The 144179-nt window shown below is 43.8% G+C and overlaps 1 protein-coding gene across 1 annotated transcript; it reads left to right on the forward strand.

The window, feature by feature from the left end:
* Positions 1 to 12712: 12712 nt before the first annotated feature.
* Positions 12713 to 83300, forward strand: nectin1b (nectin cell adhesion molecule 1b). Its single transcript, XM_034548189.1, has 6 exons — positions 12713 to 13726; positions 58453 to 58824; positions 60371 to 60670; positions 61544 to 61661; positions 65477 to 65628; positions 77798 to 83300. The coding sequence occupies exons 1-6, from the start codon at positions 13675 to 13677 to the stop codon at positions 78301 to 78303; spliced, it is 1500 nt and encodes a 499-aa protein (XP_034404080.1). The 5' UTR covers positions 12713 to 13674; the 3' UTR covers positions 78304 to 83300.
* Positions 83301 to 144179: the final 60879 nt, after the last annotated feature.

Genomic DNA, 144179 nt, shown 5'->3' on the forward strand with positions numbered 1-144179 from the left:
TTTTTACAATATTTTGTGTATAAAAAACAATGTATTGTAGTTATCCAAAAAGTAACAGGAACTGTGTCATGCCACACCTTTACAGCGGCCTCTGTGGTTGGAAAGGTTATTATGCAAATGTGAATCTGACTTCCAAAGAGGACTCTGTGAAATGATTTTGGAGATCCTGTTTGATCGTGCCAGTGTGATGGCTCCTTCCTCCTTCCATGGGGACGGAGAAAATATTGTCAGGTCGGTTTATCATCAAAAAGAGCCTCAGACCAGCAGCGTCTGGAAGCCTTGCGGGACTGGCTATTTGGCTAGGTTTCCATGGCGACCAAATGAATATTTTACAAGTTGTTTAGTTAAGGGGCCCTTGCTTTGTGGTAATTTCCATGCTGCATCTTTCTGTTACATAACTGCTATTGCATGGTATACAGGCTGCAAAGAGTAATGTTCAGACAACACATTGATTTCAAGCCCATTAGTTCAGCCAGTTTCAAAGGCTGAGAGTTGTCTGCACTGAAATATCGCCTTTGAAAGTGAAAATTGACTTTTTGGAAATCAGTTTCACATGGTAAATCTGTGGCATTAGATCTATTCTAATACAAGTCCTTATATTTTAAAAGGATAACAAATTGCGATGGATTTCCATCAAAGACAATATGTTCAACTTACTTCCAGCAGGAGACCTAGTTATGTGTGTTTACAGCAATAGGAACCTTGTTTGCTTTTATCATACCGACACCAGCCGTTTGATGCACATTTATTTTCAACAAATTGAGAACACAGCATGATGCTTAGCAAATTATCAAAAATCAAGGATTGCTGCAGTGGTGGCAGGATGCCTGTATTGACAGCCCAAAATCGTTACTGTAACTCACCACTACAGTGTGTGTTTGCTGTCCAATACTCCCTCTGGGGGGTTTATAGGTCTGAGTCACCCATCTCTGCATATACATACCCTGATTATCAACATAACTACGTCACCCATCGTTTTTTTAGACTATGGGTTTGAAGCCTTGCGTTTGGAATTCCAGCCAACACCCAAACCAGACAACATCTTGGTGGCATAACCTGCTTCATCGTCTTTATTAATATGTATGGGAAATCAAACCAGAGGAGTCATTCTCTGGAGGCAACTTGAGGCACTTCCGCTGAAGTAGTGTAACAATACTGCCACTTTTAAACTACTAATCTCAAAGGAAGTTAAAGGGAAATTCATACAAACACGTCTATTGAGACTATGGGTATGGCTCCACTTTGAACCTTGCAGAGATTTGGGCAAATGAAAAACAACGTATATCGCGGGGACCTCCAGGGGGTTTCCAAATAAACGTTCATTTTTACAGGAATTATTTTAAATGCTTGTCCCAAAATTGGACTGAAAGTAAACACAGAAACTATGTAACCACCAGAAACTGCATCTCCATCGTTTCACAGGAAACCACATACTGTATGTCTCTATGTCTATTTTTACATGTGTGAGACTGACTTTCACAGTGTATACTTATTTATATACTGTCTTCAAAGAGACAAAAAAAACTGCCATGTTATCCAATAAACTAGTATGACGACTATAGCGAGTCATTTCATTTTGATGACCGGCCGTATCTCAAGGGCATGATACTGTAGTTCTGAGGCCGTTCTGTCCAGAGATTCACATCTTAACCTGCAGGCACTGCCAGCACTTTATTTGGATCGGCTGACAGATCTTGTGAGCCTCAGGGTCTGAGGAGCACCATGTGTCCCGATCATCACCGGAGTGTACGCTCCCCCTAGGAGGTTAGGAGCCGGGGGGGGGACTTGTAGGGAGCAGCAGTGGGATCATGCCTCGCTTCTTCCACTCCATATATGCTAAACACATGCAAGGAGAGGAATACAATACAGGGGAAAAACACCACCACTCAAAACCTGCAGAGCCCTTTCTTTCGTGGCCTCCTCTTGAGGAGAACTTGAGTTATAAAGGTGTAACTCTATTCTTTATTCATGTTACATGCAGCATTGGACCGTTTACAATCAAGTCAGAACACTTAGTGGTGACAGAAATATGATTGCAGGGCGTTTGACAAAGTCCTGAACAAATACAGAAAGGTTCTGGGACACTTAAACTCACTGTTGGTAACTGATTCTCTAAAAGAAATCAACAGGCCGTACAGGCTAAAAGGTCTCCTGCACAGTAAATTACAGCTTTGTACTTTATTTAGTGCTAGACCACTTAACAACTGAACAGAGACTGTAATGATGTTCCCTGATAAAAGACTCATGTTTCTTCTGGTACCTGTATGTGTAATACACTAGTTTTTGCGCATAATGCAATTAATCGCCGTTAATATACAGAAAAATCATGCGATCAAATTTGTTAATCTTTGCCCAGCACTAATATATATATATATATATATATATATATATATATATATATATATATTTTCTTAATGAATGTTAAAATGCTTGCTGTGAAAACTTTGTCAGCTCCCATCACGTCCCAAAAGTGTCCTTCGAACTGAGCTATTTGATTATCACAGATACAGGATGCAATGAGTCAAAAACCATTCCTCTCCACTAAGTTGTTTGGCAGATTTTTAGTTAGTTCAGCAACTATCACATGCTGAGGGAAACGGGCTGTAATCAATGTCACCATCCTGAAGTCTTATCAGCTCTGGCAGATCCTCTTTTCTTTATTTATTTCAGCTATCTCCGTATATTCCCAAATGTTGCTACCTCTGCTGGAAGAAAAAAACACTCTTTCACAACAACTTCATAAGACGGCTTGTTACCGGGAGGTGAATGCTGATAACCCCCTGGCATGCTCACGGGTATAATTCAATCATTTGGGCAAAAAGAAGTCAGAGATAGGCTGATGGACTGTGGGGGTTTCAAACGGGGAAACGAGACCAACATGACAGGATTTATTTAGTTTTTTGTCCTGATTGAGGGCGTGGATTTATTAATGTGTGGTTGTTGACTCGGTTTTATATTCCTGCAGCATTCTCACCTCTTTTGAATCAGATTGCACCTTATCAGAAGAAACAGACCGCGCAGAGCTATCTTAAGATACTGCGGCAGGCTGAGCTCTCGATCCGCGTGTCGCTCGATAGGCACATTAGCCACATCATTATTGCAGGCCCAGTGACACCACTGCTACTTTGAGGTAACCCCCTGTTGTCTGGCTCGCTAGAGATCTAATTGAAAACCAGATGTTTCTCTCACATAAGCATTAAAGAGGATTGATCTGGAGCTGATTCTGTAGCCCCCACTGTGATAATAGGAAAATAAACAAGATGCACTGAAGTACTCCAGATGCAAGCAGCTTCTCATCTCCCTTTCAAACACAACATGTTTTTCTTTTGTTCTGATCTTCTACAAAACCCCCCTGAAAAAAGTGTGACATCTCTCTGAGGCATAACCACAGATAAGAAATGATAATCCTATAAATTCCATGACATATTTTGCAGCCGTAATGAAATATGATGATGGAACCGGCTGTTGCTCACGGCTACAATTTATTCAGACAGACAGAGTCATTTTGTCTTGTGTGCACCTCCAGAATGGTCCCTGTGACTGCCCACTCATTTGCTGATGGCTCACTGGTCACTCACCAGCTCTCTCATTTTCTCTCTGCAGGCCTTTGAAGCCCAAGACTGAAATTAAAGATCTCCAGATATAATCCTTTCCTTGCAGCACTTGGGTCTTCCCTCTCCATTTCACTGAGCGGTTTAACGCTGCAGACTTTGCTCCGCCCGGTGACGTGTACTTTTATACTGTGTCTTTAATTGTATTGTATGATATACATGAGATGTGAATGGTTGTATGTCCCTACATGTGCCCTCGATGGACTGGCGGCCTGTCCAGGGTGTCCCCTGCCTTCGCCCTATGTCAGCTGGGATAGGCTCCTGCGCCCCCGCGACCCTAATGAGGATAAGCGGTATTGAAAATGGATGGATGGATGGATGTATAAAGAAGGAATCTGCCACATGACAGTAATTAATTTTTGAGGGGAACATTGTTACCTTTTATCAACCACCGAATACGAATATTATTATGTGTAGGGCCTACACATAATAATATTCGTATTCGTATACACTGTAGGCCTTTCATTGTGAAATGCAAGAACAGAAGGAGTGGATCTGTCTGGGCCAAGCCCCAGGCTCCAAAGCTACGTTACGGCAACTTCTGAGTCACATGATGCCAAATATGTTTTCCCATAGACCTACATTGGGAAAGGGACCAGTTACCAGTTACTCAACAGATGGTAAATCAACATCCCAGTACGAATATTTCAGTAGCATTAATCTTTTGTATTATTTGGTCCTAAAAGTTGTTAAATGCACTCATAGAAGAATTCTGAGTGATTCTCCTTCCTCTGTTGGTGGGAATGAGCCCCAGACTGCAGCCAAGTGCTGGGAGGCGGAGTTTAAGGAAACACTTGCTTTCTGGGCTCCGTGGATGCAGAAGATCACCGGGAGATCTGGGTCATTTTATACTCAGAGGTCTTCATAGCGAGGCCCCGCCTTTAACGCTGTATCAGTTCTGACGTGGAAACAAATTCTGACGTGCAAATTAATTAAATAGAAAAACAATTCCCCCTGTGCTTTAAGCCTTCACACTTCAAATAATGTAATTGCAATATTAATCTGGCTCTATATTATGTTGCTTTAAATGAATACAGGGTGTGCTGACATAATGCTTTTTTTCTATGTTTTTTTATACAGGTATGTTTTTTTTCGAGCTTAAAGGTTTTTAAACTTTTTCATGTGCTGAGTTTGTAAAATGATAGTTGCACTCAAATGACAGAATAAAAAATATCTCCCGCCTGCAGTGCCTTTCCTGAGAGCTAAACAGGAGAGAGGGCTATTGATTGAATTTGGATGCACATCTGATGGCTTTTAGAATTGTTAATATTGATGGCGGGCAGAACGGCACAATGAAATTTGAATGAAGAAAACGAGCAGTGACATCTCGTTCTGTCTGCTGCCATGCTGTTAAAAGCATTAACGTGTATTTATGGAGTGTAGACATTGTCTGTCTTCCTTATTATGTGCATGAACCAGCAGACAGTCTCCTCTAAAAAGTCAAATCATGTCTTTCCCTAATATTCTACACTGATTGATTCAACATTGTCCTGCTCTGATTATTCTGTTCTTGTAAAATGAGACAAATTGGAGGAGATTGTATTTTGTTTTGGTGAGCAGCGAAAGGACATGCACGTCATTAAATGACATGACATCAAGTGCAATCCAACTTAATCACATCAACCAACTTTAAACACAAATTGCAGGTAAACAGTGCATCTGCACGGTAACATCTGTGACATGATCCCTACTTAATCTGGGAGCATGATGTCAACCAGCTTTAAAGTTTATTTTCATAATCGAAGCGCCAGCTTATTTGACTGTTTTTTGGTTGGTTCTATTTTTCCATCAATGTAAAACCAAGAGTGGCCTTTCGTGTCAATCCTTCCTGATAGATTTATGCTAATATCCTGCTGGTAAATAAATCACGAAATATAAATAGAAGTTAATACAGGCGGCAACTAAAAGCATGCGTCTCTCTGCAAACACTTTTAATGATGTGTTCCTTTGAAATAAAGAAATGCAATCCCCCGCCTCAGGCAGCGGTCTGCGATAGCCTGAGCACGATGCAGTCAGCATTTCAACATGTCCAATCTAGGCTCTTAAACACTTACGTTGCATTCATTTACATAGTCCGCGGAGAACAGCGTTGCCCATGAATACATTTATTTTTCTGTCAATTTATGTTTTGTTTGCTGGTACTCGCAGTCAGAAAAGCACAGGAATGGCAATCTGGGATAAATATAACGGTAAACAAACAAACTCTTATTGCAATAACTAATGTTTGTTGTTTACCGGCTTTCACAATCTCATCGTTGGTGACACAGCGGATGAAAGACGACATAATTAAAAAATAATAATATTGTTTGTTTTTTTGTTTTTGTTTTTGTTTTCTTATTAGGGTCCGAGCGACTCAAAGTCCCTATTTATTTGTTTTATTTGTTTTACCTGTATTTTAGCTATTCTTATTTATTTATTTTTAGCTTTTAGGATGTTTTAATTATGTGAAGTGTCTTTGAGTATTATGAAAAGCGCTATATAAATTAAATGCATTATTATTATTATTATTATAATTACAAACAAGCAATTTGGTTACGGTAATGTCATTGCGCATCCCAACTGGAGGATGGAGACGCTGTGTCACCTTCGGGTGTCCTCCTCGGAGTCCGACCGAGGGAGATTTCTTTTCTCCCATTATTGCTTTGAAGATTTGCTGATGCAGTCTATATGTTGACAACATTCTGGGAGTTCCAAAGGTCCAGAGCTATGGTTTGTGGGCGTGGCTGGTTTTTAAATAAATTGCCCTTGAATACCCCTGTGGTGTCCTGAAGCCGAGGCAAGGGAGAGTCTTTATTCTCTACAAGGAGCCGTCGCGGCACCCCTGGGGGATTGTTTCTCCCAGTGTGCTGAATCCTTGTCTATCGGGACCAGGAAGGATGTCAATTATATTCAGCGTTTTATCAGACAGGACAGGCCTGGAACATTCTTGCAAATGTGAGAAGCTCAACTGAGGCTTTTCAGCACCGGCAACAAAAGCCGGATTCACTTCGCTCTCCATTCAGCAATCAATTCCGCAAAGTGGATATTCTTCAAAGAGATTCAAAACGGTAAAAAAAACGTTCAGCATGAAAAGATCGTCATACCGAAACCGGGAGATATCAGAGGGAATACTCGACCATTAGCAAATGAAGCAGTTTCTATTGACTATTTTAATTGATTGGATTGAAAGTGAATCAACCCCAGCTGGCCCAAGTGGGCCGCAGTGACATTAACCTCGTACGACGTCAGAAGGAACGCTAAGTCTATTTTTAGCACCGATGAGTCAAATAAATGTGGCTGAAAGGTACTGTGATTGTGAGTGATTTAGGGGCGGCTGATCGCACCCTCAGAATAATCATTTACTTTTCAGAGTCTTGCCCCTCCTGTGTGAGAGCGGGAGCATCCACAATTTTTACAAGGCAGCGGGCCAAAATGGAGACAGCCTCCAGAGAGGCTCTCGGAAGCTGAAGCTGCTAGTTGAAGAAAAAACGTGTAATTTAGCAAGAGCTGCCATGCATGTGATCCATCTCATTATCCTCAGGGCGGGGATCTTTATCCGCCTGCAAAAGAGCCTCCGTGCTGAGATGTGGCTGCTGGATCCCAAGCTCGCGAAGATTGCACGTGCAACACTTCTGCACACAAATCGCAGAAATCGACGGGTGGTTGTGGTTTTAAATATGGGAATAAGGAAAAAATCAAAAATGATAGGGACAGGCCAGATTATAAAGAACTGTAGCAGTTGAACTCAATAGTTATGAAGAACCTATTCATTCAGAAACTCATCGAAAGAAATAACCAATTTAATTCCCACTTCATTCGTGGGATATATTACAAAATATTATATATATATATATTATAAGATTTAGGCCACACTGTTGTTGAGTCCCTTATCTGTCCACTCAGGTTTCTGCCACAATAGCTCTCTCTTTGTTTACGAGCACATACTGCTCACTCATTATAGTGGCAGCCAGCAAGCAGACTGAGGTCAATTGTGTCCCTGCAGATACAACTAAGGAGTTGTTCCTCACTCACTTCCCAGCTCCCTGGTTAGATTGTCTACTGTAGCCGCTGAGTAACAGGAGGTGACTTTGGCTACTTTATTAGAGATTGATTTTCTCTTTCGGTTGGGAACTGGCATTTTCCTAAATGTTCCCTGAGGGAAATAATTACCCAAAGACACACACACACACACATCCATCCCTCCTTGTCTCGTAAGTAAAACACGAACAAGACTCATACATTAAAGGCTGAATACCTGCTCCGTGGACAGAAATGCTGCAGGCTACACAGCATCACCTGTATTTACTTGCCTAGCCATCGTTTTTTGTTCTTAAAAAAACAAAACAGAACTGAGCTATGGAGGCATATTGCATTTGGCTTGATAGAGAAAAATCACCCGGCTTTCTTGCCGTAACAAGGTCTTTTGTTATGATTAGGAGGTATTTTCTTTTTTATTACAAAGAATCTGTTTCCACAGTCTCATGAAAAATAATCTAGTGTTATTCAGTGTTTTCTTCATTATTTTCTTACTCATAAAACATATCTGTGCACATGTCAGATATATCCCCATAATCCATTTAAATCTTCTAAATTATGAAATCATATAAGTAATCGCTTCTGTTAAAGACCTGAATACAGTAAATGGGTCAGTTGTAAGCTAAAGTTTGTGTTGGTTCAGATCTCTGATTTGTTTGAAGCCTACGATACAGTATATTCAGTAGATTTTGCCTTCGTAAAAGTCGTCCAGTGTGCGTTAAAGTACATTTTACAATGTTTAATGCAGTATGAATACTCAAATGTCAAGGATTCATGTGGGAGACCACGGATGCCATATAAATCCACTTCACTCTTAAATGCTAACAAACACCAACAGGTGAAATGTTTTCCCTTTATTACAGCATTATTGATTCTACATAGGACAGTCAAAGGGTTCCATTAAATATGCTACACAAATATTATAGTGTACATTATGGGTAGGTAGGAGGCCTGGTGTCAAATGTTAAAATATTACATCTATGGCCACTGTGAGAAACCTCATAAAGAATTCACCTTTGGCCACGGAGGTATTTTCCCTTCAATGTGTCACCGGGTGACCTATCTCCCCTCTCCTCTCGGCTTTTCTCAGAACCTACAGGGAGAGTTAAACTCTACGACTTCCTCTTTTCTTCTTCCAGTGATTTCTTGGAGCACATGCTGCTAATTCCAGGGACACAATTTCCGTCCTTCCATCAATAGACACTGTAAAAGGTTGATAAGACCTCCTCGGTTCGCTCTGATAGAGATTAGCTGCCTCACACGGTGCGCTGTTGGCTTTCTCTCCTCTTCGACGCTGCTTTTGTGTGTTTTTTGGGGGGGGATTGTGAACGTGTCACCAAAGATCTTTGTGGTGTGTCCAGCGTAGTCCTCCAGAAATGATGTCTACAAATAGCCTGTAATCATCTGTGTCCCTGTCCATCGATGGCTGGGAGATGAAACAACACTTGAAATAAACTCTCGGTAATTCAAGTTTTGGCTTCCACGGGTTCAAAGTCTGAGCTGTAACAATTACTGTCCACTTTATCGAGTCACGGCTTTAAAATAGTCATTTGTTTGTGACAATATACTTGAAGTACTGTATTAAATGCTGCGGCAAAGCACTTAACATCAGCTTGGTAGCAGTGTTTGTTGTTTCCAGATATTACTACTGCGATCATGTTTGGGAACAGTATATATACGATGTTATGTGAGACTGTGAGAGACACAATTTAACATTGTAGATAGTTCTTAGTTCAGAACACACTGGACATGGTTTTTCTCTGTGACATTTTTGGATCAAAAGTGTTGACTTGGGCAGATTTCATGCTCTTCTGGACAGCGAAAAAAAAACACCTGAATTGTATCTCGCACATCAGCACTTTGCCAAACCTCTGCCATAATTTTTTGAGCTCACTATTGCAAGTTTGTGACAGCTTACATCAGGTCACCAATGCGACACACTGTGTTCCATAAATCAGTGTTTGCATCACATGACAGAGGTGATGACAGAATGTGGGACTGAAGCAGATTAGACTCACTCCCCATGTCACATTTGTTGATAAATGACATCACGTAATTCAAGTGGGCTGTATTTATTTCATGGCATTTCTTTAGAGAATGTGCTGTTTGAGTTTGATGGGCTCGGAACGGATTCGGTATAAATGTTTCCCCGACGTGATGAACAGGAAGCCGTGAATCAGCTTTGAGATCATTTTTCAAAATGAGAAGAAATCCAAAATAATACAATTTGACCATATATTAAATTTAAAAAAAAATCAAATGTACAACGTTGGAAGTCTACAACATGTGATCCACACCTATATTTGTTGTGAACACAACATTTCAGGTGACAGATTATTATGTAGCACAGCCTCTGGACCACTGTTACTCTTTTAACTGGTGACGAACAGAGTACTGATGCCTCTATATGACCTACATTAGCAAACAAGAATATAGGCTATTTCTTAATGGCCAAAGGTGGGGAGCTCCGGTGGGCCGCATTGCTGGGCCCACCGGAGGAAGGGAAGGGAGACACGGGAGAACCAGAACCAGGACTGCACAGGCTGTCAGAACCTTGCTGCAAGAGCATGAGAGGTTCTCTAAAGGTGATCTGGTGCATGGAGACAATACCGCTATTGTCCACAGAGACCGACGAACAAACAGCACAAAAATGTTCCTCGTAGTAGCTTTGAATAAATCCATTAGTAATACGGTCATCAGCAAACATACTCAATTCCATCTGCAGTGAAAAGTGTCATCGCCGTTTATTTCACATTGATGTATTAATCCTGAAAAGAACAGTTCCCAAATCTCCACATTGGCTGAGACTCAGCCGCCAGCTGTAGTTCAGAACGAGTGTATCAGATTTCATCAGCTCAGCCGATCAATGAAGGGGGCATTGGAGTTAATGCACCAAGGCGAGGGGCAAACCACGAGTTTTTCCGACATTACGTGCAACAGGAAGATGGGGCGACCGTGGAGGCTTCTTCTTCTTTTTTTTGCTGGGAGATTTCGACTCCCTCTCTTGATGTGCGAAAGCACCGCTGACTAGCGAGCTCCCGCCACTGAAGCAGCTACTGGTAATGTGCCTTGCCCAAGGGCACATTTTAGGCTCGTCGTCCATGAAGGAGAGGATTTTGTGCTCACTTCCTCCCGTCTATCTTATCCATTTAGCCCGCTCCCCATCTCAAATACCACAAGGCTGCTGCTGCACTGACATTTCCAGGTTTATGAAGTAAAGTGATTATCTTCTGAACGTGGAGTAAAATGGACATTGTTAATTCATTGTGTTTTGTTCAACCCTGGAAATCCGGCTGCTATCTTGCGTGATACCAATGAATTTCCTCTTTCCACGCGTGCCTTGTCAATAGTCACTAATTAATTTTGGCTTCAACTCATTCAATTGAAATTAATTCCATTGAGCAAACAAAACCACGATTTCGGAGAAAGCATCCAGAAATTTCAAGCGGCAGCCGCTTCGTATTCCCTTCCCTGCTTTGTATTTCACAAGACAAAATGCCAAGTCCTCTGGAGTTCATCTGTGTGCTCCCTGTACGGACGCAGTAGTCTGTTTTCCATTGCGTTTCACCGGATTGTCGGCGTGTTGATTAACTGCACAGCCTTCACATCGGTAAAAGATACTGCGTGACGCATGCGGTTTTTCCATTTTCTCCAGCGCGATTTATGTTGCCGTACCCTGAAAGGCTACACCGACCCTCGTACACAACAGTGCTGTTTTGTCATGCCAGGTAATTTCTCTTGTTGTTCATTTTGTGGTGCTGATCGTGTATTGTGTCCAAAGACAGGATTTTTGACCACGTGCAATCCTGCAGACCCCAAACTGCCCGATCGACCCTGCGGCCATGAAGCATGATGGACGTGGCCGGCTCTGATTATCAACATAATCCTGTCCACTAGAGGGAAATGTTATCACATCCACATCCATTCATTCACAGGCAGTACCTTAGCAGACCTGATCCTGTTTGGTTTCTGGAGAGAAGGATGGACTGGCTCATATGTGAGAATGCAGGAAGGAAGGAAGGAAGATAGGAAGGAAGGAAGGAAGGAAGATAGGAAGGAAGGAAGATAGGAAGGAAGGAAGGAAGGAAGGAAGGAAGGAAGGAAGGAAGGAAGGAAGGAAGGAAGGAAGGAAGGAAGGAAGGAAGGAAGGAAAAGGGGGTCCGGGTACTGTTTGTCAGCTCCACCACTTCCCAGGCACACGCATACATATAATTAAAGATATCAGCGAAATGTTTCCCCTCTAAGATCATCATCTTGTGTTGCCTCCCCTAGTTGTAATCGGCGAAACGTTACCTCACTAAACCACTTTGTCATATTTCAGCCTTCCCTGCCCCAACATGTTTGTTAGACTTGACTTGAGGCTCGCTTGAGGCTTCAGGGTGCCTCAGGGGTCGTTGACACTTCCTCACTTATTAAACTTGTTGTGTTTGATGGGGGATGGGGGGGGGGGGGGGGGGGGGGCGACAGGTGCTATTTTGGTCATAGCACATCAATGAGATTAGGTCCATTTCATTCCTATTCAATTTGATTTATATAATGGTGTATTTGGTGAAAATGGGAGATACTGATAGGGTGGTTAATGCAGCTTCCTCATCACATGTAACGCGTCTTTGAGTGTCTAGAAAAGTATTATTATTATTATTGTTATTATTATTAAAATGTCAGATCTGGTTGTGATTCTCATTTCCCTCCCGTCTCAAAGGGTTTCGGTGGCTCAGTGGGATTTCAACATATGAGTAGCCTATTTCACAATGCATTATTTCCCTTCGGCATGCCGGCACACGCCCGCGTCACTGTCCTCTTCCCCCACCCCCCCACGCCCTGTCTCCGTCTCCGCGACGGATCTCTCTCCGGCCTCGTGGAATGGTTTATTCTCCCTTTGCGTACCACTGCACCGCACCCCGCTCCAAACGGGTCACGTTGAAGACCCCTGGGAAGTCGCTGCACTTCCTAGGTGGCTACCACCAGGCTGCTGCTGCACGTGCGAATGTGTGTGTACGTGCGCGTTTTGTCCAAGCGGGGCATTAGCTTCTCGCAGGACAATCCAGGCTCCTCCCTGCGCAGCGCGTCACCCGATCCCCGTCTCCCCCAACGCGTCCGCGCTGTTCAGCAGCAGCACACTGTGGTGACAGATCAGCGGGGCGGTGCGCACAGCTGGACAACGCTACACTATATATTCATCCACCCCAACAACAAAAACAACAACAACGACGACGACGAGTACAGGGTGGTTACGCATCCCACCATTTCACAGAGTAACACCAACTTCGCCGTCCTGGCGTGCTGACTCTGCGTGGCTGCGGGACCGGGAGAACCGGGAACTCGAGGAACTAAAAAACCGCCACGGTGCCTGCAGATTGTCTGTTAGGTGCTGTGTGTCATTGTTGCTTGCGGAAGCACAAAGGCGTTATTCTCCTCCCCTCTCCGCCGGCCCCAACCCCCCCCCCCCCCCTCCAGAGGAACACTGCAAGTGTTGGTAACTTTCCCAGCGCATCATCGATCGAGGACATCCCGCCCACTTTGCCTCTGATCCACAGCGCTGGAGAAGAGGGAGCCAGTCCTGCAGCCGCTGCGGTGGATGGAGGAGCAACGACGGCCACATGGTTCAACTAGAAGCGCTGCTTTGACACCAACCCGACGCTCCCCTTGCTCTGCCCGCCTGCTGTAGCCCGAAAAGAAAAGCAATCATTTAAACCTCCATTATTTCAACTGCCAATCTGCAGCCGCTTGGATCTCTTTTTTCTGGGAGCGGGGAGCCCAGGTTCTACTTCGTGCAAACTGCGCCGGCTAAAAGGAATCGCCGCAGACCTAAACATTGATGCTTTGGCACGGAGGAGCGCAACGCCGATCCTCTAGTTTTGCCAAAGTCTCCCACTGCGCCGCGAGGGAGGAAGACTAGCTCGGGGTTTTCCGAAGTGGGATTTTTTTGCAGAAGTTGCATGCTCGGTCTTTGTCGTCTCGAGTGAGCACCCCCCCCCCCACACAACCCCCTAGTCCCGCATCCACTCTCAGGTTATCAGACGAGATCCGGATAGTTTGAGGAGGCGCCATGGCGATGCGTGCGGGGATATGGATATTCCTAGTGGCGCTGCACGTCCAAGGTAAGCCGCAGAACCCATCCGAGACACGACGCGCCTCATTTTGTCATCCCCGCACCTCTGTGTGTGTATGTGTGTGTGTGTGTGTGTACGTGCTGTGTGTGTACGTGCTGTGCGGCGTGCGTGGTGTTTTTTGCAGTGACACAGACTTGATGTGACGTTGACGCGTTTATTGTTTTTGTTTACTTTTATTGAGAGAGGACAATGGAAAGGTTTTTTTTTTTACAATCCAAACTGCTGCGGAATGCTTATTTGGCATGCACAATTTAATAATGCAGGTACCCGGGCTGCAGGCAGATGGCGATGTGTGCAGAAAAGCGTGTGGGCCAGAAGTTTGCAAAGTGCTGCTAGGTTCATAATTGAAAACAGCGGCCTGTTAATCCTCAGCTCCTGTGTGTTAGTCGAATGTTGTAAATTATTAAAACAATTTCAAGGATCCATTGAGTGCAAATCCCTAATTTCTTCCTTAACACTACATGACGTTTCCTGAGGAAGAGTGATTTAGGATGTGTTGACATTTGTGCTCCTACGTTTGAGAAATGGACCTGAATACTTTATAGAGGAGAGATGGAATGTGTGTGTGTGCGGGTGTGTGTGCGTGCGTTTTGGGGCAGTGGGTGATGAGGGAAGCACTGGTGGTTTAATACATTGAGTGATAATTTGATATTGATCATTTTGAATCAAAGCTTCCACAAGTGGACCTAATTATATAAACACTCGCTTAATACAAGTGTTTGACTCAGATGGTATTCTGGTTGTATTGACAACCTTTTAATTGGTGAACAAAACAAGATGTGTGTGTGTGTGTGTGTGTGTCATTATCCATTATCCAGATGGGGTGTGTTAAGGCTTAGTTGAAAGTCTACTTTTTTGCTTACGTCTTGGGTAAGAAAAGTCAGTCTTTCATTTCATTTTCAGAAAGAAATGGAAGAGGGTCAAGTGTGGTCAAGAGATGTCAGCGCACGTTTTAAATGGCAATGGTATCCTCGTTCTCTCCGACAGGCTCTCCCAGTCTGAAACGTGTTTTCTGGGCCAATATGTTTCTCACATTTGCGGCGGTGTTTTAATTTATTTATTTCCCCCCTTCCTCCAACCTTCTTCGAGCCCGAGAGAACCACCGGAGACGTTGACCTTGTTCGCCGCGAGGCTCCTTGTGGTGTCACGCGTTTTAAGGCCGATTGAATACTTTGATCAAAAGCCCCTGTCTGATTTACATTGAGATGATCCCTTTGCTTGTGGAGAAGATCAGGATTAACTGGTTCCCTTGGGATTCACGGTGGAAAAGCTTTTGAAGCTGTTCAATCAAGAGGGCGGAACATGTCTCAAAAATTGCACTTAAAAAGCCTCCTGGAAAACGTCTTATTCGAGCAGAAGCAGGAGATGTTTTTCTTCTTCTTTCCCTCACCCTAATTAGGTGTTGTGCGAATAACTTTGCTCTTGTTTCTTCCTTTTTATTCATCGTTGTAGTTTATTTGAAATCAAAGTGTCAGCACAATTCATGCTCTCTACATGCAGGGAAGGGCTTGGAGGGGAAACAACAACACGGTTTTACTGCAGCAGTTGTTTGGACCCATTTCTTTTGACATGCAAAAGAAAGAATCTGGTCTTTCACCCTGAGGTTAAAGGGCCTTACCATAAATGCACCCCCACCCTGTCTTTGATGGCTTAATTGATATACAACGTGTTCCAGACTCTTCCTTCATTATAGAAGCACAAGCAAGTGGGAGAATGGACCCTAACAAATGCAAGTGGCAGCAAACCCTGTTGCAGTTATCAACCAGGGAAGGCCATTTTGTGCTTGTCGAGGTAATAACCATTTGTGCATAGCAAAAGAGTGCCAAATTCATAAAAGGCTAATATTCCAAGCCGCTTGCCAAATAGATGATGAAAAAAAAGGAACATTGAGAAAATGGATCTGTGAATAATTCTAGCTACTCTGCTCCTGCTTTGTTATTTTAGCACTCTGCCTCTCCAGTCTGATATTTAATTGAGTGTGATCGGAGTTAGCAACCAGGTGGTTGTTTATGCCCTGGCTCCACCCCCCTGGTCCGGGTGCTGTACGAGCCCATATAGATAACACCCTCGGCGGTGGGGTAAAGACATTTTCCAGCTCTAATTCCTCATCTTAGTTGGATTAAACATTTGGGAAATGCGAGGCTGAATAGTGGACGAGCATCTTTTTTGAATCAGCATACTTTGAGCATACTTTGAATGTGTTATTATTCATGAAGGGAAATTGTGTAGTTGTGAATTATAATGATTTGTAATGACTTTGCAGCTGGATCGTTCTGCTGGAGACCCCCGTAGTTCAGTTCTGAGTGTGAGGTTCTGCTGAATGTTAGTGGGGTCGGGCAATTAATCGAATTTCATATGTAATTACGATTTTGGCTTTCGACGATTCTGAAAACCAGACAATAAGAAGGATTATTGTCCCCCAATCCGTTTTTTCGAAATAATTCACTCTATTTATCTTGTGTTAGGCTATAAATTGCACCCCTTTTAACATGTCCTCCATGGCGGTTAGGAAAGGCCTTGGCTGACGGTGGCTCGCGGCTCAGGCAGTGAGATTTACGGCACGCCTCGCCCGGACCCCGCCGCTTCCCAGTGGGGTGGGGACTCCCAGGGGGCCCCCTGCTCTCGGAGCACCTGTCAGTCGGGGCGGACTGACCAGTGCACGGTTGCGTCTCTTTTCACCGTGCTTTGTCGTCACCGTTTGTATCTTTACGACCGATGTGCTTATGATTTAATTGTTTACGGGAGCACAACGTTCTTGATCGGGGGCATTTTTAATTTTGCTCACAAAAGCGCAGCAGACAACTTTTAAATTGGACAATATTTGGACAGTATTTCCAAAGTCAATTAACCGTGCTGAATAATCGTAATGTAGAACGGAACAATCATGGTTTGGATTGCCGTGGCCCTGCTTGGTAGGAGGTTTCTCTCATACTTTGTGTGTTGCGGATGAATAGTGTTGATGTTTGATGTGGAGCACCAAAACAGGCCGGGGAGTGTTTCCCTCAGACGGCTCGCTGGAGGAAGACTACACGGAACGTTGTAATTATAGCATTTTGACATTCGCTCATCAGTTTGTGGTCTAGTGAGACAGGGGAGAGCCACGACGGGATTGTTGGGGCCTTGATGGTTTGAGTGCGAATGCAAATGGCTCTGATCCCCGTTTCTTTAGGGAGTCTCCCTTTGGTCCCTGCTGAGGTGATGGATGGGAGAGAGAGAGAGAGAGAGAGAGAGAGGGGGAGAGCGCAGAGTCCTGGAAGACTATCTTGAGTGGAGCTGACAGAGGATTAAGCTTCCCTTTTCACCGTAGAACCTAATGGAGGCACTTGGGCCACTCAAACTTCATCTCTTTGAGCATTTAGCTCATTGTTGTGCAGCTCTTTAGCAATTCCTTCTCCTAACACTGCGTGAAATGTCTCTGCAAAGCTTCTTTTTTTGTGCATCAGTTATGATTCTGGAAATGGGGTTGCCCTTCATTAATTTTCTTTTCTTTGGCGAAGTATTTAAAAAAACTAATTGCTCAAATGTGGCCCCGCGCGCCAACAGCAGGCGATCTGAGAGGCTCATTCTCCGTTGTCTTTGTGGAGCTGCACAATGCGCATTTCCAGCCCCAGTGGTCTCCTCTGCATAAAGGCTGCGTTTCACCAGATAGATTAATTAAACATGACCATAAGCACTGAACCTAAATAATGGAAAGGTTAGGAGTGTTCTCCGCGCACAGGAGACTGCACAAATAGCATTAAAGACTGAACGGATGTCAAATTAAGTCTGCCTCTCCGATTGTTTGGAGGCTGTAGTTTACAGGATTGTAGTTTACAAGATTTATGGTCACAGCGAGGAGTGAATGAATGCTTCAAGGCCTTTCGAGTGAGGAGGACGTTGCCGCTCGCCTCTGTGATGGTCAAAATGACTCGGATTGCTGAGCGAAGCCGTTTTGGGGCATACGGAAGGATATTCAAATATCACAAGTGATGTTCATCCCAGACACCGGCTGTCTCATGTTACCAGATGGCTTGTTCTGTCAGATCATGCAGCTTGGTATCGTATCCCGTGTTTTCACGTAGGTTGTGAGTTTGTGGTGTTTGGCGGCTGCTGGGTCTCCTCCCTCCTTTTTTCACTTTCTTCATACCGGAAGCTCGACCATGTTGGCTTAGGATGGGAAACACGTTTATCGGGGAGCGGCAGCCGCCATTCTCTGCTTCAAATCCTCGATATGTGTCTGTGTTTCAACTCAGACCGCAGCATCAGCTAAGCAAGGAAGAAAGGAATCAATAAAGGGGATCAAATCTCACTCTGAGCTCTGATTTGGCATTAATCTGTCAAGGTCGTTTTCGTTCCATTTAGCCAATCCTTGTCGAGGGATTAAATGGTTAAACTCTCTGCTCTTGAGAATGAGAAGGACATTGACTGACTACCCATGTTCCATATTTTCCTCGCAGTTTGTCAGATGTGTGTTTCCAGCATCTGAGGACAGGCTTATTATGGTTCCCCAAGTCAATGTAAATCTTCTCCATAGGAAAAAAGTAAATAATCTCACATGTTGGAGGGATTCTAACGGTCTGCTCTGCTCTCGGCTTGCCAATAAGCTTGTTGCGTTTCTTTGCACAGTGTCTCCCTTTAGAGCTCACTTCATATAGTTCCAACCTGAAATCAGTCATTTTCAGTGAAAGGCCAATCATATTTATTTCTTCACGAGAAACTGCGTTTATGTTTTCTTTTCCCGAGCCCCTGTGCGAAGGCAACCACCGCCGTTTAATGCATCATTTAAATTTTTCTTCAAGCAGTCGTCTCGTATTTTCTGCCTCACCGGTTTAATAACAAGATGTCTCATGGGAACGCCGTGCTTTGTGTCTGGGTTAACGACGGGGGCATTTAGTCACGGGCTGATCTGGGATTGAGGGTGTGGTTCATTCCCGGTCCTCCGCTGCATGTCTTTAAAATAAAGCAGATCTGATGGCCGCAGCTAAGTCAATTTACAACAGGCACCTTCTCAGTCTGACAATGAAATAAGAGGCGAGGGGTGGGTGTAATGTAGAATGTTTGACCTGAAAAACCATCAAGCAATGTTTTCTGTCACCCGATTGGCTCAATCGACTTCGAGGTGGTGTGAAACTGGTCCAAACTTCTGCATTTCACATCTACAAAAAAAACTTGATGGACCGGTCGTTGCTGTTGCCATGTTTTTGTGCCGACTCTTTCCTGTCGTGGGTCGGGCCGATGCATCAGCGGCCTCGAGTGTTTGGGCCAATAACAGCCGTCGGTTGAATATTCAATCTCCTAGACAGCGATGTCGATCTAATGTTGGTCTTTGCCCCTATTTCATCATCTGGCTGTTAAGATGAGATATTTATTGCGTATAGCATATTTTTCAAAGCTAATAATATCCTCCAGAGTGTCTTCTTTCCTGTGTTGGAAAGAGCTGTTTTCTACTCGGTCTCATCGCAGCTTTTCTCGTGCTTTTGACTCCTGGCTGCTGAATAAAGTGGCTTTTCCATCCTGCAAAAAAACAAATTCCAGCTGATAAACACCAACAGTTTCACCGAGTGTGCGACCTCAAAAAGGCATTGAATGTCTCCACAAACTGCCCTCAACATCTGACTGAAAACATCCGGCTCCGCCTTCGAGAACCACATCTGTCAATCGCATTACGAGCCTCCCGGCTCACCCACTGCACATGGCACCCACTGCTAAATCCCCTCCGGAGCTGGAGCCGGAGTGCAGTATCAGCTTGCGGAGCACATTTGATTCAAAATATCGTGCGTTTCTGCAATTTAGCGGCGGTTCCAATCTTTCGACGCGGAAAACGTGTGAAATCAAAGTCAAACCCGAAATTTCCGCCATTGTTACACGAAACTCAGAGCGGATCTCATGTCTGAAATTCACATTTAATCTCTTTTGCTTTAGATAAACTTGCCCCCCCCCATTCCTATCTCATCTCCCTTTTCCCTCTCTCTCCTGTCTCCCCGCTTTGCCTTTTTTGGACGGTGCTCGTTGAGAGTCGACTTGGTGAGCACTTGATACAAAAGGGGGTTTGTTTTCATGAAACGTTTCCCTTTTTAATGAGTGATGGTGTTCGCTCATTTAATATTCCGCACTGATATTGCTCGTTTCAAAGCAACAGCGTGGTTGCAAATGGAAATTTGGGTGATAGTGTTGTTATAACGGGCGTGGGGGGGGGGGGCAGATTTATTTTTTTCTCCCTGACATGGAGCTAAGCTTCCCGTGTGCTGCAGCTTGGTGCAAAGCTCCTTAGTAACCCCGTCCTGTGCAGACAGACGAGCCGAATGTGACTGATAACGGGTCAGCTCCGTATATATCTCCCCCCCCCCCCCCCCCCCCCGTCCCTGTTTGCACCTCTCCCTGCTGTGATCGACTGTGAAGATAATTGCTCAATTCACACGGATTTCAATTTCTTCTGTGTGAACATTTCTGAGAGTATTTCGGCTATCATTCCCCATGCCCAACCATGGCCACAGCTGACACTCGGTGAACTGAGATTGGGGTCAACCTTGCATGGGTGGTAGAAAATTCTTTCATTCTTTCGCCCGTTTGCGCACATGGTTCAAGCTTTTGCAGCAAAAAAAAAGATGGAGATAAACACAGACATGGCCTGCCCTGCAGTTTGGCATTGATCCTTCCATTTTTTGCTCGTAGAGTCTATTCCAAAGTCACTAATGTAGTCTGTTATTGATTCCCCAGTTCCAAGCCTGCTGGAATTTGACTCCAATGTTGCCTTGTTTTTACTGGCAATTTACATTACAATTATATGTGGTAGTAGGTTTTGTATGTAAATATGTGTAAATCAATGAGGTGGGCAAGTGAGAAATGGAACAACTAGTCCCACCTCGCAGCATGGAAAGTGGTTGTGTGAAGTAAGTAAATAATCTCACATGTTGGAGGGATTCTAACAGTCTGCTCTGCTCTCGGCTTGCCAATAAGCTTGTAGCGTTTCTTTGCACAGTGTCTCCCTTCAGAGCTCACTTCATATAGTTCCCACCTGCAATCAGTCATTTTCAGTGAAAGGCCAATCATATGTATTTCTTCACGAGAAATTGCGTTTATGTTTTCTTTTCCCGAGCCCCTGTGCGAAGGCAACCACCGCCAGAAATGGAACAACTAGTCCCACCTCGCAGCATGGAAAGTGGTTGTGTTTATCCCTTTATGAAGCTGAGTCTGCATCAGCACTGCAAGTATTTTAACTAATGACTTGTGTGCACAACACAAAGCTGTAGGGTATAGCTGGGCTGTGTTAAACGGTATTTACTCATTTAACACAAATACAGTATGTCAACAAACAAACAAAGAAACAGGGGAAGATGCATTAAGTTGTGGAATAATAATAATACATGAGTAATTTCTGTTGTGGTTATATCCGCTAACATGTGTTGCTTTGGAAGTTGTAGTAAAGATATGCATGAATAATACACTTCAGTTGGTATGGATGATGATGACGGCAAGTATAGTAGATCTTGAAAAGTAAATGAAAATGTTCATGCACAATAAACTTAAATTTCAAAACATGAGGGTCAACTATAAATACAAATGAATCCCATAAAGCTGTAATGCCGGTTGACACCAGCGTGTCCGTCTTCTACAGGTTACATTCATTTGCAGCTGTTTTACATTTATTTGATTTATTGTTTTTGGAAAGAAAATCAATGCCTCTTGGGAAACATTGTTCTTTAAGTATCGCAGCATATTGTAGCAGCTCTTGGCACCGAAAACCCAGTGTTTAGGTGAGATGCCATGGTAACCAGAGTAGGGTTGGGCTGTGCTTAAGTTTAGAAAACAAAGAAACCTTTCCTTCAGGTCAGAGAATGATCACAGTCATATTTGACCTCGACCTGGCCTTTTGGCTGTTACTTTTCTCGGATTCCCCTGAAGGTAGTTCTTTCTCATGCAGAATGGTTGCATATAAAATGCCCGCTGTGCCTCCTCCTCCTCCTCCTCCTCCTCCTCCTCCTCACTTCTTCTTGCCTCTTCCAGCTCAATAACTTTGCCAGGGGTTTCCACATGGGAGCTCCCACTCTGGCAGCGCGCGTCTTTCTTGGCTGTGGGTTTTGCGAGTGGAATTAACCAGTCAGGAATCTGGAGAGGGCTTTGATACCAGCAAAGGAATCACGCGGGGCCATTTTGTAGTTCACAGCAATTGTCAGTCGAGCCATGGAGATGCCAAATGTCACGCCATGCCAGAGAAACAGAAGGCTGGTTGGGTCAAGAGCCCCCCCTTCTACTGCCGCCCACATGTCAAACATATGAGCTCCAACATTTATATGATAAGTTCTGCAGATGTAAAGTGTCCACACCAACTCCCACTCCCTGAACTTGTGCCCACGTTGCTCGTGGCTTCACGGAGCGAGAATGAACAAGTGCAACTTCCTGTCTTCATTGATGTGTTCCAGCTGAATTTCGTCTCGCGCTTCAGCCACTTGTCCTTCCGGGTTCATAAAGTGTGCTAGGATCGTGATCATCAACGTGGATACACGTAGGAGTTGCAACTGTTCCTCGGGACTGAATGCTCGGCATTCTGGAAATGGAAGTAGACGCTGAAGGCGGAACAAATGTTTAAATGAGGCAGCAAAACCCTTCAAATACCTTCCGTTCTTCTGGCCCGGCAGACCAGTGCCTCTCGGGCACCGAGGTTCAAGAAGTTCTGCAGAACGTGTTTCAGGATTGTACCTTATTCCTTACTTCCTTCCTTCCTTCCTTCCTTCCTTCCTTCCTTCCTTCCTTCCTTCCTTCCTTCCTTCCTTCCTTCACTAAGTCTCGCAGGAGAATTTGCAAGGGAAAAATAACAGCCTAGATGTGAGGAGGAAGAGGGGGGGGAAATGGAGATTTACATGTAGAGCCTGCGGGGGATGGGAGCTTGCAGAGGGTCATGCTGTTGCTAACGTTCCAAGGGTGATTCTAGTTTGCCTTGAAATGGTGTTCTTGGCCGAAGTTCTGTTTCCGCACACTCAAAGAAAACAAGAAGTTAATTTTATTTTTTTACAGCTCATTAAGCCTTTATTCACTTCCCATGCGGAAAGCCACACACCAACAGCAACCACATATTCTCCATTATAGCTATCTTCAAACAAAACGCGTTGCCTGTTGAAACGGTAAATTAAATTAAAAGCTCTAATGTGCTAAAGATCATAATTGTCCACTGAAATAGCTTAATTAAAGCCTCTTTTAATTTGAGTAATGAGCGATTCAGAAGCTCAATCAGATCTTTTGAAACAAGTGGGTTCAAGTCGAGATTAAATTGAAGCCCCGTGTTTCAATAGACTGCTCAACATGCAATGGAAGCAGTTTGGGGGATGAAACCGATTGGCTTTGCGTTACATCGCTTTGGGTGTGTTTAGTCTTTGCTGTCTGGGAAAATTTGGGTGAAGCTGAACCCCCCCCCCCCCCCCCCCCCCACCCCCCAAAAAAAAGAAGCAATTCCCGCCGGTAGTTATTGGTGCTCCAGTGGAAGTAATCCAAATAACAGGGGAGCTGATTCTGTATGTCGTTGTATGGGATTTAAAGGGTTAATCCTATTGATTTGGTTGTGGGATTTTCTCCATGGAATTATGATGGATGTTTTTCCTGACTTCCTCTGACCGCTGGGGGAGATTCGGCACGTGACATCCGGGAGCAGTCCACCCGAACCCACCCCCCCGCACTCCTCTTTCCAAGTTCACAGCGCTGCTGCTCGGTGACGGGCTGGGCCGGGTGTTTGTTTATCCTGATAAGACCCGGGGAAGGAGTCCACTGAGGCATGAGCAAACGGGCTCCTGCGTGTTGTCACGGAGGGCGCTTAACGCATACGTGCGTCCGTGTGCCGGCCCGAGGCAGAGGCAGCTTCACACCCCCCCCCCCCCACTCCTCCACCCCTTACCCCCACCACCCTGATCCTGACCCACTTTTCTTTCCCCGCTCGACGCTCCCTCTTTAATTGCCACGCGGCACACTGAGGCCATCTGCTCGAATGAGGACCGTCACCATGGAGATGCTGGGAGGCTTTTCGGATTTGCTGCGGACTGACCAACAGGGAAATAGAGGTCAGGGGATGGGGGTAGGATGTGGGACGGTCTCACGGGCACCAGAACTGTGGTAAGAGATGCTGGAGGCGCAATAGCACACCTGTAGGATGCATCCGGAGCAGATGCAGACAGATCCTCCTATATCTAATGACAAAATCCGCCTTTCAGGATGTACAATCCAACGGATTCGAATGACAGTTTCTCGTAAAACGAAGGGGCATAGTATAGTGCATGTTAATCCCTCAATTTATCCTAGAACATGATAACATTTTGAATGACTTGGATTTGATCCGACACCAATAGCAGGCTAGCGTATCCCATGACATTAATGTGGAAACCTTTTTTCACATACAGTTGTAGTTATTGTAAGTGAGAAAACGAGAAATGTTCACTCTTGCTATGAGGAGGGTATCGGGCTATTAGTCTGTGTTCAGATTGCCGCGTCGCCCCAGTCAGATGTGTATTTAGCGTCGTCTCATCTGGCTGCTCCGATTACATTGAGCCGTGTTCCTCTACCCTCACGAGCGTCTTTGTATATTTTGCTGCTCGTGCTTATTTCCCATCTAATGACACGCCTCAGTGAAGAAGCCGTTGCACTGTGTTTCCAATTAACACGCGGGCGTATACCGGAGCCGTGGTCGCCTCTCGACTCCTCTGACTGTCGGCTGCACTCGCATCAAGCCGGCCCTGTTCACATATTCCAGACTGTTCCGTAGGATCATTTAGCCAAAACGCTACATGCAGCATTTTGTTCCACGATACATTTTGTTTTGTACTTAAATTGCTCTAATGGAGTCTTGGTATTGACCTCTGGCTCGATGCTGTGCGTTGGGAGACTCTTTGTATTTACTCCTCTTTTAAAGGTCAATATTGGTAGCTGTCATTTCTGAAGTGCCATTTATAGGTCAATACCTCATTAGTAATCTGGCGGAGTTGGGATCAAATGCAGCTGCTGTCTTGTCTGCAGCTGCATTCCCACTTTCAAGCTCAGCCAACTGGATTCTGTTAAACTGATGCACAACTGTTTAGGTTCAGAAATCTCGGCTTAAGCTGTAACTTAAATCAGTTTTCTCTATCTTTATTAGGAAAATAAGTCAAAGTAACGATAATAATAACTTCATTTGCTAGATATTGCTTAACAAAACAGAAAAATCCTAACAAACCAAAAAACAACAACAATGTATATCGCAATACAAGAGTAGCTTACAATAGTTCTGCCATGTTTACCTAATCAACTGAGGTCAATGTTTGCATCGACCAGGAATCAACGTCGGCCAAATACTGCGAACTAGGAAGTTTGAACTCTGTGCATAGTGCAATTTATTAGTAATAATGCTCAAACCATAATCTTTTTTTAATTGACTGTGGCCCACGGGCTGTAGATGGGGCCCCCCAACAGGCTACAGGGTCGCTGCTCCTGCGGGATCCCACAGCAGGTGTAAGCCTCTTCCGTGAAATTCCACTACACAGCGGTGTCTGTGTTGTCAGGCCTGCGACGAGGCCTGTCAGAATCCGCAGACTTTGATGTCATCACCATCTGCATTGGATGCCTCAGACAGCTTATCTTGCTCCTCCGTCACCTGCCGGTGACAGAGTAACACAGGAGGCTGTGGCAGCAGGAAAAAGTTAGCTCTGTCAATTTCATCTCCAGCGATCGCTTGATCTCTGAGCTGCTACGAAATGTACAGTCGAAGGGCTCAAGTTAACAAGACCATGTACTCAGCGCCTGTAATTGGACTGGGGGTCCCCCCGCTTTGGCGGTGTGAAATGATAGTCAGTCAGCCTGCTCTTCGGTCAAGGTCATGGTGTCGGAGAGCTGGATTTGTTGTGTTTGCCTACCTGGCCTCATTTTTTGTGCATCCAGCTGCTGCTCCTGGCGTGTGCGGCCAGCAGCCTAGAGTATGTGCTTCAGGGAGTTTAATCAAATCGTAGTGTGTTATGCCGCGGAAGAGTAACCCGAGTTTCACCCGGCCAGTCTCGCTGTGGCGAATGTTGCTCCCGCTCGCCCGTCCTGCCGTTGCCCGAAGGGGCTTCACATGTATAGCTTGACATGAACCGGTGCAGTGATGGGAAATAAACGGTCTCTCCAAAGGATTATGTCACTGTGTGGACGGACCTAGTTAGCCGGGGTGATTTTCATAGTCCTTGATTGCAGTTTGAATGGAGGCCATGCTAAAGGAGGCCCCTAATTACCCCTCCTCAAGTGCACACGCTGACGACGCCGTGCTGCCTTTTTGATTCGCCGTACAAGGGCCACCTGGCTCCTCTCTCCTTATTTTAACTGAGCTTTATTGCTACTTTTAGTATCATCCATCTCCAGGCTCTTTCAGCTCTGAAACCCTTTACTAAAAAGAACCGTATTCCCATTTTTTTTTTTTATGGACAGCATGGAAAAGAAAGGTCGCTCACTATTCCAAATCCACTCCACCACTCTATTTATTTATTTATTTACCTACCCGATGCCATTTTTGGTCTGCCGAATCCCCGGGGAGGGAAAATGCATTAAGCACTCACTGTTTTTACTTGTGCTGGATTGATGCGGATGTGTGAGGGCAGGCCAGAGGACGGAGGATGAGCAATTGATCATCGGCGAATGAGTGTCAGGGGAATCTAGACATCCACAACTGCTTTTTACGCGTCGGCCTTGGAGGATCCATCAGGCTGAAACTGTGTGTCATCTAAGAATACATCTCGCCACTTAGATTAAGACATTGCTGCTTGCTCAGGCATACATCAGTGGTGTGCTCTATTTGATTGTACAAGATAATTGACTCACCCTGCTTGTTTGTACCCAGTAAACACACACACACACCCTGGTACATCTGTTCACGTTTCCTCTCACTAATGAATGATGACAATATATACTCCCGCAGTGTGAAAATCAGGCCAATTCCCCAAATTACACTTCCTTTGAAAGTATGTATTTGTTAAATAATTGGATGGATAGCAGACTTACGAGTCCCTCGAGGAGTTTATGGCATTGATTTGGAAACACAAAGAAAATCGGAACAAACTGATCAAATCGGCAGTATTTGCTCCCGCCTAAACATGCTAATAGTTCGCAGCGGTAGCGTTCACTTCCCCTTTTTCAGAATTCCTCGGCAGCGCATCAACCCCACGTCAACACAACGGTGGTCTTTGACCTTGCAACCGCTCTTGTCGAGGGAAAACACAGAAGAAAATAGATGTTTCAGAAAAGGAGAAGAACAAAAAACCCACTCTGCAGCACAATTAGGCGTCTTCGATCACAAGATGAAACATAATCACAGCAGGAAGAACTGGTTAAGTGCAGCAGGCTGCGAAGATGGCCACTGGTATTACGTTGGAAGGAAGGTGGGCTGCTGGATGAGTGAAAGCTGGTGGGGAAGAAATGGGGAAATGATGGGTGGATTAGCAGATTCTGAGCTCTGTCGAAAAGATTGTGTGTAATAGTCCGGGCCTATAGTGGAGGATCTCTCCATTGAATATGGGAATGACAATCAGGCATTTGAAAAAGGTAATCCCCGGAGCAAAGGTCTTCTTTATTTAACATTTTACACAAAGAGCGTCTCCAAAACTAAGCACAGCTAAGAGTCTTTATTCTCCAAATACATTATGAATAATGAATGATATCCTTTTAAAAATGCCCTGTGAGATAAACAAAAGCCCCGAATAAAATGCTTATCTGTGTGCCTTTTGAGGTTTGCCTTCCCACACACCTTGAACAGTGTTCCTATCGAACAAATCTCTACTATTTTTTATATATATATATATATATATATATATATATATATATATATATATATATATATATATATATATATATATATGTGTATATCCAGGCTGGGTAAGAGGCTCTCCCAGGCAATGAATAAGCCCTTTGTACTGCATGTGTAGACTCATTTGTTTAGCGCGTCTTGATGCAGACAGACGGTGCTGATTTTTATGCGCCGGATGAGAGATGAGACTTTATGAATAACGAGAGGAATAACAGGCGTTGCCACTCCGAGATAATGCAAGTTTATTTAAATCCACATAATTGTCGATTATCTCTCAATCTTTGCGGGAGTCTGAAACAAAACGAGCTCCCGCAGGTTTGCCCAAGGTGCATTTGCCCAAAATCTCTGGGTCGTTATTGCAAACTGATGTGATGCAGCTACTTTCACCCCACTTTTAAAGTCTTCTAGACCTTCCTGCACCATAGTTTATTCAGAGGATTAATTAAACATAGTCGATTAACATTCAGGACAGGCTATGTCTTCCAGGTTATTCACCGCCGTGACTTGAAACTTAGTTTTATGATTAATATTTACAAGGGACTGTCAGTGGCTGTCAGCCCCCGTGTGAATCAACAAGGCTTCAGAACTTAAGAGCCAGTTGATGTGTTATAAATCAACGTTTGAGTGGGGAGAAATCCCACAAAGATGAATAAAAAAAGGATCCATTTGGAAACGTGTAACCTTTCTGCGGAGATACTTACTCTGTGATTTAGCGCCAAAGAGCCGGTCCCTCCTCCTCCTTCCATCACATGTTTTAAGCATCGGCGGGGCAATGAATATGTCCGAGGGACTGAATGAGCTCGGGCTGCAGCTCACGCATCGCAGCGGCGTGTGCGTAGCCGTTTGTGGCGTGACTACTACGACTATACTCACCAGATCCCCCCCCACCCCCCCCCCCCCCCCCCCACCCCCCCCCACCCCCCCCACCCTCCCCAGAGCTCGCATGCATGCGTGGAAGTATTTTTAGTGACATGCACACGCAGCAGTCTGATGTGTCAGGACAGCATTATGTTAAAGATTCAGTCAGATGGTCCTTAATGCTTCGCCCCGGAGCCCTGCAGAAGGGATGTGTTTGTACACGGCACTGGAGGAGGAGGAGGGGGGGGGGGGGGTGTCACGTGTTGACCTCATTGTGTGCATGAGTAAGTGCTCTCTGCCGCATCCGCGTGCAGCCTCTCCTACACATAATGCGAAAGCGACTTATTTCTATTGCTAATAGATTGATTTCCCTGGCTTACACATATCCGAGACAGGAGCATTTTCACTTCTTCTTTTTTTCAAACTTCTTCGAGACGTTGAGAGCAGCGAAAGGTGGCGGTGGTGGAAAAATGGAAAATGGACCCCCGTCTCTGAAAAGGGAAGAAGATTTAATATTTGTGTTCATTTCTAGAAAGCCACTGACACGCTTTATTGCTGTTTGCCTCACCGCCCCGGCCCTTCCCTTCAGAGGGGGCTCTGCACTGAGATGAGAAAATCCCTTTGCTGCTGCCTAAAACCCCCCCCCCCCCCCCCCCCTGGAAGTCCCACAACCAACCTTTCCTTTTCCCCAAAAATTCAAATTGCAGCTGGCCCGCTTCCTTCCTTGGTACATTAGCACCTGCAGCCCGCGTTGCTTCACTGGAGCAGATGCAGCCCGTAGAAAACAAAAGCGGGCAGGACAGGGGGGTAATCGCACTCATCTAGAGGTCTGCAGCGGTGTTGCCAGGTGTGTCACACTCAAAGTACACTTGGGTTCTCCTCCTGTTGCTGCCCTTTGACCTCTGTCTGTCACACCAAGTGTGTTAGCGAGCACGTAAAAAGCCCAAAAGGATCTATATGAGATCCTGATCCTGAGGGATTTTCTTCCAGCCTCCCAGTTTACAACGCAGTCCTGCAGAATGAGCAGGAAGTGAGGTCTGACCTTAACAGTGTTGTGCTTTTTGAAACAAAGTGGACACATTCTTTTGCTGGAAAGTAGTGCTGCACCATTATTGCCAAATTGATAATCCCGATAATGTTTTTCATGAATATTGAGATTACAATAAATGATTTATCACTCAATATTAAGTGCTGCTTTCACTGTTCTAGAATTCAGCACAAAGTTTCGAGCTGATGACAACAAAAGGCCACTGTAACCAAAGAGGAACACCGTGAACTTGTTTCATACATTACTTTGTGGAATCTGATTGCGTGCCTGCCTCTTAAATTGTCACAATACACCAGGATTGCAAAAATGAAAATACAATACAATAGTTCTTACTTCTCCTTCATTGATTTGTCACATTTCCATCGTAGAGCAGACGGTATTGCTTGTGACAGATTGCAGTCGAGTAAGGTCAGAGTTGTACATCAATATTCCAGTGAGATTTTGTCGGCTCTTGGCAGCATATTGACTTTGTTAGCATCCCTAACCAGCAGGGAAAAGACTTATTTCTTGAAGACGGACTCGTCAACAACTAGTTCTGGCATATCCAACTCATTTGAGAACGTGGTTGATACCTTGTGAAGAACATCAAGGTTGTCTATTGGCCTCGCATTGTCACCAAACACAATGTGGAATTTTCCCAGGCTTGTGTTGCCGCTGTTAAATTCCCGTTAAGTCTGTTACATGCTTATCGTGCCTCTCGGTCCTCAGTGATGCGTTTGTGTGCTACAATGCCAGTACTCTCTCTTTTGAATGCCTCTCCCTAAGACACAGCTGCCTACTTAGATAGCTAATGGCTGTGTGTCTGTGCCGCGGCGCTGCGAGCCGAGTGTGGCGTGATGGCATTTGTCCTGACCGCCCGAAGCCCTCTACTCCAACCACGTCAAGTTCTTCTTCCTTCCTCAGGCATTCTGCACATTTAAAAGCGGTCTCTCTCCCTCCCTCCTTTTTTTGTTTGTCGGTTTGTGAGAACCAACGACAGCCAATCCAACATTTAAATAAATGAAAATGCCACAGGTAATTAATTTAACCTGTAGGTCCCTCAGACATTTTGCTGACACGCTCAGGTTTCCTGTTTTCATTTCCCATTCGTCTGCCTCTCTGCTGCCTTCATCTCACACGCTGTTGCATCTTTTGAATCATATCCATCAGTGGATGTCAGGGAGAGTCCCCCCCCCCCACTCCTCCGTTCACTCACAAAAACAGTGGCTGTTGTATAACATCATCTATCATCCCGGGGCCTTTGTGCAGCATCCTGTCTCATACGGGGGGCTAGCAGTCAGCGTGAGGGTGGCATTCTATTTGACAGGCCGGTGCAGATGCTAAATGACAGTGACACAAAGAGGGGGCCCACCACGCAGGTCCTGACAGAGCGGTTTTCCATAGACAAGAGGCTTGGCTTGACTTAAAGGCCCAACCCTAAAATCAGATTACAGGCCCGGCTCCTGACACCTCTTTGGCCTGCTTCTGATGGTTGTAATTTTCCCTCCATGGGTTAATAGAAATGTCACTCCTGCTTTGAAGGATCAACGTTTTGGTTTGTTATTGAAGTTTGAGGTGGAACCATTAACCTGACACCATTCCACCAACCTGTAACGGCAAACCGTGTGTCCTGCAGCTCGAAACCGAACCATTGTCTGCTCTCTTTTTGTGCTCTCCCTGGATCAGAGCGTTTGCCAAAGAGCCCCGAGAGTACAAGTAATGACTATATTCGTTGCGCCGCTTCAGTTTACCTTGTATCCATTTACTGTGATCCCCCGCGGGAGAACTGGTGCTCCGAAACCTTTTGTCAAAATGCAGAAATTGAAGTACGTCCCTATCTGCAGTCGCATCTGTCGTTGGGATACACGCCTCCCCACCGTCGTCAGATTACACAGTCTGTCATCCGCAGAGTGGTCTTTCTTACTTTGGTGTGTCGACAGATGGGTTTTTTCTCCATTGCCAATTCTGCGTCTTATACCTGAACTTGATTATCGCCCGATACCAGTACGTTATAAACATAAATACATACGTTATTATATGTTTGTTATTTGAAGAGCTATATAATATTACAGCTATAGGGATGTACTAGGGTTTCTCTCATTGTTGGCGCGATCGGGCAGGATGTACAGATCAGGTAGCGAGAGAAACGTGTTGTCGATGTTGTTCTTGTGGAGTGTGAATGATATGATAACGTGATCTTGGCTCGGTGCGTAGACTTTAGGCCTACTGGTATCTGTTATTGGCCAGTTACTGTATCAGCTGAGGGCTGTAATCCTTTAGGATTGGTATGTTGTCTCCTGTACTGCCGTTTTCACTGTAGATGTCATGGGACAATGGCTCCTATGTCTACACAATCTAATGTAAAAATACACCAAGTATTTGTCAAAGCTTACTTTTCTCCCAAATAAAAGGAATATGTTCAGATGATCAAAACATGTACACATTAGACCGTCCCAATGTGTTTAAAAAATTTAACCAGCACCAGAGAAAAATGATAATCATGGCCTCATTTCTGAGCTCTTTCTATGCAACTATGATGTCCAGTCAGTCTCATTGTGTGGGATCCATTAGAGGGATGGAACGCTCCCGTTGGTTTGCCTCCAGTGAAGTAAATGAAATATAAATGCAGGGCATTTATATGTGAGGTGGCTCTGCGAAGACCCGGCAGTGATAAGAATGCAGATGAAAGCAAAGGAGATGCCACGGTATGCGCTCCCAGATGACGGATTGTTCACCTGGAACCAACAGGTTGACACATGCGGCAGACTCATAGTGGGCTGTAGCTCATGTCCGGGCTCCGTAGGCCATCTGCGGAGATGAGGTCACTTTGTTTTTACATTTAAAAAATGTAGTTAAAATGGCTAAGAACTAATTGTTTGTTTTTGGGTGCTGATCCCAACCCAGGGATAACATTTTTAAAAAGATGAAACACAGATGATATTTATTTTTTACATTTACACATATTACTTCTGCCCTAACTTAAAAAAAATAAAGAAAATAAAGATAGAATAAGACTGCTGTTTTGGTGGATGAATGCGTTCTGAGTGCTCTCCAGTTCCAGCATCTGGAAATCTGTGACCTTTTTATTCACTTTAAAACCAATTCCAAAGGCCTGAAGTACAACGTCAATACGAGGCCTTATGTTTTTAGAAATTCCCCCACTTCACTCTCGTGTCTCCTTACCAAAGAGCTCGCAACTGAAAGTCGAGTCTCACTCTTAAATTGAGGAACTCTGACCACACGTGGAAAATCCCTTTTTGTGACCTAGCTTTGGATGGAAAGGGGGGTTAAGCTGTCTCGAATGACATCGTCCAACTGTTAAGTCCACGAGTGACAACTTTTATGATGCACAGTGCCAAAAAACATTTGTAAAGAAGGGTCCTAAATAGACAGCAGAGAGGCACTGATGGCTCATAAAGCTGTCATTGTCTAAAGGGTCAAAAGGGCACCGTGAGGAGGAGAGGGGCCTCCATTCACCAGCCATGTTGTTCTTAAGTCGGCACAGATAGAAGGACACCTTTTCATGCCGTTTTTAATGGATTTACCCTCAAAAGGCAGACTCGTTCGTGGGTTGGTGGAATATCAGACTACTTTGTCAGTCTTCTTTTCATTATGAGATAACAACAAAATAATTCAACTGCAGTCGTGAGTGGGTTGTTGATGCCTTCATGAACTTGCTCTTGAAGGAAGGCTGACTCATCGCAAGAGGGCTCACTTAACAACTTTGCCAGTCCGGCCTTCTGACTTTTATTTATAGCAGCAACCCGGGGAGACCTTGTAGTCCAGCTTTGTGATATCTAGCATCACCAGATCCTCAAACTGTAACAGCATCCCTGCCTACACCTCGTCGGTTCTTTGCTGCAGAGCTGAAATTCCACCCCGCGTTCCCTCAGAGCGCGCCGCTGCTTCATATGCCCCCGCACACGTCCGACATTTACATAAATACGACACTGAGCAGGAAGTACATTGTGCTTTAAGAGTGCGACCTAGCTGACTGCACAGGCATCTTCAGATCAAATGCGCAGAAGCCGGTGTTTTATTACATTTTTGTTTGGAGAAATTTGTAAATTCATGTCACCGCGCTCTAAGAGGCGACAGGTGAGAAGCGTCTGAAAGGCCTGAAGCTGTTTCCTGTGACAGCTTCATCTGTGAAACCATATTCTCCAAGGGCTCAAAGCCTGCCCGGGGATCACCGAGACCATTTAAGATTACATGTCTGCTGGCAGGGAGCAGCGAGCTAGGTGAAAATAATTGGCTTCGCCACCGTCCGCCACCTCTCCCTCCCCCTTTTTACTTATTGCGGTGAAGGCAAACCAGAGTGACACGGCGAGTAGCCCAGCACCCACCTGAGCTAGTCCGCACCGACGCCGTCGCCCCGTCTCACGTGGCATATAATCAGGGAGGGGAAGTCGTCTGCCCCCCCCCCGCTGATTAGGTGTAAAAGAGGTTGCAGACCTAGTTTCATGCAATTAGTGGAGGGATGCCAGCCTCTTAATGGAACACAGAAGTGTTGGCAAAGCATAAAGATGGGATTGTTGGGGCCACAGGAAGTAGAAACATTGGCATTTGCCCAGAGGAAGAGTTGCAGTGTATGAAATAAACTGGGAAGGACGTGGGGGAAATTATCCACACACAGCATGCTTTCTGGGTTTTAATAAGGAGGGGCATTGTGGGAAAGCGAGGCCGCTCAGTCTAACAACGGATAACATTATTGAAGTAATGCAGATGGTTGGGCGCAGGGGGAGCTCTCCTGAGTGAAACAATAGTGAATGGGTATTTCTGTAGTAATTAAGCACTAATTTGTGATGACGGCGGCGATGCTTTCGCGGTAAACTCTCGGCCAAACCTGATTGGCGACAGCGGAGAGGAAGAGACGCTTTTGTGTTGACACAAAGCCTCCCGGAGGGGCAATCGAGCACAACGTCAGAAGTTGTCGGGTTTCTTTTTAATATGCAATATGTAGGCCGGGGAGTATGCTAATGAGCTCTGGCAGGTTTCCAGATTGTGTGGATTTATGTTCTGAAATACACATGTGCGAGCAATTACACTTTCTTATGCACTTAGGCATTAACGTTGCACCCTGTCGAGCCTGTTGAGCAATCATCTTGTTTTAAGTTAGTTAACTTTCAAGTTGATTTGAAAGGGTGAAAACAACAGTTTTTGTGACAAATGGATTAATTATTTAGTCCATCAAATGTGAGACAAAAAGGGAAACATTTCCATTAGAAAGTCTTGTTTTGACCAACAGTCAATGATGGGAAACATAAAAAGCAGCAAATTTACACCCCTGCGCGAATTTTGCAGCTACAGGGAGCTCTGAACAATTTCTCTGGTACTCTTGCGGGAATTCTCTTCTTTGTTTGCCCCCCTCCCCCCCACGTGTCACCGAGGGTCTTGAATAAATAATCACAATATGCTCTTATCAAACGGCAGCACTGCATTCTCTGCAGGCACCAGCTCGTCTCCTGGAAGTTCAGGTTTGAGCGGTGACGGGAGGGACAAGTCCCTGCCTGCACCCACAGCTCCACACTAACCGTCTCTGTTGAAACAATTACTCATAATACCAGCGGCTCGGCCCACTGAATGGGGCTGTTGTTCAGCTGTTGCCATGTGAACGTTCCCCACGCGAATCCTTCTTGATGTTCCTGAAAACCCACACAGACCTCCACATTGGTGGGTTTGTCGTAGATATTAACGGTGATATCACACAGAAGCTTGTGGCGACACAAAGAGACACAAATTGCTCAAAAGAAAAAGGACCAAACGGGCTTTACTATTGTTGCCCAAGAGTATCCTTGGTCCAACATGTTGGGATGTCATGTGTGGTTAGGGCTTTTATAATGAATTAATATGCAGCTCTCCATGCACACTGCTCCGTGTGGACAATGGCAGGGGATGGGCAAACGTACGGCCAGACCCTGAAGGCCGTTTGCACAAAAGCAGAGGCCGAGGCCCGCTTTTCAGGCGTCTCTCGCAGTGGCCATGTCGCGGTTAGGGAAACGTGTAGAAATTATACGTGTGACTCTGGCCAGAGAGTAAGCTGCGGCGGAGGCAGGCCACACCCGGGCTCGCCCACGCGTCTGCGCCAAAGAGGAAAGAAGAAAAAGAAAAAGACGACGCAGCAGCAGCATGGGCGACACCAGCCGTGGACCGGGCCGTTTAACCGGTCTGTGGATGGGAGTAGCATAATCTAGAAAAAGCCGTTAAACTCACCCTTGGGTGTTTTTGCACTGCTGTGTGTGTGTGTGTGTGTGCACGTCTGTTGATGAGGGAGTGTTTGAATAGTGTGCATTTCCATGAGGGATCTGTTTGAGTTTGGGAGAAGTGTATTGAGCGTCTTATTTAGGCGCTGCAACAATCTGGGGGATTAGCGTGGTGGAGTTTGCACAAGTGGGCCCTGCCGTTGCTAAATTGGGTTACATGCATAGTATTATGAAAGGGCTGTTATACGTCTGTGCTTCTGATTCACATCAGTAACGCATGTTCTTGAGATCACCTCAAGTGGATTATGTGGAAGATAAACCCTTTCTTGATTTGTCCTTTCTTCCAAATGTTGATTGACAAGTGCAAATTTAACTGATGAAACTGGATAGTGTGGTGAAAGCCTGCTCCCCGCTGCACATAGACAGTGAAGCGCTGTCGAAGTGGCTGCTACGTGTAACCCAGAGGTCTAAAAATGGCTCACTTTCAACCAGATTTCTAGCAGAGTTTTAACCCAGATATTTAGTCATCTTTTGACCTGCCAATCATCGTGAATTTCTGAGTCTCCTCTCACTCCTGTTTGAATGTGCCAAGCTGTGCTGTGCAGCTTTGATTAAAGAAGAAACAATACCCATTTGCCCTATTTAAGAAGAAGTTAAATTGAGATTTTTATATGTTTCACATGCATCGTGACACCGATGACGAGGCTTTTTTTTCTCCTCTCAAGCTTGCAGCGCTGTGTCAATGCCAGACGGACTAGTTTAAACAAACAGGTCTTATTATGGGAGCTAGATGACTCGTAACTGAACCGTTGAAATGGAGCCAAAGCTCACATTAGTTCCCTTCATTATGTCCGGTCGTCCTGCGTATGTGTTTACCTAAAACGTTCATTTGGAAAGAAAACGCAAAGAATTTCATTCAGCTTTGAAAAGTATTCTTAGAAATACTAGCTTTTAAAGGACAACAAATAACAGACCACTTTTATCGCGAAGAATTTATGAGAAAATTGGTTCATCACAGAATTAGCAGAACTTTGATATTGGCCGTTATTCAATAAAACAAGTCTACCAATGGTGAAGGAAGGAAGTAAGCGGCAAAAATAACTTTTAGCGTCTAATCAGGCAGGTTGTATCTTTGTGGACGCACATATGCGGGAAGTCACCGACGTAACCACTGCCCTCAAATGCGTCCTCTTCAAAGGTGTTCAAAATGACACAGACAAGAATGTTGTGCCTATTGGCAATTTCACTCTGAAGATTGTGTGACTTTTTCGGTTCTGACACAATTACGGTGCCATTTGTGAGATATCGCAATTCCACACTGCGGACCATAAAACTGCTTCATCACACCGACAGAGCCTCTTGGCCTGATGCTGGAAGGTGTGCACATTCATGGCTGAAACTATTAACATTTGATGCAACATATTTTCTATCCGGTATGCCCCGAGTTCTGGCTCTAAGGCCTCGTACATGCCTCCTTGTTTTTATTTTTACTGCTTGTTCACACATTTTATTGGACACACTTATAACGCAGCCTGTCTGCAATTTAAGAAAAATGTGTTTTTGCTTCTGTGAATATTGTAATCCTTGTGGGCTGTTTACTCATTCTCTACACACCCACGTTACAGAGCGCTATTACTTCTCAGAGGCACATCTGCTAAATGCATCTGTGGAGCGGGTGCCAAGGCTGGAAAGCAGGTGTGCTGCCGAACACGACCAAGTATTACGACTCATTCCACAGGCAGAGCGTTCAGCCCTCCTCTCTCAGACGCGCACTGCACCCGGGTTTACATGTTATATGTATTCTAGGGGATCAATGTTTCAGCGGTTTATTTTTATTTGACACGGCTGTCATTATGGAACTCGACTGCGAAGACAGCCTCGTCAGAAAATGGCAGAAAAAAAACTTGTCAAATGCCAGTTGAACCTTCTGCCTCTTTGTTGGTTTGGATTTGTCGCGACTGTGAGTGCATCTTTCACGTCATTCTTTTGTTTTTTTTCATTTAAAAAGAGTATCTGCAGCGTTTTCTACATGCCTCAAGTGTAAATTAAAGCAGCCAAAAAGCCAGCGACGGCACGGTAACAACGTTCTTTTTGTGAATGAGCCACAGTGTTTATTAAGATGAAAAAAAAGAAGAAAGGAGAGAGGCTAAGGCTTATCGGTATGTTGCAGGAAACCCTCCTCGTACATTATACAGCATCTTGCCTCGCGTGCCAGATTTATTAATGCCATCCGAGCACTGTGGCTCTATCTGGAGCAGTGACCCATGTGTGAAAACCAAAGGCTATCACCTTCACAGGTAGTGGAAGGACACAGCTGCATGTGAAGTAAGTCTATGTATTATGTGTGTGTGTGTATATATATATATGTGTACATGTTTTTTTTCTCCCTCGGAACAGACCCAGGACCACACGTACATGCCATACAGCCGTGGCCTTGTTTACAATCAACACTCCTCCTGACGTGTTGGTTTGTGTGATATTTACTCAACATGAAAAGCATAAACATAATGCTGGAATAGGAGTCTCACTTGAAACCGTGCTTGAGCGTGTTAATTAGTCCTTCTCTCGGTAAGTGTTGGTATTTGCAGATATAGATTGGGAGATATTGGGGCATATTACAGAATAATTGCACACACATTACAATATAGACATGCTGGATGGCCCTTTAATTGGCTTAATTAAATAATTTGACTTTTGTTCTCGTGGTCTATAAATAAGCCAACTTTTTTTTATTCAGCTGTTCCTTAAGGATATTTTCTACTGCTTTGGTTTCATCATGCAGTTCTAAGCTGTGCACTGATGCTCACGTAAAGATTTGATGCACGACACGCTCTGATCTCGCCCATCGCTGCACAGGGGCAAAACAAGCCGCTCCCTCTGATTCGGCGCCCCCAGCTGTTTTCCCTGCTCTTGGTCCTCTGCGTCTTCGTCCTGGTTCTTCTTCCTCTTTTTTTTTAGCACTACTCGTCTCTTCAAATGTGTGAAAAAAAAAAAAATACTAATGTATAAAAAAAAAAACGGCGTTCTAGTCGATGTGCTTCTTCCAGAGTTCGAAGTTTGTGTCTCCCCTTCATGAAAAATTCACTGACCTTGGCTGACCCCCATAGGTGTCAGGAATCTTGGAAGTGGGGGAACATCGTTTCTGGGTGCTTTTAAGGAACCGCCTGGGGAATAGCAGCAGCAGCAGCAGCACTTGAAGCACACTTAGCGCAGGGGTTTGGTCATTTACCGGGACTATTTTATTTTCCCATTGATTTCAAAGCAACAACAAATTCTGAAATTTTTTTTTCATAAATCATTGACTTTCCTCACATCATTGACTTTCCTCCTCAATCTGTCGCCGACGTCTCGTAGACTTTGTTGTCGCTCCCTGTAATAACCATCCCCACTGCCAAACGCCGATCCCTTCACCGGGAACGCCATTGTTTACAATGTGGGCGTTAGTCGTTCACAAGGGAGAGCGCTAAACACATAAAAAGAGAGACAAAGGAGACAAACGGCGAACAGACTCACCGCCTGATAAAATGAATCTCCGAGGAATGAAAGGGCTCCTCTGTCATTCTGCCGTGTCCCCCTGCCTCCCTCATAACAGCTGCCTTCCTTCACCGTGAAAGTGCCGTGTAATGGCGGGAGGATACTCTAAACCCTTGGATGTGACAGTGTTTGGGACATATGAATAAAAGCTACAACACATATTTTGGTTTTGGAGGGGTTGTACTGCTGCAGATAGCCTGTTTTTTATTTATATTGTTGTTAGTTTTCTGTGCTCACTGGCTCTCCTGGGAGTACATGTGCCACAAAACACATCTTTTTTGACTATACCTTGAATAGGGAAGGTAGAGTCGTAGTAGCACTTAAATGTCCCTTACCGATACCACTTTGTTGTTTAGCACTTTAGTAGCACTTAAATGGCACGTACAGATAGTACTCTGTAGTTTAACGTTATTGAAGAAATTGTACTTGCTTGATTGGACTCATGGTTTAATGCACTTATTGTAAGTCGCTTTGGATAAAAGCGTCAGCTAAATGACATGTAATGTAATGTAATGTAATGACTCCGTATAGTCAGTGTAAACAACGTCAGCGCCGCATCTCAGGGTGACGACCCCGGCAAGGTCAGTCAAGGACGCACACGTGATAATGCTGAACCGCTCTTCTTTTTATTCATGCTCCCTGGTGAGAGCATGAATAACTTGGTGGTTGAACATATTCAATATTGAGACCAGATGAAATTGAAGCAGGTCAATGAATTCCAAACAGACTCAAACCTTAATACCCCTCCTCCCCTCTCTTTTTTAATCCTGCCTGTATGTGTTTGAATCTATATGACTCCCTCATCATGAAGTGTATGTAAAACATTTGCCTCATAATTCCAGAATTAAGTGCAGTTAATCTGTAAATTTCTGTTCTTGCATTAATGCAACATTATTTTAGGCGTTGGTTGGTTCAAGGGCATCTCCGCCAGATCTTTGGAAGACGGACTGCAACAATTGGCCAAGAAGAGAATAGAAGTAATGATCCGTCCCGGGTTTCCTGGCACACTGTCGGAGGAAATATGGACAAGAGTTAAACGTGTCGAGAAGGTGACAGCGACGTGTCTGATGGCTTCCACCGGCAGCGCGGTTAAAATAGAAACGTCAACCCAGTCTGTGTCAAACTGCTGCCTCAGCTCTATATGGTTCAACGCACAGTTTTAGAATTCTCGTTTCTTATCGTGACATCTATTGCTGCGACCGCACGTCCCACACTGATAAACCGCTCCGGTTCTCACATTTGAAAACTCGAAAGCTCTCCAGACTTGGCTCACCCGCCCATGGTTCCCAGCAGCTGATTAAAAGTCTCATCATTCTTTTGGGGGGGGCATTGTAATCACTGGTATAGCCTTTAATACCAGCAGCTTTCACACTTTATGAGTTAGAAATGATATCCCTGTGAGTTCATTTATCTCTCTGGCAATTTTGCGACTGCAGGAAATGTATATACTGTAGTTTGCAGGAATAGTAGGCTTTTCCAAAATAAATGTGCCCATTTAGGTGATTTTTTTTATTGCCAAGTTATTTCAGTGTCCGGTTTTCTTCAGCAACACAATACCATTTTAATTTCCCTTGGATTTTATGGATTGATGCAGGAAAACTTTTAGTAGGTGATGCTCCTTTCTAATGTCGGCTACACATTACCTCTATGCATCAGTCATTTGCGTAAGTCGGAGCTTTCAAACATCGCTCACTGCCACCTGATTCCCTTAAATGGCGCGCCGCTCTGTTACGACTACGATTGGCTCGTCACTGCAACGCAGCGGTTGAGTTTTCCAGCCACACGCATAAGAATGCAACTTACAGCAGCTGAGATTTACAACGCTGCGTGGAAAAAGTGATCTTTTTAGATTCTAAAAGAAGGTCGAGGAGATTTAAGGCTTTCTCTTGCGCTTTGCAATGCCGTCTAGCCACAGATGTGTTGCACACACATGTAATACAAACTGCTGGTGCAACACCTGGTCTTGTAAAATACATTGATTCGTGTGCAGGGATATTGTACGGGGAGGTGCTACTCAACTCCAAAGTGTTAACGCGAGACTATATCATTTTAAAATGATGGCCGCTGCAGCCGCAAGTGACAATTACGGGATTATGGTAAAAGGTAAAAATGTAGTGTAACAGTTGCACAAGTAAATTAAAGAGGAAGAGAAGAGCCATCAAGCCGGAGAACTGACTCAATAACATTACAATTGACATTTTAAGGCGACCGAAATTTTACAATCAACTTTCATGTATTGAAAACACATTGTGAAAAGTGGTAGCGACCTGTCAATCACAAGGTAGCCCCGCCCTTAAAGCATACCCTGCTTTATGGTATATTTTACTCTAAATGGGACCACAATTTACTAAATACACATCATGCTGTATTGAATAAGACTTGAAACTAGCCATACACTCATGTTTACAGAGGGAATACATTATTCTGATGTCTGATGGGTGACTGTGGGTCAGTGGTTAGCAGCTCTGTCTTTCAATCAGGGGGTTGGTGGCTCAATCCCCGTCCTAGTCGATGTGTCCTTGAGCAAGACACTTAACCCTGTAGCTGTTCTACAGTGTATGAATGTAACATGATTGTAAGTCGCTTTGGATAAAAGCCTCAGCTAAATGACATGTAATGTAATTGATGTTTGCTAACAATAGCTACCATAAAGCACTTGTTTTACCAGACCAGGTCAGCCTGAAGCATCTTTACAAAGTTACATATTTCTGCTTCAACAAGCTCAAGAGCAGTTTTCTTAATTGGTCCCAAAGTTTCTAGATTTTTTTTTTGATCAGTCAAAACACTTGAAATGTATTTATTTCAACATTTCACCAGTTACCTTAATTTACAACCACTTTACCACTGTCAGCACTTATATTACCGCACAAATGAGCAAGCTCCTCTTTTTTTTACACTGATAGCGTCCAACTGTTATCCAATCCAATTATACTGCCATCCACCCTACGGCTGATCAAACTTTTAATTCTCTCATGGTGCCTCATTCTGTAATTGGTTTATGTAGTGAAACCAACAAACAGCGCACATCTACACTGGTAATCCCCTGATGGCCACACATGCTGAGTCTGCTAAATTAGCTCTTAGGAAATAAACAAACAAACAAAAAACTTTTTAAAAAAGTTAAAGGAAATCCGACCTCTGTTGGCTGGATGTAGGAGACCAGCAGAAACCTGTCATGGATTATTTGGAGAGGGGTTAACAGTAACGCTGAGGGATGACGGTTACTAAGCTGGAGGAGCAATTTTACAGTAAAATGGTAGATTGCTACATAATTGCTTTACCCTGTCATTGTCTTATTGTTTGTCTGCCTAGTTTGAGTTGAACAACCCCGGCATCACAGCAAAATAAGTCATGTTCTTTGTTGCAGTAATGCCAGTTCTTAAGATTTTCTTTCATTCTTCAACGTGAACGCTCGTCTCTTGTAATCACTCGGCTTAACTGCAGTTGTGTGCCGAACTCGAACGTGTTATTACAAACAGCTTGCCTCCCGGCAAAGTCTCCATGGACGTCGCCCACTGAAAGATTAGGAGCCGGTGCCGGTTGGAGACTGACCCAGTGGTCGGCTTTTGTGCGGGTCACCTGTCGTGCTAAATTGCGGAAGTGAAACAGTTCTCTGAACAACCTCTTGAAAAAAAGATTAAAAGCATTAAAATGGAGTAGTTAGCATGACTTTTTTTCAAGGCAGCGCCGCATGACAAATATGTTCTCTGTACGTAACATGAACAAGGATCCATCTTGTGGAAGCTAATCACACCATTTGAAGAGGGCTCTTTGTATAATACGCATCCAGAGCTTTTGGCTGACTCCCACTTTAACAATGGCTTCGCTGATTGCTCTCATCGGGGGGGTTACACACAGGCTATTGTTTGTTTCTGACTTGCAGAGAGTTAAAAGAGCGACACCCTTTTGTTTTCTCTTACGCAACGTGAGAATGATCACAAAACTAGCAGCGGAAAGCTCCATGGGCTCTTTAGCTCAAGCAGAAATGGCCTACATGGAAGTGATCTGAATAAAGATCTGAAAAGAAGAGCAACCTCTCCTCTCACACCCCGAGACGTTTTTCTTGGAGTGACTTGTGAGGCGAGTGCGATCACGGAGCCTGACTCATTTGGAAGTTGTGCAAGGTAAATCATGTCTGGGCAGGTCGGCGTCGTTGTTTATGCTCCTCTTCTTGTATGGGAACAGAAGCAGCTGGCTTGTACGACGTGCAGCGCTTATATCCTGACGGCGGGGGTCCTTCAGGTGCTCACTGGAGCGTGCCGCAGGGTGCGGACCAGGGCCAGCTGATACGAAGATTGAGAGCCATCAGCAGAGTTCAACAATGTTTCACACTCTCGCTCTGACTGGCTTGCCCGATGAGAAAGAGAGAAAGGAGAAAAAAGGGGAGTGCAAACAACCTTGGAGCCGTGTCTCGTCACAGTTCATCAGCCAAGCAAAGTCAAGCTGGCTGAGCTGTGGGAACGAGGGGAGCGTCACCACAGCCTGCCCGGGCCTGCTGCCCCTGCAGGGGAGTGGCAGCGCATTAACAAAGCGCCTCGGCCTCCTGCGACGGAGAGCCGGGGGTCCGTCCTCCTTCACCCACCCGATCAACCCCCCCCACCCCCCGATAAACAAACAGAGAGAGAGAGAGAGAAAGTGAGAGACTTTGTCATGTGGCATTCTTCTAACTAGGTCACAACAAGTTTTAGTGCAGCCGAGCGAGGTCTGCTCGTAGCTAGAAAATGGATGTATAAATATTAAACAGTTTTTTCTACCTACAATGACAGGATGAAAAAAAAAAAGAAGAGAAAGGGCACAGGATATTTGTATTCATGAAGTAAATTGCGTTTCAAAACATGGCAAAATGATGCTGTGCATGATAATTGCTAAATAACTGTTTGGGGAATAGTAAAACAGCACATTTTAAATTGGTGCGCCCCACCAATGTTCACACCTCCCATGAAACGAATGTCTTTTGATCATTGAAAAAAAAGATAGTTTGTTTGTTTCATTAGGAAGAATAAGCTCTGACATAATAATAAGATACTAAGTCATGGTTTAGAGATATGCATTTGTGGGATGATTTCATTTTACAATAGACACGCTACTGTATTTACCACTCTGCTTAATTCACACGAACAAGCGAGAGGCGATTCAAACCAATCGGATGCAGCACCAGCGAGCATTCTGTTTTCAAATGTTGGCTCATGCAAACAAAAAAAAAATGGCGCCACGGTTAGCCGGCGCATTAGCGTGATGAATGAGACGCTGCTGATTAGTATAAAGCGTTCCAGCCTGGTAAAACACTGGAAAGAAATGTCTCGCTCGCCAGCCCCGCCCCCGCTGCTGCGGCTCCACGGACACCAACACATCTATTATGTATGAAGGGTCGGCAGTGTCACTGTACAGCATGTGAGCGCACGGCTGCAGCAGATGAAAGCAGCTTTAGGAGCCCGGCCCCACTAGAAAACCTTCAGCCACCGCTGACCTTCATCAGTCAGCGAGTTCTTGGATTTTTATTCTGAGCCGGTGGCCGTGTGTGACGGGCTAGCGTGTGTTTTACAGTGCGATCCCTGTGTAAATGGGGCCTCTCGTTATTTTAGCTAGAAACAACAAAGCTGCATTCCAGTCAGTCATGTTGCATCTCTTCGACCCTGCATGTTTGACCCTACATTCGACCCAAAGACAAAATAATGATTGATTGTGATTATTTGTCCCGATTACTTTCCTACCCCCGAACAAATCCATCATTCGGAAATTAATGCTTGCTGTAATTATCACCATGTCGTGCATGGCGGGTTAATGCGAAACACAGTCCAACATTATAAACACACTTTTAAACAAGATTAAACACAAGCTTATGCCCACTAGGAATGCCCCCTGGTCACGGCTCGCTGCCCTTTATTTGACCCCGGCCTGCCCATATGTCAGTACAGCGCGGGCATCTATAACTTTTGTCAATTATCAAGACACCCAGCTCCTTTCTGCTCAAACACTTCCGACCAGCTCTACGAGGCGAGTGAGTGCAATCTGGGAAGGGCGCAGAAGAGGAGACATTTCCCCCGAGCTACTCTCATTTGGAGGCAACAGAAAGTCTGCACTGTGGCTGGAAACACTGGCATTTGTAGTCTCGGTGAGAATGAGTGTTCCCTGGGTTTCTATATAAACACCCAGGCTGCAGGGCAAAGGTGTGATCCTTAACTAACCGGAAAAATCTAAATCTCATTCTTCTCATTTTCACTGGTAGTCTATAATTACATATTTAATACATGGTTAGTCAGTACACATAAGTGTTTTTACAACTGCAGTGTTTTTTGTTTGCAGATTTCCGCACTGTGGGACTTAAAAAGGATTATCTTACCTTATCTTATCTTCCTGCTTTCTTACCTGTTTTTGCTTCACGCATTATGTGAAATGTCTAAATTCACTTACCGTTCATGACTTTGAAAAAATTGTGCTTGAATTTGCTTCAGTCTCAAGTCCTTTACACACTCTTTTTCTTTTGCCGTGTAATAGTAGCTTTAAGTATTCATAAAAATAAAACAAAAGTTTGAAAATCACAAGCCTTAATTCTGAATATAATTTGAATCTCCATTCTCTAAATCTGACTTTCATTACCAATAGATATTGTTTTGAGGAATATGAACGTGTTTTCTTTTAAAAACTCCCATTTGGCGAAGAAAAGACACATTTGTGGTTTGAAGCCATAAATATCTAAGCAGACTAAGCAACCCTTCAAATTGGACCCGGCATGCAATGCCGTTATGCAATAACTGATGCCACATACTTCACGACCATAAAAGTAGTGGGGTCCAATACCCAGTCATAAATATGCCTGAAATGTCCCTTAAAATGTCTTCAAAACATTTCCCACAAACTCCATAGATTTTACAAGACCGTCCACTCTTTCCTTCCCAGTGTCGCCTCGGGACACCGCACCACACAACTCCCTCCATGTCCTTCTGACCTTGTTTGAAACGGAAGAGAAAAAAAGAAACACATTCTTAATCGAGACGTAGAGATGTGACCTAGCACTTCATCACCACTTTCACCTTTTCCTTCAGCAGAAAACACGTGCCGAGCGGTGTGAACTCGCTTCCTCCGCCTTGCGGTTGTGCTTCATCGCCGTCAAAGATCTAAATGTGGAGACGCAAGGTGATGAAGCACACCCTCCCCAGATTAGTAGGGCATTGTAACAGCTTATTCACTGTTACAATGCCCTACTAATACAACCGAAAGCAGCCAGGCCCCTTATGGTCTACCTTCTGATCCATTCTAATCAAATGAATACACAGCTTCTTATTAATCTTTTGCGCTCATTAGTGAAATTATACACACAACATAACATTGTAGGACCGATTCTCCTTTGTGGGACAGGTAAGGCACGTGAGGTCTAATGCTTTGTTTGGCACAGTCTTTGTTATGCAAGTCAGTGTAGGCGGCTACTTTTATCTTCTTGCCGCAACCAGCAAAGAGATGGCAAACCATATTAATGTTATGAGTGAAAAAAACTGCAGCATAATGCGCCTCTGTGCTCAACAACTGAATCATATCAAGACAGACCAGCTAGGTGACTGACTGGGGGAGGGATCCAGAAACCCGTGAAACTGGAAGTACTGTGGAGATAGCGATGAAGTAAAGATGAGTGGCGAGTTGGACACGCTTCAAGATATCTCTCGGTGGAAAGTCGCCCGTCCCTTGAAGTTTTATCCCACGGCTAAAGCCCCGGTATTAGGTTTCATTTCATAGATTATTGAGAGATACAATGTCAAAAGAAGAACATTCTCTCCTCTGTGGAGCTCAGAAAGCCTACCAGAGGGGGGGTGAAGTCGGTTCAGTGTCCACGGCTGCAGGTATCTTAACTCTCTATCGTCCAAACTCAGCACCAGAGTAAATTGAAATGTCTGGATTATGAATCCAGAGAGCGTGACCCGCTGTCGGGGGTTTTGTTTTGAGAGACCCTCGTCTTTAGTGTGTGAGTAAGAGAGTGCGAGAGAGAGAAATACAATAAACCCTGTGATTCAAGACTTCAAGTGAACTTCAAACATCTCTTTAATGATCTATAATCCTTTGGAAAATCGTCAGTGGCCAGCCGGGCTTTTCAAAGTTATTTTTACCAGGATGTGGAAATCCATGATGAAGAAAAATGAGGTACGAAGCTGGAAAAAACCCAAAAAAGGAATATTTTGCAGTGTGTGCTTGTAGCGCTGTCGGAAGAAAGAAAAAGAAGAGGAAAAGAAAGCTTGGTCTTAATTGAGCCATTGATCTCGCGCCAATGGAGGACACACCCAGTAGGGGACTGGCTCACAGCGAGCAGACAGGTGTTCGCTCGATATCTGTCCCACTTCTCTGACCTTAAAGCTTTTAATCAGCTCTGCCAGGGAGGTTGTCGATCCTGTCGAACAATGAGCAAGCCCACGTTATAGACACAGTAAAGGGAGGGCAACTCGAGGGTAGGAGCTCCAGATAATACTCCTGCAGCCCGGAGGTAAAAATAAATGTATAAATAAAAGAAAAGGCTGTTTCGTCTGGAGCTCCCACCGGACCGGCCCCGCTGTCTTTCGAGCCGGCTCCAGAGGCAGTCTCGGACCATGTCAGCGGATTTCAAGAGGCTGTTAATGTCAAAAGCGCGGACGTTCACGTGGGCGATTTTTCATCCGGGACGCGGTTTGTTTGCCGCTACAAAAAGCTCCTTACATAACATCACTTGAGGGGGACTCTCCCTTCACCCCCACTCACAACTTGCATTCTAATCAGACTCCTTCTCCTTCCAATAAAACGAGTGAGTGAGTGACAAGGATTTCAATACGGCCTAATTGAGCCGTTGAGTCTGCGACTGCCTGCTTCACTTCCCCTGCATATTCTCCTCAATAGTAATACAATATCAGGATTTGTCAGCTATGCTTTTTTACATTTTTTTTATGCTCCCCCTCCTTTTTTTCATCAAAGTTATGCGAGCCTAGAAGTAATGACGGTGCCTGTTTGATTGCAGTGAATAGCCTGCGGAGCCGTCCCACGGTAACTATTTGGCCACGCCGAAATTGCGCGTAACCACGCAATAATCTGCAGTCTCTTTCTTTCTCTCTTTCTCTCTCTGTCCGCCATTGTTCATTTTCATCCGGATGCTCCTTAGTATCAAGTTTTTAAAGTTTGACGTTGAGATTAGTTGATCTGTTGATCCCGCTTGCTCCTAGTCTGAGTTCAGCATTCATTCAACACTCACTGGGGCTTGAATGTGTCGGATCCCACTCCTTGATTTTAAACGGCTACACTTAGGGGGGAAAAAAGACAAGCTCCGAGTTCATTTCCTGGCTTTTTTTTTTTTTTTTGCCCACCCACTGTGGTGTTTTCAGACCAAACTCTGATTTCTAATTTCTGTGATTGACCCGTTCTTTCTCTTTATGGTCACATCCGAGAAGTGTCCTGTCCTACTCGTTTCGACTTCACCCAAAGCATCTCTGTGTCAATACACATTGTTAGACATCCGACGGCCAGTGGAGACTGGAGTAACTCATACCCCCCGACTCAGCTTTCAGCCTGCGCCTTTCCCCTTGCTGTGGCTTTGTGGTTCTCCTACTGATGCCTCCATGCCAGTTTCTTTTTTGTCTTGAAGGGGCCAGCTCCCCGAAATGTGCAGACATTTAAGTGCTGTTATTACATGTGTTTTTTTTAAAAATCTCTCGACCCTCTCTCGCCATCAGTAGAAAGAAAGCCGCGGAAAAACAAACGTCCAGAAAATTGCAATATTGTGTATTCGGTCCAAGCTGACAAGAAGGAACATACGAGAAATGGATGTTGTGTCAGACCGAGGTATAAGCAGAGACGCAATATATTTCATAATGTCATACATACCGTAGAGCCTGATGCGGCATATGGAAACACATTGAGCTGTGAGAGAGCAGTATATATATTTATATTTATATGGCGAGGCTCAGAGACGGGTGGGAAAGACAATACTCCATCACAGCTGGAAAACACATGCAGCAGAATATGAACATGGTCCTGAGATGTGGTGTGCATTCCAACGCTTATATGTATGTGGAACATGGAGCCCCACTCGCCTCGAAAAGACGGGGCTGTGGTCGTGGTTTAGGAAATGGTTCAGTCCCGGTCTCTGGAGTTGTGCCGAGAACCGCTGGATTTCGTAGTTGACGATCAAAAACGCACATGAAAAAAGAAAAAGAGGGCAGTTGGGCGAAGGCCAGAGTCGACGCTGAAGCTGAAGCGCGCTCCCACGCAGCCATCGCCGCCGCATTGCGTTAGCGCCGATCTCTGTTTACACGTCACGCTCGCTGTTGATGCTTCTTCTCTTACTTCGACGTTAAAAATAATTCAGGGCCAAATGATCCCCAGCAGCGAATGTCTCAGATGAGCTTCGACTTATTAGAACATGTACATGTGCGGAAAAAAGATTTCCATAACAAGATAACATGTTCAGGGATGGATTAGGTAGTAGCATGTCTAACTTTATCAGCTTAAGGAGCTGTGCACATGAATTCCTCCAGTGGTGAGAACAGGATACTAATCCATGCCTAAATGAAATGACTACAGGGCAAAATTCATAATCCTGTTTGTTTGTGCTTAATTCCTTCTACACGTGTACAGAGGCGACTGGTTCGTTCCAGTATTAGGTCGATGCTACTGGTAAATATGATTTTATTGCTTTCAGTTTGCATGTTTTTTAATTCTTTTCCCCCCCATGTGATGATCGGCTCAAGATTTTGCCATCGTGATGCCACTTGTTTTGAGCGGATGCGCGCCATTTGTCGGCGTCCCGTGGCGATCGTGACTGGCATGCACATACAAAGTGTGCTTGGTAGTTCACAGCAGACTGTCCACTGCCCCCACCCTCCAGCTACCCTCAATTCTCCAACTCAACGCAGAGCGGAGAAGAGGAACAAATAGAAAGTGGCTCTCATCAAATATTGAGTGAGCGGCCTCTTTTCTGGTTTAATAAGCCACTGGTCATGCAACAGTGCCACGCGCACACTGGACCTATACCGTTGGCCTCTCCAAAAGCGTTTCCTCTCCTTCAAGCCTATAAGATATCAGCTGGCCTCTGTCAAAAGAATAGGCAGGAAAAAACTCCACCAGCAAAGGTCAACCCAGGTCAGATGCCAAAAACGATATTCCGTGCTCTCGCTGAGTACTTCTAAAGGTCACCTTCCATGGGGCGTATGGATTTACACCCATCTGATGTGTTTGCACTGAGCATGCAGACGCCCCCCCCCCCCCCCCCCCCCCCCCTCCCCCCCTCCTTACACATAGCTAATAATCAATCGACCGGCTTCAGCTGAATAGTTAGATTTATTTTAAATCTTAATGTTTTGTAATGTATCTTAATGCTTGCCATTAGCACGTGGATGTATTCAGCGCGTGTGCTCTATGCAAGACTTATCTTTACTTGTGGACAATGGAACAGATGGTGTGAGAGAAGGAGTTGTCATGCATGGTTGTCCGGGGCCAGCACTTCTTTTGGCAGGACTTTTCAATGCGTTTCATGCTGTATTTGCCGAGTGCTTAACTGAGGTCTAGGGCGCCGCTGTGGTGCCGTCTCACATGGAGCTGCCCCTATCCTACACGTCCCACACACAAAACCATCCTCGTACATAATCCCGGCTGCTTCATTGTCCGATGAAGATGTACACAGTTCATAGTTTGTTCATAAACAGCGTTAATACTGACAATCTGAGCAACCGTCACAACCGGCAGGAATTGAGGCAGTGAACAAATGATTATTTTCATTGTTAATAATTCTGCCATGTTTTTTTAATGTATAAATATAAATGTATTCAAACAGCTTGTTTTATCCAACCGACAGTTCAAAACCCAGAGACATCAAGTGATATAAACAGCAATACATCGGCACTCTGGGCAAATATTTGGCACATTTGCTTCATTGATGTCTTAAACGATTAATTATCGGTTGACTGCGTCAAGAGTTATTCCAATACGAGTATCAGAAATGGCTCCGATACAGTCTAAAATGCTGGATCTGGTATCGGCGGGGTAGGCCAGTCTACGCGCCGATCCCATATCGTATCATTTATTGTATCATTTCTCAGACTGTCACCTGAGGTGAGGAAGATTGGCTCATCGTTGGACGTAGTTGTTTTTTTGTCCTGGAGCTTTACTTATCTACACTTCTAAAAACATCCTTTTTTTTACGGTGACACGCTCCATTAGGAAGAATTTCCATCTGATCCTTCCTGACCTTTCCCACGAGCAGGTTGCATCCTAACCTGAGGGCCCCTGGGGGGTGAGAAGTGTGCTCCTGCAGCAGCAGCAGCAGCCCTGTTATTGTAGAGCAAAACGTTGACCGCGTCGAAAGAAGCGTGTGCACGTAGCCTCCGTGTCACCCTGTGCTAATACGGAGATTTCCACGGGAGGTGTGTTGCCTGCGGCATCGTCTCCTCTCCGCTTTAATATCCTGAGTGCTATAATCTGCTCGCCACGTCTGACCCGCTGCGTGTCACTCCCGCTGCTTACCCTCCCCCGTAACTCCCCGAAATCCTCTGCATCACATTTATGCAATATCCTCAACACGCCTATTTAACCCCTGCCGTGCTTTTCAGATGGTACCTGCAGCTGCCGAGGCCACGTTGACCAGCGACCCCCCCCCGTAAAGACTTCCGACAGCTGCCCCCCCCCCCCACACACACATTTTGAAAAGCCCAGAAACACGTGCTGCGTTATTGTAAAATAAGCAGCGCTCATCATCATGTGCGCTGAGCCCATCCTGTGGGCGAGGTGCTTTGTTGACTAATTGTCTGGTCCGCCTAAGTGCTCCCCAGTGTCGTGGCTTGAGATCTGTCTCATAAAGCATGTTATTATCTCGCTGTTATTGCTCTCCCGCCGCAGCATTTCGTTTCCGATCCCGCACTTTGACACTCTCTGGACCTGGATCGACGCCTTGTTCCACCCCCCCGTCCCCCGTCAGTTTCAGTCAAACTGTGACTGTCACAGTCACTCATTTACCAGTGAGACTCTCCTTGCCGTCCACTTGTGCCCAGACCTTTTGTTGACTGCTATCTGGTATCAGTGGGTGATGTCATCTCGCCAGTTGGTCAGGTAACGTCCGGGCTGTTTATTTAGTCTCGTAGAACCGAAACCGTGGTGGCCTTGTTTAGTTAAGCTGCAGGGGGGAGGGTCAGAGCTCTCTAATACTGTGTTTACTCTCTCTCTCTCTCTCTCTCTCTCTGTCTCTCTCTCTCTCTCTGGGGCAAAAGCCTTATTTTATTTTCGGGCCAGCTTCAGTTGTCATTGTCAAAGACAACTAAAATCCCAGATTACTTTCAGCATATATTCCATTCGACCAGAATAAACATTTTTTCAAAACCATCAATTACAGGAAATCCACAGGCACTGATCATATAGTAAGAGGCTCTTAAAAAAGAAGAGCACAACATGCTCCACGGTGTCATCTATGTTTGCTTCTTTGAAGTAGTCAAATGGAGAAGCGGTGTTTTTTTCCCCCAGTGTTTCATTCATGGCTGAATCATTACCACGCTGCAATAAGATGAGAAGCTCTGTTTGCAGGCGAGCTGATGCATCCCCTTGACATTTGAAAAGCCGTGTGTGTGTGTGTGTGTGTGTGTGTGTGTGTGTGTGTGTGTGTGTGTGTGTGTGTGTGTGTGTGTGTGTGTGTGTGTGTGTGTGTGTGTGTGTGTGTGTGTGTGTGTGTGTGTGTGTGTGTGTGTGTGTGTGTGTGTGTGTGTGTGCACTTGTGTTGCGAAACCCCGCATTGCCTCACAAACAGCGATGGATGCATTAGGTGAGAATGCACACGGTTGACTGGCCGAGGCACCGCCAATATGGAGAACACACTGCTGCCGAGCAGCGGCGCTCTGTCATTACAAACGGCCAGTGGGGACAGTTAAAAAACGCACGCAGCCTTTTCATGGAGCGATCCCGGATCGGGAAGTTGCCGAGAATAATAAATATCCCCGATAATCATTAACGTTTACAGCTCAGCAGATGTTACATCGTCCTCAACAAAAGACTGTTTCAAATCTAAACCAGATAGTGGCAAATTAGGAGCAGGTCTACTATCCATCTGTTCCAGCGAGGGCTTCGCCCGCCTCTGCAGTTGCAATGTTTGCTCGGGGAGACGGAGGGTAGAGGGAGCCGGTTTGGCAGGTACGCCATTGTTTACCCGAGAGACCCAGCAGACTCACCCTCAAATAGTGTCTGAGTGTAGATTAAAGCAAATTGTCTGACACATGCTGCTCCGTCCCCGGGAAAATAAAATAAAAAGAAGCTGCTCGACGAAAAAGCAACATCAAACATAGACTGCTCCTGCTAAATGAAGTGCCCTGTCTGGATGTGGTAACGCCTCCAGTAAGATGGCTCCCAGTTATCATTCATTTCATAATGCATTATGAAAAAAGCACTTCTAACTATTGATAACGCAAGTGAATTGCTGCCAGTTGAGCTCCAAAATAGAGAAGAAACCCAGGGGAATAAACAAACAACTAATATGTGTGTATGGACTACACCCCCCACCCCCCCTTTTTAAATGCCCCATGTGTGGTCATGAATAGGGGGAGTACAGAGGCCCTCACCATTGCCGTGGGAACTGGGACTGCAATAAACAGTAATTATCCCCAGTGGCTCAAGCCATGTTTTATCCAACCAGCATCCCACTTAAGTAACAATGGAGTAATCAAAGCAAATCGAGCACGAAGGGAGGCCTACGCTTTATATTCCGCGTTTGGCAAGAAGTTTATACCAAAATACGTCCGATTTATCTGCCTGAATCGCTAAGCGGCGCTTTGGTAGAAGAGGGCGTTGCATCTCTTGCAAACTGAGATGTCACAGATGTGAATTAAATTGTAGCATCGCGCTTGTACAGGTGCAAGAAATCTTTCCTGTCTGTACTGGAGAGAGCGCTCAGCCCCGGTGGGAAAAAAAAGAAAACTCGTCCCTCTCTCGACATTTAGGCCCATGAAGAGTGCAGTTTAATGACATCGCACTACACATTTTCTATTTTCTTCCATTTTTTAAGTCTTCAAATGGTGACATCTCACTACCATTTGGGACTGAGTTGCCTGGTGCGTCTTTAAATAGAAGACAGTAATGAGTGCCTCTTTTTAAAATATGCATCGAGCCATATTTAATCTTTGCCTTCCTCACATCGCAGCAGCCAGAGGTGAATTATTCAGAACTTTGTTTGACTCACAAATGGATTCTTCTTGGATAAGATGGTCCCATGGTAAATGAGCCAACAATTGTCTTTAGAAATATTGTTGGTCGTGGTCCAGCTCAGCTAAGAAAAAAGAAAAGAGAAGACAATAGTGTTAAATATATATCCATGGCAAGATGAGCTGCCATGCAGCTTTAAAAAACAAGCTTCCTATGCATTAAGGTAGATGCCCTGGTTTTCAATACAGGGCTTTATGGTGTCGTTATTGTTTTGAATGTAGTGCAAGGTCAGCTTTTACATTGAATTGAGGAATATCTTGGATTAAACAGATGGATGAATGTAGTATATTTAGTGTTAAAACTGTAATTTGATCATTTCTTTCCCCTCAGCAGCAGAGACAAAAGCAGAAATGTTAATGTCATGTTTCTCATTCATTTTTGATTTTTGTTACAGAAAGGGAATCACGCTTGTTTTTCATATCCGTGTTTGTTTCCCCATGTGGGTGATAACATCCCTGATTGATTTAAAGAGACTAAGGCAACTCCTCTGGTTGCAACAAGAAGTCTGGTTGTATTGAGAACATGGCCCTACTTCTCTTTTGATTTATTCCCTCAGTAAACATTGTAAACATGAGTTTATGGTCTCAATCGCTAGTTTCAAGTCTTATTCTATACAGCATGATGTTCATTTAATAAATAATGTTTAATTTAGAGTCAAATCGATATGCTTTCGGGTGTGGCTACCTTGTTACCACGCTGTTGTCCGGTCAATCAGTTCCTGGAAGTTAATTGTAACTCTGTAAATTGTAAAGTTGTTTGATTGTATTTAGCTCCACCCTCTCGTCTCACTTGGGGTTGCAAAAGAAAACAAGATGGTGACAAAGCACAAAGCTTCAAAAGTGTCTACTTCCTACATACAGTCTAGGATTCATACACATTCAGCCCTCGGCTTCTCTGATCCGAACTCTCTGCAGTGAGGATTTCCCTGGTTATCGTCTACGTGCCATATGAGGCCCATTTGACCAAAGCCGGTTATTTGGTGCAGGACATGGTCCAATGTGCCATATGCAAAAAGCAACACAAAGCACATGCTTTTCCTTGCTGCCTGACCGGCCGATCTTATTACAGCTGAATGTGCTGTGCACGGCGCCGTGCCGCGGCCTTGAGAGTCTCTCGCTATCAGCGCAGGGCCAGACGGTACAGCAGCTGTTTGAACAGCCCCTTATGTCCCCCTTGATCCAAGTCGGCTCACCTGGTGTGAATCAAACCAGTGTTTTGTTGTAGATATTCTGCCGGCTTGGGCATACTTTGTTTGTTTGTCCCAATGCCTTTCCTCCCAGAAATAGGGTGTGGAGCCTCAGGTGTGCTGGAGCATGACTGCCACCCTCACGTCATTGTTGGAACAAAGCCAGCCGGCCTCTAACCCTCAAACCCCCCCTGCAGCATACTTACAAATCTCCCTTAAGCGCCCCCTTCCTCTCCCCCTCGCCAGTACCGCATCCCCACTACTTTACTTTGTCTTTTTTTTCTTCTCCCCCCTCTGTTTCTGCACCACTGGCTGTCGTAACCCTCGCGTACATGTGGCTCTGCTCCTCCATGGCTTTGCCGCGCAGTGGTGTAGTCTGTAATTACAGCTCTAGTGTGCTTAGCCAAGGAATCCTCCAATCCTTGAGTGAAAGGGGTCCCTGTGGGCGCCCGCGGACCCTTCACGGAGGGGAGGATTTGGGCTCTGTGGCTGTGTAATTATGCCTATTCCTCTGGTTTCCATTTGCATGAGCTGCTGTTTATTTGGTTCAATCTGAGTGGGGAGCGTCAGACTCGAAGCAAGGAGAGCAGAGGGAGGGAGGGGGTGCAGCTTTCCACAAAGCCAGTCCCTGCCAGTATTGTTTTTAGTAGTCAAGCGGGTGAGGCATGGCCAGGTACATATTTATGAGTTTGTACAGTCCTCCTGCACAAACCGCCACCCCACCCCCACATGGCTCCAATGTAAGATTACACTTTAACTGGTGTTGTCACACAGTAAATTGTGTTTGCTTTCCCAACAAAAAAATACTAGAGCCGCCACAACCGATAATCTAAGCTGTGATAAAATGGACTACAGCGTTGCCCCTGAGGTGCACAAGGACACAGGTGTTTCTCAAGGTGCAGATGACAAGGTTGCCAGTCCTCCCTGTCAAACCGTATTAGCAAATCAATCTGTCATCGTCCAATTCCCCCAAGTCTAAATCTCCACAGAGGGGGTCTGGCTGATGTGGTCAGAAGGAAATGAAAGATGATGTGCACTCAGTAACTTCCAAAGGTTGTCACTTAGTGTTTTTTATATATATATATATATATATATATATATATATATATATATATATATATATATATGATTTGATGTCTGCAGCCGAGGCCGTACTCGAGCGAAAGTACACACCAATGGGTAGAAAGTGCCTTTCTCTCGTAGCACGTTGCCTTTTATTCCGGCGCGTGCCGCTCAACCCGACCCGACATGACAGATAGAAAGGAAATACATTGTTCGCCTTAATGGTCTTCCAGCCCGAGTCTGTGCCAAATATTTCCCCGGCCTGCATCGTGCCCCGTTGACAGCCCGAACAAACGGCTCCCAGTATCACTCCGCCGCGGATTCATGTACAGTTAAAGATAGACTGCATCAGATATTGTATTCAGTGGGTGTGTACATGAACCGACCCCCCTCTCACATATTCTTCCACATTTCAAAGCCCCCTGTGTAAAGTTATATCTCCGAACGCAGCGATTATCCGCCGTTGTGATGCGGTTACTCAGCGCTAAGGAGCCGCTCTGTTTGTGTGGCACGTGTGCACTGGGCCCCCAGCCCTCCACTTTAAGGCCACAACATATTTCCTCTCTGTTTATGACTTCACATTCACCGGTGGCTCCATGATTCCGGTGATTAACAGAGGAGTTTCAGTGTTTCTTCCTGTGGGTCCTCGTCCATCCACGGGAGATAATTATAGCTGCAGCTAGTCGTAAATACGAAGCCCAGCCAGGGGGTTGTCGGACCAGGAAGCGGGACATTGTCAGACTTCACCTGGAAAGGAACATGAATTAGAGTTAACAAAGATGTGGGAAAAACATTTTTCGACCCTTAGATCAGGTGAAAGCTGCGGCACTGGAGACTCACATTTAAGGAAGAAAGAAGAACGAGAGAAAAAAGAATAGCTGCAAAAATTATTTCCGTTATTATCTGTTGATCTTTTGTGTGATTTATCAATTCAATTATTTCCATTAAAGTTAAAATATTAAAATAAAATATTCAGTGTACCATGATACTAAACAAAGAAAAGCAGCAAATCCTCTCTTTTGAGAAGCTGGAAGTTGCAAAGTGTTGCCATATTTGTGAATTAAAGGACTTCAGTGAAGAATTGATCAATAAAAACTGTTGCCAGTCAATCTTCTCTGGCAATCACTTTATCGTTCGTGCACGAGACAAGGACAGGATGTAGTAGACCCATCAAGTGAAAGCCAGGGGGCTTGAGAGAGTGGAGTTTAGTAAGAGGTCAGCGTATGCATGAAATAATTAAGTACCATCCTTGCTAATTGACCTTATTTATAATTTTTTTCACCACCAAACTTCCCTCAGGCTTAGACAGCAGGGAACAGGACCATAACTGACGTTCTTTTTATATAGGTAATGTGTGTGTGTTCTTGTTGTTTGGAGTGCTTACACAGTACTCCACATTGTTTTCTTTTAATAGGAGCTCTTGGCAGTCATTGAAGTATTTGCGTGTAAAAAGTAATTAAAATTACAATGGGCCAGCCAGTGTGTTGCTGGGTAAGGGGGGCGGGCGGGCGGGGGGGCTGCAGACGATGACTTGGCTCCACCTCACTGCCCTCGTGCTCATTCATTAGAGACGCATTGGTCCTCATTTCGGCCCTTGAGCGGCAGCACACTCGTGGACAAAGGCGGGGTCGTTTGGATGTGCACCCCCCCCCCCCCCCCCCCCCCCCCCCCCTCCCCTAATGTAAAGGGAGCAGACGTCGCCTCCGAGGCGGTTGGCGACTGTGTGTGGGCTGTGAGTGTTGTGCGTGCCAGTATTACCTAGGAGGCTGAATCCACTCTTTGACTCTCAGTGCATGTACTTGCTATTGACTGGAGTGCTTTGCTTGGCCTTGGACAATTGTTAATCATAATTAAATGTTATTTTTTTTCCCTCTTCTCTCTGCTTCTTACTTCTAGCTGGCAACGGGCAGATGGTGCAGATGGACTCCAGCAAATCGGGCTTTGTGGGCTCACAAGTGGAGCTGCGCTGCATCTTCATCAACAGCAACCCGCCGGTTAAGATCTCCCAAGTCACCTGGCAGAAGCTCCTCAACGGCACCAAGCAGAACGTGGCCATAGCCAACCCGGCCCTCGGCGTGTCCGTCCTGCCGCCCTTCAAGGAGCGCGTCACCTTCAAGCAGGCGGCGGTCCGCCACCGCACACCCTCGCTGGAGGACACCACCATTGTGTTCTCCAACCTGCAGCTGTCTGACGAAGCTGCCTACATCTGCGAATACACCACGTTTCCTGCGGGAAACCGGGAGAACATGGTCAACCTCACTGTATTTGGTGAGTGAAATGGTGAAAGGTTCGTCAGTATTTCGTTATTCAGACGAAATCTGTAACTGCTGTAATTTAAAAAGTCAAACTGGCTACATCTAAGTAATCTAATCTCAGCTCTTTTTGGTAACATCTTTTCATCTTTATCTAGATCAAAATTGTCTCCATGGACGCAATAGTTGCACACACAGCGCGGTTGTTGAATGCATTTCAGGCCCAAATATAAATGCCTGCCATGTCAAATCAGGAAGTTAAGAACTCTAAAGGCTCGACCCTTTTCAAGTTATTTCGGTGACGAGATTCATGGGCCCCAAAAAGTTGCCTGCCTGTCAAAAGCATGTATCATCAGCTTCCTCCAGCACTTTATTGCTGTCCTGAAGAGAAGTGCCTGAGACTTTAAACCTAAATTTGGCCTCTCTTCGACCTCGAGGCAGCACAACGATTACTTTTCTCCTGAATCAGAAGACAGGGTCAAACTGACATCTTCCTTTCTAGTGAAAATCTAAACAAAAGCGCTTTTATCGCTCAATGTTACATTGCCACAGGCTTCCTTGTTAAGTAGGTTGAATGCCTTTGGAACACCTGAAACCAGGTGCTGTTCCTCTGTTTGCTAACGCTGCTGCTAGAACAATGTTCTTCACCGTTAAACCTCCCCGCCCTGTGATTGGGTGAGCAGCTCCGTCAACCGCCACCGTTACCATCACGGTTGAATAATTCCATTCAGGACCCTGTTGTGTATACAACGCTCAGTGTTGAGGGGTGATGTGTCGTTTAACACCACTCCCAGATTGGCCCGTGTGGCTTCGAAAAAGAAAAAAAGAAATAGGAAACAGGTGCAGAGAGCAGTCAATGAAAATGGCAGGTGAGACGGAAATCAATAAGGCCACTTCAGAATGTGTAATTTGGCTTGAATAATCTCATTTTGTCAGGGGGTTGGGGAGGAGTGCCTGAGACGTAGTTTATTTTGGGCGAGAGGCAGCTTTGAAAAGGTTGCACGCTCACTCTAATTAGACATCTAATTAGAAATTAAGTGTTGGTGTGTTTTCCATTAAGTCCGGGGCTTCTTGTCAGCTCTCAGTCCCCATTTTGTGTCACCGGGCTTCCCAGGTCTTTTTTCCTTTTTGAGGCTTCCGTGGCTGAGTGAACGCTAGGAACCTGCGTGGTCATAACCGAGCGGCGGCGTTCAAAGAGGCCTCTTCACGTCCTATCTCTTTCAGCTGTGCATTCACTCAAGCCTGCCTTTTGATGTGCTGAGAGTAGAAGGCTAATTGGCAACTCAAAGGATTCAAATTGGATGACTGTGCATTCGGATAGGCAAGTGGGTTGTACATCTGTGAGAGCGGCTTTGGCTTTCAGGAAGGAAAGAGGCAAAACTTTGCGTGGTTAGAGGTAGAACCCTGTTTTCATCTCTCCCCCTTAGTTTGATTTACTTTGAATATCTGATTGAAGTTGAAGGAGACACTATAATCTGAGGGAAACAAAAAATATACACAAGATCTCCGTTTAATTCACACTGACGTAACTCTATCCGCTCCGCGTTTTCTTCTCTCCACAGCTCGGCCCATGACACGCATGACCTTGACAACGCCCACGATTGTGGCCAGGGCCACGAAACGCAAGATGACCGTCGCCACTTGCATGTCAGCCAACGGGAAGCCCACTAGCGTGATCAAATGGGACACCAGGTTGAAGGGCGAGGCCACTTTCCAGGAGACGCGCAACCAGAACGGGACGGTGACGGTGCGCAGCAACTACGTGGTGGTGCCGAGCCGCGAGACCCACAAGCAGAAGCTCACGTGCATCGTGACGTACCGGAGTGAACGGATCACAGACAGCGTGGTGCTCAACGTGCAGTGTAAGAATCTTCTCTCTCAAAGCTCCCGTAATAAAGAAGTCATATTGTGGGGAGAAAACTCACCTTTTCTGTCTACCACCCAGAAATGGTGAAATAAGACAACCCAGTCAGTTCTTTTTGGGCTACCTAGATCAGAAAACATGTGATTCAGCCTTATATTCTTCTCACAGGCCAATCAGAGCAGACTGGGCTTTTTTTTGGGAGGGGGGTCTTAAAGACACAGGCGCTAAAACAGAAACAGACACTATGAGAAAATTACATTGAATTATGTAAACATGTTCTAGTAGAAACCCAAAATAAAACGAAATGAAAACTAGCATTATATGTCCCCTTTAAGTTTATTAAAAGCCTCATTGAATGTGCAAGTCGGTGTGAACTTATTTTCACCTGTATTTCATGTTCTCATGCATCATGTTTTTTGTTTCCTGCTGCAAGAGTATACAGATCACTAGTTTACAGTAAACACACCTCTTGCCAACACAGCTTTTCCAGTTCATGAGAGTCAAGAGAAAAAAAGCAAATGAGCTGCTGAGTAGGCACCAGACTCCTACTAAGAAAATATGAATTGAATAATAATACAAGAAATTACAGAAAAGATTATTTATCTGGATTGTCTTGTGAAAACCACAACACTGAAACATAGCTTCTGTGCTGTACTGGAAGTTCACTGCTTTTGTTAGATTACATTTTCCTTTGTATCTGACCTAACTGAACAGTATTTACCCCTACAGTAACTAATCATGTAAATAAAAAAAAACGTGTCGTAAATGTGAAGGAACAGTTTCTTTTAGCAATAGCTACGTTGCTTCCACTGCAGTGTTTTTGGAGGACGTTGTGAGGCGATGAACTGACTCCAATGTGTCTCCATTGCAGACGAACCGGAGGTGAAGATCGACGGCTTTGATGGAAACTGGTACCTGAAACGTCCGGATGTTCAGCTGACCTGCAGGGCTGATGCCAACCCCCCTGTCACCATCTACCAGTGGAAACTGTGAGTCTGACTGAACCCTACCAAAACCCATTAAGGCTCTGAGGACTCAATGGCATCGCTACGTGTTGTTTCTCCCATGCGTAACAATAAAGGAGGGCTTACTAAAGCCAAGGAAAGCTATTTGAAAGAACGGCCTTGTTCAATGCAGTCGGTTCTTTTTTCCAACATTTGTTTCAAGTCATACAAGAAAGTAATCCACTTGATAAAAACACACCAACTCCCTTCATCCTCTCCAGAAAAAGTATCTCTGTTTATTTGTTTGTTTATAAAAGGTCTAATGAAGATAAGACCAGGACCCGAGGCAGAGCACAATGGTCCTATTACACCCCCTATCTGCACTGGCGGTCACAGATACTGGGAGCTAAATGCAAACAGAACACACTTCGCTTTGCTTATTTTTTTTGGGGGGGGGGTTCGCTTTGAAGTAGGAGGACCGGGCATGCAGGTAGAGCGGTAAGAAAGCGCCATTGTTAGTGCTGTTGTGTTCTCCGGAGGTCACAGAAGGCGGGGGCCCGTCTCTTACATGCCGACGGGAGGGGGGAAGCTGGAGCTGGAGTCGGAGCCGAGGATTAGGCCGGCATACCGCGGGGCTGACATCATTGTTGTCTTGCCTCGGAGGCTCTTGCTGCAAACGCATGGACAAAAAGAGATGCAAACATATGTAAGGCCTCTGGGAATCGCCAAATAACCCCGGGTTTGATCTGCTGTGAGTCAATGCATGAAAGCTGGTCATGTTGAAACAATGTGGTTCACATACATGCACTGAGACAGCCAGGACCAAACTGGAGTGTTTGCTGTAATTTGCACCGATCGAGCTCCGATGCAAAATATCATAAATAGAGTATGCTCAAGTATGTTCATCTCTCTGAATACAAAGCACCTTTTTGTGAGCGTATCATGGCTCTAGATGAAATTATTATGCGGTAGAATTGAGAGATAAATGTGGCAATTTGTCGTGTAATTGCTCGGTGAATGCGGTTTTGAGAAATATATCTATCATTGGACTAGAGTGGATTGGTACACCATTGTGCCCTCATTGTATCTACTCTACGGGCATTGTTGGATTTTAATGAGGCGAAGAGAAGGTTTTTTTTGTAACCCTTTTCTTTTTATATTCTTTTATTATGCATACATTTAGCTCTGAGGGCAGAAACACTGATACACACAGAGCAGAAGAAGAAGAAGACAAGATAGAGAAGACTTGACCTGCTTGGGTTTTTTCATCGGCAAGGAGAGATTTAGGGAGAGAGGAGGAGGAGGAGGAGGAGGAGGAGGAGGAGATGTGATCTAGAAAGACGAGGGCACTGTGCTGACAGATAGGAGGGGACGGCCATTGCTGCACTGAAAATGAGATGCCAAATCTGTTGTGAAGGTTCCCCTGGGCTCCACTGTGGAGGTCAGCACAAGGCTGTGACGGAAGGATCCGGAACAGACCGGCAGGATTGCGTCACACTCAACCACACACAATACACACACAAACATGAGAGGTGCAGCCAAATCCAATGAATATGAATGCCTCTGATACGGAGCCACATTATTTTCATCGAGAATCTGTTGTATCGTATCTATTTCAATTTTCAATTTGTTTTCTTTTTTCTGTTTCTAATTTACGTGGTTCATTGTAGCAGCTATCTGAAATCACTTTTGTCACACTTTTTACACTACAATCCTTTAAAAAAATAAATTTACAAAAAGAATCCGGGCATCTTTGATTATTATAATTGTTTTTTTCTTCGAGCACAAAACCAGAGCTATTCCTCAAAATGGGCTAATGGGGAACTGCATTACAGAAACCACCCGGTTTGAACTACATTGTTTGAAGTGTTTGTTTGTCGGGCTCATTTGCTGAGTCAGTTTTAAGTCTTTGAGTCTTCACTGGGCACAGGAATACTAAGTCGGGGGGAAAGAGTCGGTCATGATCACGGATAACTCAATCATTTGTGTGCAACGTATTCAGACGTAACATTCTCTCCTCTGTCCCTGAAAAGCACCGTTGGTGCTCACACACTCTCTCCCTTCACGCTGCAGCGTGATCGCCTCAAACTCCACTCTAATTAGCTCACTTTTAATGTCGATTTAAAGGCCAACGTAGGGGAGCCGTCGTTTCACCAGTAGCTCTGCATAAGACTCACAGATTGCCACTCCACGCACACACGAGCCAGTCATCAAACAATCTGCATCCCTCTCGAGCTGTTTGTCAGCCTTTCATTTCGCTGCACCTCAGGCTCCTCGCACACACACACACACAACCACACACACACACACACACACACCCACACACACCCACACACACTCGGATGTCTCATACGAATGCTCTGGATATGTGGTTAAATCGCAGCCTTTCATTTCTGCTGCAAATCAATTGGGGTTTGCATAACTCAGCATTTGATAGAGGCTCGTGACATACTGTATTGAGGGTTGTTTGGAGCTCCTTTGCAAAAACGTGTCGCCAGGGTGGCCTCAACTCGGTCATAGCTCTTTCTATTACTGTTCACAGCTGCGAACGCTGTGTTGCTAAGAGAAAAGAAAAAGAAAAAAAAACTGCTTTTGACTCAGAGTTTGCTCCATAATTTGGATTTAACCAGGTATGGATCAGCAGTTTCTAATTGCCACCTCACAAAAGATGAATTAACAAATAGCCCCCCCGTCATCAAGGACCTTGTTGAGAGCCTGCTTAGTGCAGCCCGAGTGCTTGGCGTAAGGCCGCTGTTGGCCCGAGACCTCGTTTCGGCGTCTCCCTGCAGTGTCTTTTTGTTTTTCTCTGGCTGCAATAAATGGAGCGCCACATTGTTTTTTAATGTTCCCACACACCAAAGTGTCTCTCCGACAGAGAGTAGGCCCGGGAGTGAAGGAAGGGGAGGTCTTCGCAGCATCTTTATTGTTCAAAAGAAGCCAATGTCCCACCGCACACAGCAGCAGCAGCAACTCACCACCCTCAGACCGGAGCGCCGCTCAATTCCATCACAGTTGCGTTTGTAGCTCTACTTAAATCCATTCAGCGCAGCCAATGGAGCTGATCGAAGGGGAAGTCGACAGGAAGCATCTAATTGTCACGGAATTTGATACCTTTTGTCCCCACCCCCCAGCCTCCGGGCGCCATAACAAGCGCTCCAGATAATACAAGGGAGGTGTTCCCGTGCTCTGTGACCTCAGAAGTGTGCTGACCTGATCAAAAGACACGAGCAAGTCTGAGCGCGGTGTAGAGAGATACAGCCGACCATGAAGACAAACACCTCGGGCAGGGGGAAGAGACTGGGCTCCAGTTCGCATTGACAGCCCGGCTTTTCTGGTGCATTCTGCATTTATCGCTTGATCAGCTGCCTCTCCTGACGGCTCCCCTGAGCTTTAAGTCCAGCCGCGTGAGCTGTTCCGTGGTAGAGGAACAAAGCCCCGCCCACTCCTCCTCCTACCACAGTCTGTTTTATATCCCACATGCCAAAAAAGAAAATAGGCCTTTGTCCTCAGGCATCAACTATGTCTTACCTGTTTGGACCTGCTGGGATTCCCTGTCCTCACAATTTTGTTTGGACTTGATGGATGATGGATGAAATATTGGGCTGTCAAATATTTCTGGTATTTATCTCCCCCTCACACACTCCCATTCAGGTTTGTTTGGCACAAGAGACTGTATTTTTCATGCGCCTTGAATTGCTTAGCCGCTCCTGGGAGCGTGGTCTGGTGTAATTCTTTTTTTATGGTGTCTACATTATTGCCTCTCTCTCTCTCTCTCTCTCTCTCTCTCTCTCTCTCTCTCTCTCTCTCTCTCTCTCTCTCTCTCTCTCTCTCTCTCTCTCTCTCTCTTTTTTTTACCACAGCTTGAACGGCTCCCTGCCCAGCAATGTGGAGATCAAGAACAACACCCTTTTCTTCAAGGGGCCGGTGACCTACGACCTGGCCGGCACGTACGTCTGCGACGCGACCAACGGCATCGGGACCCGCCCCGCCGTCGTGGACGTCAACATCACAGGTAGTCCGATGACGGCGGTCGCTTCCGTTCTCTTCTCTCTTCCGTAACTCTGGCATGGCTCGCATCAAAACAGTACCTCCCTCCTTAAAATGACCCACCCCCCGCAAATTTAGCGATCTAACACAAATATCCGCACATCAAATAAAAAAAGCTTCTGTATTTTTGTTTTGGAGCTCCACACACACACACACACACACACACACACACACAGCCGCCCACTTCCACCCTGCCCCGGTATGCACCCAGGCGCATGTGTGGGAGCGATACAAAGCAGTTCTATTATTGGTGCCTGAGATAACATCAAGTAAAAAAATCAAAGGGGGGTGTTTGAGGTGAGGGTACTGTGTTGGTCATAGTTAGCCTGCATCATGCTCTCATCTCTCCAAAAACGGCCCCCGTGCCTCTTCTCTTTAGCCGAGTTCATTCTTTGTGTCTCTTCTGTCTTCTGGGGGAAACAAAACTGAATCAGTTCCCTTTGGCCTGCCACTTAATAGCTGGCACACACGCACTGCGGTTCCTCCATAGGAGACGATACTCTGCACTCAAAAGTCTTTGCTACAATCTATACCAGATCGGAGATTTGCTGTACGTTCTATTGGTACCAGCTGTGCGTGTGGTATTGGGAGACTGTCACAGTTTTGCTCTGGTCGGAATGGAAAGGCTTCTTTTCTTTTTTTCTTCCCCGCTATACTCTTTGTGCTGCCTGGTTTCTGGGAAGCGGGGGTGTTCTAACTCGCATTGCTTTGCATGTTGACTCATGTTGGCGTCTCTGGGAACGGTGCGCTTGGTGTGAAGTGAACAGCTGTGCCCTACAGTTTCATTGCATTTTTGTTCCTCTTTTCTTCCCTATTTCCTCTCTTTCAATGTGTTATGCTCTACTGGTAAAAGGCTAGGACAAAGCAGCTGTGTCAGGAAAAAAAAAGTGTTAGGATGTGATGTCATTACCTGCCATGTGAGAAGTTGCCCGTCCCAAAGTAGGCGAGTTAGTAATGTGATAATATAAATCTCAAAGAAGCATGAGCAGCACTTACTTATCAAGCAGGAAAGTGAGGAAGTAATCTAGTGTTAGGAAATCAACTGGCGTCCGCTTGTATTGAGTAGTTGTGTTCCAAAGAGATTGCCACTGTTTTGGCATAAAGTACTGTTTCCTTTTTTGAACAGCAAAACAAAGGCTCCAAAGTCATTTTCCATTTCTGCTTTTGTATTGATTGCTTAAATTAACAAATCCAATTGCTATTGTCCCCACAGTCTCTGTTTATTCTCATCATTTGTCCGTATAATTTTATTGAGTCAGTGAGGTGAACAATGCGTGGGTACAATAATCGGAGCACATTCACTTTCAATTTAGTCTGAATGTAAAATTTGAATCCCAGCCTTTTTTTTCTCCATTGTTTTCTTTGTGCCATAAAAAGGTTTGCAGTTTGCTTAGCAACAGGTTAAAGAATATGTAATGATTTCATTTGAAAACTGTCTTGGCTCCCAGCGGGAGGTTGGCTTTCTTCCTATAATTCTCCATGTTTTCTGTAATGAATACACTTAGTTATTACATGTCATTAAGAGACCCAGACGGTTGCCCACTTTCGACTTGACAACACTCATGCCGACCCATATTCAGAATAATTAAAGGTCACACATCACTTGGTGGTCTCTTTGTATCCTGTGTAATAAGCTGGCTGAATGCTACTCTCTTAAATATGGGTGCTAGCTAGAACCATACAAGCTAGAACCATACAGGGTTTTCTGAATCCTCCAACTGGCACATTTTCAGAAGGCTCCACCTAGAACCCAACATAAAGGGTCATACTATGAGAGAACCCTTCTATGTTGTCATGGTTCCACCCAGAACCCTATCAAGAACCTTTCCACCTTCTAACGGTACCAACAAAAATCCATCCATGGGGTTCTACTGAGAACCCTATAATATTCTAAGGGTTTCATATATAACCCACCCAGAGGGGAGGGGGGGGGGTGGTACCCGTAAAATCATGAGCCCTATCCCTGGCTTTACTGTCACTTGTGAGCCTGCTGCCATGGGAACCCAATCCAGCTGATTTAGGCTTTGAGGGGCTCCTTTAAGAGCCAGCTGATGATGTCCAGCGCAAACCACAACACTCATAGTTCCTCTTTCACAGTTTTTGGAGAAGATAATTAATGAAACAAGCTCCACGACAGCCTTTGCTAATTCAGTGCTGCCCAGCTGTTCAGTGAAATTATAGAGTGAATTAAGCCAAGTGTCCTCAGACAAATCTGGAACTAAAATTTAAACTGTTAAAAATCAGGTTTCACGTTCCAAGTTATTGGGGGTGCTCGTTGAAGAACTCTTTCCTCAAAAAAAGGGTTCTTTGGATAAAAGGAGTTCTTAACCATTCGTCTCGTCACAAACTCGTTCTGCAAAAAACAGCTGGGCAGGAACGCAGCTCTAAAGGAAGCTTTTGGAACCCCTATTTCAGTGGAGCTGCAGGTGGAAGTTCTCTACTGTTAGATGGCAAAAGTCCAGATTTTTCTGTTTCCGATGCATTCCCAAAGGGTCCCATACAAGCCTTTTAAAAGCATAATGCCAGTTCCCATAGTAACCATGACAAGTTAAATGGAGAAGAGCCAGCCTCCCCTCCTGAAATGCCCCACAGAGCCTCAGCTCCAAAATGGCGCCCAGTCAAATTGCAGAAGCTCACAAACGGCTCGAGTTGACTGTCAAACATTCGTATGGTTTGCTGCTTGAGGCTGCAGGAGTGTACCAGCATGTAGGAACAGGGGCAGAGCGGTCCTGCCCTTGTGTCTCACGCAGTCGCAGGTCCAACATGGATACGTTACAGTGGAATCATACAGCGTGTGTGCTCTTTGCTGATGTCGTGAAATGCTAGCCTAACAGGCCAGTCAGCACATCCTTCTGAGGATATGTGCAAAGAGGAAGCGTGTCGGTTTAGAAGGCAATCCTCTGAAAGTACATCCGCTCGTGGTGGACTTAGCATCAGTTATGAAGACATGAATGAGAAGACCGTTAGAGGTGAACTTGAGGGTGGGCACGGCTTTTGTCCCCTCTCTTGACACTAGCGGCGCGCAATGACCCGGTGGTGGAGGTAAAGAAGTATGCTGATGCTTCATTAACTTCAAAGAGCATCAAACCGGCTGAGACGTGGCTGGTGAGAGAGCCCCGCTGCTGTTCAAGGCTGCAGCACTGGGCCTTGGTAATGCCAGCTAAGTGCTCTCTGCAGGGAGGGAAGGTGACCAAGGCTTGTTCATCGGCTTACAGAGACAACCAGAGCTGACAATGTCTGGACTTGTGCTGAACGTCAGATGGTTGTTTCTTGGTTGAGGCCACATTTATTTGTTTTTGGATTGAGAGGCAGTCCGGAGAGTTCTGTGTTTCCAGTCAATTACTCTGGCCTTTTTTAGCCAGCAGTAAACTATACTCGAGCACCGACAGACCTGCGTTGTTCTCTCACCATCCAGATTTGGATGCATCAGAATGCACTACTGCTATTGCATTATGCATAGCTTTTGTTAGTAGTGTGTTTTGTTTTCATTTTGAAGTTGAGCTTCAAAATTGACACGGCAATATACACCTGCCAGGGAGACTGGCAAGATAAAAATATCCGTGACAACTTGTTTGTTTCACAGGAATGAAAAAAAAAAGAGCCATTTTGGGAAGCAACACTGATGGAGCACTTAAGGAAGGCGCATTTTAATCAAGCCCCTCAGTTTCTGCGTGGACGGATTTGTGGGAGCTGCGTAACTGTCACCTCGGCAGATAGCGGGGGCCACGGAGCACCTTGTTTCAATTAGTCTGGGGCTGGTGTTTGTTGCCAAAATGGCCCCGACTACGGTGAGTCACGTGGGCCGAGGTGGCTTTCTCCAAGGACATGTGTTCCGCAGATATGGTGTCGCCTGTCAGAATCTAATGAACCACTCTCCCGTTTTAATCAATCCTCACTCTCGGAGAAAAAATAAAAAGGTGAAAGAGGAAGTGTGATGGAAAAAGAAGAAAGAGAAGAGAGGTAGGAGGAGGAGGAGGAGGAGGAGGAGGAGGAGGAGGAGGTGGTATCTGTGGTGAGAGAGATGAGCTTCATGTGATGGGTGTCTTCCTTGCGAACACCTCTCTCATTCCCATTCAGTTCAGAAATCTCCTGAGGGAAAGTTGACAAGTCGTCAGATCTGATTAATCAGCGGCTTACTAGCGGGCATCAGAGGCCATGAAGAAAGAAAACAAGACAATTAAACAGCCTCGCAATGAAAGTTATTTCTGATGATTCGCTCTCGGCAGCTTCTAATCGTCCGTCAAACGGTGAAGTATTGCAGCTGGGGAGGCCGCAGGAAGAGGGCGGAAACCTCAAAGATCCCCCCCACCGCCAACTTAAGAGAGCACAACAATCAGGCTTTTATTGAGATAATCAGCTTTTCCAAATTCACACTCAAAACTAATCGATGCTGCCATCTTAAATTTGTTCCCAGCGCATAATAAGACGTGATGAATAGCCATTTTGTCAGGATAGCCTTACAATTATGTCATTATCACCACTGAGGAAAGGAGGTGTGTGTGTGTCTGTGTGTGTGTGTGTCTGTGTGTGTGTGTTTTCTCTCAGCAGAACACAGTAATGTGCCTTGTGGGAATATTTCCTTCGGTAAAAGAGTACATTCACATTCACCACCGAGCGAATTTGTTTACACGCTTGAATAATCTTTTAAACTTTTTAACCTTGACTCCCCCACCCCCCCACCCCAACACACAAACACACACACAGCGCTAATCTTTGTGAGATGGAGATGGGGGCCGGGCCAAGTGAAAGACAATGCATAATTCCCGGCGCATTAGCGGGATCAGCTGTGAAGGATAATATCGGATTAGCTCAGGGTCACGCCAGTGTGCGAGACCCTTCTTTCGGTGAATCCACTCACGTTGACGCCAACTTTCATTGCCGTTCGTCGCAGCTGAGGCACCGAGGTGCAGCCGGCTCTGCTGCGGGGCTCCACCACTCAGGTTAAACTGGATGGAGTGAGAGCGTTCTCATCAATTTAGCGAGGAGGGCGTGAGGACGAATCCTTCTGCGAGCGCGGGCGACCGGCGCCGACATCTGTTCACGCCCGCCTGAACAAGCAATAGTTCGCTCCCGTGTGAGCAAATTAAGTTTATAGTAAAGGTGGGGGGAGGGGAAAAGGACATCTTACCCGGCGAATATGAGATGAATAAAACATAGGCAGTTCAATGGAAATATACATAAATAAAGGTGTCCACATGACCGAAGGAGATGCTTCAGTGGGTCGAGGAGGGGGGGGGAACTTAGTTAAAAAGGCAAAGTGGATTCCAGAAATGGGCTCCTGGGAAAAAGTTGGGAGCGGTGCAGTGGCAGACGGAGATGGGCGAGAGGGCGGGATGCTGTTTACATGACTCTCTGTAACAGCCGGTGTTAACTCCCGGTGTTCACCGCTGCCCTACAAAAGACAGGGAGAACCAGTGCTTTAAAAATTTTAATAAATTTCGACCTGGACTTTTTCACTATTTATTCACCACTTGAAATTATCTTTTTTGCCTCCGCATAAGCAATGCAAACAAACGGGGGCCATCGCCTAGAACATTAGCGGTGGCTATATAATGTTCGCCAGCAGGTTGGCAGCAAAGCAGCAGCGAGTTGTTGGCAACTCTCTGGTTTTCCCTTATTTTTTTTAAAGAAACGAACAGCTGGGACATAGATGATTTGCAGATCCAATGAAATGGACCCTTTCTGAAAGAAAAAAAACATAAAATAAAACATTCACTCCTATTAGCCCTCCCTATCAAATTAAACCTCCTCTCACTACTCAACCTCCTCAAACATCTGATTGGTCTCGAGTTGCATCGCATTAAACACGGGATGGTACCATTTCACTTTGGTTGTCGAAGGCCAAAAAAACCCAAAAGAAACATCGCAACCATTCTACTGTAAATTGTTCCACAGCGGCTGCCGAACCCCAAACTGTAAAGCAATGTAGGTGTTGTTATCAGGTGAGGAACAGATGCGTCACCGCGAGGGTCCGTCGTTTCCTCTTCCTCCGCAGGATCGCTGTGTGCGATAAAGCACCCTCCAATAAAACAAGTGGCGCACCATACATTGCTGACATCTAACAGCAGCGCCGCTCCACGCAGCCATTTGTCTCTTTTCTCTCCCCGTGACAGAGACAAGAGACATTATGATGTCAGCTTTGCAGTGGCTCCCCCAGCAATGTGAAATTTGTTTGTCTTCGCCTGTCACGGTGGAGTCTCAATCTGTGCGCCGTAGCACATTCGCAGTGTTGCTGTCTCACCTCGTCGCTTGCATTATTCATAGATCCAAAGGCCACACACGTACAGTGTATATACATATATATATATATATATATATATATATATATATATATATATATATACATACACATATATATATATACATACACATATATATATATATATATATATATATATATATATATATATATATATATATATATATATATATATATGTATATATATATACATATATGTGTTTATCATGTTCGTCAATTGCAGCCGAGTTGGGGGGGGGGGCTCGTTCGGCATTGTGGTCTCCCTGCTCGTTTCTCATCACCCTTGAGATTCACAATCAGGCAGCTACAAACCCCGGAAGGATTCGGTTTTGCAGGCTGAGGGAGTGATTCTCGCTCTGCCCCCCCCCCCCCCCCACACACACACACACACACACACACACACACACACACACACACACACCTCCAGTCCTCACTACGGGAGGGTCCACACGCTGCTCAGATCCGGCCAAGAATACACCTCATTATCCAAATGAGACATTAGCATGAGCCGCTCCTTTGCTTGCACACCATAGGCCGCCCCAGAAAGCCTCTCTCGCGATGCGCTGTGCCCGGGAGAGCACTGAGGGGGACAGTGTGGCGCCATTTCGGAGGAGGATGCTCACTGTGTAAAGGGATCTCTTTTTTGTATTATTTGGAGAAGGAGACATAGCCTGGCTGTGGGAGCGAAATGGAAATGTCTCCAGGGGAGGCATGTGAGAGCGACGCAGCCCAGATCAAGGTGATTTATCTCAACGTTTGTTTCTGCTCTGCTTGCTGTTTCGGCTCTCTGGAGGATATGCAGAGGAGAGGGATGTAGCGGACAGATGGAGCGAGGTGGGTTGAAGGGTGGGGATTGGCTGAGTCCCCTTCGGCCTAACTCTGCTCCTCCGTCCTCCTCCTCCTCGCTGTCCACCCAGTGTGGTGTTGGATCTATCACGCCTCCCTGAGAGCCTGATGAAGTAGGTCAGACGCTGTCCCAGGGTCTGACCACTGGCTCCAGAGTGCTGCGTGGTGATTCAGTCATTACACACACAGCTCCAAAATAACAACAAGGAGACCGCGGATAGATATAAAAACAAGGAGGAGACGGAGGAGAAGCTGAGGGTTTGGACGGCGCTCGTCAACAAACATCGACCCCCGACCCCTACTCCACCGGCTTAACGCCTTCGAAACGTGCCGATTAGTTTGCTGCGTGTCCGCTGACCCATAAGTCGTCCTTAAAGCACCGCGGCCACATGCGGGCTAGCAGGGAAATGTAGAAATGCATTAATAATAGTACCTCATGTGCAAACATGATTCTTAAAAGAGCATTGGTGTTTAGACGCCGGTGTAAATATTCATTGCTCATTAAAGGCGTATTAAGAGTGATTATCACATCCCGCGTCGCTCAGAATGACCACATTACATCAACAAGAGCACCAAACACACTGCTCTCCCAAGTCTTTTGAAACAGAACTGTTTTCCAGAGCTTAACAACATTGATGTGGTCTAATTTGTCATCGTAGTCGTGCTTCTTGTTGCTGTGACTTGTTGTGTTTATTCAGACTATAAACAGCCACAAATGTAATTCAGGGATTGTAAAGCTGGAGAAAAAAGAGCCCCATGCGGCGGTCCACGTTGCTCAGCCGGGCCTTGGAGTTGCTGCGTGTTTCACCGCGGATGAAGTCTGGATGTTTTGGGCAGCGTTTTCTCCTCCGGCTGTCCGTCCGGTGCCTCTGACCTTTTTTTCACAGGGAAATTTAATTTTAATCAGATGGTTGTAAAATGCCTTGTTCACTTACATGCCAGGAAAGCTCAGGCCTCTGTTCAGTCGGCGATAGCGGCGAGAGAATCCGATAAAAATCGAAAGGGAAAAGAAAGCGCTGGATATTTGGGAGGCGAGTGGAGAAGAGGAGCTTCGCCTCGGCTCCCCGGCAGCATATTAAATTCCCGTCAGTGATGAGCTTTCATTCGTTGTGGCAGCATTACATTTCCATGACTTCACGACCACTGGCACATTCAGACAGGGGGAGTAATGAGGATCGTTGGAATCACTGAACTAATGCGTCTTCCTGAATTGTCTCCATCCTCCCCCTCCCCGTCCTCACCCATTCATTATGCCATCCTCTATTTGCCGTTGCCACTCCCCCAAAGCCTCTCAAAGGCCCTCGCTCCATCTTCTTTTATTTTCTATCTTTTTTTTTCTTTCTTGTTTCCCCTTCTATGTTGCCACTCCTCAAACTCTGAGTAGTCCTCTGTTTTCTTTTCATCCCGCGTTGTCTCGCAGCTTGTTCCTCTTTTCGTCACATTAAAACACCACTCCCTGTACCGCTCTTTTGAGATGCCCTCTCATTTTCCCAGCCGCTGTCATAACACTTTGTCCGAGTGATTGCTGCGTAGGCTCAGGAATGTTTGTACCTGCCTCTCTCCTTCTCTTTGTCGTGTTCAGACATGACTGGAGCACACCCAGAGACGGTACCTGCAGGACGCAGTTGCGATACAGTTTCTCTCCCTTATTTGTCTTTTTTTTGTAAAGCTCCTCTCTGCTTCAGACGTTCCTCTCCTTCAGTGTCTTTGAATGTGTGCTGCTGCTGCTGGTTGTTTTGTACCGTTGCTTACACTGTACTACACAACATAAATGTGTGTGTGTGTGTGTTGTTTTCTGAAGCCACAAATCTGGCACGAGGCTGATGCGTCATTCCCACAACAAGATGTCAGTCTTTAAATAAAAAAGAAGAACAATTTCACATTAGTTTACCGTTTGATTCTCTCATTCCTGTTCAACACAAACGAGAAATCTCATTGAGTCGTGGAATGTTCGGGGGGAGTAACTCATCTACTCGATCGAGGCAAAATGTGAGCGTTTCAAAACACTGTGATTAATGTGAAACGAAACAACGTTGGGTTTGCAGCGTTCCAAAAAATCGCTGCGGTGTTCTCACGGTATCCGCTGCCTGTGTGCATCGATCACGCCTTTGCTTTGAATTATCGCCTTTCAGAGCACATCTCGGGAACCTATTAATCTCAATAGTTCATTTTAGTCTTTGCTACTCAAGGTTACCCCACTATCTGCATATTTCCAGCGTGGCATTAATAGACGACGCCTTTTTGTTTGCCCGTAACTGTATCAGGCCTGTTGTGCCGCTTTGAGGTCTTTTTTTATCTATCTGTTGGCAGGTGCTGCCGATAGCGTGGGCCGCGCGCTGGTGGATCGCCTCCTCCCTCCCTCTGTGCTGTCAAATGCCCCTGCGCGCCCCGAACATTGACATTTTTTTGGCTTATTATTAGTGTTTCTTTAATGTGATTAGTTAGGAGACAAAGAGGTGCGTTGATGTGACCTGAGCGGTGAGTAGGAAGGAGTGTAACTACTCCTCTTTGGTAAAGGTCTTAAAAACACCTTTACCCTAGCTTCCTCGGAGGTGGATGTGCCACAAAAATAGCTGAATGTTTACAACTGCTTTCATGTCTGCAGTTTGTATGTTAACGCTCACATTCTTTAAATATGGGTGTCAAGAGGTGCCGTCACCTGATCCCTTATGCAAAACGGATGATGGAGAGCGCCTTTGAAGGCCTGCAGCATCTTCTTTTTTTTTACTGCCACTCCCTCTGTAGTTTTAATGCTCCGGCCTTGTGTTTGTCACCTCTCTAAGTGGTAAATATCGAGTTTTGGCAACCGTAGAGAATGCAGGGCAAAGGGCCGCCTAATTAAGATTGAATAGGGGCCGATGTCAGGGAAGACGCATCCAGCAGAGGAAGGCAGTTAATGGTAGAGGAGAGGATTACAGTTCCCTTTTCCCTCAATCCTCTGGATTTTCTTCCCTTTTTGGACTTGGTTGGGAAGATGTGTTTTGTGGAGACCGGGGGGTGACCTGGCAGTGCTCTCCCATTCATGTGTGTAATGAAGGCCTGTGTCTGCATAATCCCATTAGGTGGTCAGATTAAAACCTGAGCTGATATTGGAGACTGTGCCCGGCACCGCTTTAGAAATTGGAGAGCTTTGCTGCCTGGGCCCCGGGAGAGTGAGCAGGAGGAAGAGCAGCTGAGGAGAGCGGACTGTGTTTGGGAGGTCGCTGCTTTGGACTGATAGAGTGCCATTGTAATTAAAGGAGAGGGGAACGGCTTCGACGGGCTCCTCTGCCGAGGCCAATCCCTTCCTTTTTTTTTTTTATTACCAGAGTTATGCAGAGATTTACACACAAAAAAAACAGAAGTAAAGCTGTTCTAATCGAGTGTAATGGTTTTGATTCAACTACAAAAATAATAATGTTCTGTCCACGTGGGATATTTTGCGATGATAATTCAAAATCTCCTTGGAACTTTTAGGATTGCAGAAACCTTCATTTTGGCTCAATTCTGATTAGTCTCCACTTTTAGACAATCTCCCAATCCAAATGAACCGTAATATTGAATATAATAGCATCCTCTAAACGGTCTAAATTGTGTTCAATTTAGATAAATCTCACTGATTTGCCCAGATTAATATTCCCTCTGAGAAGACGGCTGACGAGCAGCGTTGCCACACTCGTCAGATTGTGACTCACCATGATGGGATGGTAATAACTAAGTACAGCGGCAGGGAGAAATTGTATCAAAAGCAGTAAATCTTTTGCTGTGCCTCGTCAGACTTGTCGTGCCTTGTTGCATAACCAAGCCCTGCGTGAACGGGGAAGCTCACCCCCCCCTTTCTTCCTCACTGCTTTGCTCTCCCTACTTCCAGTCCTCTCTCCCACACCATTTGTTTAGGAGATAGGTGGTTTAACTCTTTGTGGTTACCACCACCACCACCACCTCTCTGTTGGGGATTCAGCGTTGGAGCCATTGAAGTTAACGTGCTTCTGCTCTGCAGGTTTAGACAAGAGCTACCTGCGCGCCTCCATCCTTTGATCACGTTTCACAGTCGACTCTTTCCGTCTCTGCGCTTCAGGGAGCTTTGCACGTTTTTTAAATCTTTTTTTCCATGTGAGGCGTGTGTAAGAGACACGGTTTCCAAGGCTCAGAATTTACCATAATCAACAACTGTGCTCGTCACAAGCAGCCCTGCATTCCTGTGAGAATGCTGCGTGCTCTCTAAAAAAAAACCAATGGTGGAATGGATGTTCCATTTGAGCTCCACATCGAGGCAGTTTTGAATTTAACACAAGGCAAAAACCCAGCCTCTAGAGTCTTGGTTATTGTGTGTCTCTAGCGGGCCGTTAGTCATTGTCACTCCAGATTAGAGCACACCTTTGACTCATCTGATACTTTTCTCTTTACTGAGCGCTACGCCTTTTCTTTCTCTGCTGTGTGCCCCGCTGCCTGAGTGGAGGAGCTTTGTGCTTATCAGCTCCCTTGATGCATGATGATGTGTATGCTCAGCTGCTGTTAAGTCATCTCTGGCAGTGCTCTTTCATTTAATTACCGCCACACCGATGATTAAGTCGGTTACATGTCATGTCGCTGGACTGTACCGCAGTATGTCATCCAATGTGCTCACTTTGATCTTGTGTGAAACCCCCAAAGACTGAAAGGCCACACGTCCATGAATGAATTCTTCCACAGCTCTGTTGATTAAACTGTCTCATTTTCTTTTCCGCCTTCCAAAGAGGAAATGATGGCTAATGCACACTGACAAACACCATTCACTTTGAGTCTCTCCAGTTGTTTTGCTCTTTGATGGTGTTGTTGTGTTGTTCCATGTCTGAAACTGCATGCCACTGTTTATGGGCGGAGCCTTGCCACGCTCGGGGAGGGCTCTTCTGGGGTTGGTGGCCGGGGGTCCTTCCCTTTCCCTTTGCTTTTACCGTCCTTGTCTCCCTTACTTCATCTCTCCTAAAAAAAAAAATCTGCACCTGCACAAATGCACCTCCTCCCACCTGAGCACTGACACACTCCCTTCCATCTGTCTTTTCCTACCCAGAATTCCCTAACAACTCGCTCCCTGGGGGCCCAGAGATCCCGCAGGAGCAACACAATACAGGTGCCATCATCGGGGGCGCTGTAGTGGGAGTGGCCCTGTTGGGCGTGGCGGCCATACTGCTCTTCGTATTCCTGCGCCGCCGCCAGCGCACCTTCAAGGGGGACTACAGCACCAAGAAACACGTGTTTGGTAACGGGTACAGCAAGGCCGGCGGCCTGCCCGTTCACCCGCCCATGCCCAAGAACCTCCAGTACCCGGACGACTCCGACGACGAGAAGAAGCCCGCCCAGATTGGCGGCCCCAGTGGGTTTGAGGCGAGCGAGCGCGAATTTGACGGAGAGCAAGAGGACCTGAAGAGGCCCTATTTCACCGTGGACGAGGTGGAGAGCCGAGATTATGACGAGCGGACTCTGGCTTTCCAGTATGACCCTCAACCTGAGATAGCCGACGATATGATCTCTCAAACCGACGGCTCTGTCATTTCTAAGAAAGAGTGGTACGTGTAGTGGCATGCAGCAACCAAACCAAACCCTTTGACCCCCCCCACCACCTGCATTCCACTGCACCCTTCACCTCCATCACGACCCTCCCCGTGCCCCTCCCATTCGTCAAACTGCACCCTTCACAGTCCCGTTCCTCTTTTGGTCTACCTAGTACCCCCTCCCCCTCCCCGCACCCACATCATTCAACTAATCTCAATTAGAAAAAAAAACAAGTGTCTATTTAAAGTGCTAGCAACGTCAACTTCTCAACATGACAGCATTGGTATCAGTTCCATCAGGTGAACGGGAAAAGAGTACGGACTAAGGTATGTAAGTGGACCCGTCCTAACGGACACGCGGGTCCATCAGTACTGGTGTAATATTATTTGTGTGCATTTCCTCATGTTATAAATGTATTAAATGTGTAAAAAGAGATTGCAGGTTGAGGTTTTTGCCGAGCACACTTGTGAAAGTCCTACACTGGATGTGCGATCTGTTTTTCTTTGGGTTTTTTTTTAATGACCATTGCCGTTTTTGTTATTTTTATAATGTCTTTTTGTATGATTTTTGAGTGACCAGAGAATTGAGAGTTCAATGTTTGAAATGATTACAGGTGGAGTTGTAAGTGTTTGTAACTGTGTGGTCAGATGTTTAAGAGAAAGGAAAAAAGAAAAAAAGCAAGCCACACAGCACCTGTACCATTTCTCCCGTTTCGCACTGGGGTTAGCGTCCATGAAATGACTAATTTTTGTATATTCACAGCATTGAAAGCAGATGTGTGATTGCTGTTTTTCCAAAGACACGCTTAGTCCCTCTTGAACCCCCCACCACCACTACCCTTGTAGGCTTGGTTTGTTTGTTTACAGAGAGCGAATCAGTCTACAGAGCCAGGCAGACGAATATTGAGCGTTTTCAATATTGTCCCCAAATGTCAGTCACATCTAATTAGTTTCTACATCAGTGAATCTGAATAAACGGGTAGGGGGGGAGAGGAGGAGAGAGGACTTCAACAGTTTTCACTTTTTTTCTTCAGTAGTGCATCGCAGTCGCGTCCAAAAGAGGTTTTGGTGAGTCTCCGTGTCCACAGAAACCTTCGATAATGCTCTGAAATGTGATGATTGTCATTTGACTTGAACAGGTTGGCCTTTGTACACCATCGTACCACTATAATGAAACGTCTTTTTTTGTGCGTGTGTGAGTGTGTTGAGTTGTCCTAATTTTATCAAATGGATGTTAGAGAAAAGTGACCGTGGAGTTTCCCAATAATGACTCTGTCTCACCTTTATGATTGTGTGACCCCCCCCCCCCCCACACACACACACACCACCACCACCACACACACGCTCTACGCTTACACCAACAGCATTTCTATGAGTCGTCGTCCATGGGTTTGGGTGATGTCCACAGATGCTTATATTTGCATCCTTGGGGGGGAAAAAAAGCTTTTTAGCATGTAAAGGGAATAAAGAACATGAAGGTGGCCATGCTGGAGTTTAAGAGGTCACTTGCTGCTTTCATTAGTTTTTCCATCTATTATTTTTTTCCTTCAGAATTTTATATAAAAATAATTTCAGTTTTCATCTGACTCCACGGCTGTCAGGAGGCAGAAAGGTCCATGACAGAATAATTAGCAAAAAAGCATTTGCTTAAAAAAAGAAGAACAAACGTCGGAAGCAAAAGAGTAAATCCGTGGATATAAACGATATAAATACTATATCAAGCCATTTTCTTTGTGTGTGTGTTACGTCGCTATTCTTTCTGTATTGATTCCAGTGCGTGTTTGTCCTCATTTGCAGCTTAAGTATGCAGTATTGACAGAGGTATGAGTTTATGGCCACGCAGTACCCAGGATCAATATTGCAGTTAACTCATATAAAAAGTATATAAATATATATAAATGAAAAAATAACATCTCTGTCTACTGTATCGTTTTAGATGAGCATGTTACTCACGAGCCTCAATTAATATTGTACTGTATTGTACAAAATTGACATTGCAAAAGGGGAAAATATCACGTTCTGATTTTTTTTAAAAAAGAGTCTGATTTCAGTTTAGTTTTCTACTGCCTTATTATTTTTTGGTTCAGTGTAACCACGACAGTTCTTACAACGTACATAAGGTTTGCAACAGAAAGCATCAGAGTGGGAAAACCACAGTTGCAGGGTTGCTTCATGCAAATCACAATTAGAATGCCTTTTAGTTTATTGTTCACCTGTAGGTGAACTGAATTGCTGTAACTTTGAGATTTCTCAGTTTGCTTGCGGCAGCATAACGGAGACAAACGTTTTTAATCTTTTCTTCTTGCATTCAGTGCCTATCGAAGTCAGAAGTCAGAGCAGTTGCTGCTCCACCGTTTAAGTTATTCACGCCGTAGAATGACCTCATCGAGTAATATTGAGATGTGACATGGACTGCAAAATCAGAAAAATGATGGTTCTTTACTTGCAGTGAGTTGTAGGTAATATCGTGGGGCTCCAGCACAATGCTAACAAGGTGTCTGCACTTGATCTTTAAATCAATTGATCTCTTAAAGCTGTATCCATTACCATTTTAAAGTTTAATGACGGCTTAATGGTGACACAGCACTTTTTTCTTTCCTTCTCCTCCGCCCAGTCAATACTGGATACTTTAAGTCCTAAAGAGATCAAACTTTCGCCATTTAGTCGCACATCGCTGGCCTGTCTAAGCACAACAATTGAAACACTAATAGAGTGAAAAGAGATTTAAATGAAAATGTTAAAACGTAGCCCAAAGGAAAGATCAACTTGACCCCCGCACACCACACAAACACACTTTTTAAAGCACAAGTTTAAGGTTTCATTGTACGTTATGAAACCACTGCCACACCTGCTTCTAACACATGTTGGAGGAAGAGAAACCTTTCAGTTGGGGGTTGACGTTCTGTATACTGGTAGATTTAAACATTGTCTTCATGTTGTCGGGGTGTTGTGAGATCCTATTTTGTAATACTGAGTGTAACTCCATTCCATCCTAATCTACTTTTTGTATTCAGTATGTTCAACATTCCACTGTAAATACTGTACATACGTTTGAGATTATAGTTGGGATTTATTTAGGAACAACTGCGTAGGGACCCTGTTCATGTAAAATATACATATTTTGACTACAAGCCTATAGACTCGATGATGGCTAGATGAAGCCGATAGCTTATTTCCAAAGCCCCACTTAGAAATGCTCCCGCGGTACGTTTTTGATATGCCACTAGCGGCTTCGCTGTCATACAACAGGGGGGACGCATACAGTTTGTCCATGTAATGTTATTGAAAGAAAATCTAAAAGAAAGAAATTGTTTGTAGGCAGCCATGTGAATGTATATTTCTGAGGGTGTTACAAATATGAAAAAAAAAAAAAAAATCTCTTGTTCAATTGTGATGACCCAGTGAAGTAACTTGTATTTGTTTTAAGCATTAAATGAGTTCAATAGTCAGCGATGTTCTGTGCCAATTTTACTGATTGGATAGATGGGTGTTATCTGATTGAATATTGGGTTCACGTCTGCAACACATTTCTTGTCACTGTGTATTGGTCTTGTTAGTTGAAGCTCTTTCCCAATAGCTTTGCTCGCCTCATGCAGGTGCTTACTCGGTTTTATTTTGCAGCCTCATCACTTCCTGTGACAACATGTTTTCGCTCCCCACTCGTCAAATACCGACTCTTGATCACTGGCCCCAAGTGTCAAACTGTGACGCTCTCGGTACCCCTCTAGAGTCCATTTTGGATGTTTCAGGGTCAGGCATTTTTGTTTCCACTCAACTTGCATCGTGTCTTTTCAAAATATACCTCCGTCTTCACAAGAAGTTAGGTCAAGGCAACAAAACCGCTTGGTTAGGGGAAAGAAGCGCGGTTGACGGTAACTTGACTGACTCACTAACATTTAGTGTGGTTAGCAAATTAGTTCAGACATGACAAAAGCCACTCATGTGATTAGCGGGTGCCAAACGAGTCACGTGAAAACACTGTGAGCGTTCACACGGGACAAAAAAACACATTCCTGGAAGAAAGTCAGTTGTTTTTTGTTTTTTTTGTTGGCGTGATGCCAATTTTTTACCCCTCCCCCCCATCTGTCACCCAGCCAAGCGTTGGTATTTGACGAGTTGGAAGTGAGGCCGATGATATTTAAATCCAAATGTTGCTCTTCTTCCATACAGCCATTGGACAGCCACCATTTTAGACACGTTGCACCATTCAGCATTCAGCTCTCAGAAGGCTAAACAGGCCCAGGATGAATATCTCTTACGCTCCGTTGTTCGCTCTAGATTTCATGCCTGAACATGAGACCAATCTGATGATGAAAGTAACACAATCAGACATGGTGAGGAAATGTCTTGTAATGTGAACACCTTCTGTCCTACAGGTGTGGAAGGTGTACCTTTACCACATGTTGCCAAAACAGCTTAAGCCAGTGAGAAAAAGGTTTACGGTGTTGTAACCTTATCATTTCACGTGGGGCCAAGATAGATAAAGGGACGCGCACACGGTATATAACACAGTCTGCAGTGGTTATTACTGTACCTTTTTAAATGTGCCTTTTACCCTTTTTAATTGGAGAGCGAAAACTGTCAGACAGATGTTGGTATTGAGTTCAGTGCTTAATGAAGCTACAGTGATATGATGAGAGCAGCCCAGTGTAGAGCCAGACAGATCTGTCTCAGACTGTGGGACTCGAGTGCAGACATCTGCACCGTGCACATTAAGAACAGCCCAGAGTTTGCAGCTGTTGCCATCCATTTCCTAAAAGAGCTCTTTGTAGCCCTTGGGGCTTTGATGGCACATAGGCTTTTAACATGCATGGCCATCCGTTTTCTTTTTTCTTCCCCATCCTTTCAGCTGCTCTAGCTTGTAGCTGTGTATACGGATCCATGTACTGATATAAAAGAGGGGAAATATCTCTGATTTCTTCAAGTGTTTCATTTTAAGATATATATTTGTTGGACTCTCCTGTCTGAGTTCTGAAATGTTTTTCTCAGTACGTATTGTTGCTGCAACCTAACATGTGTCACGACCTGCAGAAAAAATAAAAAAGTGCTTATGGTATGGTTATGCATAGTTATTTGTAACAACTTTTTTTGGGGGGGTAAACAGATTGTTTCTGGTTTCTAGAAATATGTTTTGCTCTTGTTTTCTATCTGTTTTCAATGTGTACAGATTTGAGGTCACGTGAGGTTGTCCATAATAAAAAACATGCAACTGTAAATGGTGTCCTCACTCGTATGTTAAACACTGTCGCAGGCTTAATGGCGGTGACGGTCACTCCCACAGCGTTCAGCCTCGCCGAGTACACCATCAGGAAAATGTTTTTAAGTTCCTAATTACAATGAGGAGAGAATTCATTCTCAATGAACACATATTTAAATTGACATGTGCACAAAAGGAGACATGGGACTAGTCTTTGGTGACGAGACCCCGTCAAGACATCATATCATATCTTGAGGGGGGGGGGCGGTGTTGAAGCCGCCAGTAGAAGAGGGAACGCTCCTACATGGCGTAACTCTAGAAATGGGCAGAGGGGTGGAGCCGAGGCGGGCCTGAGTGACACAGCAGAGGAGACCGCTAGCACTCACCCACCTGTCACTCAAAGCGGCTTTGCTCTCAAGTATGCAACACTTAATATAATTTAAATAGTCAACAATCAAGTGGCCATTCAAGGAACTGCATTTTGAGAGAGCTGAGAATAAATAAAGCATTTAGTTAGTCTTCTTAATTGAATTTACGCTGAGCTTCATTTTTAACAAGTGGTCTCAAAAGTTACAGTCTGTAAAGGCTAAAAGGTCTCCTGCACAGTAAATACAGCTGTGTACTTTCTTTAGTGTTAGACCACTTAACGTCACTCTAACAGGGACCCTAACTACTGAACAGAGACTGGTTATGTGTTAGACCACCTGACTCTACAGGGACCCTAACTACTGAACAGAGACTGGTTATGTGTTAGACCACCTGACTCTACAGGGACCCTAACTACTGAACAGAGACTGGTTATGTGTTAGACCACCTGACTCTACAGGGACCCTAACCACTGAACAGAGACTGGTTATGTGTTAGACCACCTGACTCTAACAGGGACCCTAACTACTGAACAGAGACTGGTTATGTGTTAGACCACCTGACTCTACAGGGACCTTAACCACTGAACAGAGACTGGTTATGTGTTAGACCACCTGACTCTACAGGGACCCTAACCACTGAACAGAGACTGGTTATGTGTTAGACCACCTGACTCTAACAGGGACCCTAACTACTGAACAGAGACTGGTTATGTGTTAGACCACCTGACTCTAACAGGGACCCTAACTACTGAACAGAGACTAGTTATGTGTTAGACCACCTGACTCTACAGGGACCCTAACTACTGAACAGAGACTGGTTATGTGTTAGACCACCTGACTCTAACAGGGACCCTAACTACTGAACAGAGACTAGTTATGTGTTAGACCACCTGACTCTACAGGGACCCTAACTACTGAACAGAGACTGGTTATGTGTTAGACCACCTGACTCTACAGGGACCCTAACTACTGAACAGAGACTGGTTATGTGTTAGACCACCTGACTCTACAGGGACCCTAACTACTGAACAGAGACTGGTTATGTGCTAGAGCAACTGTGAGTCTCGCACATGAAGAGTTTGACCATTTCACTGGTGATGCAAAACACATCCTCGGCCTTTCACTTGGAGAGTGTGATGTCAGCTCCATACTGCTACCTACGTCCAGTCTCGGTGTTCCTTCACGTCAAACTGTGGAGTCATGATGATGAGCAGGAAAGAGCCTGCTTTGTTATCCCCCCCCCCCCCCCCCCCCCCCCTCACTTGTGGTATTTCCATTGGCCGTCTGATCAAAGATGTCCTGAAACTCAATGTTCTGCTTTTTGACTCCCAAGTCTTCTCATATTTTATCCGAGACAAACGAGTGGTTGCGACTGATGACACACGTTTGACTTGGAGCGCCATCTGAAGCGCGTTTGGAGAGAATATTCCTGCCATGACCAAACCAGTGGAATGAACTAAGGAAATTCAGGCTGAGATCTGTTCTCACATCCCTTTATATCCGCTTTCAATGAGCCGTTTTGTTTGCACAGTGGAGCTGTGCAAATGAATAGATCGCTAACGCTGACACCTGTCTGAGGGTTGCTGCCATTTTCAGAGCTGATTAGGTATTCCAGATCTATTTAGGCCTTTTATCATTGCCTGTGTGTGCGCTTTACTGTGAATACAGCTGTACACACCTGAGCCTAGAGACTGCTCAGGAAACAAAAGAATGAAATTATACACACACTTTTTTCCTCTCTACTTTTTTTCTGCTGACCCTGCATTGGCCTTGTAGAAGATCTATATGCCTCTAATGCTGATGAGTTCTCTGTAGCTGCTTACCAAGTACTTTCACAGGAGAAGATGCATATGGACGTTCATACCGACCAGAGGGCTTGTTCAGCAATATCACCCCTCCTCCTAATCTAAAGACACCTCTGCCGGGACTTAAGGGTGGCAAAATATCATATCACAATATTTTTCAAGCAGGATCCCAATCCACGATCTTATCACGGCTCTTTTTCATGTTGGTTTTTAAGAATATTTTGCAGACCAACCAAACTAGTTTCACTGTAAAGAAATACACCCCCACAAATTAACAAAACACCTCTTCAAATTCAAATCTCAAATTTGTTGAAAGTTTGTTTGAATATTTCCCAGTTACTTTTGACTAAATCCACCACTCATCTCTTCTCATAAATTAGATTCACTGTCACTTTTAAAGGTTATCTCTCCTGTTCCTCACGTTATTTCCTTCTTCCAAAACACCAGGAGCAAATTCCAGGAGTTGAGTTTTCATGAAACCAAATTATAACAGGGGTGTTAACTGCATACCAAATTAATCAGAGCACACAATGTCAAATTGCCTCCGAAGTTGCCATATGACCGGTTTCTGAATAACAATGTAGAAATTGTGGGTATTCGATCCATAATCCTTGCTCGTCCCCTACTCTGGCCTCTTCAAGTGGAGACAGCGAGTTCATTGTGTTTGGGGATATTTTGCTCTGGTTATTTAGCCGCTGCGCAGGAGAGACCACCGGAGCCGTAGAACTGCAACTGACAGAAAGGGCACTGTGGCATGATATTAACCATCTCTCCGTAAAGGCGGATTGTGGAAACGTTGTAATCGTTCACAATCTAACGGTCATATCACACACCTCTACTGGGACTTAACCGCAGGTCCCGGGAGTGTTTAACCTCTATGGTCTCCACAGTGGTGCGCCATCCTTTGGAGCTTAAAATAAGAGGGCAGGGAGCTTTTAAACCACTCCAGACTTGAAACAAAAACTGAATCAAAGGCTGTTAAAATAAAAAAAGTGTTTGGATGAATATCCAGTGAGCATTAACTTACATTACTCTCTCTCTCTCTTTTTGGGTTGTAACAATAACCAACATCATTATCACAATGACCCGGTACAAAGCATACACAGCCTCAGGTCAACAAAACCACCATGTTTATTTCTGTATTTTAGGGAAGCCAAATATCCTATGTATGTTTTTTTATGGCTAGAAAACAATAGGGTTATACAAATAGATACATATTTTCCAATGAAAACCGCCCTAAAGTACAAGCTTTTTATCACAAACCCTTAAGGACATGTTAGATGGAGAACTCTAGTCAAACAGTATCCATGACCACCACATATTCCTTGTATTGTATTGTATTGTAAAATGTCAAAGCAATTATAGAATAAAGCCAATGCATATAAAGAGACAAGGAACGTAATTATAGATCAACCAACTGCCTTTACTTTACTGTGTATCTGTCAGAAACACATCCTAAAGTCCATATAATAATGAAAACGGTCATAAAGCACAAATCTAAGACTGACCAGACCCCATTGATCATCTGCAAACTGAAAGCCAGTTGCTTATGGAAACAAAACACAACTGATTTGTTCCCAGATAAAGCTTTTATGTTTTACATCGACTCGTCCCGACGCCCCGTTATTTATGCCATTTTAATTATTCTGGGACCTCCCTCTGCATTTAATATGAAACAATCATGCAGGGAAGTAGTTAGACGTTTTCCAAATTGTTTTCCATTGTGCCGAATATTGTCTGACATTGTTTGCTGTAGTTTTTCCTTTGGTTGATATTTAAAAAAATGACATGTTTCGCATACAACCTGATTGATTGGGCATGCAGTTTATACCCCACTGACAGACAGAACAAGCCAATTCTATTTCCAGAAAATGTGGAATTATAATGAATTGGCAATTATTTGGATTAACCCACGATCAATCTGCTGAAATTATTATTGCCTATTATTTAGTAAATGAGACGGCTCATAAACAAACTGCTCGGATGCCATGAATAAATTAGTTGGCATCTCGAGGGAAGACTGCAGTGGCTGCTGTAGACACACACACACACACACACACACACACACCAGCCCTGCTTTCACGCCCTCACATTTTCAGAGGCAGACATGGCATGAGCAGCTCTGCTATCCAGCTGCGCATTAGCGTTCTCCAATTAAACTCAGCCATCCCAGAGCAGAACGAAAGGCCTAAACCCTCCGGTGAGAAAAGTGCTGACAACCCTCATCTACAAAGTCCTGCTGGGAATACTCTGTCCCTGTGTCCATTTACCCAGCGTCAAAGAAGTTGTGTGTGTGTGTGTGTGTGTGTGTGTGTGTGTGTGTGTTTGTGTGTGGGTGTGTGTGTGTGTGTGTGTGTGTGTGTGTTGGGTTTAAGAGGGGCAGATAGGGAGTTAGTGTGCATACCCTTCATCCCTTTTGTTGATTGATGCTTCTCCTGCACTGTGACCCTGAGACACACAGTAACTCGTGAGTTACTGTATTGGAGCACATTTTTGATGCCAGAGAGAACGCGTGTGAAGGAATCTGCGGCATTTGCTGTGCATATTTGGTGCTACGTGACTGCTGAGAATTGTTTGTCGAGGGCCAAGTCCACGGGCTAAATTAAAATCTCTTTGAATATGAATTCCTGAAGGAGCGGGATGATAAAACAGATTGTGACTGACAGACTTACACAGAAACAAGGCGTTTGATTTCAAGGACATGATCTAACCTTCTGAATTGTGTGATGCTGATGCACATAAGCACATTATACATCACTCGCATAGTTGCAATAATATCCAGGGACAGATTGTTTCTTTTTGAAATAATTTTTTGGCCCCATTTGTTTTGCAATTTCAGTGCATGTTTTGTGAATGAAAATATGCACACACATTTTGTTAATTTAGCTCCCTAGTTCCCTGTGCTGAATTATGTTATTATACTCATCATATGTTTTACATTAACCAGTATTTATTGATTTCATTTGACTTCAGTTGAATGTAATCGTGGTGAAGCCAGACGTGTGAATTGCACTGGGATGCTGAATGGAAAGATGATGTGGAGGAATGACATCGCGACATCACCAGAACACAGAGCTCCCACAGAAGGACCAATTAGGTCTCATTTCGTAGTCTGTATCGACATGTTCCTAAATATAAATGCTGTCCTCAGGCTATACCCACATCTTAGTGTCCTTGGTGATCATCATGCATGAATCTACAGCTCCAACTGGGAGAAAAACCAAAACAATGCATCGGAGAGTCAAATCTAACTCCGCAGTTGAAATGTCCCTGGCCCTAAAATGTCCCTGGCCCCCAGACATCCAAGGGATTCTTAACCACCCCGAATTACCATGTGTACACCAATTACTCACGCTGTGTTACCTTGAATACCACGTTGAGCGGACAATTGGAAAACAGAGAAAAGTCTTGATGAATTGTAGCAAACAGCAACAACAAAACTATATCAAAACATCCGTTTACAAACTCGCACACAACTGGCGCAGTGTAATCCATATTTCATTCATCTGCTCGGCACTTCCCAAACACGAGCATATTTGCTCAAACATTACAATTTAAAACGCTACCTCAAGTATTCTCTTCATTTTTTGATTATCTGATCTGCGAGAAAAACTCTTCTTTACGAATTCGAGATGACACAGAGTGAGTTATTGATATACAAATGAGTATTTTGGGGGTGAGGTGTTCCTTAAAAAATGGGGTAAATTAAGAATCTGCTGTCTCTCACCCCCACACTCTTTTCCCTGACTATTGACTCTCACAGCTTTATCAGTGTACATTAGCGTCACTGCAAGTCTACATTGAAACTAACAGTGCCAGAGGAGGCAGCCCATCAGCACATACAGGCATGCCTGTCATCAGGCAGAGCCCATGACTCTTTGTCAGAAGAAATCTTCCTCAGCAGAGCCACCAGGACGAGGCTGTACCAGCCAGTTGTTACAGCCTCCAGACTAATAATGCTAGAGGGTAGTATATGAACTCATACTCAGTCTAAATACGCCTGCGTTGTAGGTCCAATTCATGGAACGGTCTCCAAAACTAAGATTCCAGATAATCAAATTGGACATTAGGGAGAAAAATTCAACGACAGGGCGAGATTAATCAAAACCATTGAGTCTAAGCGTAATAATTAAAATCATCTTCTCAACCGCGGACACATCAGTGTTAGATCGCTTGCCTCATTTGAACCTTTGTCGTTCTTTGTTAAAATGCACCACACAAGGCTGTGTGTACTTAACAAGATGTCTAATTTGTCATGTCTGCCTGCCTCAGCGTCTCACACTGCAGGCTAAACCCAGCCAAAAAATGTGAGCGGTACCCATTCAAATTTAAATGTGATTAATTGTTGAAAGAGTAGAGATGTGGATTCAGTTGAGAAAAGGAATCAGTGGAATCTGATTATACGCCAGGAGGGACACACACAGGTAGCTGCAGCGGAGACTAACTTCACCACTTAATTATCTTTGGGCACCAGAGTTCACCAGAGAATATTTAATTGGGTCCAAAGTTCTACATCTTTGTTGAAATATTTTTTATGGAATCTGTAGCTGTGGACTTCAGGGCTTTAACCTCCCAATCTCTGGTCTTTGAAGGTTCAGCATTACTGCTAACACAAATAAATCTGCTAATCGGCTACAAATGCATCTGCGGAGCCAGACATTGATTAGATTACAGCACTATTTGCAACTCCATCCTTGAAAAGCTGACCCATGCAAAAATGCAAGCAAACTAACTGATCCTCACAACACAGCCACTCAGGACTAATTCCCTGTTGCCATGATGAGTCGCTACCAATTAGTTGCCTCAGGAGGATTGGCTTTCTCCAGCAGCAGGTTTTCAATACCTAAACCTGAGGTAAACCAGAGCCCACAGCAGCAGAGCTTATAGTGCTTTGTGCTGTGAGTGTGTCAGTGATATTTGATGCTTTATTTGAGCGAGATCCTGAGCTGGATCTACTTTAGATGTTGGAAAGATGCACTTCTTCATAAAACATCATAAAAATAAACCTTTTTGAAATGATCAGGTTGGATCAGATATCTTCCGACTTTTGATGAAACAAGTACAAATTAGCAATTGTGTGCTCATCTTCCAAAACAACCCATCCAGAAGAAACTTGTATTATCTATGGCTATGTTCTATTTGAGTTTAGGTATCAACATTTACAGAGTCACGGTGAGAAATGCATCACTGTCATTACTGGCTCACTCCAAAGGAGTCAAATAGCGATGCTTGGGCACCGTCCAATACTGAGCACAGAGATGTGGTGGATGGGTCAAACCAAAATATGACTTTTGTTGTAGACCATGTGAAACTAAAAGTGGAATGATTACTGAAAAGGCCACCGTGTCACTGCGTTGACCACGTGTAACAACATTAATCATTACAGTTACGGACGGCATCAGCTTCTGCCCAAGCAAAAAATATGACGAGTAGGGATGAGATCACGTTGGTCCTGGTAAAAAGAAACCGTTGTTGACTCTTGGTATAAGGCGGGACATGAACTGTGTTGAGGCCATATGCTCTGTCAAAAAGTGACATTTAAAAGTGAATCCCTACATTGTTATTGACTGGCTTTACATGTGCTTTATTATGGCCACTAGTTTGCTTCTAAGACACAACTTGGAATACACAAGCCATGAGCATTGGTACAAAACCAGACATTACAATATTGTGTACCAGTAAGCTGCAAGCTAACCAGCTAGAAAGCAACTTTTTTTTCAGTCTCAGTGAAAGACTCTCTCTTCCGACCTGGTAGGGTTAAACTTTTTTCCCTTGGTGGGTCCCGGGGGAAAAGCAAACACCTATTTTATTTCTATTGCTAAGATGAAAAATGGTACTAGGATTCCAAGATGAAGAAGAAATGCATTTTGTCTGTGTGCAACTGCCTCTGTCTCTCTCTCTATTGAGGCTGCCGGCAATGATCAGATTATGAAAAACAATTAATAATAAATATAAAAAGTTCAAAGTTAAAAAATAATACGATTTAGATGTTCCCCCTTAAGTTGTAGCTGGGAATGTGCCCATATACAGTGCTATCATGGAAAGAGCTAACTATTTTACTTCTTCCATTACCTTTGAACAATACAGGATTCATGTACCTCGCCAGCAGCTTCCGCTGAACTAGATCACCCATGTTGCCGGAGTTGTGCGACTGTATCTTTGATTTAAGGAGGAAGTCATTTTAGAAAACATGAATAATTGCCAGGCACACATTATTACTAAAGTACATGTATGTGCCATGATATTTGAACATATTCTTTAGCTTTACTTTGAAAATGTATAAGCATAATGTAATGCTCACTATGACATGTTTATTTATGTCTTTCTCTCCCTGAAGATGATGAAGGCGTACAAGCTGATAATCACTTGGGCTCTTTTTTTCTAAAGAGCTTCGTCATCTTGTTTTGCTGAGAAGTTGGCAGAAGCTGTGGTCTTTTTCTGATTACTTTTACTACTTGTTGATCTTATTCATTACGTAGAATTGGCATAATGTGGTGTTTGCTTTGCTCTCTGTACTCAATCATCAAATCACTTGTAAGGCTGTTGTGCTTTGCCATGACAGGAACATTCGTTAGACAATCAGGATGCTGGGGGTTTGAATTTGTGCCATAAAGTCGACTCATTTGAATCTGTGAGTAGTTTATTCAACACTTTCTTGCAATACATGTTTTCCACCACTTTTATTGTTTACATCTGTGAAATGACATATATATATATATATATATATATATATATGTATATATATATATATGTATATATATATATATATATATATATATATATATATATATATATATATATATATATATATATATATATATATATATATATATATATATATACATATATACATATACATATATACACATACATATATACACATATATACATATATATATATATACATATATATATATATACATATATATATACATATACATATATACATATACATATATATATACATACATATATATATATATACATATATATATATATATATACATATATATGCTGCACGGTGGTGTAGTGGCTAGCACTGTCGCCTCACAGCAAGAGGGCCGTGGGTTCAATTCCCGGTCGGAGCGGTCCTTCTGTGTGGAGTTTGCATGTTCTCCCCGTGGCAGCGTGGGTTCTCTCCGGGCTCTCCGGCTTCCTCCCACAGTCCAAAGACATGCTGCAGGTTAATTGATCTCTAAATGTCCCATAGGAGTGAATGGTTGTATGTCCCTACATGTGCCCTCGATGGACTGGCGGCCTGTCCAGGGTGTCCCCTGCCTTCGCCCTATGTCAGCTGGGATAGGCTCCAGCGCCCCCGCGACCCTAATGAGGATAAGCGGTATTGAAAATGGATGGATGGATGGATATATATATATACGATTTAACAGCTCAACAGTAGTACACAGTCATTTCCCAGGAGAAAATCCAGTGACCAGAACAAATGTGTGCACTGTCCATTAAATAGTTTCTGTACCAAAAATACGTAGCAATATGTTTTATATCAGCCTCGTAGAAATCCTGCTTGCAGAAAATCACAAGGCCACGTGTGGTAAGTGTTAGTGCGGTTAAGATTAGAAAGTTAATATAATAACTTAACTTAATAACGTAAGTTAGGAGGTAAATTGCATGAATAAATAACAACCGCCCTTTCTCATGTTATGTAACAAGTGTGAAGTCAACGGTTGCTTTTGGTTGCACATATGTAGCGGTTGCCAGGATGAAAGTCCTGTGTTTGTCTGTAACTGTAACAACGTAACTGGCATAAATAAATAACAGCTGCTCCGAGCGGACTTTGTTATGTAACATCATGCATCAAGCATAACGACTTTACAGAACAAGCGTAAAGTCAACGTTTACTTTTGGTTTCACACACACAGCGGCCTCCTGGGTGAAAGTCCTTGTGAACGGGTTGAAAGTGGTTGTCCATCCCCATCCCTATCCCTCACCCACCCTGAGTAAACGTGCTTGCTTGTTATACTCATTAATATAGCACGTTACCGTAATAACAAATAACTTTCAATAACAGGTGTAACTTGCTCTGACACATTCTGTGCAATGCATGGTTTGCAGAAACGTCCAAAGCCAACATTCGGTCTCGGCGTATAGGCTGCAGTAGAATAATTTGTAGAAACATCTTACACTTGCACATCCGTCTTGGGGGCCTGATGGCTGACTCAGGACAAAAAGGGAGGGACTTCCTGCGATGAAGCATCTTGTCAAAAGGAAACATGATACACTTGAGTTTATTCAACAGGTTTCTTTTCTTCTGATGAATACCCTTGTGTGGTTGTGACAGAGTTGAAGGATGTTTTCTTGTGAGTGACCCTGAGGCCTCAAACTGCAGCACAACATGTCCTCATGCCACAGAAAAACAACAACAACTAAAGTGCAGCCCCAACAAAACCCGTCTACCGACCTGCTGCAGTGACTGAGGAGTATGTTGAAACACAATTCACGTGGCCTTTTTTATCACAGTTGAATGAAGACCAGGGACATCTCTCTTTATCTGGAGGCCCGGGCGCTGTTACACATTGTGGCTGCTTGGCTATTGTGCATCCCCACAGTGTTTATAGTAAAGAGTAGAAGTAAAGATTTGTTTTGGCAATGTTTGGTTGAAAAATGATTCCTCCCATCCGTCTTTCTATTCCTTCAAACCTATTTATTTATTTATTTATTCCAGATGTGCTCAAGATCAATTACATACTCTATAAGATGACCAGGAGTGAAGCAGTCTACATTGCAACTCCCAGTAAATAGAGAATAACAGTTTAACCTTTCTTTATCCCCTTTCTTTAACCTTTCTTTATCCCCACAGGCACAACACAACAAACACATACTGCAGTATACAAAGCTGCATCAGCTGTACACACCATCCACCAGATACTGATCCATAAAAACTATATCCTCCAGTGCAGCAATAAGCACGGTGTTGTGGGATGTAAAGAAATATAGTTCAGTTACATTTATCGTTGTAAAATGGAGTTTCAGCACTTGCATTACAAAACATGAAGCACGGTTTCTTTTTAGTGCCGGTTAAATGCTGAATCTGATGAAAAATGCCGCTGTATTATATCTTGTAGTGCAGAAAAAAAGGGGAAGAGGTATTGTTTTTCTACCTTTATATTGGACGACATATTTCAACTGCCGGAGTTGTCATAGTGGAAGTGCTTGTTTGTGTGTGCTTCTGCTTTGAAGCAGCGTTAATAACGAGTTGTGCAAATAAAAAGCAGATTTCCCTCCTCATTAACAACTTTTTTTCTCAATGGGATTCACGTTGACATTATTTTGAAAGCAAATCAAAAAAATGCCAAGACTGTTGAGATAACTAAAGACAGGCGTGGAACCGATGGACCCTGAAATACCTGCTGTGTTGTCATGATTGACAGAAGTCAAACCAATCCTTTGGTTTCCAAATACTTCCTAAGCTTTTAACTGGCTTCAAGCCAAACAAGTATACCAAGTGGCTTAACTTCAGTAGCATCTTGCCCTTGAGCAACAAGAAGGTCAATTAACCAAAGTAAAGAGCTGTCAAACATCAGCATGATCGACCGGGACGAGTAACATGACAGCAGCTCCGAAGTGGCTGCAGAATAGGTTTTGGTAATATTCTCAACAAAACCATGTCAAATATGATCAACTTTGAGACCAGGGAACACCGATAGTTATTTATCTATTATTGTGTGCCAGCTGTATTCTCTTAAGCCCCAGCACAAGGAAAATACATTTAAATAGCATGCCAAAATGAATCAATTACAAGGCTTTTATGCATAGCATATGTTGTTTTCTCCTTTGAAGGGTAAAAAGTTAAGGAATATGGATCTATTGAAAGTAAACATATGTATATGACATCAATAAATGGAGACGCATTAAAGGAAAAAAAAAGAATTCCATCCTCCCTGATCTTAATTTTAAATGCAATATCATCATTATATCCAAGAGCCAATTGATAATGATGCAACTGAATTCATTATCTTGCTTTTTACTGCAACTTTGACTCTAAATATGATGAGAATACTGTGTTATGGCCATGTTTATCGATTGCTATATTGCCATGTTACAAATAACATAATCTTCCAAAGACATTGAAATAGTAATCAACACAATGAATAATAACTAGTGTTCATATACGTCAGAAGAGCTGCATGCTATAAGGCAGATTAATCCCTGGCCCCACAGTGGTTCATTTCACCATGTAAGATTTGATTAAAAGTGGACGCTGTGTATTTTGAGTCATGATCTGTTTTACATATGATGTGCTTCAGAAAACATAGTTCCGGGTGATACCAAACATGTTATTGTAGATGAGAACACCATCCCACATATTTTTAACCCAACTTGTCCATTTACTTATGAAGGATATAATTGTCTGGCTTTATTTTCATGACATCTATTGCTTCTGTCTATCCGGGGAGAGGGATCCTCCTCTGTTGCTCTCCTGAAGGTTTCTTCCCTTTTTTCCCTGTCAAAGGTTATTTTTGGGGAGTTTTTCCTGATCCGATGTGAGGTCAAAGGTCAGGGATGTCGTATGTGTACAGATTGTAAAGCATTCTGAGGCAAATTTGTAATTTGTGATATTGGGCTATACAAAATAAACTGAATTGAATTGAATTAACTACGCCACAGGGTGGAGCCGGAACCGGTGTGAAGCCTAATTCTATTGTTTCCATTGTTGGTTCATAGGTTTAGGGATATGGGTTGATTCAGGTTTAGGTACGGGGGAACACATGTCGACAGGGAAACGACACAACACTGAATCCGTTGCTCAAGAGTTTTAAACTTTATTGCCTGGCTCTTTCAAAATGTGTTTTTGATTACCTGACCACAGAGAGGCTAATTGAGTCCTCATTGTTTCTAACAGGAGCTCGTGAACTGTGATTACTAAAGCATGGCTGACATGCTTTAATTAATATAAAAATCGTGCTTCTTTATTTAGTGAATAATATAATGACAACAATTGGGACAGTGACAGTGAACAGAGCTGCAAGTCAGGCTGAAAATACCTGCTCACAAAGAAGAGCTCCACAAGAGAGAGGAAGGAGAAACAACTGGATGAAAATAAATGGGCATTCACACACACACAGACACACACACACACACACGTTAGATATGATTTCGAAACAATTTCCTTATTCAATCCAGTAGACCATTCTTTTTTTTCAATAGACTACTCCAGTTTTGGGTTTTTAAATTAATTCTGGTCTTTGCATGTTCTCAGAAGAATTGTGTCCGAGCTGAATGCGATTATAGGGAATGAACAGATCATGGGCAATAAAAAAAAAAGAAGGGGAAATTTAAAAGTGGCAGACCTTGTGATATAATGGCAAAATCAGTTTTCTGCTGATGCCCAAGCAACATTTTTATTTTGTTTAAAATTAATTTAACATTATATACAAAGCCTAATTAAGAAAACTGAATGCAACTGAATCAACACCTCTGACACAGTCTCAACAACATTGCACCTAATGAGCTTCATATACCATAGATAGTGTGTATTATATGCATAATTATGTACATTTGCTCGTGATATTGTGTCCACCCTCATTAATCATATGCTGTTGTCAATCTGAATGACAAATATGTACACCAGAGCAGATGTGCCCATTAGATGACGACAGCTCTGTTTCTGAGCAACTTCATTGTCGAGGAGCTTGATATGATTTTGCATATCTCATAATCAAGTGCCCGTTCATCCATCTTTTATGTGTGTGGGGTTGTGCTGCAGTTTGTGTGGAAGCAGTCTTCTCCTGTCATCTATTTTCAGGCCAGAATGAATCAGCCTCTCCTCCCTTTTTTGTTCATTTTGACACCCGACAAAACTCATCGCCTCTAAGGGAATTGGAGTTGAGGGTCTTGTTTTGTTCTGGCACTTCTTTCAGGAATGGCCATCAATCAGGTGATCTATTGTGTTAGTGAGGGACCTTTCTCTATTGAATTCATCACTTGCTGCAAAAAGCAGATGGTACAAAGGTATTGAAAGTTTGCAGGGTACATTATAATCTGACGTGAAAGAGCCACAGTGAAGGACGAGGGGCAGTGCTTCCTAATGATGTCACTGCCAGTTTATATGTCAGGACGAGGTGACCCCATTGGATGGTGGTTCGGCTTTGACAGCATTTGTATTACATTGATATTCTCTCATGATTATCATCAGCGGACCATGTTCTAGTACAGCGATTCCCACAAAACAAAAGGAGCGGCTGAGATTATTTGTCATTTTCCAGTTACGGAAAACCAGATTATGATGAAGCCCTGCAAATTTGAACTTTTTTTCATAATTGACTATTCTATAAAAATAAAAACCTGCATAATAATATTTTTGATAGCAGCTGTTTAATTAATCAGCCCGTCATTGAGGTTTTTGAAGGCATTTGTTTCATGAGAAATTGTTGAAAATCTTTTCCATGCAGCGACCAAATGTTGAAAGATTTGGTAGAAACTCAGCAGGCTGGAAAAAGAGAGAAAGCAGAGAGTTGGTTCAGATTTGTACATTTCGCCTGATGCTCCAGTTGATCGATAAGCTACTGTGAACACATTTACTTCTGGTTTCAAAGAGTGCAGAGTAACTGGGGATGTACTTTGTGAGTCTTAATTAGCTGGCATTGTCAGTCAATGCTTGTGTTCTTGAGGCTGCAACTGCCCGGACAAAGGATAAACAAAGTGTAGGCTCTGTTTAGAGAGCCACGGATGGAAGGGAACAAGAAACAAATCAAGTGTCCTGGTTAAATTCGGACTGTGTGCAGCATTTCTGCAGATGAGGGCTTTGGGAACAATGCATTGTTTGTTTCGGTTTAAGAGAGAAATATGAGAATATTCCGACGAGCCTCTAGGTTAGTGAGTCCCAAAACCATACTCATGTCAAAGCTGGCTTCTCAGCATGTGCAGCATATGCAGCAGTATTTCAGGACCCAGCAGAACCAATGCTACCTTTTCAGTGCCCACAGCAACAGCAACCACTTTTAAAAAGAATATTATCTACCTTTTCATGTGTCATAGCAGCTGTTTTAGGTGAAACTCTTTGCACAATGTAGCATTAAGAGTTGTTCATTGTCAGTTTTGCAGATTTGATGGGAGTACCACAATGTCTTCGTTTGCAAGTATGCCTTTAAGAGAGATGTTTCAGTTGCATGTGTCCCTTGGGATGCCAGTGAGAAACAAAAATCTGACGCTATTCATTTTTTGCTCTGGATTTCTATTTCAGATTTCCGTTTTATCGACTACATGCTTATTTCTCAGGTTTTCTTTATATTGAAATTGCATTTTGGTTCCCTGCCTCATGGATTTCACGCTGCACCGTAATTATCCCCGACCCTCACAATGACGGCAGCCTGTGACTCCGGTGCCAAGTGCTTGTTAGGCTGACATTAAAATTAGGTTCACAACTTTCTCACAAACAGTGTTGTAGCTTTTCAATTTTCACTGTGTGAAACTAAAAGAATATAAAAGATACATAAATATGGTGTTTCCACCCTCTACCAGCCCGGATCAACATAACTCCCACAAAGTGGGTAATGACATGCTTCCTACAAATGTCTCCAATGACTCATGACAGTTAAACACTGGAACCCAGCCGTGGTTATTCATTTCCCTGGATAAGGCTTGATTTTAATATTTTTACCCAGGGTCACATAGTCAACTGCATTTACATAATAATGAAAGAAGAGACTGGTGCTTGTACCTGCAGAGTGATCACTGCAACCTGATATTGTGTGACACATAAAAAAGGCTGCAACCCCTTTGATGTGACTTTACAATCAGACAGCGTTCCTTGACAAATTAATTGACAAATATTTAAATGAATAGTCAACTACTGTATTTCCTTTTGGAAAATGGCACAGACACTGTCATAACCATATTATGGGAAATATACACATTACTGAGACACTTCTCAGGTTTCTCTTGTCGGTCTGAATCATTCTTGCAATCTGTAAAATGCTGCTGCAAAAGAAAATACTTTTACGTATCAAACCAAAACTTGCAACCCTACTAATCAACAGAATGTTGATACCAGGTGGTTCTGCAAAACCCTGCATACATTCAATTATGGGGTTTTGTAATGCTTAATTTAACTATTATTTGCTTCCTGTCGAAGAGTTAGTTAGTTAGTTAATTATTTAGTATGAATTACAAAGTCCATAAATGGTGATAGCTGATGGTGTTGGTCATAAAAACACAGTCTGTTTGTATCCCGTACTTTTGTTAAATAAACCTAAAGTTGTTTTGTTTTATTGCACAACGTTTCACGTTCACTTTCACATCTTGGTCTGTGTAGTTTGGCCTGTGTGAAGCTATGGTAGAGATAACCAACAACGACCATTCAAACAGCTGATTCGAAATGGGTGGCAAAAGCCAGTAGCTGGTTAGCTTAGCTTAGCACAAAGAATAGAAACAGAGGGAAACAGCGAGGATGTGATAATTCCCATGAGTGTGTGTCTCATTAATGAATTAGAGTGATATTAAGGCTTCAAAATAAATGTGCTTTGAAGCGTAATTGACACTAGCCCACAATGACAATCAGCTGCTTGCTTAGTTCACCTGAGCTAAATTTGGTTTTGGCTTTCTATTTACTAATTTCTAATTTTCCATTTGCTTCAGCGACTGCTGCAGATGTCAATGAAGGATAACGTGGAACCTTCAAAACATTTTTCCCGACACACTACTTCCATGCTTCTCGATAGTCAGGGTTAAATACTTGATGGACTACAAAGAAGAAGATTTGTGGCCACAATTATAAAGGCCGGTACTCTTTGAATCCAGAGTGAGATTAAGGGAAATGTTCTCCTTTGACTCGTGAGATAAAGAAGGCCCCGAGAGACCCAGCAGAGATGATTAGGTTCATGTGCCACTCAATTATCTGTTCCCTAAAGCATTTTCTTTGAGGGTGCAATTATACAGGATGGATGTGAATGAGAATGTTGTACACTGGGATGTGGATGGAGATTTAAATTTGGTTGGCTTAATAGATCACACATATCTTGGCAGTGTTTATATTTTCATACACTAGACAAGAGTCATATTCTTCATGGAAGAAAAATAGGGGGGGATGGGGACAGCATGCAGAGAGAATGGCGTTTCCCTTTTCCATCCGTTCAATTAATTTGCCATGAAAAGTGCTCCCGATGCTTTTAAATTTTTTTTTTTACTTTCAGTGTTTTTCTGCCACTTTCCTAAGCTTCGATGCCACCGACCAAAAGAAAGTTGGACACCGTAGATTTTCGGTTAAAACTATCATGATGGTGTTGTTTTACGGCCGGACTCCTCGTCTTTGTGGAGAGGTTTAACTGTACGCTGCCTGCCTCACCGGATCAGGTTTCTACTGTTCCCCCACTGAATGTCCCTCAGGCACAGCTGCCTGGCAAAGCATTTATGATTAAATGTGAGACATGAGCCATGCTGCCAAGAGAAAGCTAGAGGAGGGGCTGCTGGCTTAGGACGACCACAGTTTGGAATTTCTTCGCTGTTTGTCATACACACAGAGAAAAATGAAAGCAGATGTAGAAGCAAAAGGGAGAGGGCGAGGAAGGGAGAGGGGCAATCATCAAAGACAAGAGGTCTCCCAGGCAATAGATACTGTAGGAATAAATCTAAAGCAATATTTGAAAAGCAATATATGTAGTAGAGAGAACAGTTAACCAAGTGGGGTTTTAATTATGCAAACACTTCTCACCAGGCGAAAACAATGTCTCATTGGTTGGGCTATGTGAGCAGAGCAGAATAACCACAGTTCTTTTCTGGCTAACATGCTAAAATACATTAAAGCTCCACTAATAACATAATTATATGGGAAGAAGAGGAATTGATTTCTATTTTAGCAATGAATGAAATGATTGTGAGGAGGATTTTCTTGCATTATGATCCCAGAGAGGATTATCTGTGAATGTTGCAGCACTTTGGGACCTTTTAGCGTCCTTTAGTTCATTGCTTTTGTTTTACTGTCTCACAACTCCCATTTCCAGCACCAGGTATGGCCGCCGCTCTGCACTGTGCTCATATGGCGGTTGTCATTGCATAAGTGTAACAACCATCCATAAGGTTCCACCTCTGGTAAACACCGTTCGCCCTGCCAGCGCAGTTGTCGTTAGTGTTAGCTGCGTTAGCTGCATTAGCCGTCACCATGTTGAGAGCCGTGTAGAGGCAACAGAAATGCTCTCCATTTTGAATTTAGCACCTTTATTGAAATCAATTTAGGCCTCTAGAATATTAACATAAATCTCATGTTCAGGTTGCAGCTTGGATTAGTTACACGCTATTTTGTTTAACCAAGAGGTCGAGTAAGAAGGAAAAATAGGTAAAATACATGCAAACATCTATAGACTGTAAGAATGAACAGCAGACCTGCTGGAATATTAAGTTCTGTCGATTTTATTTAAGAATATTTCAATCTCTGTTAAATGATTGCAGGTGTGAAGTAAATGTTTGATGTGTTGTTGTGTGGGGAGGAAAGGCTTGTTTTTCAATTCACTGTTTCAAGAGTTCAAGAGTTGGTGGAAGAGAGAGACTGAGAGGAGAGAGGATTGTGAGAAAGACAAAGAGAGTGAATGAGCGTACAAGCTGTGGTGTGTGATTGAGGTGTTTGATCCAGGTCACGCTGCGGTCCAATCATTGAAGCTGTGGGGGGGCGTATAAAGGAGAGATGGCTGTGTGGGTCTTCTGTCTCGGACCTAATTCAATTGAAAAATAAATGAGTTCTGTTGGTAATTTGGAGATAACCTGTGCAGCGGCCGAGCTTAAAGGGAGATAAGAACCGACATAGAAATGAAGACAAGAAAACGAGAACATTTTTGTCCCTGCCTTTGCTAAATTCAACTTTTCCCAGTATTCCTCAAACTTTAATTAAAACACACACTGGCATGCTCGTCGTGCTCATGCGGGCGCACATTCGCCAGATAATCCAACAGGAGCAATCAAGTTGTTTGAAAGAGATCGGTAGACAGTGAGCAGTGAGCCTAACTGGAACATACTGAAGCTTCTCTATCTGCCCCCCAGTTGTTAAGATTAATCAGCGAGGTACACTCTGGAAGTCAATGGTCCTTTGAATCGTAAAACATTGTTATTGCAGGGTCAATTCACCAAACACACACACACAAAAACACATCTAATTTACTTTTCAAGAAGATAATGTAGGTTGTATTTGTGCAGGAATCCTTTTGTGATTACTGCTGCTGACCCAATACAGGCTTGAATAGATTGTTGTTTTGAAATGTTATTTATTTATTTTTAGGATAACTGTAGCTGAAAAAAAATTGTAATTTACCTACATTTTTGTGGTGGCAGCAGATACTTAATAATCCTGCGGAACCAAATGTGTTTATATCATACACTTTTTCCAAACTTGTGAAATACGTCATGCCTTCAGCGCTCTATTGAGCGGTAGAGACCCATCCTGGCGAGTTGAAAAAGTCTCAACAAATGAGATAAAAGGAAATAGAGGGGAAGCTGGCCAAAAATAACGATAATTATAATAATAACATATTTGTATTACTTTTAATAAAGTTTTTGAGAGGGAAACACAGACACCCGATATACTATTGTGGTCAAATTGACACAAATGATAGGAGGCAACAATACACAATCAGACCTCTTCAGAAGATATGTTTTTGTAATTTGGTTGAGCTAAAGTCTTTTCAAATGTTGAATACTGACTCACCATAATTGTCCACTTTCCACAACACAGGATCAACAATCCAAACCACAGCTATTGCCAATACCACACGCTCATATATAACAGCAGCCAGTCATCCGTGAGTAACGCCTCCTCCCTGTTTGTGTGGCGCAACGTGATTTTGATTGGTTTTAAATTGTTTGATTCAATAGAGGCATTGTTGCGTCTCAGCGCCCTGCTTTCACCAAGTCAATATAACATGTTAAACCTGAATGCCTGGTGAAAAGGCAATCATGGAATGCATAGTGAAATAGAAAAAAAATCTATTTTACAAAGCAAATTTGAATGGATCATCTGTGCATCTGGTGTTTGAAGTTGCCCACCGGCAGCCTCGCTTCCAGTCCTTCTTGAAATTACACCGTTGCAGCTCTGCTGAAACCGAACAAAGAAACATGTGGCTGTAAATGGCGCCCGCGAACCTCCACATGGTAGCATTTTGTGGACGAGACCATTTAGCGACTTGTCTCCAGAGCAGTTCCCCTGATTCCTACACGATTTACAAGCCAAAGACCGACGTTGCACTTCGTGTTTATCATCTTCTCTCACTGTAGTTTGGTGGTTGGTGGCAACGCTGCATCAATGCTGCATCAACGCTGCTTCAACGCTGCATCAACGCTGCATCACTGCTGCTTCAACGCTGCATCACCGCTGCATCAACGCTGCATCAACGCTGCTTCAACGCTGCATCAACGCTGCATCAACGCTGCATCAACGCTGTATCAACGCTGCATCAATGCTGCATCAACGCTGCTTCAACGATGCATCAACGCTGCATCAATGCTGCATCAACGCTGCTTCAACGCTGCATCAACGCTGCTTCAACGCTGCTTCAACGCTGCATCAACGCTTCTTCAACGCTGCATCAACGCTGCATCAACGCTGCTTCAACGCTGCATCAACGCTGCATCAATGCTGCTTCAACGCTACATCAACACTGCATTAACGCTACTTCTACGCTGCATCAACGCTGCTTCAACGCTGCATCAACGCTGCATCAACGCTGCATTAACGCTACTTCTACGCTGCATCAACGCTGCTTCAACGCTGCATCAACGCTGCTTCAACGCTGCTTCAACGCTGCATCAACGCTGCATCACCGCTGCTTCAACGCTGCATCACCGCTGCATCAACGCTGCTTCAACGCTGCTTCAACGCTGCATCAACGCTGCTTCAACGCTGCATCAACGCTGCATCAATGCTGCATCAACGCTGCATCAACGCTGCATCAATGCTGCATCAACGCTGCTTCAACGCTGCATCAACGCTGCTTCAACGCTGCTTCAACGCTGCATCAACGCTGCATCAACGCTGCATCAACGCTGCATCAATGCTGCATCAACGCTGCATCAACACTGCAGCAATGCTGCATCAATGCTGCATCAACGCTGCTTCAACGCTGCATCAACACTGCATCAACGCTGCATCAATGCTGCATCAACGCTGCATCAACGCTGCATCAACGATGCATCAACGCTGCTTCAACGCTGCATCAACGCTGCTTCAACGCTGCATCAACGCTGCTTCAACGCTGCATCAACGCTGCATCAATGCTGTATCAATGCTGCATCAACGCTGCATCAACGCTGCATCCAACGCTGCTTCAACGCTGCATCAACGCTGCATCAACGCTGCTTCAACGCTGCATCAATGCTGCATCAACGCTGCATCAACACTGCAGCAATGCTGCTTCAACGCTGCATCAACGCTGCATCAACGCTGCTTCAACGCTGCATCAACGCTGCATCAACGCTGCTTCAACGCTGCATCAACGCTGCATCAACGCTGCATCAACGCTGCATCAATGCTATGTCCGGGTACAACAAGCTGTGAGACACAGTGGGGCTCTTCACTCCGTGTCAGCTTTGTCTTCAGCCTCTGAGGTGTTTCATTGCATATAGGTTTTCAAGTTAGACTTACCATTGTTTGCAGCTGTCACACACTGTGGCGATTGTTGTGATTTAGAGCATGAATTTAGACAGTCACGGTTCATACGGCATCATTACACACGGCACATTGTTCTATCCCCCCCAGCAGTATGGGAAAACTATATACCTTTTTTCCTTGAAATGAAATATAAAGCTGTGATGTGAGGGATCATCTTTATTCAGTCTTGATGGACTTAACTGAACTGTGTCGCTGCCGTCAAGGTAGGGTTAAGGTTAGCTGTGTTTGCTTTGGATTCTGGGAGGCGCAGTGTGTGTTTGCTTGGTTCTCAGAGAATAATAAAGTATGTTTTTATTGAGCGGTCTTGACATTTTTTTCTTCTCGTTATTTTTCTTTGGCTGAGTGGTTTCCAAAAGTAACAAACTGAGCCCAAAGAAGGCAAGTGTGTAAATGTTTGAACCTGGTGGTGTTTAAATGTCCTGTACAACTGAAGAGATTATTTTTTAACTCTATGTGTGCATGTTTTGGCCCATTTTGCCCCATTTGAAAACAAGTTCAAATCTATGTGATCTTAGACTGCACTGACGTCTTGAGATTCCCTGGCAGTATTTAGCGGTGGAAGTAAGTAGCTTCAGCAGCTCGATGAAATGCCTTTGAACCTCTGGTGTCTGTCTGAGCACCCGTGTGCTCGGAGCGCCGCAGCACTCGGATGGGGTGAGGGGGTGATGGTATGCGTGCAGAATCCCAATAGTCACCCCTGTTACGTGGTCTGAAGTAGATCTGAGTTCAGGCAGCTTCTGTGAGGGAGACTACAGGGCAGGTCAGGTATGTATTCGCCCACTGCTCTTAAAGATTCGTCTGCTTGTGGAAAATACTCAGCATATCGGTACATAATGTAAATCAGAGTGAAGTAGAAGAAAATATTCTTAAACACTCGACTCATCTTTCTTTTAAATACTCTCTGTATTCCAGTGTGAATACACAGATATTTAACTCCTCTGTTGAGATTGCTCCAGCATTTCTTTGGCTGACCTTCATGGCAGGAATCTCAAATAGCTCTCCACCACATTGACTGTAATAGCCTTTACAATTGCGGCTTGGGGTGATGGGTCGTATGTCCCGGCGGTCTTTCTTAGCTGGGTCAGCACAGTCCTGAATGACTCTAACCCGGCTCGAGCCTTATTTTCCTTTTCTCAAATCAGAAGTACAGATTTCAGCTCCATGGGGGGGATTAGACTTTTGGAGACAATAAATAACAGCTTGTCGACACACTTAGCAGTGGAGGCGGGGATTGTTGCGAGTCAGAGAATCCCCAGTGTGAATTTTAAGGGGTTTATTTCAACCTGGAGCATTCAGTATGCACCTATTCTGTGTTGTTTTATTGTTTCCTCCCTCGTCTATGGGAGCAAGGTCAAAAGCATTTCATCCACCCATCGATTGCTCCCTCCACCTTGAGTGGCGCATCATGTTTTTTATTGAAGTATTTTCTTAAAATCTCAAGCACTGAGAAAATAGTCAATTGTGGAGTTCTTATAGCAACCTGGCTTTCCATAAACACAATGAACTGCACGTTAGTGCCAGTCTGTGGTATATGCATTCCAGTCGAGCAGCAAGGAGGCTGTGCTAGTCACTGTATGAAGATTGGTATTTTCATGTACCGGTCTATATGAATGTAGATAAGAGGATCCAAGCTTCTTCAGCAGGAGAGAAGTCATGTTTTCCGAGCATTTATTCTAAAAAGTTCACAGTATGTGAGCATGAAGACGTCTCCCCTGCAGATGCAAATAGGAAACTTCAACATGTACTGTCATCCAACAGCCTGGTGGGATTCACCAGTCAGGAACATGTTCATTTCCTTACCGAGAACATCGGTTGTCTGATTCTACATATTTTCTTTTGTATCTTGTCATACATTTTTTGGGTCATTTTAATCAGGTGTTATTTGTAAAATTACGTGTCATTGTCATTGCAAAAGCAAAGTAAATATCATGTGCATCCACTCTGATCTGACTGTTACCCACATGCGCAGTCAGCAACGCAGCTGGGATACATCTAGCCCTCAGTAGACTTTAGCTCATGGCTAACAACAACAACAACAACAACAACAAAAACAAAAACACCTTTCAACATGGATACATGGATAAATAACCACAGAAGATGTTCGTTGTTGGTTTCATAAAGTCTCTAAAAGACACTCTTGTTCCATGCTGGATTACAATGCTCCTGAAAGAGATATATGGCTGCACCAGAACGATCTGTTGTGTCCAACTTTTGACGTAGCGTTCTAGAAGCATTCTAAAATTAGCAAATGTGGTATTGCTGTGTCGTAGATAGTACGCGGTAGTAGTAGGACCATGCTATGCGGGTCGTCTTTCAATCAAAGGAGCAGCGGTTCGATCCCCGGCTCCGCTAGTCGATGTCAAAGTGTCCTTGAGCAAGACACTTAACCCCAAATTGCTCCCGCAAGCTGCGGTGTATGGAGGGGTATGAATGAGTAGATAGTTCTGATGGGCTGGTGGCACCTCGCATGGTAGCTCCTGCAATCAGGGTGTGAATGGGTGAATGATGATAGCGTTGAAGCACTTGGAGTGGTCGGAAGAATAGAAGTGCAGTTCATTTATCATTTTCCATGTCCTCTGAGAGCAGACTTTCTGCACTATTCTTCTTGCATCTGAATTGAAATGAGCTTCTGAACAGATAACACATAATGTACAATTATAAATATATATATTTAAATGGGGTGAAGTAAGGGTTATTCCTGTACAACATCATTAGTATATTAGATAGCGGAATGAATAATTTTACTCGTGCAGTTTCCAGAGCCTTTATGAGTTTTTTGTTCCTAAATTAGAAACGAGACACATCCGTTGGAGTGGACATCATTTCAGAAAAAACATAAATGATTCAGTTACATACGCATTTATGCATTTATGGCCAACGATTTTCATATATTTTATAAGATGTTCTACCTTCCCAACCAAACTGGGGAAAGCATCAGCAGACAAGCCTTACCATGTTGAAGTTTGTTTATTTTTGTCTCTGCTCTAAACTGATGGGGGCAGACGAGATGACCATCTCAGAGGTGGTCATCTCTTGAGTCTTTTTTACAAGGAACTTTGTTTGTTTTGTGTTGTGCTCAAAAGTAGAAAGACGTCATGTCCCGAGGGCATGTTTAGTTGGTGCTTTGCATTAATCAGTCCAAGGGTTAACTATGGAGGACATTTAGTGAAATCTCTTTTTGACTGTTGGATGTCATCTCTTGAGCTGCTTGCCCCGGAAGCTTATGTTTTGTTGCATTACGGCGTACATAGCACTGCAGATGGAATAGCACAGAACATAATAACAGCAGTCAACAGCTTAAAGATGATAAAATGAAAGTCTCATTGACATTAAATTATAGCATACTGTAATGAGAATTAATCTCACCTTTGGCGACATTCATTATCACTAAGTGATGAATCTAAAAATACCGGAGATACGTTCTCAGACTGCTAACCAGCTCCTGCTCCACATCGCACATTGGGGTTCAGCATTTTGCCTGAGGACATTTCAACATGTAGAGTGCAGGGGCTAGGGATCGAACCTCCGACCAGCTGATTGGATGACCACCGTCTACTGAGACACGGCCCCCCAATCAATCACAATTTAAGATTTGGAGAACAATTTCTGTGTAGATGACAACAGTCATGTGATATGTGTGTTATAAGAGTTCGAGCTGGATGAAATATTTTTTATTCACCAGATGTTATTGGAATATAATTTTCATTCTGATTCAATATTTTACATCCAGATAGAATATACTGAACATTGTACTGTACCTCAGATTTCCACAATGTCCACAACCTCTTCTAACTAGTTTTTGAGTCAGTCATACCTTATTTTAGCAATTTTCTCTTTCAGAATTCTTTTTATCATCTCAGGGGATAACCACATGGTTACGGTGACCTTCAACAAATCATGTATTTTATTCAATTTACTCAAAAAATACGACTACTGAAAACCCGCAGAGATGGTACCAATCTCCATCAAGCTGATATTTACAGGTAGTCTCAGTTATTAAAGGTGTTATGATTAGTCTCTTATGCATTCATATGCTGAATCTTCTGGTTTCCATTTATAGCATGTGTCGTATCAACCAGTCATGTTCGAGCAGGCTTTGGTTAAATTCAGGTAAACAGTCTGTGTGGCTAGTAAAACAGGCCCACCGGCTAATGTCTGATGACGATTTCGCTTTTTACAAGTTCAAAATGAACTTAAAACTGTAAACTGGCTCTGTGTGAAACAAGCGTCTCTCAACTCAAACTCCAATCTTGCAACTCAAGTTGGCAATCGGACTGTGAATGATGAGCAGTGCACCCAAAAGGAAGTCGTCTCCCGGATATCCGCTGGATACACCGGAAACCCCAGAAATACAGCTCCTTTGCCCCCAGAGGAGGATCCATTGTCATACAGATAGCCGTTGGGTTCTGTAAAAGTTCTGAGAATCTCGAGCTGCCTGGTGCTTGGAAGAAGTCCAGAAGCCAGATATAAGATATAATCAAAAGTATTTAATCATAACAAACAAGAGTCATCAAGTACATACATGGTCCGGACCGGACGCGCTCACGTGATTCCACTTCCACAGTCTACTGGCTGAGCTCTTCTCCTCGAGCGCTCCTGGCGTAGCCAACAGTTTCTGTCTGGCGTCACCCCGTAAGAGACCAAATTCACGTCTCACAATTAGTTTTATTAGCAATGCATTCGCTGAGCTAAGCTCCCATTGGTTAGTGGAGGTATTCATGCAAATACCTTTCAGAGACACAGCATGCTGCTGACCAGCGAATAAGACATGAGGTTCACACCTGAGGGTTAGTTCCATTGGCCACTTCAAAGAATACCGCCATTCTGTTCGCCAAGCCAATCGATAAGCTGGCGGGGTCAAAGCTCACACTTCCGGTCAAGGACAGGAAGTTCCCCTTCAGAATAAAACCTATTAGCCTGCCTTCAGAATAAAAGCAACATCTCAGGTTTCAATCGGCATCCCTTTTAATTATTGTCTAAACAATAAAACATCATTCATTCTCATGCATCATACAATTAATCATTACATTTGTCATCAACAAACAGAATAATAATACAGTGATCCTCTCTTATGCTTTATAATACATTCCTCAGAATATTCCTCAAATCAATTATCATAACTTTCTGTATGTATTAATTTAAAACAGACTCTCATTTACATATGCAAGTGTATATAAAATCCACTACAACTCAACAGTTCCCGAGAGTAATTGGTAAATCAAAAAGCTCTTTAAAAATGCATCGCACAAAAGCACGCAATAAACTGTAAAAAAGGTAAACAGCACAGCTGATGAAAGATATCCTGGGACAAAGACTCTGTGGAGGAGAAATATATTCATAATTAAAATGTCGGACAGGGGAGAGGCACTTTCCAAATGAATATTGAAGAGTGATTTCTTATGCTGCCGGTGTGCATGCAGAAAACAATGATAATATTCACAGAGAGAACAACAAGCGGTCCGGTCCAGGAATATAAATATGTTGTATTTCAGACCTAACACTCAACCACAACAAGGTTATTTCTACATTAGAGTGTGTACGCTCCTCGAGATGACCCACTTGCTTAGCAGCGGGGGCAGCAAAAGGGGGCCGGCCTCTGGGATGGGATCTGCAGACTCGCCAGCCCCGAGTGTTGCTAAATTGAAAAGCTGCTCTCGAACACATCCGGACTGACTGGGTCCGTTACTCTGTCAGTTTTTAACCAGACAAAGGAAATTACAGCCTTGACCTCGTGGCGCTTGCCGGGTAGAGACACTGAGAAGTAATTTTGCTAACATGGAGAAGAAGGTAGGGTTGGGGGTGGGGGGAACAAGGCGGCGGCGAGGGTTGCAGATCTGTATAAGCGCCGCTGTCCCTCCAGTTTAGAGCTGGGAGCATCCAATAAATTAACATTCAACATGAAACATTCGGCATGAAAGGGAGTGACCGGTAAAGGAAGCCCTACCACCGACGCTGCACAGCCAGCTCTTCTTTTATACGGGGCCGAAGAGCTTTTTTTCAGATTAATGACGATGCACGACGGAGGAGACCGGCAGCAAAGCTACTGTACACTTCAAATCTCCCCCGTCATAAAACAGAAAAGCAGCCTCCTATTGGGCAATCTGCTGTGTATATGTTTTCTAATTAAAGTGCCGGAGTGAACGAGCCAGTGGGCCGAACGGATGGAAAGTTATGTAGGCTAGCTCTTAAAGCAAGCTATTACAAGTTGACAGCAGCTACCGGCTTCCTGAAGTTAATAAATGAGCGCAATTCACTTCCTGGAGCGATGCTGCGGTTTATTCCCCCATTAGGAGGCAGTGGCCCACCCATTCCAATCATCCTTTAATTAGACCTGTTGTTATTTAGGCTGTCACAGGAGGTAATACCTCATGACAGCATCAGGATCAACTTGGCAGCCCGTAATCTTGCATCCATTGACAGGGGCTCTGGCGCCGCTCGTCGCCCGCTTCATCTACACCGCTGGACCCGGCGATGCTTCCAGACACTTCTCCGGCTTGCCTTTCGCTGGCGTTGAGCATCGCCTATTTAAACGCGGAAATATGCATAGTGTATTTTTGTTGTTGTTGTTGTTATTGAAGGCTCGTGATGACTTCCCCAGATTGCTTAAACGTAGCATTGACTCACAATCTGTTTGCACAGAACAGGGAGAGGCCATACAAAAACATCTATTCGTTAGCCTGGTCCTTAACTGTCTGAGAAAATACAAATAAATTAAACAAAATTACAAATCTGATAAAACAAAATATAAACTAGCCGCTATGGCATTGTGTCATACTCTGGCCTCAGGTGTTTCTCATGGCGGCTCAGCAGGGCCAGAGACAGTTAAGTTCATAATGGGCCTGGTTTCCTCCTAATAAACACATCCCATGTGTTCACAATTTGCGTTTAATGAAGTGCTGCCCTCTGTGGAGCGAGACAGAACCGCCATCGCAGACCATCGCGATCCCTCTGCTCCCACTGCCTCCCGGCCCCCTATCTCCGGTGTCTGAGAGGTGGTGCAGAGGACGGACCATCGATGTGATTCTGGGAGAAATGGGATGGAGAAGAGGATGACATCAGGAACCCCCAGCTCTCAGAGGAGACGGTTCTAGAAACATTGGACTTTAACGAGATTACCAACTTGGGAAGGGGGGCGGGGTGGGAGAGGGAGACAAAACAGCATGTGCCGCTTGGAGTTGGCAGCATGAAATACAGATTTATGAACTGTATTAAACCACATTTTTTCTCTTTATTGGGGCCCGCAGCGTTTACCCAATGTGGGGGTAGAAAATAAATCTCCTCCAGATAAATTACAAACAGCCTGGGCATTTACTTCCACATAAGGTAACTGTACAACTCATGAATAAAGATAAAAAGCCACGAGACACCTGACCGTATCACTCTGCTGGTCGGCTGGTTACTCGTGCATGCCGAGCCCGAGAAAAAAACAAAAAATAGCCAGTGTGGATTTTGGAGCAGGTGGCCATCTCAGACTGGTATCGCTGTGGTGGAGCTGGTTTGTAGCCAGACTCTCAATCTGTCCACTTGAAAACTCCCCAGTATTGCTGGAAAGTATCACAGCCCCTGTGGAGGAGATGGCAATTACAATTTCTGATGGGAGAGAGAGAGAGAGGGAGAGGGAGAGGGAGAGGGAGAGCGGCAGGAGCAGCATCCATTCTTGGAATATGATCCCACCTGTGACTGGAAAATTTTTATACAAAGCGCCGCTGCACAAATGTCCTCTTAACGCTATCAGCGTGATGCCTTTTACTTTTCAGGTTCTCTAGAGCCTGCACTTCCTTTTATTTATTTAAAGACATTAAGCTGTGAATTGTCTTTTCTATGCCAGTGTTTGATGAACCACCCCAGACCTCAGCAGGTACATGGCAGTGATCAGCTGTAAAAAAATAAATCCCGCATTCTGTGACGGATTGAATTCGGAGCGGGCACAGCCCGCTCCAGCTGGAGACTGCTCGCCCTTTGGCCTCTCACCTGAACTCTCCCTGCTCCGGTATGTGTGACTAACATGTTCTTTGGGAGATGGGTTACACTAGAGCCCACATGTTTTGGCTATCTAGTGCAGCTGGCGCTTTAGATTACACAGTTTTTCACACATTTGGACGGCGCAGACGCTCCATTGCTGTGTCACTCTGCATGTGGGTCACATGTAATCAAAAAAGAGGGCCAACGAGCAGCAGTGAGGAAGTAATCAATTTTCAGGCCACAGCTTTAGCTGATCAGCTGCTTTTCTTGCTCCATAAAAATGGAGCCAGATCTTTTTTTAAGTCGTAACCGCCCCCCTGTTGGGAGCATGCATAGAAATCTGAAGGCTCTGCCTGAGGATCGAAGAAGTAATAATCACATGCAAAGCATTTATTCACCGTGTCCCTGTCTCCCCCCACCCCACCCCACACACACACACACACACACCGAATCCAATGAGACTTCTAGCAGGCTGAACGGCAAACAGAAGAACCTGCTGGGTAGAAGTTTCATTCAGCCAAGGATGCCCTTCTTGATGGATCGCCAGGGAGATGTGATTCTCCTCCAGCTACCAGCGGACATAAACGTAATGCCACAGAGCCCATCAAAGCTGACGGGGGACTGTGTGCAGGCCTGTACTCTATGTTTGGCTGTGCAGCAGAGAAAAACAAAAGCTCATACATCTGGTGCAGTTCAGTGAACTCTGGGGAGTGTGCGTGTGTGTGCGTGTGTGTGTGTGTGTGTGTGTGTGTGTGTGTGTGGGTCGATGTGACAAGAATGAAGATTGTCGCCACCTCAGAGGGACCTGCAGCCACAGAAAAGCCAAGGTCAAGTCCCTTCAGCTCATATGTGCCTCAGTGCTGGAGCTGCATGGATGGGTGCATTACACTTATTGAAAATCAATAGCAATTTTTCAGTGGCGGCCAGAAGACATATTTGAACAACAGCCTTTACTCAATAGAGGTTGGTCAGATTTCAAGCCAGTGGTCCACTGGTGAAAAAAATCTTGGGAGGTCAAAAGGGTTTTAAACAAGTGAGTTTTGGTAAGGCCTTTATGACAGGAGCTCATGCTTTGCTTTAATGGGTTTTTTTAAGGCTGTTTTATTGTTTCTGTGCCCCCTTGTGGCTCAAATTGATAAATACAACTTACAGAAGCAATACCATAATGTATAAATTCTCTAGTACAGAGGCCTTTAAATGTGTACTTACGTAAAACACATAAGTAGGCCATGAACAGCGAAATGTCCCAAGATATCAAAATAAAATGCTTTGCATCATTCTCTCTGAAATGTAGTGTTGTAGAAGTAAGTAAAACATTGTAATACCACAGCAAATTACAAGCGCAGGAAAGTTCCACCTTATATATGTTAACAATACAGTTCATATTCTGCTAAATAAACAGCAGTTGCTGCTTTCGTGAACAGAAATAAAAAAACAACAACAACATTACGTCGACCAAGGACGGTTCGGTTTGTTGATTGATTGTTTGTCTGTGTGTGATTACCGAAAGCAACTGCTGGCCTGTGTATTGGCCTTGGCGGAGATGTGCGCTCTCAGAGTGCCCGTCTTTGTGCGTTGTGGAACAGGAGACTTATCCTGGAAAAGAGCAGAGCTTACGCTATCCAACATTCAACTCTACGATCTGTGAGGATCCCTACACATCTGGTATTTCATTTAAAACGTTGTTTTTAGAGGTGAAGGCAAAGCCCAACTGGTTTTAAAGATATTTTTTTATTTATACAATTCTAGATTAATGCATGATATAAAAATCCTTGGTTACTGCTTTTACTTACCTTATGTAAGTATATGTATACAGTATATCAGCTCTCACCATGAATGATGTGGATTATATCCTACAGAATTCTCTTCAAAGTCAACCCTTTTGATTAGATATTGTTCCAGACCTAGTCTTTGGTAAGTATCAGCAGATTTAAGTGATCTCTAGGAACAAAAATGGCTAAGAGAGGATGCATTATTTTATTTATTTAGTTATTCTTTCAGCATCCTTCTGAGAGGATTACCAAATATGAAAGAAGCATGACAATGCTGTAAAATTGGGCAACCATATATTCCCAAACAGGTAGCAGGTCAAGCAGTAGAACAGTAAGGTGCAGGTATGTGCTCGGAAAAAAAGATGAAAAGGATTACATACAGCTGGGGGTTCTTAATTTTATGGAAATGCTAAATTGACAGGTTTCAAGCCTTGCCATGAATTAAGAGACTAATATCCCTCCGACCTGCGAACAGCACAGTGTTAATTATTCCTCTGTTTTCTTGCTGAATGTGTAGATAATGATGGTGTTGGTAATGGCACTGGTGGAGGCTGTGAAAGCAGGATGCAGAGACATGGCATGTAGAGTATCTCGGTCCCCATGCCCATTGCTGTTGCCAATCCACTGTTTATTCTACAACAAGGACAAAGGAAAGCCCTCTTCATGCAGCACCGCCTGTTGTGTGCAGTGAGGGCGACTTTCCAAACGATAGCTTCAACCGTCATTTGGCATCAGAGAATACTAAGTGAATCCTGAGTCTCTGCGAAGGATGACAGCCACAGTGCAGAGGCTGCGGCTCTCATCATGAGTGTTTTTTCGGAGACTCATTCGACTGTTTCGTTCTGCTGATTGTTTATTTTTTCTTTAAACTCTTGCAGCACCTGGACAGCTGAACTCCAAATTCTCACTTGTGTCTTCACACTCTTAAATTCCTCCTGTCCTTGAGTGGTGTTGGCAGGAACCCAGGTTCACACTATCAATTGACTGGTTTAAAAAAAGAAGTAATAATTTTGTAATTAAAAAAAAAGAAATTGCTCTGTGTTTAGATGTTGTAAGAGCTGTAATATGTGTAATTAAACAGATTTTTACTTTGTAGTCCTTCCAGCATGTTTCCAGATGTTCAGCAATTGTCCTTGAAAATAAATTCCCAGCAGTGAAACCGGCAGGATCAAGTTAGCTGGTACAGTTGCACCTTACTTGGACTTATTGATTGTGGCGGTGTGTTGTTTGCTGGACATACTGTCGTTGGGTTTTACTCACAGACTATATATAAGAAGTGGACGTAGTCGCTGTGGCGTCACCCATCGGTTTGTAGACTGAGGTTTTGAATTCTCGGGTTTGGCGTTTCTGCATTTTGTCCGTCTCCATCTTGTTTATTGGAGTAGTGACATAGAGACACCATATTTGGCTCTGGTAGTGACCTGTCAATCACAATGTAACTCTGAGACCATAACTTATTAAATGAACATCATGCTGTATTGAAGAAGACTTGAAACTACTGGGAGCAATTCAGGGTTAATGTCTTGCTCAAGGACACATCGACTAGGACGGGGTGTGAGCGGGGATCGAACCGTCGATCCACTGATTGAAAGACTGACCTGCTAACCATTGACCCACAGTCGCCCGATTTTTATAATCTGACTTCTTGTTGCAACCAGAGGAGTCGCCCCGTGATGGCTATTAGAAAGAATGCAAGTTTAAGGCACTTCCACATAGTGTTCACTTTTCAGAACAGTAGGTTGCCGCCTTGTTTGACCTCTGAAGAGCTTGGCTCTTGCTTCTGTGATAAAAAATGATCCCAGGTCAGCATCACCTGTGCCCATTGTGCATTAGCAACTGTAACACAAGGCCCACATGGGAATCTTGGGTTTGCTTTAACGTAAAACTGGTGTGCTGAAAAAGATGAAACCTTTAATTTTTGATGATGATTCTGGAGCTGTATAAGAAGCAGACAAAGCACTCGGACTGCGAGCCAGATGGCTCACCCTACCTTACCTTTATGAAGGAGGTGACAGCCTAAATCCTCTGTGTGCAGAGTGCCTAAGGCTCCACAACAGGGAAATTGCATTCTGATCCAGTCCACTCCTCTGCGTGTTAGTGTTATACAACAGACTATTGTGTCTGGCATTTGCATTAGGGCAATTCAGCCCACTGGCTTTCTCTATGTAGTGCGTTGAGACAACAGTAAGAGTTCCGGCTTATCTGTTGCCATGCTACCGCAAGCTCATGTTCACGCCCGCTCTTCAAAGCTTTTTTGATTAATATTGCATCACAAGAAAAGAAGTGCATAGTGGGTTGGCTAGAAAACCTATTTCCCTTCATTTGGCACGTAGATTCGACACAATGTGACTGAGACCAGAAGATCGAAGATGAAAGCGGCAGCAGGAGCTGCAGCGCGACACGACAACCTGAAGTACGCGATACGAGGCCGCTGACTTTGAGGCAGCCGGTGTCGGGTACAAGGTGGGGTAGCGCGCCTGCCATTGTGTGGCCACGTGTAAAGTAGTCCCCTGTGTATCCGTCATTATGAGCAGTGAATCAAGCGAGCAGGCAGGGCCTGCTGAGAAGAGGCCCCCGAGGAGCCGGGCCTTGTCCAGTCACTACCGGGAGGGACGGACAGATAATAATGGAGACATCATGAGGGCAAGAGATAGGCTTTCCTTTTCAAAGTGGGAGACGGGGAGAATCTGCAGCGTCCCGTCATAACAGGCTCCCAGTCATTGATTGGTCCCTTGCCTGTCTTAAAAAGGACAGTTCTAACCGCTTTTGTTGATGAAAACAGATGCCGGGGCTGTTTGCCTTCAGAAAAAAACAACAACAACAAAAAGCTCCATTATGTGTCTGTAAAGAGACCGCTGTTCTATTTTCAGTTGGGACACAGTACAAGAGGTTCACATGGGACCTGCGATAATTCAGCTTTTCATCGACGTGACAACAGGCAAACTACATTCTGATGTATTCTGATCTGGAACAGGACGATTCCTCGTCGATATCAAATGTAAAAGTGTAAAAGCAGCAGGCCCCTTAAGCGACGACGTGGCAGTGATTTCAAAGCATGTCCCATTTCTTGCAATGTATCGAGCTGAGCTGGCTGGGCTGCAGATGATCGCACCCCAGTGCAGTTCTTAAAAGAAATAGCAGACAACAAAGTCTTGAATTTTATCTTTCCACTGTTATTTACTGTGTTTAAAAAAAAAGTTAATAGCCATGGCTTTATCAACAGAACGGTGTCTGGATTATTGAACGCGAAGCAGAGAGGGCAACATCAACAATCTGAAATGTTTACTGGGTTTTGCCGACATGTCATTTCACACAGCTGGAAATATATTTAGCATTCATTACCCCCTGCTGGCAAGGACTTTTAAAATATAATAGCTTCGCCGTGCTCTTAAGAGTGCATTCGTGTTTCGCTGTCAAATTCAAGCCAATTTGGGCTCCTTCTGAACCCGTTGACGGAAATTGTGTGGTATTCATGCCGTGCCAGGGTGAGCAGGACAATGGCTCCATCCTCAAATATATCTCACAAAATAGTGTGTTTTATGACCGAGAGCCTCAAGTCTGAGAAATACCGTGTTGAATGGCTTGTGTTTTCTCTTCTTCCTTTTTGGTTGAGTTAATAATATTTTTATTTTAGCAATCTTTTGTCATTTATTGCAGATTTGTGTTTCTTTGTCCACACTGCTTCTTTCTTTACTGTTTTTAAAAATCTTTGTCTTCCCTGAAGTTCAACCCAGGGAGCACCTGTCCTGACACTGTTATTTCTCCTCCTGTCTGCAGAGAAGCCAATGGCGCAGGGTCCCCCGGGTGGCGTTATCGGGGTCCTTGGAGGTGTCGTTGCCATTGGACTCATCGTCGGCGTGGCTGTTACTGTTTTCATGGTCCATCGGCGGCAGCAGAAGACCCGCACTGAGACAGATAATGACCTGTGAGTACCGAGCCTCTGCCAGAGTGTAGTGCAGGGGGCTGGACAAGTGGTAAGATTAGGTGTGCACTATACGGTCGGTCCACAAGAGAGAACCACTTTGAAAAAGACAAAAACACAATTTTTTAGCTCACTTTGTGACGAACTTACTTTTAAAAGTAAGTTCGATGGGGCATTGCAATGTGGGCCAAAGTGAAGCCCATTTCCCATTAAAACCCCATTGACTGATTGAAGGAGCATTTGCTTCAGTCTCTCCTTCACCTCTGTCAAAGTCTTTTTTAAAGATATCCTCAGGAAGTGAAGTGAGATTTTCCGGGAGATTCTCGAGCACGTAGTAGGTCCAAAGGTCGGGCTGTTTCTGAATGCTGTTCAGGGGAAACAGTTGTGGAAACATGCAAATTGCTTTTTATTAAGAACAGTTATGAGCGAATCAAAGATGTGCTGATTGGTGTTTGTAAAAAATACTGAACTAAAATGCAGGAATTACACTAATCTGATTCAAATATTGATCTCCTTATATTAAATATGTGGTAGTGTGAATGCTGCAAAAGGCAATTCAGAATGAGTAGAACGTCTTCCGCTGCATCAACCAGTCAGCCTGCTGTTAAAGATAGATTTAAGGACCCTGTTTCTCTCCTGCTTTATTTACTCCTGCCGCCCCTCCTTCAGCCAACCAGGTCATTTTGTTCTGCCTACAAACCAGGGGCTGTGAACATTTTGCACACTGCCAGCTGCTGCCCGTACACAGAGGGGGGAACAACAAGTAACAGTGCTTTGTGAATCCAAAATACCTTCATGTGTTCTTCCATTCGTGTGTGGAAGAAACAAAGGAGGAATTGCGAATTTGCCTTTGTCTTAAACACCTGGTTGCCACGGTTTACGCGATGCCATTGGCAATACTGGGTATGCAAGATGCAAACCACATCCCCATGGAAATGATCTTGTTGTGCAAAGGGGCTGGCTTTGTTCCTCCCTGGGAATCTTACCAAAACAACCGAGGTCGAGGGTGTGCGGAATCTGGCTGAGGGTGCACATGAGCCTTTCATCAACTCACATGATGAGATTATAGTGCCTATTTTAGAAGCCCACCCACCCCCCCCTCTTCCAGAATCTCGTAATTGATTTGATATTAAAAGCAGCGATGCAGCTTTTTTTTGGCCTCGGAGATGCAGAGCGCAGCCAGAGGCCCCGCGGCGACCCCAGATAGCACGCCGCCTCTACCTCTCGCCAATGCTTTTCAAGACAAATGAAGCACACAGACTCTTACCTCTCCCATTGCTTTCTGTCTCCTCCTCTCTCCCTGCTAATCTATCTTTCTCTCTCACTCTTGATGCTGAAGTTTAACTGCTCTCTGTTTCCCACTCCCCTCCCTCAGCATTGCTGTTGCTGCTGTGGCTGATAGTTGTGTGACACAGGCTCCAGAGAAGCCAGAGTCCCCCACAAGGAAAGTAGAGGCACCTGACCCCAGTCTGTCCCCCGCTGAACCCTGTCCCCCTGGATCCTCTATTCTGTTGCCTGCATGCAATGGTGGCCTGCAAGTGACTTACTTGAGCACGCCTCTGTGAGCGCTGAGAGCGGTCCGGCGACACGATTCACTCGACAGACATCCGGACCGGACTTGAAACCTGAAAAGAAATGTCCACGTTTCTTTTGACAACGCCTGACAAATGGAGACGTGTGAAGAGAAATTTCAAACGTCTCCATTTGTTGCATGACCAAAAAAATAATAAATCTAGCTTGATAAACAAGTATGAATGAGAATTAAACGCCATGAAAACAGTGCCAAGATAAATCCAACTCAATTAAGTCTTCAGATCAAATATCCAGCTCCACTCAGAGTTTATCAGATCGGGTGGAGCGTGGACAGAACAGAAACCCTTCTTTGACTTTTGAGATTGAACAAAGATTACATATCAAATTGCCATTCAGAGGGAAATCTGTAAACTCATTGCGTCTTTGTTTCACATAAGCTGAAACTCACTGATAATGTTAGCGGACCACATTGTGCAACCTCCATCCTCCTCCTCCTCCTTCGACTCTTGCTCCCTTCCCTCCTTTTTGTGTGCATGATTGTCGTCAACTACGCATGACAAGAGTTCTAGTCGTGTCAGTGCTGTGTAACTGTTGTCAGTGACCCCCCCCCCCCCCCATCCCCCCCTACTCGTAGCTCGGCATGTAGCGAGATGTGATTTAAAGCTCCAGATGAATATCTGTGTCCATCTTCCTGTGGCATGTCGTCAAAACATGTTCGGTGTTTTATGAAGAAACTGTTCACTATAAATGTCTGATTATGCCAATGCAGAAAAGTTGCGGGGCGAATGTGTAGGGGTTTTGTGTAAACGTGCATCACCCCGCTGTGAGAGACTCATAGTTTTATATGAGTGCCTGGTGTCAGGGTAGAGGGGAACCATTTAGCCAGACGGTTTAATTCTGCATGTTGATGAGCTCGTTAATCAAGCCTGGCCGTTTGATATAATGCCTGGCTGCACCGCCGGTCACGCCTCGGTTTGCCCTCGCAAAGCAGCACATGATGTGACTCGAAATTGGTCAATCCTAATAAATCAGCGGCCCTTCAGAGGCTCCGCTGGCACAGTAGTCGGCTGATTATCAAAATAGATGGGGCATTGTCAAAAGCTATGTTCTCGGAATAACGTGTTCATCGCTTTATCTTTTGCCCGATCGTGATGTATGACCGCGTAAAACGCTGGAAAAGCGCTGCCAATGGTGGCGCCCGTCCCCTGTCCCCCACCCCTCGCCCTGGCGAGTGTTCCTGACGTGCAGCTGGTGTTAACACAGTTGCAAATTTATTGCCGGCATTAATCACTTCCAACTTCCCCGGCCCACATTTACTCCAACATCTAAGAAGAATCACATGCAGAATGCCAAAAGGTGGGGGGAGGCATTTATGAGCGGGTCGTCATTGTCACCAAACAACATCAATTCTCTTTTCTCAACGTAGGTGCACATTCTTCCACATTAGGGGGCTGGAAGTGGTCTCCCAAGGATGAACTCTAGCGCCATTGTGATTTTTGGACATTTTAAATTATTAATAGACTCTCCAGTGAAGTCGAAGTGAAGAAATGGGATTGCTGAAGTCATAAAAATAGATTATTAGCTCAATTTAAACAATGACACTGGGAGATACGATTGGTAGCGGTATTACTTGTACTTGTACCCTTTCATTTATAAACCGGTCACATTGCTGTATGTGGAGACCTTTTTAAAATGTGATAAATGGTTATTTATTGTTGGACACCTAGCTTTAAGCTGTAACCAAAGTAGGACTGTCTTTCTTGTCTTTGTGAGTCACTCACTATGGACGTGCTGTACCAGGTGTGAATTTGAATCATCCACTGTTGTTGTTTATGAGTAAAAATAGAGCCTGGTTTTTCTCTGTACAGAATGTTATACAAGCAGTGCAACTGTCTAGAACCTTGATTTCCATGTTATTTTGTGTAGCAGTGTATGTAATCTAGCATCAATGCCTGAGGTGTTGGAAAAGGTTTGGAAATTGGTCGTGTGTGTGTGTGTGTGTGTGTGTGTGATTGTAAAGTTAAATGTTCTGAAAAGCAAAAACCCTTCCTCCAGCAACAGAAATAATTTTTGATAAACTTGTCAAAGTACAAAAACAGAAGTCATTTTGTTTTATTCTCGTTTTGTTCTTTCTTCTCGTGAGAAAAGGAAAAAGGAAAAAAAGGAAAAAGCTAAGTTCAGTGGGGTAATTGTTGTATGCCTTTCGAGAAGATCGGAGCGAGACAAAGCATGAAAGTAATTGCCTCCTAAAGATCAAATCACATTTATCCCATCTTGCAATTAAAAGTATCATTAGCATTTAAATTGCCAAATAAGATTGTGATCAACAGAAATCAATGAGAGCACAGAGGATCAGCTAGAACACTTCACATTGTTTTCCACGAGTCCGGCTGTGGTCATACTGCCCATTTTTAATCCAAGTGCTTCTGGGGATGCGACACTTCACTTTCTTTCACATGCAGCGGACGACAAGAGTGTTTTTTCTCACTGTCGCAACGGCGAGCATCTCAACTCCCGAATATCCGCAGCTCAAAAAAGGCTCCTAATAGAAAGGTCACATTTGTGAGTGCATTGTAAAAGTAATTTCCTTTGCTGTAAATCTTCCCTCACAGATTACGTTTCTCAGTTTAAGGATTAGTTATGTTTTCGCCACGCTATCCCCCCTTTAAATCTCCCTTTAAGCTGCCCTGAGCCTTTTGTGGCCAACAGAGGTGGATGTCTGAGTAAGAAACAGTGCAAACTTGAATGTAGCTTATGGTTCCCTGTCCCGGTGCTCACTGCGCTCCCCACAGGCGTGTGGTGCTTGTCAGCTTTCATTAGTGTCTGTGTCTCACAAAGCCAACGCCCACAACCTGCCTGCATGGCGCTCAGCTCTGAGGAAGCCTGCTGCACACAAGGGGGTCAAGTTGAGCTGTGCATCACCGTGTTGCATCATCGAGCAAACATAGTGAACACTGCAGCAATGCATGAGGGCAACAGAAATCACTCAGAAATGTGAGGGAACCGTAAATTATTATATGAGGGAAGAAAGTTTGCATATATTAATCAATACCATTCACAAGATGGCATATATATATATATATATATATATATATATATATATATATATATATATATATATATAGCTCCAAAGCAAGTTTTGGATGGGAAAGGAGTCATTTAATTATTTATGAGTGAAGAAAAATGCATTCACCTGCGAAGACAACGCTCCCTGAGTGATTCCTCAGATGACACTATGAAGCTTTTTCTGATGAATTATTCAAACAATAAAAATTGCACCATTTCAATCCATCTCCATTTGGTTCGACACGTGCATTTGAGTGTATTCTTTATAACTGGTTCCTCAAATTGCAGCCACAGACTTTATGTAGTAGTCACCGTGACGCCACACATTGGTTTGTGGACTATGGTTTGAAACCTCGACTTCGGCATTTTGGCCATCGCCATCTTGGATTTTGACAGTCGCCATCTTGTTTTTTTGCAACCAGAAGTGACTCGAGAGGGTCTAGTCAGGAGTAGAGTCATATTCTCATAGACTTCTTTACAATTGTACTTATTTGTCACCAAAGGAGTCGCCTCCTGATGGCCATTAGAACGGATACAAATTTGAGGCACTTCCACATAGTCTTCTCTTTTCAGACTGGTAAATTGCCTCTTGAATGTAGCTCAAAATGCTACATGCTAGTTCTATGCTAGGTCTGAGCATGAAGTGCGCACACTGGACAAGTGGCAAAACAAGCACATATGTACAGTATATCTGTATATGCGTACTAAAGTTGCGTAATTGTTTGGTACACTGTGAATGGAGATTTATTTTCCCACAATGCACTGCACAGGAAGTGTAGAGCTGCTCATAGCTGAAAAAAAGAGAGAATTAGGACAATGTTCAGACAGTTTCAGGAACATCTTGACATGTCATATTAAATTAATTTAAATTTTTAGCACAAATGGCTTTGGGTCTGTTTTTCATACATCAGTTATAATGCTGAGAGCTGACTATGTGGCAACAAAAGCAACAAAAATAAAAAAATTAATATCAGATGGGGCAAGAAACTCAAGCAGGGTTTGAGAGTACTGTGAAGAAGAGGAGCTGTACGGTCTACACATTTATCACAGAGAGCACACACAATATTATGGGTGATTCAAGCACTACCTCCTAATGGTTTTGATAATCTGCCCTAAGTGTTGGTTCTGATCACCCGACCAATTGTTTCCTTGACACATTGTACTTGTGTTAGCAGATCTCACTTAGTTGGAATAAACAATGCATCCTTTAGATACACGTTATATTTACATGAAAGAAAGAAATGAACACAATTTGTGGATGGAGTTGCAGGATTATCTCCAGAAAAACATAAAGTATTACATCTTGAAGCATTTCGCGTTCCCTTTTTTTCTCGATAGCTTTTCTTCTCTTGTTACTTCCTGCTAGTGACGGACACTAAAGTACATTAATGTCTTGCCTCCTATTAGAAACCGTGTGTTGATGAGTAGTCTGGAGGAATCGGAGCACAGCTTGAGTAGCTGAACACACACATAGTGTGTTTGTCTTGGCACAGCTTCGCCCGTTCTGTAAGTTTGTGCACTCGGTTCAGACGCCGCTTCATTAAACACCGATGGAGCTTTGCGCTCTGTTTTGGTGCCAGTGTGTCAAGTGATGGCATGTGCACTGACGGACTTCCGAGGACGCTGTTTGTGCGTACCCAGATTCCAAATGTAGCCCAATTGAGTCAAAAAAAGGGAGCTGTGACGGGGAGGAAGTGGCTGTTGCTGGTGGCCGTCATGCGACGAGGGAGTTCCTTCATGTTTGGTCAGATTTATAAACCCACTCTGCATACGGGACCCCAAACAAACAGCGTATTGGAGGAACAGGCTCTTTTTCATAATGTGCACTGAAATGCATTCATTTGAGGGGTGGGGGTGTCCCGCCGGTTCAAATGTAAGTTGCAAAACGCCATGGGATCTGAATGCAAATGTTGCATCAGATATAAACACGGCACAATGAGTAATTCCAGCAAGAAGATGCGGCACACTGTATGCAATCTTGGATAATACTGCATTTCTTTTTAATAAAATGGCAATTAGGTTGGTGCATGTTGTACGCATCAGCTTGTTGTAGACGCAGGCCAGGCAGAGGGTGAAAATTGCATTTCCCATCGTGAATTTCTTGAATGTCTGTATCAGAATCCAGTCAATCAAAAGCAACGGATTACAATACTTTATAATGAGCACACCGCTGCTCCACAGGACTCGTAATTATCTGTCTCAGGAGAAAATGGATGCCTCTCCTTGGAAAAGGCTCGGCGAGGGAAGAGGTTTCTGCGGATGAGGGGAGGGTGCTGCGTGCCGCCTCTGTGCTGCAGGCGGGCTGAAGAGGGTGCCACATGAAGCTGGCAGTGGCACGGCAGCCCTGTCTGGAGACAAGGTGATACGGACTGGAAATAATGAGCGTGAAAAAGAGAGTTAAGGGGTGCACTCATGCACAAATTTTCTGCACATTAAAACGCTGGCTTGGCCTTGCGGAAAGGTCATGTTATTCAATAAGGACGTGAACCAGTGCGAATGGGATAGGCGGGAGGAGGAGGGAGGAGATTATGCGTGTAGGTACACAGCTCAGTGTCTATGCTCCACTTCATTATCTTTGATCATTTCTGATATTGTGTCAGAGTGGGACGGATGACATCTGACTGCCAGCGTGTCGGAGGGAAGGGCTTGTCTTTGTAGTGATTTCCGTAGCAACAACCCCTTCGCTTCCTTGTCTGAAATAATTATCCGTTTCAACATCAAAGCGTTTCAATCACGGCTGTCCGTCCTACTCACAATTAAGTTTCCCTTTTTATTATCATGTGTCGGGGGTGGCCTCCATATCTGGTGGAGACGTCATTGTCGATTTGGAGGAACAGGGTTGTAACTTGCCCCGTTAATGGCGGCAAGCTAACGAGTTCATGTGTTCGTTGTCGAGGCTTTGTTCTTCCCCAGGTGTGTCAGCAGAAAGGGTGGGGTGAGCGCCTCGGGGGTGGGGGTGGTTAGAGGGTGTGTCAGTGCCAGAGATTCAGGGGAAGATGGGTAGCAAGGAGCTGCCTGCTGAGCTCCCTGAGTCGCAGCACAGGGGGACGACGAGTCAATCAAACAGTCTGTGCACAGCGGGCAGGGTGAATGTCCGAGCGGCGCTCTAGATGAGGCTCGATCCACCCTGAGGGACTTGACTCACACATGCCCTTCTCCCTGCCCCTCTATACTCCCTCCATCCCCATCTCCTCACCTCAGTGTCCAATTACAGCCCACTCTCATTAGCACAGTGTCTCTCCAGCGAGAGCCTTTGAAAGGGCAGGGGGAAAGGCTGCTGCCGCCGCAACAAAGGCGCCAACACGAGATCTATCAAAATCCGAGGAGAGAGTGGAAAAAGGCAAGTGCAGGCAGGACTTCTCATTATAGAGTGCGTTGGAAGGTGAGGGACCGAAGGAGTGGCGATCCCCGTCTGTGCTGAGTGTCATGTTATCTTTTCACTCTCTTAACAGGACCGACCTCCCACCCGCCCACAAGCCGGCCCCGCCTCCGCCCAAAAAGAAGAACAGCGACATGAAGGGACACTTGACATCCGATGACATCCAGGTAAGACTTCCTCCTCCTCCTCTTCTTCCTCCTCCTCCTCCTCGTCCTCCTCCTCCTTTTCTATTATTCGTAGCCCCCTCTGGCTAATCTGACACAAGGTCTGAGAACTTTTTTCTCTCTCAAATCGCAGCCACATTTTTTGAGTGAAACTTTGCCAATTCAAACATAAGCAATCAATATAGAGAGATAGAGAAATAACAAAATACTCTACAGTATATCACGTTGGTGTTCGAAAGGAATCCAGTGAAATTTCAGTTTAATGACAGAGGCTCTTCTTTTAATATGTTGTACTTGTCATCACAGCTTGTTACAGAGTTCCTTCAACAATCCTGGAAGCATGCAGTTCAATTAGCTCAGAGTAGAGTGCTCCAATATCTAAATATAAGAAGGCCCCCTTGTCTGAGTGAAGCCAGTTACATGTAATGTAATTACCCAACTAACAGTAATTAATGTGCCCTCTTTATAAGCAAAGTAATGGTAAGTGGGTCATCCTTGACACATAAATACTAACCACACACTGCAGAATAAATACCAGAAAGTACCTTTTTGTTTGTTCTGCATTGGACACCGTGTATTTCTGTCAGCCCCCCTGGTTCCTATTGCAAATGCAGCATATGTCTGATATGAGACATTATCACTTCACAGACTATAATGTTAATTCCTTCTGTTGTATTTTGCCCTTATTGGATGAATAGTATAGCTTAGTAAGTACCACTCAAATCTGATTAATAGCAAAACCCTCGCCACCACCGCAAAGACCCGAGTTCAATCCCTTGCAGTGCTTGGATGCACAGACATGCAGACGATGAGGCAATTGCATGCGCCTGTTACGTCCGCCTGCTGAAGTTCATTCCTGGGGGGTTAAGTGAAGCAGGCAACACTGTCGCCACATCCCAAAGTCCATATAGTTCACATTCATTTGAGTTTGGAGTGTGTTCCCATCGGAATAAGGATTCAGAAAGCATCTGTACTTAATATGCTCACATTTATGAGTGTGCCCACCCACCGCTGGGAGAAATTCTAATTAATTGTGGAAGGTGAGGTTGAGGCAACTCTAGGAACCCTTCTTAATATAAGAAGTATTTAGAATAATTTAAATGTTGCTCCAATTGATCACAATGTCATTATAAAGTTAATTCCCTTTGCTTGGCGGCCATATTAAATAATCCCCTGTTACACTCAAGTTGATTTATTCTTCACTGCAAATAAGAATACTAATAAATATTACTTTTCTATAAACCCCAGAATGAATATGTTGCATACGACCATACAGTTTAGTGTGCCAGAAAAAGTTATAGTGTGTCCCAATACATACTGTGTCAAATTGAATTGGGCCAAGAAAAATGTCCAATCCCATCTCTTGAAGTTTGAAACATCACTTCGATGGTCGCACCAACTTGGGCTCCGGGTCGGTGCAATCAACAGATTTTATGGGACCCATATTCTTTTGTCAAGCTTGCATGGGAATTTAAATAGCACAGAATCAGTGCCATGTAAGTGATTTTCCAGGTGCTGTACCAACTTCCCAGTGTGCTTGCTGTAGTTTTGTCCACATCACAAACTAACATGACATGACGCATGGGTCCGCAGAGGCCGTCAGACCTGTAGTCAAAGACAGTGGTACAAAATAATTGACGGTTCCAAATTTGGGCGATAAAGGTAAAAAAAAAGAGGTTATTACGGCCGCCATGACCACTGTGTATCATCGCTGCTGAGATTTTTTATCTAAGTTTATGAGACTCTTTATAGTTCCAAGGTCAAACACCTGGACATCTGTGCAGACAAGGTAATGAAGAGAGGGGAGAGTAATGTGCTCTCCTCCCTGCACAGCTACTGCAGAGGAATAGTAGACAGATAAGGCTGTAATAGACACTTTACAGGATTTTATGTGTTCAATTTTATGGCTGTAGTTGCTTTAAAAGAAGCTGCACGCTCAGCAAGCATGCATCCGGAAAAATAAAAGTAGGCGAAAGAAAGGGGTATAACAGCAGTTTCACAACAAGATGGGTAACGTGCGCATGAATGCACAATGATCACTGGGGCATAAACAATAAGCATCGCTGTTACACAAGCGGGCATGTGCAGAGCAAACTTTTACCCGACCAGAATCTTTTTTAAGACTCAAACTTTCAGGTTGCTCCCTGTCAATTCATTCTGCACAACAGGTCGTGACACAGCAACGGCTGCACTTTCAGCATTCATTCGACATCATAATCTGAGCGAACGTCTTTAAATCATAGACCAGAAATTGCCTTTGCTTTGTCTCCGTCCCTTCAGCCCCACGAGTTCCTGCCCCTAAAAACATGTCAATCTTCTCGATGAGCTGCTTCTTTCAAAAACACAATTTTCTTACTTTCTTAAACCGGATACCAGACCTGTTTTGATCCATCTCTCTAGAGATAGTTACATTTTTCATAAGAAAACATTATCATAATGTATGTATAATAAATTATCTATTTGTTTAAGATAAAGAAATTAGCAATAGATATATTATGAACTCATTAAACTTACAAAAAAAAGACTCAATATGCTTTCCTTCCTGTTCTCTGATATGTGTGTTATTGCAGTCTTCAGTTCAAAACACCCTGAACAGCGAAGAAAACCCAATTCTGGGAGGAAAAAAAAGTTTGGATTACCAATAAAGAGCCTCACAGACACAGACAGGTAATGGGGTGATGCAGTATATCCTATTCTTGAAATTGGACTCTGAGAAAGTTGGATATCACGGCTATATTTCAGGATGGGTTGCTATGGTGACCTGGCTGGCCCGGGGAAATTGGCAGCATTGTGGTTTTATCATTGCCCAATGCGCTGAGCTAAAAACCGTTGGCGCAGCCAAAGTATCAACATCTGCGCTCGCTACACCACAAAAGTTATGGCGCTCAGCTTATTGTTTGACCACTCAGCCATTAAATCTTTTGCTTTTTCTGATGTACAGTGATATTAATGGAAAAGCTCACACTAGTGCATATTGACTGAAATTCTTGCTCTTTCTGAATTTTGGAATAATTGGATCAAACCGCATTAGGCAGCCTTTTGATCCGTCAAATTCAACAGCGCAAAGGTACAGAAGGGAAACGCATTGTTCAACACCTATTATATGAATCTTACATTTATTGCGTTGATAACTTCATGGTTCCGGACAACGATGATTTCCCTCATTCACTTGAATTGTGCACTAAAGTTTTTTTCCGTGTTCATTTGCCACTTCAAAATGAATTTGAAAAAAAACTTTCAAGGCACCTCCCTGTCAGCGGCATCACGCTTTGCATTGTGATTATGACAGCTCAATTAAGAATACGCTGCTCGGAAAAAATGTAAAGCCGGCAAATTGGTCGATACTTTGCTCCCATTATGCTGCAGAAAACCTCACATCTGCACTTTAATTTTCAGGGTAAGATCCTTAAATTTATGGTTTCTATGCTAAACTTAAAAAAAAAAAAGACAGCTGTCAAGTCTTTTATTTCCTTGCCTCTTTCAAAAGACAATCCTTGTGTTGCAAACATGTGTGTCATTGTGTAATGCTGTCTTTTATTTCGACATACATAAACTATATAGTACATACAGCTCTGCTCTTTTCTAATTTCCAGCAACATTTTTCCTTTTAAAACTCCTATCAACAAAGTAGGAATAATATCTTTAGCTGCTGGATCAATAGACATTAATATGACACAAATATACAATAATACCTCATTAGATAATGTGTCAACATGATCTTATCGTGTATTATATTACCACATTATCCTCTGCAAATCTGATGTTGTATAAAGTTGCCTGGGTGACATTATTGCTTTGAAGTCACAAGGTTTTTCAATATGTAAAAATAAAACATTTAGACATCCTGTTTTCCATAATGCCCCACAATTTGATTGAACTAGTAGCTTATGTATCTTTTATAAGCATATCACTTAGTTTTGTACAGAACACACATTTATGAAAGAGTCTTTTTAAATGTAAAACTATCTGCAGTCCAGTTTTTAAATCCTCAAACACTGAGCAGATATTCCTCTGGAATATGACAAAGCCGCACAGTTGCATAAAAGCTCTATTCAAAGGCGTCTTTGCTGGTGGATAAGTCCCAATTCCCAAGGCATCAAACCACTAAAAGAAACCTGCAAACTAAACTGGGGTTTCACATCAAGACCGGGCGTCCAGTTTGTGATTGCAGTTAAAATAAACAGTTTGCATTTTGTGTTTTGGTTTCCTTGTAAAAAAAAAAGCAAGATATTATTTCACATATTAACACATACTAATACGAAAAGGTGGTTGCAAGGAGCTTTGTCCATATATTGATAATCTGTATTTGCCATGCTGTAATCAATCTGCAGCGTATTTGTTTTGTAATCACGTGTCACCTTCATGTGTGAATTGAATTCCCTGCGTTTCTTTCCCTTGGCGGCTGTGCAGCACAGCGAGCTCCTGAAGCCTCACAATTCTGCCCCACTATTTCAGAAGTTTGCATCATACCTTTTGTATGATATGGAAGCGATTCATTTGGCAAAATAACTTTTGATGCTCATGTAGAGTTCAGCGGAGCGATTTAAGTTCAAACTGATGTCAACTCCCTTGTTCGTTGTCAGATTTCACATCTTGTTTCTGCTCATTACCGGTGGAAAAACAAATGTGAGCAAATAATATTCTGGTGCTGGGAGTCAGGCACGTGCACAGACATTTTGGGGGTCAGGTGCTCAAACCCAAAAAAAGTGCATCCATCACCAAAATTATTTATGAAATTAAAAATAATAATAATAAATGATAAATAAAAAACACAGTAGGATATTTTCAACTTACATATTTATTTTTGTTAACAAACTAACTCAAATTATCAAATTGAATAAATAAATGAATAACAGGCAAATACAGACAAAACAAGGACATGTTGTAAAAATATTCTAACTTAAAACTCTGCTCTGGATAAATTAATTCAATTTATTTTGTACAGCCCAATATCACAAATTACAAATTTTCCTCGGAGGGCTTTACAATCTGTACACATACGACATCCCTGTCCCAGGACCTTACATCAGATCAGGAAAAACTCCCCAAAAATAACCTTTCACAGGGAAAAAAGGGAAGAAACCTTCAGGAGAGCAACAGAGGAGGATCCCTCTCCCCGGATGGACAGATGAATAGATGTCATGTGTACAGAATGAACAGCATTACAAAGTTACATAAACACATTACATGGATATGACAATGTATGAATGGAACTCCAATCCATGAAACAGAAGGAGGTAGAGAGGAGGGGGGGCGGCGCATCAGCAGGGCCAAGGCAGGAGGCCGGCTCACCAGGCATCAGACACCTTCAGGTCCAATGGACCCTATGAGACGTGAAGTCACAAAGACTCCGGGGAGGAAGCAGAGTTAATAAGGTGCAATGGAGAGATGTAAATTCATCCATAAGGAAAGAGAGAAGAGGAGATAGGTGCTCAGTGTATCCTAAAACATCCCCCAGCAGCCTATAAGCCTATAGCAGCATATCAAGGGGCTGGACCAGGGCAAACCTGATTCAGCCCTAACTATAAGCACTATCAAACAGGAAAGTCATAAGTATATTCTTGAATGAGGTGACTGTGTCTGCCTCCCGGACTGAAAGTGGAAGCTGGTTCCATAAAAGAGGAGCTTGATAACTGAAGGCTCTTGCTCCCATCCTACTTTTTAGGACTCTAGGAACCACAAGTAGCCCCGCATTTAGTGAGCAGCTCTCTAGTGGGGCAATATGGTACTACAAACTCCTTAAGATATGATGGTGCATCACCAATCAAGGCTTTGTAGGTGAATAGAAGAATTTTAAATGTGATTCTTGATTTTACAGGGAGCCAGTGCAGAGCAGCTAATACAGGAGTAATGTGATCTCTTTTCTTAGTTTTTGTGAGTACACGAGCTGCAGCATTCTGGATCAACTGGAGGGACTTAAGAGACTTATTAGAGCAGCCTGATAATAAGGAGTTGCAGTAATCTAGTCTGGAAGTAATAAATGCGTGAACCAGCTTTTCTGCATCTTTTTGGGACAAGATGTGCCTGATTTTTGAAATGTTACGTAGATGAAAAAATGCAATCCTTGAGATTTGCTTAACGTGGGAGTTAAAGGACAAATCCCGGTCAAAGATAACGCCGAGATTCTTTACAGTGGTGTTGGATGCCAGGCCAATGCCATCTACAGAAACAACGTCACCAGATAATTGATCTCTGAGGTGTTCAGGGCCCAGTAAAATAACTTCAGTTTTGTCTGAGTTTAACATCAGGAAGTTGGAGGTCATCCATGTTTTTCTGTCTTTAAGACATTCTTGAATTTTAGCGAGCTGGTTGGTTTCCTCTGGTTTGATCGATAGATATAATTGAGTATCATCTGCATAGCAATGAAAGTTTATGCAGTGTTTCCTGATAATATTGCCCAAAGGAAGCATATATAAAGTAAATAAAATTGGTCCAAGCACAGAACCTTGTGGAACTCCGTGATTAACGTTGGTGGTCATTGAGGCTTCATCGTTTACAAATACAAATTGAGATCGATCTGATAAATAGGATTTAAACCAACTTACTGCGGTACCTGAAATGCCAATCGACTGATCCAGTCTCTGTAATAGGATGTCATGATCAATGGTGTCGAACTCAGCACTAAGGTCTAATAATACCAGTACGGAGATGAGTCCTTTATCTGATGCAATTAGGAGGTAATTTGTAATTTTCACCAGTGCTGTCTCTGTGCTGTGGTGTTTTCTAAATCCTGACTGAAACTCCTCAAATAAACTATTCTGATGTAGGAAGTCGCACAACTGATTTGCGACTACTTTCTCAAGGATCTTAGAGAGGAAGGGAAGGTTAGAGAGCGGCCTGTAATTAGCCAACACCTCTGGATTAAGAGTGGGCTTTTTCAGGAGAGGTTTAATTAGAGCTACTTTGAAGTAATGTTTATACATGGCCTGTTAGCAAAGACACATTAACAATATCCAGCAGAGAGGTGCCAATTAAAGGCAACACGTCTTTAAGCAGCCTCATTGGGATGGGGTCTAAGAGACAGGTAGACGGTTTAGAAGTAGAAACCGTTGAAGACAATTGGTCTAGGTTAATGGGAGAAAAGCTATCCAAATATACACCAGGGCATACAGCCGTTTCCAAGGCCACTCCTCTTGATGACAGATCGGCAGTAGTTGAGGGCAAGAGATCATCAATCTTGCCTCTAACAGTTAACATCTTTTTATTAAAGAAATTCATGAAGTCATTATTAAAGGATCTTCACAGAGCATCTTCCTTGGTGCCAGTCTCTCTCTTCATTATGTAAGGTTAGGGCCCTAAAACTTTCTGAAGATTAATTGTATGTTATCGTGACCTCAATATCATCCAAAACAACCAAAACCAATGTGTGTAAAATGTTGATATTTCTAATATGTTTTACACAGTGAAAAAAAGCTTTGATCAAATTGACCCCAAAGAACACCGATGCATACAAGATGTGTACAGGACATTGAAAACATATCATCATGTGAATTGTATGTTTACCCAGTTGTCCCCAATATATTAGGAAAAGTCATGAAATATGAAGCAAACAATTTTATGTCAATCATTTATTTAGAGACGTTAAACATTGAATGGGGTCAAATTGACCCCAAAGGTAAAAGGAGGGTTAAACATGACAAACGTCAGTAAACAGCTGGACAAGGCTTTGAAATCACGGATTTCGTGAGTTTTTTGTTTGTTTGTTTTTTTAGGAAACGTCGGACCAGTTGCGACGTAATGTTTTCAGCGGCGCTATTGTTGTGGTTAATTAATCACCAAACTACGTCATTTCGTTTGTCTGATGCTGCGGGTCAGAGAAGAAGAAGGCTGCACCCGTATTTAAGAATAACAATGACTCTCTCTGTCATCAATTGCCCCCAAATGTGTTTTGATATCTGATGGGGCATTTATTTGAGTTCTTGTGAGAGTTTCGCCCCGACATGCTCCGCGGCGCTCACAAGCCCCTCCCTCTTCCTCCTCCACTTAGTGCTCATGCAGTGCTGACCGCCACGCTTATTCTTAAATACTGATGAATGAAGAAAAAATTTGGCTCCAGCTGAAGGGGCACTTTTCTCATCCAGGGCAAAAGGGCAGGTGCTTGAGCACCACTAGGGGTCTATCTGTGCACGTGCCTGCTGGGAGTATGAGAGTCTGAAGTAAAGTGTGTGAAGCTAAGGTGGTTGTTTTCAGCGATGGGCAAATAGAGAAGCAAAGTCCCGCCCCTTCCAGTTGACCACCATGGGACCTTATTTCGGAATAAAATATGTACGGTAGTCAATGGTGAAAGACAAATAAAGTGTTCATCCCGTTTTAATTGCCTTTTAAATTGACAAACATCACATGTGTAATTAATGGAACCATTCGTCTTAGGCCATTGACTGTACAAGGTAAGTTCTCATGTGGGACACAAAAGTGGCGGGACTTCGCCTCCCTAAAGCAAATTAAACCTTGCTGAGGATTGTGAAGCAGCCGCAGTATGAACTAGTTGACCTGCCTACTTTGTGGGAGTCTTGCTGAGCTCTCTGTGTTTCCCATAGGTGGTTCATCTCGACAAGGACGAGGAAATGCAGAAGCTTCCTCTTCAGCCTCCTTATTACGACATAGCGCCCTCCGAGTCCACCCCCTTCACTGATAAGCCGGTGAGTAGCAATGCCACGGGTGTGTTCAAAGGAGCTTCTCCATGAAGGGTCACCCATAGCCGCGGGCCAGTGGTAATTACTGGTGAAAGGGCGTGCAATTATGCTTTGATGAATTGATTCGCAAATACAGTGCTGTCATCCTTCCTGAATGCCACTGAGGAGCTCCCACATAGCTGCTTGCCTGGTGTTGCTGACCAGTAAAGCCAGTGGGTGCTTTGACTAAGCTCATCTCATCATTTCATGATGATCATCTCAGGCTGTTCAGGCTTTTAAGTTGAATTAAATGGCTTTTGTTATAGTATATGATTGGCATTGCAGTGAAGGGTGTGTTTAACTGAATAACTGGCTTAAAGCTAATTGCTGTCTGGTGTGTTTAGTAAAAGTGTATTTTCTTCCAAGAAACTGCGATAAACATCACCCTTAACCTTGACAACAATATGCTCTGTGTTTTCATATATTTCCCTGTCAGCTAAGCTTTTTAACATTACGGATTTGCATTTATGGTGTGCTTTTTAAATTACTTATCTTGTCTCAAAACAAATGTTGCAGGGATAACTCAATCACCATCAAGGTTTTTCCGCCTGACAATTTTTTGTGTAGTTATTCAAGGATATTAAACTATCATCTTCAATTCAATACTCGAAGGAGCTGGATGGTAAATTCTGATAATTCTTTGACACAGAGAAAACATTTTTTTCTTTAGATGTATTTCTTATCTCTGATAACATTGAACCTAAATTGAAGTTTAGGGCTGCTCTTAAGATGAACAGAGTATGAGTGAGGTTTTCAAAACACTATTTGTGAGAGACATGCATTGACTGCTGAGTGTTACTAATGATGATTATCTAGGGGCAATACACTATCTGCCAATTTTGGATTGCGATGTGGCTGTATGTTTCCCCCTGATTGCACTCTGGTCATGACAAATATTCCAGATATTTAAATATCACGCAAGTGCAGGATGTGAGTGGTGGGGAAATATGCAACGGTGGAGAGATTGCACAGTAGATTTGAATTATTAATGTTAAATTCTGTAAAAGCTGCAGTCATTTCTTTGTAATTCTTTCTCAGATGGAAATAAGGTACACTGTTGCAATAAGAGGGGGGGGGGTAACAGGTATCATTCCATTGCATTTCCTCCCTCACACCCCCTCCCCATCGTTTCTGAGATGTTGTTTACGTAGATACAGGACAGCTGACATCTCTGCTTTGCATTCGCTTCGTCACATAACTCCCTCTCTTTTGCTCCATTGATTTCATTACCAGGAACAAGCAGACAGACTAAAAGGAGAGACACTACCATTTGATCCAATGACTTTCTCATGCAGTCGTTTTTACTCTTAGAAAAGAAAGAAAAAACACAGAAAAGTAGAGGGTTTACCACTCAAAATATGTATGGTATCTTTTGATTCCTGTAATCATTCATCTATTGTCCTAGTTTGTTGCTAATCCAAACATCAGTTTAATCAGTTAGAATACGCAAAATTCCTCCAACCTGCACCGTTCAAAACACCACAGCTATCTTATACCGGTCTCGTGTGGCAAATGCTTATAGTCTACGTTAGCCATCTGTGAATTACTGTGACACTACCCAGGGACTTGATTTGTTTATTGTCCAAAACAAGAAAATGACCCTCCTCCCTGCGGCCCGCTGACCACCGTTAGCTCATATCGTAACTCCAGATTCTACGAGTACAGGCGTAGCCCTCATAGAGCTGCCGCGTGACGATTTGCATTTGAGTGCATGCATGCAGGGAAAAAACCCAATAGCGATAGCTCTTTGACATCAACACTTACCCAGCACCTCGGTAACCTCTCCTGTCTGTTGATCATGTTCATTCTTGCCCTGAAATCAAAACTTTGTTTGCTTTAATATTGTACTGGTACCTTATTGTCTATTTCATTTGGTCTGTCAAGCTCTTGTCAACATTTTCTGTTTAGTTACCACAGTAAATACATTGCAATGCACTTTGTATGCATATAAGTGTGTCAGGCTAAAAGCATCATAGTGTTTAGATTGGTATTGACCCAGTGTCTTTGAGTCTCCTTTCTAGAGCAGAAGAAACCCATCTGAGAGGTATTTTTGGAAATAGATAAACAGCGCTGAAAGCTGTCATTGTCATTTATTGATTACCCCATTAAGATCATTTACTCAACCATCCACTTGGACAATTGCTTATTGAGTCAAGCAGTTGCTCAATCATCTGTGTTTGTTCACAGTGGTCTGATGCTGGTTCAGTGAAGGTATTCGCCTGTGTTTACATGCACGCTGATATTTCAGTTTTTTAAGCAACTTTTCCAGCATCTCCTTGAATATGCTTGTGGCGTTGTGTAAATATATCCATGTGCAGCATAATAACTGGTTACAGACACAATCAGTGTATTCACACAAAAGTACATTATTATTAAAGTTATAGTTTTTTCTTAAGGATTGATCATAATCCAACTATTAGAGTTCAAACGTGTGTGTTTGGTTTTGTTTGATTACAGCGATTGTTTGTGTTTAAAGCTGGTTTTAATGCCCGTGGACTCCAAGCATTGCATAATTTCTGACAAATGCACACATGAGCAACAATTATGAGCAAAGAATCATAAAAACAAATCTAAAATAAACACATTGTTACTGAAGAGAAGCATCTTTCTGTTAAACATGCAAGTGCTTGTATTAAATGGTTTTCTGGAACCTCTATCCATTTGTGCATGTAAACAAAGTCTAAGTCCTTCCTCATCTCTAACCTTTTTATTTATGGTCTTGTATTAATTTCTGTCTGACTGTTTTCTGTCTGACGTCTCCATTTGTTTGTTGGCTTGTCACATTAAGTCTTAATCTGACATTTTATGTAAGTATTCCATGCTATCACATTTGCTTTCCTCTTTTAACACAACTGCTCACAAGCTTTCTCTCTCTCTCAGTCAGTCTGTCAATCAGTCTCACACACTCTCTCGTGTTTTTGGCTGCCTCACTCTTCACACACCTTTCGCCTCTCTTGTCTCCAGAACTCTGGCCACAAGGACTGCGATGTCCAGTATGCGGAGCTGGATACCGCAGCTTTGGCTTCTACTCCCAGCCCACGAAGCTCTGCTCACACTGGCCCTGGGGACCTTGTCGAGTATGCAACCATCCAGCCTAGCTCATACTAGCGCATGCCATTATAGGCCTTTCCCCTCAGACTTTGGCCTCAAGGTACACAGACTGATGCACCCCTTCCCTTCGTCCATCCCCTTTCTCACACGCACTGTCCTACCTTTATATGCTCCACATGGTTCCCTTGTCTCCCTTTCTCTTGAGTCTCGGCCGTCTTTTGATTTCACCGCCGCTGCTCTGCAGAGAGTTTGATTGTGGTGGAGGTATAAATGATACCTAAATCTAGCTTGCCCATTACTGTGAGCCATAGATGAGCTTTAGTATTTTCAGAAAATGCCATGTAAAAATATGTCATCATCTTCTTGTCTTTCATTCTTTGCATGCATTAATCCTGTTCGTACAGCAATCTGCCGAGATAGTGAAAACATTCCCTACTAATGTCAATGATCCAGCTGCATGAGTCTTTTGCATCTTAGAGGCATGCGCTATCCGTGCAGTCACATTCATAGACAGTGCTTCGGGATGTTTAAGATGTATGTTATGCTTCTTCTTAACGACAATGACGGTGCATAATATTGAAGGTATCTCATGTCAAAGATTTTTTTCCCCGAACAGTCACAAACAATATGTCTCTCAAGTGATTATGCCACACTTGACAACCTTGATTGATGCAAACGCGGGGCGAAGCAGAGCCCTCATCTGCAAGACGCTTCTCTGATGTCTCATCTGAAGGAGAGCATTCCTTCCATCACACACTAACATCGTCCCCTGCGCCACTTGAACTCACCATTACAGACATACCGGAATATGGGATGTATTAAGGCTTAAATCGTCATGTTGATACTGCTTGGAGTGGTTTCTATGGCAATACAATATGTAAGGCAGGTGATTCTACGGGCCATTCAGGAGTCCTTCTGAGGCGCACTGCAAAGTTTGTGTTATTGGAATACTGAAGCAACAATGTTCTTATTTAGAAACAATTTCCTTCCAGGGTGTGAGTGTATCACAGATTGTTTGGGAGCCACAGGAAATAGGCCTCAAAATGCAGATAAAGAGGGAGTAGTCCGAACTCAGGAAATAGGGATCTTTACTGGGCAACATTAAGAGAGGGTTGACACAGACTAAATACACAGGGAAACGAGACACACGTGGAAACAAAACGAGACACAGGTGGCAACAATGAGGGACATGGCAGACAATCACAGGGACAGGAAGTGCAGGGAAACAGAGGACACGAGAGACGGGGACTACAAAATAAAACAGGAAACACAACACATACACTACAGAGCGTGACAGAGTGTAGATGTAATAGACATTATTCTACACAAAGCCTTACAAAGTCAAATCCATATACATTATTGCCCACAAAGCCTTAAAGATTCAAATCCATTTCTGGAATGAGTTGTTTGTCTTTTAAAAAATCTGAGAGTGGGATTCACCGTTGAGTATAGAAAAGACAGAAGAACCCATTATTGGGCTTTGTCGTCTTGAGCTGCAGCTCCAGGACATACTGTCTAAATGTTGACCAGCTTTGTAGCCAGAAATCACGTGATGCAATGTCAGTAAATATAATGCAAATTAGCAGGTTAAACCATGATTGTATACATAACTTCAATAGAAAAAACATGTGCATACAGTCCATATTAACAGGCCATACTTATTGTTAGTATTAAATATTTAGCAGCTGCATGCGGAAGGAAGCTCCTAAAACCTTTTGAAAAATCCTATTACAATATTTTCGATTTTCGTGAAACAATGGTAAAAGTAGACTTTATCTTTAGAGCCTTATTTCAAAATATCCTAATGTGTTAAGGGTTTGACTGAAACAGGTAACAGTGAATTAGAACAATATATATTATCTACATTCACAGGTATATTAATTGGGATTGAATAGTGATGAAATAGTGCAATAATAACCAACAAGCTAATAGAGTGCATGTGTAAATCTACATTTAAAAAATATTTTAAATATTTATTTATTTTAAGACAGGATGCAAGGAATGTTTTAAATATGATCTGAAAACATGTTCAACCACAGTTCTGAGACAAATGAACTGATTGAATTGTCGGCTTTCACATTGTGTTCAGTCAGCAGCTCTGTGGTTGATGCTATACTGTAACAGTCCTCCGGGCCTGTTGACATCCCCAGTTCAGTCCGTGATAAGGCATTAAGCCTCGCCTTGACTGGCTCCAGTCATGAGGTTACACCATTCAATTCAATCAAATCTGTGATTGCTGATTCAAAGACTGAACTACTATTCATATCCTGGGTGAGAAAATCCTCAATACATTATTTGAGAAGATTATAATAAGTATATAGGCTCTTAAATTCACCTTTGGACAGTGACTTAAAATCTGTTAATCACAGCCTGATTGCATTTTCCTCGCATCCGTTTGCTTTGACAGAGTTATTACATTATCAGATATGAAAACTTATTTGGGCCGTACTTCGCCCAAGGTTACGTTATCTTTTTTATATATATATACATATACTGCGGCTTTAAAATAATTTCAAGGTGAGACAGATTTAATTTAGATTAACCCCCATTTTTAAATGTATGCGTTTGAGAATATTCTTCTTGTCGTCTTTTGCTTTACACTTGAATAAGAAATAAATCCCAAAGCTAATATTTCAGTGGAGAGGAGGAAGTCTGACCTGACAGAAAGTGAAACAGTGGCATGACTGACCTAGAACCAGCTCTGAGCTTCGATGTTGAGCCTCGACTCACATCTTGACCTGATTTTTGTTGGATACACACCGTGGCCTCTCACAATTCAGCAACGATCCTAGCCACAGGTGTTGCGTTAACAATAAAACAACTTCTCCAGATCACACAAAGTGCAAGCACCTGTAGCGTTCGTACGCATTTCCTCTTCGAATAATTGTTGAATCTCCACAGAACCATTTTGAAGCCGCCGTCTTCTCTGTTCTCGGTGTAAGCAGCTGGGCGAGCTGAATGGACGTGCAGAAGCATGTGTTGTCTCGTGTTTGATTCCTTGGCAGAGTAAACACCATGACTGAAGACAGACAAGCTAGCAAAATGGTATCAAACGGAAGTCATCCATCTATTTTTGGGTAGACCTTTCTCTTTTCACATTTGCACCTTTTTTCATTTCCGGTTACCTTTTTTGTTTATGAGGTGGAAAAAGACTTGGGAAGAACACAAGATGCGGTCTTCTTTCATGGTTTTTAAGAGGCATGTGAGGAAAAGCCACAAAAGCAGGCAGACTGGGATATCCATTAATTTGCATAACATTATGCTCTGCTACCCAATGGAAATTAATGGAAATAAATTCATATCCCTGGATGAAAATAGAATATATATATATATATTCAATTCAGTCTTATTGTTTATGATACGGTAGTTACCCTTTTTGACCAATCTTTTGTTAATTATCGGGAAACGCTGGATCAATGGTGATCAATGGTCACTGTGCAACAGTTTTAGATGAAGGACAAGTGGATTTACAAAGACGCATGACACAGTCACTCAGCTACAATCATTTTGAATATTCATCAAGCTAAAAGGTAGTGACAATAGTGATGTTCAGACACCACAGAGCATAACATGTTCACAACTAAAAGCTCCGGTCAGCTAGAAACATACATTCTGTGTATATTTAAGAGAAGACTTGCAAGGATGGTTTAACATAACAAAACAGAGTCAATCTATCAACTGCCAACAGTTTTTTGTTGTTTTTACAGAATGGTGATGTAATGAATGTTACATTACCACACATGAATGGCTGATGCTGTGCAAAGTCCATCAAATAAAGTACAAGGTGGGCAAAAGAAGTGGATTTACAATGAATTATGACCATTTTTAAAGAAGAGGTGATGTTGAACACCAGGTACAAGGATACAATCTCAGCTCATAACATCCTGTAAAGGGAAAGCTCCATTTATCTCTATTTACTCCGCAGATGTTGCATCTGCTTCTGTCTAGTGTTAAACAATGTGAACCAGGCAGTGGTCACAAGTCAGTGTGTCTACTAAGACACTACTTAAGGTTTTTTTTTAACAGGGGGCTCAATCACTCGCTACTCTTCAGGGCTTTTGGCTTTTGGCTTTGAGAGCAGCAGAAGTCTGCAGATAGGCAATTACTCTGAATCATCGAAATCCTTGGCCCGCTGCCCAGAGTTTGATGTTGAAACTTTGGAAATGCTTAGAAACAGAAGTAGACATTCAGCTGGTATTCTGCTGTAGATCTCCCTAAGGCCACATAGTCTGCAGTCATAAAGAAAATGTATTGATTAACAAAACTTGGGGTCAAACGCCGTTACCAATTGGCAGAGAATCATTTGGTGGCATCTGATTTGAATAAAAGCAAATTTTGTGTATAAAGCCAAAGAATGCAAATAACAAACAGACTGAACTTTTCTAAAAGTTACAGGTAGTAAGTTAATCCTTATATAACCTTGGTGCACAATGAACTTATTTGACATTTTAGGAAATACGCATATTTACTTTCTTCCCAGGAGTTCAGTGAGAAAAGCGATACCCCTCACTTATCTGTCCTGTAAATATACAGCTAGCAGCAGCCGCTTAGCTTAGCATGAGACTAAGGACATTTTGTAAAACCACAACATGCCATCTTTACTCTTTGGGTTTTGTACCGATTAATAAAAGGAGACATAATGTGTTAAACCATGATACTCAAAGATCCTGGTCGACAGATTAGCTCACTGCTAAGAGCCAGGCTAGCTGTTTCCCTCTATTTACAGCCGGCTGCTGGCTCAAGTTTCATATATGATGAACAGAAACTCTCGGGCAAGAAAGCCAATTAGCGTCCAATATTGTCAAACTATTGCTTTCACTATTCAAACGCCAAGACTTGATTCATGGTTTTCACTTGTCCGAGAGCAGTTTAGTTGACTGTCTTTTTCTTCACAATGTTACTTTATCCTGAATCCCAAATCTCTTGAGACAACCCTATATGTTGGAAGAAAAGAATCTGCTCCTCAGACTGTTAATTTTCCTTGAAATCCCCAAGGTCTTCTCAGCAAGCAAAGAAATGAATAACCTGACAAAGTAAGGTCTCCAACATGTGTGTCAAGAGGAGTTTACTTGCATGTCTTCTGCTGTGAAAACACAGATTCACCTTCACACACGATCGCCCTCCGCTCACCATTTTGTCCTCCAGACATCCACTGTGCTTATTCACTCGCCATTCAGCTGTCACAATGTCTTTTCAAATTAGAGAGCATTGTTTCCCTGTTGAGGGCCCTTGATTTAAATATAGACACCATTTCAGTTGAGCTTTGTTCATAAGTTATACTTTTTGAACTTTGGTTTGTTTATGGCCTGCTGATTAATATCTCTTTTTATTCCCCCATTCACCCATTAAATCATGTATCATATTTGTGTTATAACAGCTTCATTGTGTAATGTTAATATTCACATTT

The sequence above is a fragment of the Cyclopterus lumpus genome, chromosome 13 (genome assembly GCF_009769545.1).
Source record: "Cyclopterus lumpus isolate fCycLum1 chromosome 13, fCycLum1.pri, whole genome shotgun sequence".
In the NCBI taxonomy this organism is placed as follows: domain Eukaryota; kingdom Metazoa; phylum Chordata; class Actinopteri; order Perciformes; family Cyclopteridae; genus Cyclopterus; species Cyclopterus lumpus.

Excerpts from the sequence above, each read along its gene's own strand:
- nectin1b (XM_034548189.1), top strand. The coding sequence starts at position 13,675 with ATGGCGATGCGTGCGGGGATATGGATATTCCTAGTGGCGCTGCACGTC. Across the intron at positions 13,727-58,452 it reads AGTGGCGCTGCACGTCCAAG|CTGGCAACGGGCAGATGGTG; the intron begins GTAAGCCGCAGA and ends TCTTACTTCTAG. Across the intron at positions 58,825-60,370 it reads GGTCAACCTCACTGTATTTG|CTCGGCCCATGACACGCATG; the intron begins GTGAGTGAAATG and ends TTCTCTCCACAG.